Raw genomic sequence first — 144,179 nt, 5'->3', positions numbered from 1 at the left:
CAGAGTTTTTGCGGATGTGATCGGATTTCGGCGCCGGGTTGCATGAGACGGAAATGGGGGGGGGGGGCGTGGCCGTTGGAAAACCCGCTATATTTAAAAAAAAAAGTGTCGCTTGACACGCACTTGCCTGCACCAAGAAATAGAAGGTGAACTCCGGTGAACTCCAGCGGACCTCGCTGCAACAGCGACACCTAGTGGACAAAAGTTCTCCCTTATCTGACCACTGAATCTAACTGATCATGAGAATGACATTTCCATATATACATCTGAACAATAATTTCATAATAGTGAAATTTAACAACAAATGTTCATCTTAACTCAGGGTGCGTTCCCACGTTCTGTTTTTCAGATGTAGACTTTGAAGGCAAAACCAGGTGTGGATCATAATAGGTGAGAACAAATATCATTCTCCTCTTATTTTCACTGCTCTCCTGGTTTGGACATCAAAAACTACATCCGAAAAACGGAACTTTTGCAAAACGAAATGAACCCCCACACTCTTTCCCAATAATGGCATGGAAGATGTCTATGGTGTCCATGATTTATGTTCTATGAAGAATTCCAAAATGAATGCTCATCCTTTAATAAAATCATTGAACATTAACCAAAACCAGCATGTTTGGTTAAAAGACTGTCCTGGCCAATATGGTCTTATTTCTTATGACTGCATCTTCAAACCATCGTTCTGAACAAGATGGTTCTTGCATGAGTCCTGCAACCAGGTGTGGACCATAATAGGTGAGAACAAATATCATTGAGAAGTAGATTCTACTTCTCCTCTTATTTTCACTGCTCTCCTGGTTTGGACATCAAAAACTGCATCTGAAAAACGGAACTCTTGCAAAACGAAACGCACCCCCATTCATCACACTGTTTCCCGATAATTGCATGGAAGATGTCTATAGTGTCCATGATTGATGCTCCAAGAAGAATTCCGAAAACAAAGCTCATCCTTTAATTAAATCATATCACATGTATGGCCAATGACAGAATGTTTGGTTTAATGACTCTCATGGCCAATATGGTCTTATTCTGAAGCAGACGGTTCCTTCAACGTCCTTCACTCCTGGTTTGGACATCAAGAAATGCATCTGAAAAATTGAACTTTTGCTAAACAAAATGCACCCCCATTCATTACACTCTTTCCCAATAATTGCATGGAAGATGTCTATGGTGTCCATGATCCAAACATGATCCAAGAAGAATTCCGAAAAGAATGCTCATCCTTTAATTAAATCATATCACATGTACAGTGTATGGCCAATGACAGAATGTTTGGTTTAATGACTCTCATGGCCAATATGGTCGTATTTCTTATGACTGCATCTTCAAACCATCGTTGTGTAGAAGATGGTTCCTTCAACGTTCTTCATCCATCAGTTCTCTCCGGTCTAATGTTTATGGTCACCTTAAATCTTTGGTGTTCACCGATCATGCAGTTGGTCCATTTGGAAGAACATGACACTACACTGCATCTTCAAACCATTGTTCTGTAGAAGATTTTTCCTTCAACGTTCTTCATCCATCAGTTCTCTCCGGTCTAATGTTTATGGTCACCTTAAATCTTTGGTGTTCACCGATCATGCAGTTGGTCCATTTGGAAGAACATGACACTACACTGCATCTTCAAACCATCGTTCTGTAGAAGATGGTTCCTTCAACGTTCTTCATCCATCAGTTCTCTCCGGTCTAATGTTTATGGTCACCTTAAATCTTTGGTGTTCACCGATCATGCAGTTGGTCCATTTGGAAGAACATGACACTACACTGCATCTTCAAACCATCGTTCTGTAGAAGATGGTTCATTCAACGTTCTTCATCCATCAGTTCTCTCCGGTCTAATGTTTATGGTCACCTTAAATCTTTGGTGTTCACCGATCATGCAGTTTGTCCATATGCAAGAACATGACACTACAAAACTTATACTCTACTGCTAATCTTGACATCTTATTTCATGGAGGTTGTAGTAGAGCAACAGCTGTAGTGCCTAGCTACATTTAAGGTCTTTGCATCTGTGCTGCAGCTGCTGGCCCTAAGTTCCCAGGGGCTTAGAGCTAATTTGTAGAACTACAGGGGGCTGTGCCTGGCAATAGGAAAAGTCTATTAGTGCTGCTTATGTTGAAAATCGTGAGCTTGATATCTTCCACATGCTTCTGTTTCCCAATGTCCGCGTTCTGCACTGTTATGGTTAACCCCTTGTGGAAGGTTAGGAAGAGTTAAGATTCCCATAGAGAAGGGCAAAACCTGTTAAGCCAAAGGGAAAGGTCGTGTTACTTGTTCTAAGGACTACTGCTCTTCTCAGCATTAAATTAAGTAGTCTTGTGTGAAACCCAAATAAAAGCCAACACTTCTCTTGCTGGATTGGTTTTGTACTTGACAGCTGACTTCATTAAGCAGATTTGTAAGCACTTCTGGGATTGCTAAATTCGGGATAATTATGTACTGCTGGCGAAGTAGCTGCTCTAGTATTTTTAAAGTGTACCTAACCTTTAAGAAACTTTGACTAAATGGGTAGTACTGTGTGAGTATATTGTACATTACGAGGCTTTAGGTCTGGTTTCTTCTTAAGTCTGGGTGTATTTTGCAGTTGTCTTAGAGCAAATGGGTGGAGACCTAGCTGCTGCGACTCACTACTTGCCCCCCACCTCTCCTTAAGACTTCCATGTGATCTGACGCCTGTCTTTCTAGTGATAAATTTCAGAATGAAAGTAATTTTATCAGGAAGATAGAAGGAAGAGATAAGCCAAGTGTTACAACTTTGTCAGAGTCTTCCACAGTTCAGGCTGAGAAGATGCTGAATTCATCTGGTTTACTTTATATGGATGTCTGAACAGTGTTCTGGTGGCTGAGCTGTTGACTGAATTTACCACACCCGAGTCTCTGCAAGCTTTGCCATGCTTTCATTCTCAGAGCTCTCCCCCTCTCGCCTGGGGCAGACATCCTACCCTGTGTTTGCTATCATGTTTGCTGGTTATATTTTCTCGATAGCTATATTGTCTGTGCTTCATTGCTATACTTCTGTTTATCTAGTAATCCGATACTTGGCTATTGTTCTTTGACTATCCTCTAGTCTATACGATTCTGTACCTTATTTGTGACCTTGATTGTTTTCCACCCTAATTGTGTTTATTTGTTTGTTTGTTTTATGTCTTCACTTTGGCATATGGAGGACCATGTTTGTGGATTGTTTTCCACCCTAATTGTGTTTATTTTTTGTTGGTTTTATGTCTTCGCTTTGAGATATGGAAGGACCATGTTTGTGGTTTTCCTGTGTCGCCTGCGATACACAGAGGAAAGCAAGCAATGCTGTTGGGGGGCTGGAGTTCTAGTGTTCACAGTATTGTCAGCCTTCCCTGAGTCCAGGGTCCCCATTACACCAAGTGTGTGGAGAAAAAGGCACTTTCCTCTAATAAAAAATATTACAAAGTTTCTCCAAAGATGTTGTACTCACCTTATATGAGTCATAACTTTTTAATTTCTCTGTCAATATGAAAGGGCTGTTTTATTTGTGGACAAATTGTATTGAAATTTTTCCCCTTTTTTAATTTGGATTTTTACAACACTTGATTTGTTGAAGAATACTTAAATATCGTATTTGTAATTTTAGGATTTTCTACTAATGGTAAAAAATTTATTGTAAAATACTATGTATAACCAAATACTTACCCCTCATTTATTTGCAGAGTTGTGTGGGTTGAGGTGACCAAATAGTAGTTATTTTTTGCTCAATTTTTTTTTTTATGTGTTTCAAAATTAAACATATTTCATGTTTGATTTGACTTTATTCTTTTATTGTTTTTTTAAAATTTTTGATGCACATATACTAATTTAAGTGTAATTCTATTGCATATAAAACATGGAAAAAGTGTGTTAAAGTTTTTATTGACCCCTTGCATCCAACCACAGTAATAGTACATGTACGGCTGTAAGGGGAATTGAATTTGGAGAGGGTTCACAAACTGACCCAACCCTAAACAGCCCAAGTGTTTTATGAATATTGCAGCAAACACCCTTGGCTAACACCCGTGATCGGACTTAACAGTGGCACACTGTAATGGATCCATAGCAAAATCACTATATACTGCAGTACAGTAGTATTGTAGTATATGGTAAGAGCAATCAGACCCCTAGGGTTAAAGTACCCTATAGGGGCTGAAAAACAGTAAACAAAAAATAAATAAAAGTTCAACTTACCCCCCTTTCCCTAGAATTGATATAAAAATAAATCATGAACATTTTAGGTATTGTCACGTTTCAAAAATCCCAATCTATCAAAATATAAAAATAAATTATTCCGGGTGTTGAACCTTCTAATGGACAATAGTGCCTAAAAATCCAAATTCACCCTTTTTTGCCATTTTGAAAAAAAATAAAATTTTTCATAAATACTGACAATAGGATGTATAGTCCCCAAAATGGTAACAATGAAAATATCAGCTTTTCCTGAAAAAAATAACACCTTACACAGGTCCGTACGCCATAGTATGAAAAAAGTTATGAGCGTCAGAATATGGCAAAATGTAGACTTTATTTTTTGTACAAAGGTTTTAACCTTAAATCTATTTCATACCAAAAAAAACCTATTATAAATTTAAATAAAATAAAACTACCGTATATACTTGAGTATAAGCCGACCTAAGTATAAGCCGAGGCCCCTAATTTTACCACAATATATTTTTTTTTACTCAAGTATAAGCCGCTTTTGGTTCTTCAGCACATTTTTTTGTGCTGAAAAACTAGGCTTATACTCGAGTATATATGCTCGAGTATATATAAATTTGTTATCGTACCAACCCAAAGATTAAGCCATAAAAGCAGAATCCTCAAACAAATTAATTTTTTTTGCCAATTTTAATGCATTTCGAATTTTTTTCCAGTTGACCAGTGCGCGCCATGGAATATCGAAGACCGTTAGTAGGCAGTTCAATTTGTTACATAGAAATATGCTCTCATACACCTCTGAACACAGAAAAAACCACATATTATTTTAAAGAAGGGGAACAAAAAATGGAAACAAAAAAGGGCATCAACTGTAAGGGGTGATTATTTAAAAAAAATGTAATTCCATTTTAAAGGGGCACAAGAAAAAAAAATTAGATACTCACGTTTCATTATTATTATTATATTATTTTTTTACAAATAAAAAGAGGGAGGGAGAATGGATGGTGGGCTGCAGGAAAAACAGCATAATTTGGGGGGCTATGGACAAAAGGACATTGTAGGTGAGGTATATAGAAACAGGGGCATTAAAATGCTCCTTTTTTGTAGTCCCCTCCTTATACTGTCTAGCTTTTCTATAGCCCCCTCAGGCCACAGAACAGGGGCGTTATAATTTGGGGTTGCACAGGTAAGGGGAATAATACTATTTGGGGGCATTTTATAGCATGGGGACCACTAGGGGGGCTACTAGACTTTGTTGGAATACAAAATAATGACATTTTGTACAGTTAAAAGGTAGGACTTGCAAACATAAGTTGACCCCCCACACACACTATTTATAGCCAGACCATGTATGGGAAAATGTTGAAGACCACTACCTAGATGTCTTCATTGTCACAGGCTTTCAAAGCCATTGTGCGCAATTGGTCAGATGACACTACACCTTGGGCGAATTCCCACAATCCTTTTGTAATAGGATGTTAAAGGAAATCCACCGTTTGATTTCATGCATCGTGAACAAACATACCTTGCGAATGCTGTAGCTACACTGATGCAGAAACATATATTGTTTAGTCCCTAAGCTGGGTAGTTTTGCTGAAAAAACAATTATAGAATTCAGGACCTTGGGAAATCTAGATCCATATTACACACAGAGCTTTCTGAACAGCTAAGACAGGACTAATCAACCTGAACTGGATCACTCATACACAGCAGCTGGGGGATGGTGCAGCAATTGATTATTCTGCCTAGCAGGGAAAACAGTGATTACATCATCCTCTCCTGCAGTGCATAACTAATGTCAAAGGAAAAGCACTGAGCCCAGGCACAGAAGTGACAGAGCTTCATTATCATAATTCTATAATAGTTTTTTCATCAAAACCACTCAGCACAGGGATTAAACTAGAAATGTTTCTGCATCAGAGTAGCTACAGCACTCTCAAGGTATGTTTGGTTCATAATGTATGAAATCAAATGGTAGATTTCCTTTAATGCTTTTATGAAGGTCCACTCACTGGCCCCATTCACAAACTCCCAAAGACATCTTTCAAGTAGTGGATTATAATATAGGCAGTTTGGGAGGTACCCCGGGCCCAAGCCTTCTAGGGGGCCCATGGCCACCCAAACCACCCTTCATATTTTATACTCAGAAGAACCTTTACCCATTAAATCTTAATATATCTGTTCCTGCTCTCAATACACATGTACCCATTACACATGATGGGTTGGTCCTCCAAAGGTCCTGAAACCACAGATTCAAATCCCATATGTAGGAAGTGATTCCAGACTTGTAGGGACTATAATATTCATACAGCCCAGAGCCCACGGCAGTTCCGTCCCTGATCTTTCCCATAAGGAAAGGTTTTACAAAAGATTGTGGGATGAACAGTTTTAATATTGACAGGTTTGGGACCCGTAACACCAGGTAGATGATGACATTATGGTGCTTTTGGTTGTCAGACCAGTTGACAGTTTCCCTACAACAATGAAACCATATCTAGATGTTACAATAATTAAAACAAAACATTATGCTGAATTTCACAATCGTAAGTGAGAGTTTTGGTTCTGCCGAAGTATATAATATGACAGGAATGAGCTCTGACAAGTCATTAGTCTTAAAACTCAGTAGACTTTGTGAAGAGCGTGATTCAGGTTACCATTTTTAATAATATCCTGTAGAAAATGTATTGAAAGAACTTGTTTCCCAAGTGGATTCTGATAAGTTTGACACAGAACATTCCAAAACTTCATAATACCCGAAAAAAGGTTGTATTTTGGCAGAAAAAATTAACTTTTGACAATTTTTAATAAATGAACTGCAAAAAAAAAAAAACCACTAAAATTGTTGTGAAAATATGCAAACCCCATGAATATCTGATATTCAAGAATTCTTGATAAAATCCTGTGGAGACCAGGATAGGCGTGGCAAAAAAAAAAAACCCCTTAGCCTGCTCAATCTTTCACGTTTCGCTGGTGATTCTGGTCTTCTGCACTTGCACCTTGACATAGGTGCTGGGAGGTCACGGGTCATGCTTCGGCCCATCCATAATCTCCTTGGACCACAGAACATACCTACTTCAGATGTCACAAGTGATGTCCCATGGTCTGAAAAGGTCCTGTGACCCTTCCAGCCGGGTACAGATGATGGTGGAACAGGGGAGGACAAAGACTGCCATGGACCCTGGGCTGTATGAATATTATAGCCCCTACAAGTCTGGAATCACTTCCTACATCTGGTACCAGAATCCGCTTCTTGATGAATGGAGGACGTGTCCCTTCTATCTGCTTTCAATCTAGCATTTCAGGACCTTTGGAAGAACTGTGTATTGAGAGCAGGAATGGATGTACAAGGATTTCATGGGTAATTGCCCTTCTCAGTAAAAAAAATGTGGAGGGTGGTTTGGGTGGCCATGGTCGTCCTAGAAAACTTGGGCCCCGGGCTGTCACCCAAGCTACCAATATTATAGTCCACAAATGCAATTAAATTACTGCCACAATGCCTACCTATTGTCCCCGTCTCAATTCGGTTTTCCAGAATTCTCATTTGTATATCTTTATATAGATTTAGAGGTCTTTGTTCTTCTCAATTCTTAAAAGAAATCTACCACTAGGATGAAAGACTGTATCTAAATGAGGCTGAGGGACTCCAGGCTCCATCAACACCTATAGAGCCTGGAGCCCCTCAGGCTAATTTGCATACAGTCCTTCATCCTGGTGGTAGATGCCCTTTAAAGTATACAATTTAAGAATTATAACAATTTAAAGAATATTAACATAACCCAACTGTACACAAGAGATCAAACCGTCTTATTCATCCATGTGGTAAGGGCAAACGTTAGGTTGGTTGTGCCCAGTACCGAATCTTTTTTGCTGCTGACTATTTGTTTTTTCTTGTTAAAGATTATTGTGTGAGGGTTTGATTTTTCAGGGTTGCACACTAACGAAAAGATAGAGCAGGCTCTATCTTTTCCTGATGTATGACGTGTAACGGTGCCACCGCCGCCAGGTCACCATTGCTGTCTGTGGGTACATATATGCGGCCACAGACTTGCAGCCACATATACAACCCCATAGATGGGAGTCTGAATATACCCTTAGTTGTATTCTTTCTGGCATTATTGTTGGGTAAACATAATTTTTTTTTTTTTGAATGGGGTTGGTGTGCAATTTTACAAACCAATGGGGCACAGTGGGGGCCACTGTGCCCATTGAGAAAATGTATTCCTCTCACTTTGTCCGGAATAAATCTCTGTAGAGAACCACAGATGGTGAGATGGTTGACATCATCACATGACCTGCATTAAAGAGATGGTACCTAGTAGGTCTAGCTTGTACACAGAAATGTAGATGCCACTACTATATTCTAATCTTTGTCTTAAGGATACGAAGGCAATTAAATTCAAGGTAGTTAGAACGATTTGTAAACACAAGTGGCTGAGTACACCCCCTCTACTGGGGGTAAAGCTAAAGTCGATCATGCATATGGTAAGGATAACTTTCTATGAGACATTCTTTACCGTCAGAACAATGATATCGGTCATCAACCCCAAACCGGTGGTGTCTGACAATTGGCATTCCCCCCCGATAGTCGATAATGCATATGGTGAGGATAACTTTCTATGGGACAGTCTTTACCGTCAGGACAATGATATCGGTCATCAACCCCAAACCGGTGGTGTCTGACAATTGGCATTCCCACCGATAGTCGATAATGCATATGGTGAGGATAACGTTCTATGGAACATTCTTTACCGTCAGGACAATGATATCGGTTATCAACCCCAAACCGGTGGTGGTATTCCCTTCGATCAACTATGTTGCCAAATTCAACATGATGCTGAGGTTGGTATTGCAGCACAGTCCCATTAACTTGACAGGGACTGAGCTCCCAGCGAGTGACTGAAGGATGTGACTTCACCGACTTAAGAAATAGAAGAGACGCTTCAAGCTGCTTTTCAGTGGAAGTGCCAAGTGTTCGATCACCAATCTGATATCCTTGACCCAATCATGTAATGGAATGCAGTTTAGGATACCTACCTTACACATAAATTGTGTAGTAATATTTTGATTAGATGGTTTGATCTTGTAGAGTCCCATCGAGATGTGACATCAAGATGTGCCATCACTTAGCTACTTTGTTCCTTGTTGATGAGTTGAGTTGATGAAAACCTAAAGATCTTGAGTGTTAATTCCTGCCTCTAGTCACCCATACAGTCAGGATACTCTGAGATGCCACCAGTTTGCCAAGATCTTCTCTGTACATCTTATGTCCAGTCTCAATATCAGAAAACGCGTGTGACAAAAACTTGACACGGCTCCAAGCACAACGTTCAGATCTGCCATTCAGCTTCTAAATATGAGTGACACGTGTTTACCCCAGGATACAACACTGCTAATGATATCTGGAGCTGAAATGTATTCTTGTGACACAAGAAAATACACACAGTTCTGAAATCATGGTTCATGACTGATTAGGGTACACAGCGGCGCCGCTGACTGGATCCATTCACAGCTTTGTTTAAAGAGCTTCAAATTTGCAAACATTTGCCATTGTTATTAAACTTATTGGCCTTACTCGGGTTGTATATATTTCATAGCGAAGACATCTGTCAAGTATTGAGGACCACCCAGATGTAAACTATGATGTGTAAATCAATATTAATTAGCTGTATTTGTCATAAAGACCATCTTGGCTCCAGTAATTTAGATTTGCCTCCATTTTCCATAAAGAATCCGTTTCTGTTTTATCGTTCAATAATCAACATGAACATTCAGCTCGAGAAGTGGAAAAACGTGTACATTGTTCTCAAGAAGAGATGAATGGAGCAACTTGCCAAGATTTAGACTTATTGTGGATTTCATGAAGTTCCATGGTTTGGCACAAGGAGTGTTTTGGCTATTGACACTACCAAAAAAATCCCAATGGGTCAATCAGTTGTGATGTCGGGAAGGCCAATCAAAATATTTACTTGGATACCCCCCTATGTTCCGATTCTGCACTCGAGTGTTTGTGACCTGAATGAACACAAGAAGACATCAGGAGGAAGTAGAATCATGATCCTTACACAACCTCAACCATAGACTACATTATTGAACTTGGGGAACCTTGGATTTTTTGTGTCACATCTATGATTCCATCATCCATACCACAAGACAACACTTAGAATTTGTATTGCATATAGGGAACATTATTCTAAAAACATATCAAGGGCCCTATACATTTAAGAAAGTCAACAAAGAATAAAAATGTTGGTTAGACCAGCCATCTATGTAATATATTTAGGGGCATATCATCACTGAGAGGTCATGGTGGGAGTAGCAATGATCAGGTAAGTTGAATTTCAATGCCCAATTCTTTACTTATTACTACAGTAGATAAGCCAACAATTTCTTCCTTCACTCTTCATACTGACAACATAAATACTTGGCCAAGTCAAGTAAGCGAATCAATGTGTATATGAATTATATACACCTTAGAACTTTAGACCAGACCCTGACCACATGTGATCCATCAGAGGTCTTGGATGTCTTCAAAATGAGAAACTGAGCCAAACCCGAGGTTCCCTGTATTTTCTTGTGGGCCAGTTCATCACTGTGAATTTACCACACCTACCTCCTTCCATCTCCATTAGCTTACTTCATGTTTTCTTAACAACTCCATAACTCCAACTTGTTCCACTTCAATATTTTTAGTGCCTATAGGTCTGAAAGAAGATCTTTCACACATTTGACCAACTCTTCATATCCTTAAAACACTACCCCTGATTCCGGCACAGTTGTATTTTTTACTTTTAGCCCCAACCATTCATATCTTTAGCTCCTCAGCCCCATTTGTTCTAGTGTCATTAGGTTCCCGGGCTGGTCCCGGGCTTGTATGGCGATGTAAGCACCACTGTCTGACAGTGGAGAACCCAATTTACATATAGGTTTCCGAAACGAAGGGCATTGCTATGGGACAGTGGGGCTAGAGAAAAAATTCAGCAATTAACGGTTGCAAAGAACTGGTGGATCTTTGAAAGGTCCAACAATGACTTTGTAGATTTGCTCTTCTCTGTGTGTGCAGTGGTCAATGGTAACATCTCCGGTCATAGACACACACTTGATTCCATCCAAATGATATTTCGATTAATTGGGCCTCCAATGTTTGCTCGAATATGAACAAGCAGGAACATGTCAATGATCCTTGTAGAGAATGAAAGAAAATTGATGAAATAACATAACGTCTCCACTAATTCATTGGGATAGAAAAGGATCTGGAAAAGTATTTTGAATAATGTTTTCTCACCACTCAATATAGGTCATAAAAACCTGCTGTTGCTTTCTTTCCTGTGGCCATTTCCTGCTCTGAGACTGGATCCAGTTTCCCACATGCTTTACGGGCTCTCGAGGGGAACTGGGACGTATCCTGCCTCCTAAAATATTTCCTCCCCTATTTCCTTTCTGACCTTACAACCAACCGCAAAGCAAGAGTTCCTTCTCTCCATGCACCTGCACACCTCTATGGACACTCATTAGTTTGCGATATAGGAATTTTTAGAAGTCATGTCATCCCTTCACGTGAATGCGCATAAAGCGGACTTCCGCTGGTCTGCTTCATGTCTGATGTCATTATGCCAATTATAACACTTTAAAAGTAATGGAAGATCGTCCTGGAGGAATTGTCTTTAGGAAATAGCTTATGCATGTATATGGATAATATAGGCCCAACTTAGGCTCTAAAACATGTGGTTTCCTTCTCCTCTGTAATAGTTCAACACCTGCATCCTTTTTTGGTCAGGAAAACTACTACACATCCTATATGCGGAAGCATTAAATATGCACATTATTATTTTTTTGAGGACATATTAACTTAATTTTGCTCCAGTATATGTTGATGGCTTGCAGAATCATAGCGTTGGGAGGTGTAAAGGTAGCAGCTGCGTTTGGGCCTAAAGGGACCTTAAGGCCGATGACAGAAATATCTCCTATAAACACATTACTTTGTCAACTATTGCTATAAAAATAGTACTAGATCTGTGTTTCAGTTGCAGCATGTGACAAGGTTGTCTACTGTCCATGCCAGATGGTTGTCCATGTAAGAAGGTTGTCCGCATAAAAATGTCTTTCATGTGACAAGGTTGTCCATGTAAGATGGTTGTCCATGTAAGAAGGTTGTCCATGTGAGAAGGTTGTCCACATAAAAAGGTTGTCCATGTGACAAGGTTGTCCATGTAAGAAGGTTGTCCATGTGAGAAGGTTGTCCCCATGAGATGGTTGTCCATGTGAGAAGGTTGTGCGCATAAGAATGTTCATGTGACAAGGTTGTCCATGTAAGATGGTTGTCCATGTAAGAAGGTTGTCCATGTGAGAAGGTTGTCCACATAAAAAGGTTGTCCATGTGACAAGGTTGTCCATGTAAGAAGGTTGTCCATGTGAGAAGGTTGTCCCCATGAGATGGTTGTCCATGTGAGAAGGTTGTCCGCATAAGAATGTTCATGTGAGAAGGTTATCCATGCCAGATGGTTGCCCATGTGAGAAGGTTGTCCATGTGAGAAGGTTGTCCATGTGAGAAGGTTGTCCATATAGGAAGGTTATCCATCTGACAAGGTTGTCCATGTAAGAAGGTTGTCCACATGAGATGGTTGCCCATGTGAAATGGTTGACCCCATTTCAAAGAGGTCTTTCATAAGACACTCACCCTCAATGGTTTCTGTTACTAGATTTCTATTCCTTGTTTGGGACATAAGAATAAGTTGTGATGTCATCATCTCTTACTTTTGTTGAGTCATAATCAAGGTCAGACTGGGTCACCAAAGGCCCAGATGTTCCTCCTGTGGGCCCATAGTTGAATACACTAAGAGGTCCTAAAGATCCAGAAGAAGATAACTCAATGGGGGTCATTTACTAAGGGCCCAATTTGCTTTTTCCCGATGTGTTACCCGAATATTTCCGATTTGCGCCGACTTCCCCTGAATTGCCCCGGGATTTTGGCGCACGCAATCAGATTGTGGCGCATCGGCGCTGGCATGCACGCGATGGAAATCAGGAAGCATGGCCAAACGAAAACCCGACGGATTTGGAAAAAACGCTGCATTTAAAAAAAAAATTGTTGCAAGACTCGCGCTTACCTTCACCAGGAATAGGCCGGTGAACTTGAGTGCATTTTGGTGGGCCTCGGGGAACATTCAGCGCAGCAGCGCCACCTGGTGGACGTTGGAGGAACTACCTTAGTGAATCCCGGCCGGACCCGAATCCTCCGCAGAGAACGCGCCGCTGGATCGCGAATGGACCGGGTAAGTAAATCTGCCCCAATCTGTTTTCCACTCTCCGCACTGAGTTGTCCATATGAGATGGTTTACTCTTTCATAATTCACTCATCCTATATGGTTTCTGCTACTAGATTTCCACTCATTATTTGGGATATAGGAATCCCAATATTGTTCCTTTATAATTTCTAACGCTTCATAGACACAACATGTCCATTTGGTGGGTCATAATCAAGGTCAGACCTGAGGCCCAAATGAGAGTTGAATACAATGAATGGCCTAGATATTTAGAAGAAGACAACTCAATCTGGTTTGCAGTTTCACTAGTGAGATGGTTTCCATGTGAGATGGTTGTACATGTGAGATGGTTTACCCTGGTTCAATGAGATCTTTCAAAAGTCTCTCATTCTGAATGGTTTCTGTTACTATAGTTCCACTCATCATATTTTGATATAGGTAATAGGCTGTGATTTTATTGTTTCCTTCTCTCCATAGACGGAACATGCCCATTCGGTGGGCCAAAATCAAGGTCAGACTGGTCCATCAGAGCCCCATGTAATCCTCCAGTGGGTTCAGAGTGTAAGACACTCAAAGGTCCCAGACATCCAGCTGAAGATAATTCAATCTGGAGACTATTTAATCCTTTTTCATAGGGTTTGATGGAAGTTGTTTGTTAGCAAAGCTCTATTTCATCAACTTCAAAAAATTATGAAATAGCTAATATCTTATAACTGGAACCCATATTGGGATTTAGGCTTGAGTGACCCCTTTCTCTCGACTGATCAACCACAGCACAAGGAGCATGAAAGAAGCAGAGGTCATTCAACATCTTCACAGATGAAGTACGGGTAGATATTTCCATAATGGGGCAGATTTACTTACCCGGTCCATTCGCGATCCGGCGGCTCGTTCTCTGCGCTGGATTCGGGTCCGGCCGGGATTTATTAAGGTAGTTCCTCCGACGTCCACCAGGTGGCGCTGCTGCGCTGAAGAGCGTCGGAATGCACTGGAATACACCGAGCTGGGCTGAGTGAAGGTAAGTGCAATTTCGAGACACATTTTTTATTATAATGCGCCGCTTTTCCGATTCTGTCGGGTTTTCGTCTGGCCACGCCCCCCGATTTCCGTTGCGTGCATGCCGGCGCCGATGCGCCACAATCCAATCCCGGGGCAATTCAGGGAAAATCGGCGCAAATCGGAAATATTCAGGTGACACGTCGGGAAAACGCGAATCGGGCCCTTAGTAAATGACCCCCAATGTGTTGTGAGAATCAAGTTGGCGACTATTACATTTTAGGACACTGTTACTCTTGCCCACACTTCAAATTGTCTACACTGACTGAGATACATAGTTTGACGTTGGCTTTTCCTTGCAGTGAAGTTAAACGCTATGCATACACTTCTCCCTTTCTGCCCGGCTATATGAGAAATGCCAGGTCTGTACATGTCACCAGAGCTGTCCAGTGTGTTGCGTTCTCTTTGATCACAGCCCCTCCTTTACTTTTCCTTTCTGCTCTTTGTCTTTGAGGACCCATGTTTCTTCTCACATAGGTGACATTCTGTCATCCCCCGTTTCGCTGTAGACTACAGAATAATCTCTATGGTGTTTGCCTACTTCTTATTTGCCCCTTCGAAAGAGTTTTGTACATTGTATTTGTAATACTTATATTACAATATATATTGTAGAGGTTTAGTAAAGGAACGGGGACACAGACTTAAAAATATTTCCAAAAACAGAACCTCCCCGGTGATTTACTACAAAAAAAAGCAAACAAAAACTGAATTTTCTTCGGCACAACCAAAAGCAAAACCTGCTCGTAGAGTGAAACCTGCCTATACCAGGCACCTTACTAGCAGGTCACAGCCATGTGCGCAGTCCTACACTTTGTGGTCTCAGTTGCTCCAAAATACAGAGCCCCACAGTGTGCACCCTTTTATGCACCTGCTGCAGGTGATCACACAGACATGTGTTCCAAAACCCGAGATGGACCATGGATTGGGAAACCCGTTCTCTCCTTTCCCAATCCAGCTCCAGGACCCCTTTATTCCGGCTTTTACCAGAAGCCAACTTTGGAAAGTCTCTGCTTTCCACTACTCACAACCAGGGGCGTAACTTGAGGGGGAGCAGAGGGTGCGGTTTCAAACGAGCCCAAGAGACTTAGGGGGCCCATAAGTTGTCACTTTCCCATATGAGAAGACTAGTACTATAAACCATGCATTATCTTCGGGGGCCTAGCACAGACTTTACCCTGGGGCCCATCAGCTTCAAGTTACGCCACTGCTCACAACAACTAACCCGGAGCCTAAAACATGTTAGGCAGAAACCTAGGGGAAATATATTTACCCTCAACGACTTTCTCCGACACTTTCACAGACTTTATAATAAAAGGGGGGTATTCCCACAAAGACAAGTTTCTTATATGTATTTAGGATAACAAAATAGCACATTCTCTAATTCACTGTTATTAACAAAAATACAGCATTTCACAGATATAATTCCAACCTGTCTCTACCAGTCCTGGTGGAGTTTAGACATCTGTGGAGCTGAGCTTCTCTCTGTCTCTAGCCCCCACCCTTGAATTCCAGGACCTGCTCACACACACACTTCCTGCAAGCAAACTTTAACACAGACAGATAAGACCTTTATTTCAGGCTAAGGGAGTAGATAGCAGAACTGTGTGTGTTATAGCTGAGTTAGCTGAGCTAAGAGTGTCATTGTGTGTTATATCCATCTCATGGATCTCTCATCTCTGATCTGTCTCATCTCTCTGTTTCTCAGAAGCTAAATGAGAATGTATATAAACCCTGAACCCTGATAATCTCAGCACATTGTCAGCACACAACATCTCACAGCACAGAGGGATCATGAAGTGTCTGCTTAGCGAGTCCCCGCCCACATTCTGGAATCTTACACTGACCATCACTGAGTGATAGGAGCTAAAACAGCAATAAATCTCAAATTATAAAGTAAGGGGTTAAAAATTATCTTTATTGCATAAACATCACGAGGGGATTGAAATTTGAGAATTTCCTTTCATGGGCAAACCCCTCTTAATACCATAAGGTAATTTTGGTTAATACACACAGTTATGTCACAGTACAGGGATAATACATACAGTGATGTCACAGTACAGGGATAATACACACAACGATGTCACAGTACAGAGATAATACACACAGTGATGTCACAGTACAGAGATAATACACACAGTAATGTAACAGTACGGGATAATAAACACAGTGCTGTCACAGTACAGAGATAATACACACAGGGATATCACAGTACAGGGATAATACACACAGTGATGTCACAGTACAGGGATAATACACACAGTGATGTCACAGTACAGGATAATACACACAGTGATGTCACAGTGCAGGGATAATACACACAGTGATGTCACAGTACAGGGATAATACACACAGTGATATTACAGTACTGGAATAATACACACAGTGATGTCACAGTACAGGGATAATACACACAGTGATGTCACAGTACAGGGATAATACACACAGTAATGTCACAGTACAGGGATAATACGCACAGTGATGTCACAGTACATGAATAATACACACAGTGATGTTACAGTACAGGGATAATACACACAGTGATGTCACAGTACAGAGATAATACACACAGTGATGTCACAGTACAGGGATAATATACACAGTGATGTCACAGTACAGGAATAATACACACAGTGATGTCACAGTACAGGGATAATACACACAGTGATGTCACAGTACAGAGATAATACACACAGTGATGTCACAGTACAGGGATAATATACACAGTGATGTCACAGTACAGGGATAATACACACAGTGATGTCACAGTACAGGGATAATATACACAGTGATGTCACAGTACAGGAATAATACACACAGTGATGTCACAGTACAGGGATAATACACACAGTGATGTCACCGTACAGAGATAATACACACAGTGATGTCACAGTACAGGGATAATATACACAGTGATGTCACAGTACAGGGATAATACACACAGTGATGTCACAGTTCAGAGATAATATACACAGTGATGTCACAGTACAGGAATAATGCACACAGTGATGTCACAGTACAGGGATAATACACACAGTGATGTCATAGTACAGAGATAATTCACACAGTGATGTCACAGTACAGGGATAATACACACAGTGATGTCACAGTACAGGGATAATACACACAGTGATGTCACAGTACAGAGATAATACACACAGTGATGTCACAGTACAGGGATAATACACACAGTGATGTCACAGTACAGGGATAATACATACAGTCCCCCATATTTTATACATTTTGCACAGTTCTGAAGGACTTGAAGAAGCCAAAATGTCTGTACTTCCTACACCTGGAGCAGGATATCTGTAGTGGTATCCATCTACTTGGCATTTCCCATGCGCCATGAAGGGTTAATGCAGCAATTCCATAGAAATCCTCGGTGTCCAAGTCTCAGAATTTCGTCGGAGCCTTGTGAAAAGTCTTTTGTTTCTCGCTCAACCTAAATTCTGGGCAGAGTATAATGGCATATTTATTTTCATATTTCTATCGCTCAGTTCCAGTTACATTTGTTAGGTTGGGAATTCAAGAAAGTCTTTCAAAAACAAGAGTCTTGGCCTGACAGCGATGTTGATGCTTATTGATAAAGTAATTGCAGTCTCAACCTCACATTTTGACCATCTGTCAACAGTCTCGCTAATCCTTACTTGTAAGCTGAGCCCTGCATGATAATCACATACTTGTATGGCCAAAAAAACCCAAAAACCTGGATATGATAACCCGACTATTGTAGAATAGAAAAGAATCACCAGAGCTGGTTAACATCGACTTAATCCCATCTTCCCTAAGCAGAATTACAGTAATTGCATAATGTGAATTATTGAATTGGGCAATTAAAGGTGTGGACATGTTCTATGAGCCTAAAGAGAAATGGACTCATTTGATATTATTATGTTTATTAGTTAGGATTTCTTTTTATGGACTTAACCTTTGGAGAACAAATATTGGCAGTAGAACTATAAAAGAACCATCTTCCATAACACTGTTCACTTCCTGTTCCCGTATCAGCAAACAGGAAGTGGTTGCTCAGCCAATCACAGGAAGAGGCAGGCTACCACTGCTGGTAGGAATTGGTTGAGTGCAGGGGCATAGCTGGAGATGGTGCTCGCTATGAGGTAACATGGCAGCAACAGGGTCTATTATGTGCTGTATTTTTGTTTGGGGAACACCCTAATCAAAAAACTCCTACTACAATAAGTATTTCTTAAGCAGAAAGGTTGTCAGGGGGTCAAGGCAATTTGAGCATGATCTATCAATCTCATTCCTGTACCCATCTCAGCACACAATGGGGCACATTTACTTACCCGTCCCGTCGTGTTCCATGCCGTGTGTTGTCTGATAAGGATTCGGGTCTGCCGCGATTCACTAAGATCGTGCGTCCAATTTCCTGCATGTGTCGCCTCCCCTAATTTTGGAGATACCCTAATTAATAGACCCCCATAATGAGATATAACCAGGGTACCCTAATCAAAATACCCCTATAACAAGATATTTCAGCTTATTCTAGTCAAAAGAACCCCATGATAACATAATAAGGTATCGCCAAGGCCTTGCAGTAGTACAAGATGGAACTATAGTGTTATCTCAGCCATCAAAGGTTCTGGAAGAATTAAGACCAACAATGTGTTCATCATCTATCACTTATCCAATGTTGGTTTCCTGGTATTAGGTTGTTTTTTTTTGCATTCATTTACATGGGAGAATGTCTGCTAATTAGAGATGAGCGAGCACTAAAATGCTCGAGTGCTCGTTATTCGAGACGAACTTTTCCAGATGCTCGAGTGCTCGCCTCGAATAACGAGCCCCATTGAAGTCAATGGGAGACTCGAGCATTTTTCAAAGGGACCATGGTTCGGGAATAAAATGTGTTAATTAATTGAAAAAGAATGTCTTCTGATAAGTTAGCAGATGTATGCAAACATCTGCAATCTATTCTTCACTGTTCCGCGCGTATATTATCTCCCGACAAGTTAGCAGATGTGAAGAACAGTGAAGAATAGAATAAAAACAGTGAACACAGGATCATTTAAGTGAAAAACACAGTGAAGAATAGATTGCAGATGTTCTGCACATCTGCTTACTTGTCGGGAGATACGCTGTCCCGGGATCCGCTGCTCTTCTTCCACTGAAGTCTCCCCGATGTCTCCGTGCCCTGATGTCTCCGTGCCCCTATGTCTCCGTGCCCCTATGTCTCCGTGCCCCTATGTCTCCGTGCCCCTATGTCTCCGTGCCCCTATGTCTCCGTGCCCCGATGTCTCCGTGCCCCTATGTCTCCGTGCCCCGATGTCTCCGTGCCCCGATGTCTCCATGCCCCGATGTCTCCGTGCCCCGATGTCTCCGTGCCCCGATGTCTCCGTGCCCCGATGTCTCCGTGCCCCGATGTCTCCGTGCCCCTATGTCTCCGTGCCCCTATGTCTCCGTGCCCTGATGTCTCCGTGCCCCGATGTCTCCGTGCCCCGATGTCTCCGTGCCCCGATGTCTCCGTGCCCCGATGTCTCCGTGCCCCGATGTCTCCGTGCCCCGATGTCTCCATGCCCCGATGTCTCCGTGCCCCTATGTCTCCGTGCCCCGATGTCTCCGTGCCGCTCCGTGCCGCTGCCCGATGTCTCCGTGCCCCGATGTCTCCGTGCCCCGATGTCTCCGTGCCGATCCCTGATGTCTCCGTGCCGCTGCCCGATGTCTCCGTGCTGCCGCTGCCCGATGTCTCCGTGCTGCCGCTGCCCCATGTCTCCGTGCTGCCGCTGCCCCATGTCTCCGTGCTGCCGCTGCCCCATGTCTCCGTGCTGCCGCTGCCCCATGTCTCCGTGCTGCCGCTGCCCCATGTCTCTGTGCTGCTCCCGGGTGTCTCTGTTCTGCTCCCCGTTGTCTCTGTCCTGCTCACCGTGTTCTTCAATGTGTTCTTCACACATATATATTGTTCTTCACATGCTATTTTGGGCGCACCGTTCCGTGCGCATCTCCCGACAAGTAAGCAGATGTGCCGAACATCTGTAATCTATTCTTCACTGTGTTCTTCACTGTGTTTTTCACTTAAATGATCCTGTGTTCACTGTGTTCACTGTTTTTATTCTATTCTTCATTGATCTTCACTGTGTTTTTTTAATTAAATGCTCGATCTCGAGCAGGGGAAATACTCGTCCGAGCAACGAGCCGTCTCGAGTACCTTAATACTCGAACGAGCATCAAGCTCGGACGAGTATACTCGCTCATCTCTACTGCTAATACTATTATTTCTCAATGGTGGCAGGTTTTGGAAAACAACACAAGTTTGCAGGGGATATCCCATCACCCCACAAACTGAATTCAGGAAAGGTAGGGTCCACTTGTGTTGTAGCGTAGATAGATGCAGCCAAACTCACATATGTACAATGCAAGAAAGTTAAAATTACTACAAAAAATGCAAGAAACACCAAATTCTAACCCAACAGGGCGAGAAACCTAAAGTTGCGCCCCAACAATGCAAGAAGCCCAACATTGCAAACCAACAACGCAAGAAGCCCAACACTGAAACCCAACAATGCAAAAAAAAACCAACAATGTAAAGCAACAATGCAAGAAGCCCAACATTGCAAACCAACAACGCAAGAAGCCCAACACTGAAACCCAACAATGCAAAAAAAAAAAACAACGTAAAGCAACAATGCAAGAAACCCAACATTGAAGCCCAACAATGCAGCCTATCAATGCAAGAAACCCAACATTTCAGCCTATCAATGCAAGAAGCCCAACATTGCAAACTAACAATGCAAGAAACCCAACATTGCAGCCTATCAATGCAAGAAGCCCAACAATGAAAACCCAACAATGCAAGAAACCCAACACTGCAACCCAACAATGCGAGAAGCCCAACATTGCAAACTAACAATGCAAGAAACCCAACACTGAAACCCAACAATGCAAGAAACCCAACAATGCAACCCAACAATGCGAGAAGCCCAACATTGCAAACTAACAATGCAAGAAACCCAACACTGAAACCCAACAATGCAAGAAACCCAACAATGCAAGAAACACAACAATGCAAGAAACCCCACATTGCAACCCAACAATGCAAGAAACCAAACATTGCAACCCAAAAATACAAGAAAGCCAACACTGAAACCCAACAATGCAAGAAGCCCAACATTGCAACCCAACAATGCGAGAAGCCCAACATTGCAACCCAACACTGCAACCCAACAATGCAAGAAACCAAACATTGCAACCCAAAAATACAAGAAAGCCAACACTGAAACCCAACAATGCAAGAAGCCCAACATTGCAACCCAACAATGCGAGAAGCCCAACATTGCAACCCAACAATGCAACCCAACAATGCAAGAAGCCCAACATTGCAACCCAACAATGCGAGAAGCCCAACATTGCAACCCAACAATGCAACCCAACAATGCGAGAAGCCCAACATTGCAACCCAACAATGCAACCCAACAATGCAAGAAACCCAAAGCTAAAACCCAACAATGTAAACCAACAATGCAAGGAACCCCAAATTCATTAAGAGCATCCAAATAAGTGGGTAAAACATGACACATAATTATTTTTTATTAACTATGTAGTCCTATAGGGTACAGTAAATATGAAGAATTGTAGAATCCAGTCTCCAAAGTTTTAAGATGTTCCAGCAGTAAAGAGAAACCCCAGTAGAGTATATTAATACACCTCTGCATTTGGATTGCTATATACTTGAACAGAACGCATATAATTAACGTCATATAATAGAGACGAATGGTCCATTATTAGAATATAATTTCACAGTCTCGGTTTGATCAGCAGCGCTGATTTTGTTTTCATTATGGCTGAGCGATGGTGCTTTTCCTATTGCATTTCTGCCATATGTTGGACTAAAGTATAGTCCATATTTTACGCTATGTGGCAGCTCCACATCTGGCTGCATTTAGTGTCTGAATGGAGAGATTTGATGAATGTTGCGGTTCAGAAATCATAGGTGTATTTATAGTGAATGCCACAGGTTTTAGAGAAAGATTGGATGTTGTATTGTTCTTCGGTTTACCTCTTACATCATGTGAGATAATTGGGATTGTCCTATTCGATCATGATGACCAGAGCACCGCTGAAGGGAGCGTGGAGGTAAATTTTGTATGTAAGTCTGGGGCCTGAGGATGTCTCCTCTATGTAAGAAGATAAAATCATTATAAATATGGGCCTAGAAGCCTAACGTTCCACTACGTTCCATTACGTTCCATTACGTTCTACTTCTCTACTTTGGGGCACTTCTTTCAGGTAATGACTGTAGTCCTATCCAATTTCATTTTAAATTAGTAAGTACCACCAGACAAATCTCAACAATTTAAGAACAGAATGAATGACCTTGTTGGTTGACGAATTGCGTCAATTTGGGAAGTGGGCCATCTATGCCATAATCCAATCGATGCTGGTAGAGAGTTCTAGGATTTGCACCTTTTAACCTCTATAAATGTATTTGGACTTTGGTGAAGGAAGTCTCCAGGTCACAATCATTAGTGTAGCTTTTGAATGGAAGTGATGGTATGGCCAAAGCTGTGGTCAATGGCTATCCAGAAGTCAGTAGAAGTAAGTACAACAGGTCAACAATAAGGTCAAAGTCAGAAAGAAGCAGACTCACGAGACATACAACAATACCAAGCTTGGATCCAAAACGGGACATTTTAACAAAATCCTCTATGTATTTTGTTAGTAGCTGTACTGCTCTCCTCCTTGGTGGAAACTCTCAACAATATAAGGATTTGGAGAACTTTTGGTGATTGTGGACATAACTACAAGAGTAACATGTACAGCAACTGCTTTAGGACCCAACAGCTAAGGCAACCAATTCCATAAAGAAGCCATTAATCATGGTGGAACATTTGTTTTACATTTTGATCCAAAAAGTTCAACTTAAAGGGAACCAGTAATCAAGGAGGTGATTTTTACCTGAAGACAAAATGCCTGGCTCCCTTCCAGCAGCATATGGTGAGTCCCAGAGGGATGGGGGGGGGGCAATTCAAACAGCATGAGCCATCTTCTCCTCAATCCCTCCTCCTCATTTGAGGGTATAGAGGACCATGAGTGAGGGGGGCGGGAATTGAGGGGAAGACGACTTGTGCCATTTGAACTGCCCCCCATCCCCCTGGAGCTCACCACACACTGCTGGAAGGGAGCCAGGTAATATAAGATAAAATCACTGGATTGGTTCATATTGCTGACAAAGACACTTTTGAAGTAAGCATGCCAAAGGCTACTGGAACCTGTCTGCAGGTAAAAATGACCTCCCTGATGACAGGTTCCCTTTAAGGCGGCAATACATATATGTAAAGACATCACAATTTAAATTTTTTGGTGTATTTCTGTTACTGGAGTTGTCCATGTTTCCTGACAGACCTTCCATCTTCATTTTACTGGGAGGAAATCCAACTATTGAGCAAAAACATCTTAATATGGACACATACCACACATCTGAGCTTAGTCCAAGTGACACGGCTCAGTGGTTAAGACTCTCTAGCTCTGGTGTCCTCTGTATAATCCCATCTCAGTTGACCACACTCTTATGGAATGCTTTTGTTCCATTATTCTATAAGGCTTTGCAGTTGATGAGCAAATATAGAAGACATGAAGAGATATCTTACAACCTTGTAAATGCAGAGTTTCCAGATGGTATCAACATGAAGATAGGTTTCTAGAAATAATTGACTTCAATTGTCAGATGTCATGGACCTGAGCGTATAAATTGTTCTTGACTTCAATTGTTCTTTTTAAAAGTTATCTATTTCATTACACCCATTAATGAATGAGATCCTTCTATCTAGAATTTTTTTGTTCCATATGGGATTTTTAAAAAATGAAATTAACTCGTCTACTGTTTCCACAACTCCAAGGTTAAAGGAAACCTACCATTTAGAATGGCAGGGGTAAGCTGTAAGTACCGAGCACCAGCTCAGGGTGAGCTGGTGCCGGTACTTACTTTCGTTAGTGTTATAAACCGCGGTATCGCGGTTTTAACACTTTTTAAACTTTAGAGCAGAAGGGGCTTCGGCGCTGCGCGTGACCGTGTGCGCGCAACATCTCCGCTATTTCCTATGGAGGCGCGCGGGCGATCGTGCGCACGCAGCGCCGAAGCGTCTTCTGCTCTAAAGTTTATAAAGTGTTAAAACCGCGATACCGTGGTTTATAGCACTGACGAAAGTAAGTACCGGCACCAGCTCACCCTGAGCTGGTGGTCGGTACTTACAGCTTACCCCTGCCATTCTAAATGCTAGGTTTCCTTTAAAAAATACTAATAACATCATAAATACATAAAATATATAAAGGTCTAACAGCATTACAGGTAGTCCCCCGGATATGTACAAGATACCATAGGTTCTGTGGGTTTGTTCTTAAGTTAAATTTGTAAGTCAAAACAGGAATATTTTGTAGATGTAACTCCAGGCAAATTATTTTTTGATCCTTGTAACAATTGAATTTTAAAAATGTTGTATTTTTATGGGAACAAGGATTAACAATAAGGTTTCATTGGAAACACCTTACAGTTGATTATTGCACATTTGGACTAATGTTCAGTAAATTCTAAGCATCCAGAGAGCTTGATCAATGGTCACAGTGGGCAGAGAGGTATGTCTGTAACTACGGGTCGTCTGTAAGTCAGATGTTGTTAACTCTGGGACTGTCAGTAATATAAAAAAAAAGTTTGTTTATTTGGTTAATTCCAAGTTGACCTATTCTCACAAAAAATCATGAACTATAATATAAAATATTGGAAGATATTAGCATTTCCCACGTCTTTCACCACCTTTTTGTTCTCATTCCCTGCACGTAAAATGTTTGTGATACACCTGTACTCAGTGAGCAGCATCTGCTACTCAGGCCTCTGATCCTTTCTTGAGGCACTGAGCATCTACTGCCACCAGTCATGGGATTTATTCAGGACTTATGATCCTGTTGCTAAAAGTTAAAGTTAAAAGGTTAAAACAGGTGAACAACAGGGTCAATCAGATAACCTCCTAAGTATTAGTTCCAAGCCAAATCGGTCTGGTGGTACAATGGGGCACATTTACTCAGGTCTGACAGAGTTCAGCTTCTTCTTCCTGGTGTATGTACGTGCATTGTCTTGCGACACAATTTGAATATTAAATCCTGTGCTCAGTCCGAATCAGTCAGATCGTCCGATGGGCCCCCCCCGATTTCTGTCACATGGGAGCTGGCGCAGCTGTGCCAAAAAACGATCATGTGTGACCCATCCCAGCGCAGACTTGCTAAATACCTGTCCAAGCTGTGCAAAACCCGAAACCGTCGGAAAGCCAAATCGATCTGGTGGTACAATGGGGCACATTTACTTACCTGCCCTGACACGTTCCCCAAAAGTGCATTGTCTAACCGTAATGCACTCTGCCGTGATTCACTAAGATCGTGCGCCCGATATCCTGCATGTGTCACTTCCCCGCTCAGGTCCCCGGGAGTTCACCTTCTTCTTCCTGGTGCATGTAAGTGCTTGGTCTTGTGACACAATTTGAAAGTTAAATCTCGCCCTCAGTCCTGAATCAGTCGGATCATCCGACGGCACACCTCTCAATTTCCGTTGCACGAAAGCCAGTGTAGCTGCGCCAGAATCCGATCGCATATGACAAAATCCCCAGTTAAATACCTGTCACAGTGGCGCAAATCCCAAAAAGTCAACGAAAGTCTGGCCGCGGACCTTTAGTAAATAAGCCCCATTGGGTCCACAACCTGATGTCCATGTAATATTTTCCTCCTGAATTGGATATCCCGTGATTTGTATGGAACTGCAGAATAAAGTTAGCTTCATAAAAATGTCTTCAGCTTCCTTTTCCAGAATCGCAAGAATCTTCTGGCAGTGGGATGGGAAGGGGGCCGGGGGAGGGGGGTACTAGTGTGTAGCAGTCAGAAGTAGTAGTAGTAGTTGGGACATAAATGCAACGACAGGCGGCTCGAGAGGTGAAAGGGAATGCGGAGAGGTAAGTATAAGATTTTATTGTTTTTATACCCCCGTCCAAGCCTTATATAAACTTATTTTAAAAGCCCTGAAAACCCCTTTAAAGGGATTCTCCAGCCATATCAAGTTAGGCCCTATCTACAGGATGAGCCTAACTTTCTGATTGGTGGGGGTCTCAGTGATGGGGGCTCCAGAATGGGGGTCTGCTCCAGATTCAGAGAGCAGCCGGTCACGCATGTGCCGGCTGCTCTATTCGTCTTTATGATGCTAATGAAGATTGCCGAGCGTGGCTCTCGGCTATTACCGTCAGCGCCATAGAGATGTCCAGATCAGAAATGTAAAAACTATAAATGGATGAAGCATTGTTAAGGGTGCGTATGCGACTAGCTGCTCTGGACATCTTGAGCGCAACAGGGGTACAACGGACCCCTGTTCTCGAGATCCGCCAACGATGATCAGCAAGTTAGGCCTTTACCTGTGGATAAGGCCTTACTTGATTTGGCTGGAGGACCCCTTTAAGCTTAGAGGGATCTCATTTTTAACCTTTTTATAGCCACCTTGTGGAAGAAACCATCTTTTGGTTCATTACAGTTCAATACAGCTTTATTTCTATTGTAAGTACATTGACCCCTGTAGTATCACCCCACAAGATAAATACTAGTAATGATTAAACCCAACAACCGTCTCACCTTCTCCTGCATTTTATTGTGGATTCATAAGATAGGAAATTATTCTGTATTCAGCTTTACTTTTCTGTAAAAAAAATGAATTGGGTCTTGGTTAGACAATGGCGGCTTTGTACCTAATCTTATCTATGGCCCTTGTATTTCTGCAATATTGTAAATTTTATGACATTTGGGCGATAAAAAAAACTCCAGTTAAATATTTTATTTTCTTGTTAGCGTGATGCAATATAATAGTTTCTCAGCCCTCCGGTTACTTATTCTCCAACATCCGCGGAGTGGACTTTGAACCTGAGTCTGTATCTACTGTAGTAGGGAACGTGATAACTCCAGACTTAGCAGAGATAAGCCGAGGCTGGGCCCGGAGATAAGATTAGGTTGTGTGGGTGCAAGGTAGGGAGGAAACAAGGTGTTGCTTTATGGGCATATCGTTTTGGCATAAAAACAGGAAACAAATATGTATTACTCAAATTTTGATATCCTGTCTCGTTGGCCGATGTCCATGAAAGTTTAGGATTAAACATTGCAGAATAAAATCCAAGATGTTAGGAATTTATACTGTATCAGGTTGAACAAAGACAAAGTGCATCAAGTACAACTGATAATTCAGTTAGTTCAGTGTTGATTCTGAAGAAGGAAAAAAAAAATTCCATGAGGCCCATTTCGAATGAAATTTGTTCCTGATCACGGACCGTCCAATATATTTGGTGGAGGATATAAGTGTTTGATCTGTGAGGGGCTCACTACTGGGATCCCTACTGATCACAAGATGATCAATGGCGTTATGACAACTAGAAACCCCACTGATCACAAGATCCCCACTGATCAGTGGGTGGGTCTGAACAGTAGTATCTCCAATGATCACAAGATTGGCAGTTTCTTCCTCCCCTATTAATGATTGTGGCATCCGTACTCATCCGTACGGCTCACAGAGGCATCCGTACTCATCACAAGACCAGAGGTTCCTTGCACCTCTATCGATGATTAGTGGGGGTATGACTATTGGCATCCCAACCAATCATAAGGTTGAAGGTCCCTTGCTCCTCGGTTAATGATCAGTGGGGGAGGGGGTTCTGAAACTAGGAGCCCCACTGATCACAAGATTGAAGGTCCCTAGCTCCTCTATTAATGATCAGTGTGTGTGGGGGGTCTCACCAGTAGGATCCCCACTGATCACAAGATTGAAGGTCCCTTGCTCCTTGGTTAATGATCAGTGGGGGAGGGGGGTCTGACCAGTAGGATCCCCACTGATCACAAGATTGAAGGTCCCTAGCTCCTCGGTTAATGATCAGTGTGTGTGGGGGAGTCTGACCAGTAGGATCCCCACTGATCACAAGATTCAAGGTCCCTTGCTCCTCGGTTAATGATCAGTGGGGGAGGGGGGTCTGATAGTAGGATCCCCACTGATCACAAGATTGAAGGTCCCTTGCTCCTTGGTTAATGATCAGTGGGGGAGGGGGGTATGACTAGTAGGATCCCCACTGATCACAAGATTGAAGGTCCCTAGCTCCTCGGTTAATGATCAGTGTGTGTGGGGGAGTCTGACCAGTAGGATCCCCACTGATCACAAGATTGAAGGTCCCTTGCTCCTTGGTTAATGATCAGTGGGGGAGGGGGGTCTGATAGTAGGATCCCCACTGATCACAAGATTGAAGGTCCCTAGCTCCTCTTTTAATGATCAGTGTGTGGGGGGGAGTCTGACCAGTAGGATCCCCACTGATCACAAGATTGAAGGTCCCTTGCTCCTCGGTTAATGATCAGTGGGGGAGGGGGGTCTGATAGTAGGATCCCCACTGATCACAAGATTGAAGGTCCCTAGCTCCTATATTAATGATCAGTGGGGGAGGGGGGTCTGACCAGTAGGATCCCCACTGATCACAAGATTGAAGGTCCCTAGCTCCTCTATTAATGATCAGTGGGATGAGGGAGTCTGACAGTAGGATCCCCACTGATCACAAGATTGAAGGTCCCTAGCTCCTATATTAATGATAAGTGTGTGGGCGGGTCTGACCAATAGGATCCCCACTGATCACAAGATTGGGCGTTTTCTTCCTTCCCAATTAATGATTGGTGGAGTCTGACAAGTGAGATCCCAATGATCAAAAGACTGGGGTCCCTTCTATTATTGATAGGAGGAGGAATGACTACTCGGATCTCAGGAATCACAAGATTGGAGATCCCTACTCTCCCATGAGAAAAGCATGTCAGGCATGTGTACTGTGTCTTTGTTTGTTCTCTTTCATTCAGTTCCATAGACACTAAGGGGCACACCGGTTTTTACCCCCACCTTAATACCTCCTAGCACAACACAGTTTGTGCCAAAATTATGACCAGGTGCATAAGCCACCACAGACCTCACTACCCAAGTGTGAAAGCTCACTACAATTGACTGGAGTCCTCTACTCCCCAAAGTTAAATTGTGGTGAGCTTTCATGTTAGTCTTCTGACGTAAAAGTTAGAGATTCTGATAGGAAGCTTTCCCCTGCCACTACCAAAAACCTCTTTTTGGAAAGAGACAAGGTTGATGCTCAAAACTTTTTGGGCAAATGTAGGAGAAAAAGATGCAAATCAACAGTTTGCACTAACTTCTAAACCAAGAAGGCATTGACATGTGGCCCCCATTGAATGGAGTCGTAGGACGCAGGCTATCTTCAGCAGACACATAGGGGCTCATTTACTAAGGGTCCGCAGAGCGCATTTTCGTCAGGTTTCCCGATGATTTCCGTTTTGCGCCGAATTTCCCCGGGATTTTGGCGCACGCGGTCGGATGTTGGCGCGTCAGGGGGCGGGCCGGTGGACAACCCGACGGATTCGGACAACGTGAGGGATTTAACATATAGAATTGTGTCGCAAGCCACACACTTACAAGCACCAGGAAGAAGATTGTGAGCTCCGGCTGACCTTGGCGCGGAAGCGACACATGCAGGAACTCGGGCGCATGATCTTAGTGAATCACGGCAGACCCGAATCCTCGTCGGACAACGCGCCACGGGATCGCGTCAGGACCCAGTAAGTAAATCTGCCCCATAGAAGTGAATGGAGTAGTGGGGGAGATTTATCAGAAGTTTCTGAGGTAAAACTCTTCTAGTTTCCCATGGAAACCAATCAAAGCTCAGGTTTAAATTTATAAACAGATGTAGGAAAATGAAAGCTGAGCTCTGATTGGTTTCCATGGACAACTAGAACAGTTTTACCTCAGACACTTCTGACAAATCCCTCCCAGTGAAGGAATTAGTGAAGGAGCACATTTTGAGAGGAAATGTTTGACCTTCACCGATCAGACAGTTATCCCCAGAAAATAAAAACAGGAAAAAAAGTTTATTACATATAAGGACTGTAAAATATCATTAATATTGTCTAAATCTTGAAGAGAACATTTACATCTCCGTCGATATCCTGGTCCTTCCAAATGTACAATCACGAGTTCCCAACTACCGCTATGTGAGCTATTGCTGCTCCCATACACTGATATCCACCGCTCATGTCTTAACCTATTTTTATCTAAAAAAAAAAAATCTAAAGTTTCATAGAAGCTTCTTATGTAGGATAATTATCTGTTTCAGAGCCTCGGTGCCAACCTCCCGTACCCGATGACTGAGAAGCTTCTGGCGCGATGAAAGACAATGGCACCACAAATATACATTCCTCTGCTACACAACAAAAATCACAAAATTTACTTTTACTTTTTTTTTACAATGAATAAGGAAATTCCAAATTCAAAGAGGAGGTCATAGGTATCTATGGCAACAGAGTCTCCTATCAGGAAGGGGTTAGGCCCCTTACACACAGGGGTGATCCTAAACTCTCTCCTGAGGCAAACTATAGATTGGCATGAAGAGACACTATTTTAAGTGTGAGGTCCTGCTCTGAGAAAAGTGACCCTGATGCTGCCCCCATCTTGTTGGAAATAGTGCTGCCTGAGGCAAGAGGCTCAACTCGCCTCATGGCTTATGCACCCCTGCTTACACACGAGCAAAAGTGATGTCATATAGTATATTTGGGAAGAAAACTCCTTTAATAGCAAATTTTATTTTTACTCCAGTTGAGTTATTGAACCTACCTCAACAATAGCTCCAAGCTGATTGCACCACTTAATGGGTAATAATCCTAGTATGATCTGACCCTCTTAAAAGTTCCCGTTGAATGGGTTGTTGTTATAATACACCAAAGGAGAAGGCTGTATGAAGCTGTTTCCCTCTCAGATTAGTCACTTTTAGAGGTTGGAGGTGGGAGCGCTAATTCCCATATCTTAGGCTCTGAAGCAGCTAGAATCATGGTGTCATTGTAAGGCCCCTTGTGCTTGTGTATATGGTGGCCACATGCTAGCTGTATGAACGGCAACTAACATATGGCCGCCATAGGAGTGCAATGCACACACTTGTGTCACCATACTGGGCCATACCCGTATGTACAGCCTCCCTATGGAGTGCTGCGGGGTATTGAGTGCTATTCCCTCCAATCAAATGTATGCTAGGCCGGGGTGAATCATACGCCCATGTGGAAGGACCCTAGAGATGATAATATATCATGATGGTAGTTCTTCAAACTACAGAAACAGAGCTACGGAAAGATAAAGACAGTCGAGGACTGGATCTTTATGTTCAGCTCACATTAACATCTTTAAATGCCTTTAAATGCTTGTTTCTCTGGTTTGTAGAACGCAGAAACACAATCTTCTATAAAAAATTAGATTCTCATCTTTACAATGATGCCAGAATCATGGTGATAGCTGCTATAGAGCCCAAGATATCGGAATCATAGATCAAGATAGTGGGGCAGATTTACTTACCCGGTCCGTTCGCGATCCAGCGGCGCGTTCTCTGCGCTGGATTCGGGTCCGGCCGGGATTCATCAAAGCAGTTCCTCCGACGTCCACCAGGTGGCGCTGCTGCGCTGAAGTCCGCTGGAATGCCTCGAAATACACCGGCCTATCCAGGATGAAGGTAAGTGTAATTTTCGCGACACAATTTTTTTTTAAAATGCGGCGGTTTTTCCGAATACGTCGGGTTTTCGTTCGGCCACGCCCCCCGATTTCCGTCGCGCGCATGCCGGCGCCGATGCACCACAATCCGATCGCGTGCGCCACAATCCCGGGGCAATTCAGGTACAATCGCCGCAAATCGGAAATATTCGGGTAACACGTCGGGAAAACGCGAATCGGGCCCTTAGTAAATGACCCCCAGTGACTCTTCTCAGGGAAAAAGTGACTCTTTTTGGCTCATTTGCATCTTTCTTTGAATTGAATTTTTTTTGTAGGTAAATGGGTGCAATTTAACATACATTTTAGAAGTGACATTTCCTTTTATTATAATTATAACAAAATACCATTTTCATAATAACAACCTATCCTTAGGTAGGGCTGCCACTTGGAAGTTTAGGGCCCCAAGAATGATAATCCAGCCCTGTATGCAGAAGCATAATAATAATAATTCCTTTATTTATATAGCGCACGCAGCGCTGCACAGAGTTTGCCAAATCAGTCCCTGTCCCCATGGGGCTCACAATCTAATCAACCTACCTAGTATGTTTTGGAGTGTGGGAGGAAACCGGAGGACCTGGAGGAAACCCACGTAAACACGGAGAGAACATACAAACTCTTTGCAGATGTTGACCTGGCTGGGACTATGGTTTTCTGTGACTTGGGGGCCCTTCCCCTCCTCGGGGCCCCCCTGAACACAGTCACACTAACTCCCCCCGATGGCTGCCCTGTCCTTAGGACATCAGTATGTAATTGCTGTCTATGTGCCCGAATGAAACTTAGGAAAGCTTAGGGCTCCATCCACTTTATAGTGGTGATGCCATGGTATTGCAGCTCAGCTCAAGTAAATAGGGGCTGATGTGCATTTTTTTTTCTTCTTCTACATGGAAAATCCTATGTGTAATCTAGATATTTTAGCTTTAACCCCCCATCCCCTCCCCACACACTATCATTACTGACCCTATGGAGCCTAAGTGACCTCCCACCGTGGCTGACTCTATGAAATTGTCACCAGCTTGGGGGACAATTATCTTCCTGCCGCCCACACAAGCCTGACCCCTGACCCCCCGGCACAAAGAGTTAACACTGACATAGAATGGGGCCTGTCATACCCCCGGCAGAGGGTTAAATAAAACAAAAGGATTTCTGTGAGCAATCATTAGCCCTGCGTAGCCTCATACGCTCTGTGCAAGTAATTAACGCAGCAGGAATTTGTTTTCATTTAATTGGCACAATGATGCAGTTATTGGGTCCGTGGTGGGTGGTCTGTACGCGCACATTCGGAAACTTGACCTCTATCCTGTTTAATGTTATGTCACCGCTAATTGGGAATGAAATGTGCAAAAGCATTGAACGGACTTGTATGGAGACACAGGCGTCTCTATGCGCTCCTCGTCCATTTGTGGCCGTGCCCTGATGTATACATGTGTCATGTGTGTATATATACTGTGCATGCGCATATGTTTACCTTGCACGGGGCAAAATGGATTGTTCAGCAAAATCCGCTTAACCCTTACCTCTGCCGAAATGCACCAGATTGATAGCAGATTTACATTGCCAAAGGCTCAAATCTGTATTCAATTGACCTGATGCTGATTTCAAGGGGGATTTATTAAGTGTTAGTGTTATCCTCTATCCACAGGACTGATGGGACCCCAATAGATCACGAGAACTGGTTCATGTTCTCACTGATCGAATAATGCAGCAGGTCGAGTATAAATCTTGGGAGTGTCGGAAATTCTGGCGCTCCTATAGACAGTGAATGGAGCAGTAGGGCGCATGCTCCATGCCGATCCATTCACTAATGAGAACAGGACCCTGGTTCTTGTAATCCATGGTCGTAATGGGGAATAACAATAAAGCTTGGTACAACCCCTTTAACTGGAGATTGGAATCGGCACCATCAGCTGTTTGATAGTATGGACATGGGATGGAAACAGCTCTATCCGTTATGTAGATATTGACTGCCCACACCGCATGCGCTGCTATCATATATGTTAATGAGAGTGGCACCTGCAATAATTATTATAGAACAGACCCAAAGAGTAATGGGGAGGTTTCATTTCAACCAATGAAACTGAGAATTTTTATCAATTCCACACATCACATATATACACACATACAGCATATATACACATATATACAGGAGTACAGCATATATACACACACATACATACAGTACTATATACACACATACAGCATATACACACATACAGCATATACACACATATATACAGTACCATATACATACATACAGCATATAAACACATATATACAGTACCATATACATACATACAGCATATACACACATATATACAGTACCATATACAGACATGCAGCATATAAACACACACATTCATACAGTACCATATACAGACGTAAAGCATATATACACCCACATACGAATCTTTAGCAATGCTTCAGCACTCAAGGATCCAATTAGAAAAATAGCTTTATTAAATTAAAATCCAAAATAGTACAAACATGCAGAGGTGACAGTCATAAGGTCGGCACAGGTAATCGACCTACGCGTTTCACTATAGAAGCTTAGTCATGGTCTGAACATGGTCTTGTTCAGACCATGACTAAGCTTCTATAGCGAAACCGTAGGACGATTACCTGTGCCGACCTTATGACTGTCACCTCTGCATGTTTGTACCTCGGGGGTGGTACTTGAGAAACTTACAGTATGGTAGAGGTAGGTCAAAATGGCAAAGAGGAGGAGCTTGCCATCCTATATACGCATGGAGAAGAGGTGCCACCATCAGAGGTCCTTAATCACCGCAGATAGCTTGACCACCCTTCCAATGTCACTTATGACCCTTATGTTCAGGACAAAGGTCTGAATAATCAGCTCCATCAGAAGAAACTATGAGTATATTTGCTCCTGTGTGGAGATAAATGCAGCCATTGTTTTGGTGGTTCGTCGAGGCCAATCTTATCATCCGTCCATGTTTGCCTCCTTTTCCTTTGAACTAATTATAAGCCTATTAGAAGACAAATAGCTTCTGACAATGGGAATTTCTACTGGAAAAGGCTTTGGTGTGAATAGTGATACACAAAGTTATCACAGAATACATAATCCTGACCTATAATACAAAAATAATGCGCGTCAAACATCACTTTGAACTTTCTGCTATAGGAAAGATTACAAATGTCCTAAAGGGATGACTACCTTTAGAACTTTTTTTTGGGTCCAGTAGATTTACTGGTACAGAGTTCCAAATCCCCTGATAAATTCCTGACTGAATGCGCCCCACCAATAGAGGCAGCATAGTATCTCACTGAATACTGTTTCATTGGGGCTCATTTACTAAGTGTCCAAATCGCGCACTTTCGTCGGGTTTCCGAACGATTTCCGATTTGCGCCCAATTGCCTCGGGACTTTGGCGCACGCAATCGGATTTTGGCGCATCGCCAGCGGCTTTCACGTGAAATCGGGGGGCGTGGCCGTTGGACAACCCGACGGATTCGGAAAAACCGGAGAATTTAAAAAACGTTTTGTGTTGAAAGATCAAGCACCTACATGGACTGGGAAGAAAAAGGTGAACTCCGGTGGACTTTGGCACAACAACGACACCTGGTGGATATCGGGCGCACGACTTTAGTGAATGCCGGCAGACCCAAATCCTTGTCGGAGAATGCGCCGCTGGATCAGGACTGAACCGGGTAAGTAAATGTGCCCCATTCTAAAGAACGAAAACTCAACTTTTACTCGGGTTAAAGAGGTTAAAGAGTTGATCAGGCCTGTGGTGTCCACTCCAACAGGATTACCAGGCATAAATTCTGTAATGGCCCCAAATCCAGATCATTATACAGTTAATCCTATATTCAGGAAAAGAAACTCAACCATTAGACTGTGGTCAGCCAGCTCATCCACAAACATCTAGTCTTAGATCCCGCACCTCTGTGGTGTACGATGCTAGAAACCAAAACTGCCGGGCATGAGACTTGAAAAAAGAAGACTGTTCGGGATAGTTGGAATATATTGGGATAGTTGTATCACACAGGCATCAGAACTAGTGCTGCTGTGCTGAGGCATCATGGGATTGACACTTGAAAAAATGAAGAGCGCTCAGCACTCAATGGGACGCTCCGGGATATTAAAAACATGTCTTCTTAATTCCAACATATAAACAAGGACAGGAAACATGGTATAAATATGTTCAACATGTTTCGACGTCATGTTTGCTGTTCGTGTTTATATATTGGAATAACGAAGACCTGTTTTTAAGATCCCGAAGCGTCCCATTAATAATAATAATTATTCTTTATTTATATTGCGCCTACAGATTACGCAGCGCTGCACAAAGCTTAATTGGTGCCTGTCCTTATGGGGCTCACAATCTAAACAACCTGGCAGTATGTTTTTGGAGTGTGGGAGGAAACCGGAGGACCCAGAGGAAACCCACTCAAATACAGAGAGAACAGATCTTGGCCCTGGTTGGGACTCAGCCCCCGTGCTGCCCGTTGAGTGCTAAGTGCCCTTGATTTTATCCAGTGTCAATCCCTTGATGCCTCAGCACTGCAGTTCTGATGCCTGTGTGATACAACTATCCCAATGTAACATACGGAGATAGAAGCAAGAAGAAGACTCACATACACAATACTGTAATGGAGCACTTGTAAAAATTTAGTTTTGGCTGGATTATCCCTTTAAAATAAATCTAAACGTCTGCCATTACCCTTTAGCATGATATTATAGTGACACTATGGATGCAGATCATCGCGACGGGGCATAATCTGTATGACGTTGGGTGTATCCGCAGATTCTGGGGATTTGGTCGCATGTCTATGTAGGCAGAGGTCAGAGAGGACATATTTGGTCAATCAAGGGACTGAATATTAGTTTTCATGGTTGATGATCCTCTCTAATGAAACACATGCACACTCGGCTTGACGTGCACACTCGGCTTGACATTTATGGAAAGATTGCTGAGTAACAGTCTTGTCTCGTGTGTTTAGATACAGAGTGCTGCGACAAGGTGCTGCATGTCTATAGAGCAGCTGTCACTTACGATACTTCTGCTCCTGTTATATGTTGTCACATTAATGTAAAGCAACGCTCCCGGGATAACACAGTGGTGACAAGTTGTGGTGACAGGCATCAGGCGCACCACTGACATTGGCCATAGAGTTATTGGAACATGTAGATCTGTCCACAGCAGCTTGCTGATGGTTTCCATATAGAGTTCTTTTCCGCTATACTGCACAAAGTAACAATTTCTATTACTAGGTATATACCACTACTAGTAGATGTATATATCTAGGACCCCACAAGCCCCCACCCTACGGCCATCACTAGAGGGAGCTGACACCCAGCGTGGCAGCTGTCACTTGTCAACCACGTGCTGTCACACTAATGTAAAGCAACACCCCGGAGAGACATCAGTGGTGACAAGTTGTGTTAAGTGACGGCATGCACCAGGTAAGGTTACTGTAGCAAACAGAAGAGATCTATAGCAACGCTGGCAGATCTGTCAAACAGCACCTTGTTGATGGTTTCCATATAGTGAGAGTAGTTTTTTTTTTTACTGAGTAAAACACAATTGTAACGTCAATGCTGGCGTCACCCTGTGTCTGTAAAGTCCCGATTATGCACACTGCTTTATACCCGCTGGCTACCTAGATTGATTTACACCCATCTCTCTCCTCTAAGCTCTGCTCCGGTTCATCAATAGTTAATAGAATCTCCATCAATTCACAATTCTTTCTTGCTGTTTTGACATGTCAGGAGTTCTAGTCCAATCAGGTCCGGATTAAGGTAGGTGGAGGCCCCTGGGCGCAAAATCTGGTGGGGGCCCTTATTGAATATAGCCCAGACAGTGCTGCACATTACTATTCTAAATTATTGTTATAATTCTAAACTTTCTTCTCCTAGGACTAGGACTACTACTCCAGCCCTACTACTACTAGTCCTAGTCATCACAACAGTGAGCTGACTGTTGGACAATACTGGTGGGGGCCCCAGGGCATGCACCCTTTGAGCCAATCCTATAATCCGTCCCATCAATCACTACCTGGGTCATCACAGTAAGAGGTCAAACTGCCCTTGTTTTTTTTTTTGACTGTGATTTATCTACATGTTTTGCACTTTGGCGCAGGAAGGGAACATCAACTAGTTGTCTTCTACTTCTTAGGGTAAGCAAGGTAATCAGACAGGGACAGCTGGGTTTAGTTTCAGGACCTATTGGGGCTTATTTACTAAGGGTCCGCGGAACGCACTTTCGTTGGATTTTGGAAATGTCGAGATTTACGTCTGTGACAGCTATTTAGAATGGGATTGTGTGGCACGCGATCAGATTTTGGCGCTAAGGGTCAATCAAGTTGAATGGAAGTTATTTTGTGGACCCTGCATCATGTAACGTGACTTACCTTGCTTAACATATGCGTGTCATCTGGTGGATTTCCTTCCTTACGCTCTGCCAAAATATTGGATTCCAACTGTGGCCTTAGCGTGATACCATTGGATGCTGAATTCCTGCCCTCTCCCTTTGATGTGTCCATGCCAATTGATGAATTATCACCTCTCCATTTGGAACCCTCTGAGTGAATATTTTGGACCCTTGATGGACTCCTCTTTTTCCTCTCATGAGAGACATTGTTGGCTCCTTTCACCTTCAGGCTTCCGTGGGACCCACTTCTAGTGGGCCTCCTTTTTTTTACCCTAGGGTTAACTGTCGCCTTGCCATAAATCTAGCCCCTTCGGATATACTTAATGTCCTCGTGCTATCTAGTAGGACATATGTACTCATTTTATGTGTTCATTTATGTTTTTGGCGTAATTGCTGGTTTAGAGTCTTATCTTTTACAAAAACCTTTTTGGTTTACTCTTTGCCCGGAATGGCTATCCCCACTTTTAGGATTATGCATTCGACCTTTCTTTGTATAAGGGTCTGGAACGAGACCCCATTATTTGTAATATATAAAAAATTGTTTATGCTTCGGCATCTCTGCGGCTTTTTTTTGCATTGAACACCTATTCCTATTGTCTAAAACATTTCCTCACCTTTCATCATTTGTTATTGTCCGAAAAAGAAATTCATGGTACTCCTCTCTTTTTTGGGGATAAACATGGTCCACACTTTGGATATGGATATTGGTAAAGTTCTCTCACATATGTAGTCTTTGATTTGCACTACAGTTTCTGGGTCTCTATGTCCTTTCTAGCACGAGCGTAATCTCTATTTGTGCATTTGGTTTTGCCCCATGCTCGCTACAGATACACTGGAGGTCATTTACTAAGGGCTCGATTTGCGTTTTCCATACGTGTTACCAGAATATTTCCGATTTGCGCCGATTTTCCCTGTATCACCCCGGGATTTTGCCGCACGGGATCGGATTGTGGCGCATTGGTGCTGGCATGCACGCGACGGAAATTGGGGGCGTGGCCGAACGAAAACCCAACGGATTCGGAAAAACCGCGGCATTTAAAAAAAAAAAAAAAGTGTTGCGGGACTCGCGCTTACCTTCACCTGGAATAGGCCGGTGAACTTCAGTGCATTCCGGCAGGCCTCGGGGAACTTCAGCGCAGCAGCGCAACCTGTTGGACGTCGGAGGAACTACCTTAGTGAATCACCGGAAGACCCAAATCCACCGCAGAGAACGCGCTGCTGGATCGTAAATGGGCCGGGTAAGTAAATCTGCCCCATTGGGGCAATACAGGGAAAATCGGTGCAAATCAGAAATATTCGGGTAACACGTTGGGAAGACGCATATCGGGCCCTTTGTAAATGACCCCCACTGTATCATATTTATCTCTTATATGGAAGGTTTATCTAAAAAGGCGCAATGCGTATTACCCATTCTACTTACTTAGATCTTGTATACTCGTCGACTTGTATTCCCGGCTACGCATGCGCATTAGCAAAATTGATTTCCTATGGTCTCTACCAACAAAAGTGGTACTTTACTGCGCATGCGTGAGGTGTACCTATTGTACTGCGCATGCGCGAGTTGTGTCCATTATCGCCAGAGCTCATACAGTTACGGACCGATACGCAGTAAACTTGTCTGACACAGGTGTACTTTATCCAGAAGTGCTGGGGATTGGAGGCAGGCGATCGCCTCTGGGTTTAAAGGTAGGAACCACAGGTAAGGAGGCACTTACCCCTGAGGAAGTCGCATGATTGCGACGTAACGCGTGGGGTGCCACCTGCCACAGGTCTAGGACCACACTATTCCTCCCACTGGTTACTCTACATGGATTGACGATAGCCATATGGTTTTGCCCTGACTTCCACACATGGGGACTCCCTGGATGGGTACCCTTATTGTATTACTTATCTATACTACTATTTGGGAGTTCCTTGATCTCTGATTAGGTGCTCTTCCTTTTTTTTGAGGGCCTCTGCATTTGTGTACCAGTGTTTTCTAGGACTGTACTTTATGGCTGTTATCATTTCTACCAACTTGATGTGGGGGGTTTGTGTCCACATTACTTGTTGACTTGTGGCCGTTTGTGGGTCTTTGCGACTGGCTCTGATCCACTTGTTTCTCATGTGTATTTTTACACTTTTTAAATGTTTTTATAAATTTTTGATGTGTGACATCCTTTTGTGTGTTTAGTATTAATTGTGAAATAAAACTTATCTATTCAGCCTATACACACTGGCTTGCTCTTTGCTCAAATTATACATTGTTTATAGTGTGTTGGCTATGCAATACTGCACTTTCAATTTGGTACAAATCTCCACTTTAAGTGTTGTATATACATGTTTTGCACTTTGGCGCAGGAAGGGAACATCAACTAGTTGTCTTCTACTTCTTAGGGTGAGCAAGGTAATCAGACAGGGACAGCTGGGTTTAGTTTCAGGACCTATTGGGGCTTATTTACTAAGGGTCCACAGAACGCACTTTCGTTGGATTTTGGAAATTTCGGGATTTGCGTCTGTGACAGCTATTTAGAATGGGATTGTGTGGCACGCAATCAGATTTTGGTGCAGCTGCGCTGACTTTCAAGCGACGGTAATCGGGGGGGTGTGCCGTTGGATGATCCGACTGATTCGGACTGAGCGCGGGATTTAATATTCAAATTGTGTCGCAACCAATGCACTTACATGCACTGGTAAGAAGAAGGTGAACTCCTGCGGACCTGAGCGGGGAAGCGACAGATCTTTGTGAATCGCGGCACATGCATTATCATCAGACAATACACTTCAGGTCAACGGGTAAGTCAATGCGCCCCATTGTCTTTGTCTGTGTCACCTGTCCATTCCCAGAGCCTGTATTACGACTGTACAATGAAGTCATGAACATATTAGTGATATATACAGGGCCCCACAAGTCTAATCCTACAGTCACCTGTAGAGGGAGCTCACACTGTAACGGTGTACAGTCCTAGACTCCTATTCACTGCACATCTTATTGTAGTAGCCTGATTTACCTGTCATACCGATACACTAGTTATATGTAAGACAAATATGTTGTTTTTCTGATAGAGTCTTAACTTGCCCTGTCCCAAAAAGAGGCAGTGTTTGTGTAAAAACGGCCAATAAATAGCGACATTTACCCCATTTTCGGAAATGGGTAACGCGCCATCCCGCTCACAACATACATATTATTTCCTCCATCACGTCACATTTTCTTGCATTCTCCCCTCGATTTATTTTACCGCTGTACTTGACTGCAAAGAACAAAGTGACACCCGCTGTACACAATAATTGAACTTAGAGATAAGAGAAGTGAAGAGATAAGTCCGCTCATTATGTGCGAACACTAATCAGAATTCCTTCTCTCTCCACAATGCTGCCTTGAATTAAGTGTTTTGGTTGTCCCATTATGGCTTCAGATGCACCAAAAGAACAAGTAGTCTGCTTTATACACAATGTGCAGCATCACTTACAGCAGGGGGAGCAGTGTAAGAAATGAGGCGAGGAAATGCTGCCATCTAGTGGTCAGAAGCTAAAATAGCAGGGAGAGCAACATTTCTACATATATCTATGTACTTTTATTATACATGTGTGGAGGTGGAGTGGGAAGTGTTAGGATGTAAGCGATGGTCAGGTGTTGGCCACTTAACCTCATATTTTACGTTGCTTTATGCTATTTTACACTTACAAATTACTGTACAGTATCTTTTATGAACATGTAATTCTCCAACATTTCCCTTTTCTCTCCAAGGACAAAGAGAATCTGTGTATTTCCTTAACCCCTTCAGGACTAGGCCTATTTACAGTCATGGCCAAAAGTTTTGAAAATGATACAAATGTTAATTTTTACAAAGTCTACTGCAGCTAACATGGTTTCAGTGCTTGCTCCAGTAACACAGGTGTGGGTGCTGATGAGGACAGGGCTGGAGATCAGTCTGTCATGATTAAGTAAGAATCACACCACTGGACACTTTAAAAGGAGGCTGGTGCTTGGCATCATTGTTTCTCTTCTGTTAACCATGGTTATCTCTAAAGAAACACGTGCAGTGATCATTGCACTGCACAAAACTGGTCTAACAGGGAAGAGTATCGCAGCTAGAAAGATTGCACCTCAGTCACCAATCTATCGCATCATCAAGGAATTCAGGGAGAGAGGTTCCATTGTTACCAAAAAGGCTCCAGGACGCCCAAGAAGGACCAGCAAGCACCAGGACCGTCTCTTAAAAGTGTTTCAGCTTTGGGATCGGGCTACCAGCAGTGCAGAGCTTGCTCAGGAATGGCAGCAGGCAGGTGTGAGTGCATCTGCACGCACTGTGAGACTGCGGAGACTCTTGGAGCAAGCCCTGGTGTCAAGGAGGGCAGCAAAGAAGCCACTTCTCTCCAGAAAAATCATCAGGGACAGACGGATATGCTGCAAAAGGTACAGGGAGTGGACTGATGAGGACTGGGGTAAAGTCATTTTCTAGGATGAATCCCCTTTCCAATTGTTTGGAACATCTGGAAAACAGCTTGTTGGGAGAAGACAAGGTGAGCGATACCACCAGTCTTGTCTCATGCCCCCTGTAAAGCCTCCTGCAACCATTCATGTGTGGGGCGGCTTCTCCGCCAAGGGAATCGGCTCTTTCACAGTCTTGTCTAAAAACACATCCATGAATAAAGAATGGAACCAGAATGAGTCCAAGAGCAACTTCTCCCAACCGTCCAGGAGCAGTTTGGTGATCAACAATGCCTTTTCCAGCATGATGGAGCACCTTGCCATAAAGCAAAGGGGAGAACTAAATGGCTCAGGGAACAAAACATAGAGATTTTGGGTCCATGGCCTGGAAACTCCCCAGATCTTAATCCCATTGAGAACTTGTGGTCAATCATCAAGAGACGGGTGGACAAACAAAAACCAACAAATTGTGACAAAATGCAAGCACTGATTGTGCCAGAATGGACGACTATCAGTCAGGATTTGGTCCAGAAGGTGATTGAGAGCTGCCAGGGAGAATTGCAGAGGTCCTGAAGAAGAAGGGACAGCACTGCAAATACTGACTCGCTGCAGTAACTCATTCTCACTGCCAATAAAAGCTTTTGTTACTCATAATATGATTGCACTTGTATTTCTGTATGTGATAAAACCAGAGGGCAACAGATCATGTGACAATATAATATTTGTGTCATTCTTAAAAATTTTGGCCATGACTGTACAGTTACTGTGCCTGGATCTATAAGCAACTGTCCCTCCGTGGTTTATCATAACAGATTTTGATGGTAGATTTCCTTTATTTCTGGTCACTTCACCAGGTGCCCCAATATTTTTTATTTGATTAATACTTTGCCGGCTCTGCTTCTCCACTGTAGAAGTAATATTGCTGTAAAGACAGTACAGATGCCATAAAGTGCTGTTAGATATAGCTGTGCTTCCCAAAAATTGCAATTAACACTACATTGGTCCTCATAGTCCCCCCAATATGAATATTGTTGCCCCAGTATACCCAGTACAGTGCATTCCATGGTGCCCCCACTCCAGAGTTTTCCTATTAGTAGTAAAGCCCCTCGTAATAATAATACTCCCCTACAGTTCTCCAATTTGTAATAACCCCCCAAATAGTAAAAAATACTCCCTTAGTGTGCCCCTATTACTGATAGTGCCCCCAACTGATGCCATTAGTACTGATGTCCCTTTAAAGGAAACCTTCCATTTGATTTGATGCATTATGAATCAAACATACCCTGAGAATGCTGCAGCTACACTGATACAGAAACATATCTTGTTTAATCCTTGAGCTGAGCTGTTTTGCTGAAAAAACAATTATAACATTCAGGATCTTGGGAAAGCTGGAATGCCTTCAGCCTACATGTTACACAGAGCTGTCTGCACTGCCTGGACATGACTAATCAACCTGAGATGTATGACTCATAGACAGCAGCTGGGGGATGGTGCAGTGATTGATTACTTCTGCCTGTCAGGTACAACACAGTGAATTGTGCCGTCTGTGGACTTTCTGGACAATGGTCTATGTCTGAAAAGTTTCGGAATACAACCAAACATTCTCTTCGCCCCTCTCTTCTCCCAGTCACACTCTTAGTGTCAGAGGGTCAACATTTGTCTCCATCCATGGGACATGATCTCCTGCTCAGCCACCATGTTTCAGAGCCTCCTTACAGAACCATTAGTGGTGGCCCTACCAGCAATGGCAGAAGGTGGTGACCTGCTGTGATGAACCTCTGGATGATGCTCTGCCGCCCTGCAAGAATTATCCGGCAATGTTTTGAGGAAAGATGTGGGATGTGCTCTGGGAAAACTAATCCATGGGCAATTACCCCTAGAGCCAGCCCCCCCCCCCCCCCCCGACTGTGGTAATCTTCTTATATTTGTTATCCATGGCCTCCTTCCTTCTACAATCAACTGTTAAAATTATACTATAGAGCCTGAAAGTCTCCGGGGGGATTACCAGAGGCCCTCTGTGTTACAGCTTCACAGGCTATTACACCGTCTTACCCTAACCCCTCCTGCACAGTGTAACAACCTGTGAAGCTAGACCACAGTGGGGCCATGGTAATGCGCATCAGAACCCCTCTGGCTCATTAGCATAATATTAAAAGTTGATTTAAGAAAAAAGGAGGCCATGGATAACAAATATAAGATTACCACAGTCACGGTGCCTGGTTCTATGAGTAAGTGTCCCAGCAGCAACGGCGATGCCAAGTGGCCAGGGTCAGATAATCACAGGCACTTTTAGAGCATCAGCCCTGGGCCCCGTCCTGGAGCTCCCCCAGCTCCGTTGATGAGACGGTGAAGGTATGTAATCACTTGCATGTGCATCTATAGGGTGATTCTGCAGCCGCAGCAGACTTTATGACGCATGTGATCAACATGAAGATGTGGAGGATGCCAGAGGAGAGTACATTTTGTAATTTTTTTCTGCTGCATTGGGGATAGAAATTAACTAAGAAGTGGGGGCCCTGCTTATTAAACAGATTACTGACTAAGGGGGGACCCTGACCATTACATGGGCTACATTCAGTGGTGACTCCAGATTTTGTGCCAGGGGCTCCCACCAAGCTTGATAATGTGTTTTACTTTACATGGCTCCCAGCAAGCAGCATGTAGCGAGTCCCAGGGAGGACACCTGCAGCCTGTATGTGCCCTCTCCTCCACACTCATTCAGCTCCATCCCCCTCTTCCTGTCATGTGCATTGAGTAGGCAGGGAAGGGAAAAGAATGGAGTAGAGGAAGAATGCATGAGGAGCCACAGGCACACACAGGCTGCAGCTGTGTAATCTGAAATAAACGATTGTAAACTACTGTAATGCTGACAAAGGTATTTTTACAGCATAGCTTAGGCTACTGGGACCTGTCTCCAGCTGAAAATGACATTGCTGGTGACAGGTTCCCTTTAAATGGGGTGTCTACACTGTATAAGGGGCAGTGTACAAACTGTAGTGAAGAGCATAAGCTATAAGATAGTACTTTTCTATTGTCAGGTAAAATATCCCTTTTAGCTTTCTTTTTTTTTTTTTAATGTTAAAAATCACCCTTTCATTTATTAAAAAAAAAAAATTCTCCTCCAAAGTCATATTCAAATGAGCTGAAGAGACACTCCTTGCCTGTCCCATTTTGTCTGAGATGAGTCAGGCTGAGAGGCTGAAGGGGAGACGCTTCTATCGGAGAATGCCAGCACCAGGATCCCTGTAATACGGGCGGTTATAGACATCAGAGCCGGTGCCAGCACTGGGCAAATCCGGGCAAGTGCCGGGGCCCAGAGCTGCTGGGGGGGGGGGCCCACATAAGGCTGTACATGAGGAATCCATGAGGGTGAGGGGGGCTTTATATAAAATAACCATGAGGGGATGTTTGGAATGATAAACTAGGGAATATTTTAGGGAACAGGAGACTGTTTTAGTTTCTGAATTTAATGCCACCATGTGAGTTCACTGCAAAGGGGCCCACTGAGGCTCTGTCGCCCCGGGGCCTACTGATACCTGGGGCCGACCCTGATAAACATAGTCAGGAATTGGATCTATATCTGTATATGTGTGTGTATATATATATATATATATATATATATATATATATATATATATATATATATATAGCTGCTGTTTTCTCCTGTTCCATTATACATAGTACCTGATTACCATCTATAAAATGACACCAGAAGGATGCTATGGAGCCCAATAGGCAACTCTGATGTGACCCTTCATCCAGCCTCTTAGCTAATATGCATATGACGTATATAGGGTATTTCACATCCGACCTGACTGTAGTTTTGTCAAAAGTTGTTCTTCATTCTATGTCCTACACATGACCTGAAGCTCCTTGGTCCAAGTGTAAGTGCAGCTATAGCCCCCGTCCACCTACCACATGGCCCAGGGTCATAAAAGTGCAGACAATACAGTAATGATCTGAAGATACGATTTGTTAAAAAAATTTATTACTCCCAGTCAGTGCTGATATATAACCATATAATCGTAGTACAGTCACATACTAATATAACATAAGAAACGCGTTTCATGTGGACAAGAATCAACTCGAGTTCTGCAGCTTGTTCTTCAGGGCTCTCAGTCTGGACATCACCACATCCCAGTCCAGGTAGGAGCCTTCCAGATGACGTGAGATATTTGCTCCCGATTCGTAGCTTTTCCGTCCATGTAAAATCCGCCAGTTGTCAAATGTCACCACTTGACCTAAAAATGGAAACAGTAAGAAGTAATATATCATTGCTGCATACATGTCCATTTACACATCCTCCCAGGGCCGGCGCTAGGACATGGCATTCCCCGGGCAAGTGCCGGGGCCCAGAGCCGCCGGTGGGGGGGGGCCACATAGGGCTGTACATAACGAATCCTTGGGGACGACAGGTGCATTATATAAGATAACCATGAGGGGGCTGTTTGGGTTGATAAACTAGGGAATATTTTTGAGACTGTTTTAGGTTCTGAATTTTTAATGACCACCATGTGAGTTTACTGCAAAGGGGCCCACTGAGGATCTGTCACACAGGGGCCTACTGATACCTGGAGCCTCACATCTCCATAGAACACGCTGTGGAAGGTTAATGCAATGATCAAATAAACTGGAGCATCAAACCCTCTTCTCTCAAGGGAAAGGATTGTCACAATATTAACTTTCCCTATTGTGGGCCCCGTATTATTATTTTCTAGGGGACTCCTGTAGAGGTTGATGGGCCCCACTGGATGAAGGAGACCAGGAGGTCCTACACAGAGGTGAGATACAAATTCAGTTTAGGGATAAGAGAATTTAAGGGGACCTGGCAGGAGTGAGATGAAGCCCCTCATCTGCCCGTCTGCCCTCTTGGTCTAGTTTCTTCATCTCCTACTAATACGGGGGGGGGGGGGGGGGGGATAGACTGAGAAGAGGAGGAGGAGGAGGAGAGTTGTATCGGGCAACATTGAGTCACAGCAAGGGGTAGAGTTGAGCATTAGGTGGACCCAAGAGATGTTTTGTTTAGGGCCCCCAAAATCAACTTAAAAGTCATGGGTGATGTCATCTAAGGTCCTGTTAAATCTGCAACCTCTACCCCATGTATGCATCTGATCACATGAAATCACAGCACCCTCCGTGTGATCAGATACATACATGGGGAAGAGTTTGCAGAGTTGAAGAGTCACAGGACCTCAGATGACATCACCCTGGTAACATGACATGAAGTGCTGAATACTTAGATGAGGGATGGGAGGGGCAGGCTGAGCAGGACACACCCCCTCTGATGCCATGTAGGATAACATAAAGTTTATTTATGGGAATGTAAGGGAAACACTTTTTTTTGCTAAAGGAAGGGTGTCAGTTAGTTACTAGGACTCAATGGGAACTTGTCACTTGCTGTAAAAATGTGGTGAGAGGTTCCCTTTAAATTCTCATATAATTAAGGCTCTACTTCCTCAGGGCGGTCACTAAATCAAGTAAATTGTGTAAAAAGTGATACATACCTGGTTTCATCTTGTAATAATAAGTATTTTTGGGATGATTCATCAAATTCACAAACTTCTTCAGAGAATCGTAAAACGGTTGCACCTCTTCAACCGGCAGATTGAGAACCGAGTCTCTTGTTGCGTTATTGAAATTAATGCGTAGAAGATCTCCATTGGGATGTAACCTGAAATGGAAGAGAAGGGTTTGTGTATATGATGCACTTGAAGAAACCATCTAGGAATTGCAACGTGGGTAAACAACCTAGAGTGGGCCAACCATGGGCCAACCATAAGCAAGAGGAGGGAGTGTCTAATATACATAACTACAGTGTAAATAGAGTCTGGAATTTGTCCCTCTGCTCTTGAATCGGCCAACCATGAGCATGCGGATTACATTAATATACAGAACTACAGTGTATATAGATTAGTCACAGACACTCCCCATTGATCTTGAATTGACATCCGTAAGCAAGAAGGAATGCATTCATCTACAGAACTACTGTATAGGTAGATTAGTCCGAGACACTTCTTTCTCTTGAATGGACCATCAATAAGCAGGGGGAGTATCTAAGCTACATCATTACAGTGTATATAGCTTAGACTGGGATTACTCCTTCTGCTCTTGAATGGGCCAACCATAAGAAAAGGGGAGTGCAATAATCCACAGAACTACAGTGTACATAGATCAGTTTGAAACGCCATCCCTAGAATCCCTAGATCTTGAATGGGCCAACCATGATTAGAGGGACTGTCTACAGAAATACAGTGTACATAGATACGTTTGAGACACTCCCCCTTTCTCGTAAATGGACCAACCATAAGCAGGGGGAGTTTCTTATTAGATAACTACAGTGTATATAACTTGGACTGGAATTTATCACTCTGCTCTTGAATGGGCCAACCATGAGCAAGGCTTCCTTGCTTTAAGGAACCAACAAGGAGAAGTCCATTTTCTTCAGTTCTCCACAAGATTTCACAGGTTCAGGTCTATATATAACTATATTTAGAGCCTCTGACAATTCCTCAAAGCTCAGACCACTGTCTCACAGGGCAAGTAAGAGTCCAGTCCCAGATTGAAAGCACATCTACGACCAGGATTAAGGAATGTAAACTCAACACACTGACATGCTGGTGTGCGCTACTATGGCAGGATCTGCTCTTCTTCTAGCTTCTTATGCCCTGGTTTGTATAATTTTTCAATCCTTATTTTTATAAAAACAAGCCTAAGGGGCTCCATAGGTGTCAATGGTGCCTGGAGCCCTTCAGGCTCATATGCATCATTTTTAATGGTCTTTTTTCTTTAAAAAAACAAGGACATAAGAAGCTAAAAGCAGAGCATATCCTGCCAGAGGGAGCAAACACCAGTATGTCAGTGTGCTTGGTTTACAATCCTTCATCCTGGTGGTAAATTTCCTTTAAGGAACTCCAGATAAATGTAAATCTGCCATAGTTACTGCGAAACTTCATCTGTTCCTAATTCAAATATATCAAGTATCACGTTTATTACCTCATTGATAGAAAACTTTGGTTATAACTAGAGATGAGCGAGCACTAAAATGCTCGGGTACTCGTTATTCGAGACGAACTTTTCCCGATGCTCGAGTGCTCGTCTCGAATAACGAGCCCCATTGAAGTCAATGGGAGACTCGAGCATTTTTCAAGGGGACCAAGGCTCTGCACAGGGAAGCTTGGCCAAACACCTGGAAACCTCAGAAAAGGATGGAAACACCACGGAAATGGACAGGAAACAGCAGGGGCAGCATGCATGGATGCCTCTGAGGCTGCTTAATCGCACCATTATGCCAAAATTATGGGCAACAGCATGGCCATGACAGAGTGACAGAATGAAGCTAGATAGCATCTAAAACATGCAATAATTGACCCTGACACTATAGGGGACGGCATGCAGAGGCAGCGGCAGCAGGCTAGAGAGTGGCATGGCGACATACCCTAAATGGACTCAGGCTTCAAACCAATGGGTGGCAGAGAGGAACCAAAGGAGGTGAGCAAGAAGCGCTCAAATAATATCGGTACATGATAAAAGTTTGCCAGTATATTTTGTGGATTACACAGCAGGGTGGCGACAAAGTTAACATGGAAGCCATGAAAACAACCCAAAATTCTGCCTGACACAGCTCGTTTGATAAGGGGACCATGTATGGAGGCAGTGAACTAGTAGTAGATTAAAGGTGCTGCAGTTAAAACTATGTTAGTTGGATCTTGGCATGGAGCTGGCGCTCCGCTGCCAGGCGAGCTTTCGCCAATCCAAGCCCCTGTCTATAGGCTACTCCCCAAACAGCACTTCTAAGAACCTTTTGTATAAGATCAAGTGTAGTAGCGTTCTTATAAGTTTAGGATATGGCGGGTGAGGGGAATGTAAACAGCTGCGCAAGAAGCGCTGAAATAATATCGGTAAATGATAAAAGTTTGCCAGTATTTTTTGTGGATTACACAGCAGGGTGGCGACAAAGTTAACAAGTTTGTTGTGGAAGCCATGAAAACAACCCAAAATTCTGCCTGACACAGCTCGTTTGATAAGGGGACCATGTATGCTTACAGTTCATGCCAGTCGCTGCACTGGCTGCCAGTCTCCTTTCGAATACAGTTTAAAATAATAATAACCCTCATCCATAAAGCTCTGTATAATGCTGCACCCCCCTACCTCTCCTCTCTTATCTCAGTCTATCGCCCAACCCGTGCTCTTAGATCCGCCAGTGATCTTAGATTAACCTCTACCCTAGTGCGGACCTCCCACTCGCGTCTCCAAGACTTCTCTAGAGCTGCACCAATTCTATGGAATGCTCTGCCCCGGACTATCAGACTAATACCTAACCTCCAAAGTTTCAAACGTGCTCTTAAAACCCATTTCTTTAGGCAAGCCTATAACACTCATTAACTGCATGAAGTTTTAACTCTTCTACTAACCCGTCCTGTGTCGTCCTCCCATCTGTTATCCAGCAACCAACAGGCACCAGACTTCTCTGCAGTCCCATTCACCCTGGACCTGGTATATAAGATGACGGCTGAGTGGTTCAAGCGACAGCAATTCCATTTATTATATTTTGTTCTATTCCCTAAGAAGAATGGCTTGACCATTAAATATTCTTTTACCTCGTGTTACCCCATCATCTTCATAAACCGTAAGCTCTGGCGAGCAGGGACCTCACTCCTGTTGTTCCATACAAATGTTGTGCTCTGTTACATTACATTTGTATTTGTTTCCTATGATTTGTAAAGCGCTACAGAATATGATGACGCTATATAAATAAAGATTATTATTATTATTATTATGGAGGCAGTGAACTAGTAGTAGATTAAAGGTGCTGCAGTTAAAACTATGTTAGTTGGATCTTGTGATGGAGCTGGCGCTCTGCAGCCAGGCGAGCTTTCGCCAATCCAAGCCCCTGTCTCTAGGCTACTCCCCAAACAGCACTTCTAAGAACCTTTTGTATAAGATCAAGTGTAGTAGCGTTCTTATAAGTTTAGGATATGGCGGGTGAGGGGAATGTAAACAGATGCGCAAGAAGCGCTGAAATAATATCCCTAAATGGTAAAAGTTTGCCAGTATATTTTGTGGATAACACAGCAGGGTGGCGACAAAGTTAACAACTTTGATGTGGAATCCATGAAAACAACCCAAATTTCTGCCTGACACACCTCGTTTGATAAGGGGAGGATGTATGGAGGCAGCTATATGGACGACTTTTGGAGGTAGCAATGGAGACAACGTGTGGAGGCTGCTATGGAGACAATTTAATTTGGATAGTGCCTGTATGTGGCAGTCCCAAAAAGTTTTCAAACCAGAGGAGCAGGTAGGTGTCCCTCCAGAAAAATGGAATAGATTGAGTGCATGTATGTGGCAGTCCCAAAAAGTTTTCAAACCAGAGGAGCAGGTAGGTGGCCCTCCAGAAAAATGGAATAGATTGAGTGCCTGTATGTGGCAGTCCCAAAAAGTTTTCAAACCAGAGGAGCAGGTAGGTGTCCCTCCAGAAAAATGGAATAGATTGAGTGCCTGTATGTGGCAGTCCCAAAAAGTTTTCAAACCAGAGGAGCAGGTAGGTGTCCCTCCAGAAAAATGGAATAGATTGAGTGCATGTATGTGGCAGTCCCAAAAAGTTTTCAAACCAGAGGAGCAGGTAGGTGGCCCTCCAGTAAAATGGAATAGATTGAGTGCCTGTATGTGGCAGTCCCAAAAATGTTTCAAACCAGAGGAGCAGGTAGGTGGCCCTCCAGTAAAATGGAATAGATTGAGTGCCTGTATGTGGCAGTCCCAAAAATGTTTCAAACCAGAGGAGCAGGTAGGTGGCCCTCCAGTAAAATGGAATAGATTGAGTGCCTGTATGTGGCAGTCCCAAAAAATTTTCAAACCAGAGGAGCAGGTAGGTGGCCCTCCAGTAAAATGGAATAGATTGAGTGCCTGTATGTGGCAGTCCCAAAAATGTTTCAAACCAGAGGAGCAGGTAGGTGGCCCTCCAGAAAAATTGAATAGATTGAGTGCCTGTATGTGGCAGTCCCAAAAATGTTTCAAACCAGAGGAGCAGGTAGGTGGCCCTCCAGTAAAATGGAATAGATTGAGTGCCTGTATGTGGCAGTCCCAAAAATGTTTCAAACCAGAGGAGCAGGTAGGTGGCCCTCCAGTAAAATGGAATAGATTGAGTGCCTGTATGTGGCAGTCCCAAAAATGTTTCAAACCAGAGGAGCAGGTAGGTGGCCCTCCAGTAAAATGGAATAGATTGAGTGCCTGTATGTGGCAGTCCCAAAAATGTTTCAAACCAGAGGAGCAGGTAGGTGGCCCTCCAGTAAAATGGAATAGATTGAGTGCCTGTATGTGGCAGTCCCAAAAATGTTTCAAACCAGAGGAGCAGGTAGGTGGCCCTCCAGTAAAATGGAATAGATTGAGTGCCTGTATGTGGCAGTCCCAAAAATGTTTCAAACCAGAGGAGCAGGTAGGTGGCCCTCCAGTAAAATGGAATAGATTGAGTGCCTGTATGTGGCAGTCCCAAAAATGTTTCAAACCAGAGGAGCAGGTAGGTGGCCCTCCAGTAAAATGGAATAGATTGAGTGCCTGTATGTGGCAGTCCCAAAAATTTTTTAAAACAGAGGACCGGGTAGGTGGCCCTCCAGAAAAATTAAATGCATAAAGTACTATAGCTAGAGCCAGTGGGCCCTGTCAAAAAATAGCCAGTTTCCTCTGCTTTACTGTACAAAGAGGAGGAGAAGGAGGAAAATGAGGAGGAGGAGGAGTGGATCAATTATTCAGGTTGAGCTTCCTTCACCTGGTGGAGATTGGAAATTCTGAGAAATCCAGCCTTTATTCATTTTAATAAGCGTCAGCCTGTCAGTCGACAGGCGTGTACGCTTATCTGTGATGATGCCACCAGCTGCACTGAAAACCCGCTCGGACAAGACGCTAGCGGCAGGGCAGGCAAGAACCTCCAAGGCGTACAGCGCCAGTTCGTGCCACATGTCCAGCTTTGAAACCCAGTAGTTGTAGGGAGCTGTGTGATCATTTAGGACGATGGTATGGTCAGCTACGTACTCCCTCACCATCTTTCTGTAAAGATCAGCCCTACTCTGCCGAGACTGGGGACAGGTGACAGTGTCTTGCTGGGGTGACATAAAGCTGGCAAAAGCCTTGTAAAGCGTACCCTTGCCAGTGCTGGACAAGCTGCCTGCTCGCCTACTCTCCCTCGCTACTTGTCCCGCAGAACTACGCACTCTGCCGCTAGCGCTGTCAGAAGGGAAATACTGTTTCAGCTTGTGCACCAGGGCCTGCTGGTATTCATGCATTCTCACACTCCTTTCCTCTGCAGGGATGAGAGTGGATAGATTTTGCTTGTACCGTGGGTCCAGGAGAGTGAACACCCAGTAATCGGTGCTGGAATAAATTCTTTGAACGCGAGGGTCACGGGATAGGCAGCCTAGCATGAAATCTGCCATATGCGCCAGAGTACCAACGCGTAAGAATTCACTCCCCTCACTGGCCTGACTGTCCATTTCCTCCTCCTCCAACTCCTCCAACTCCTCTTCTTCTGCCCATACACGCTGAACAGTGAAGGACTCAACAATGGTCCCCTCTTGTGTCTCGCCAACATTCTCCTCCTCTTCCTCCTCATCCTCCTCCACCTCCACCTCCTCCGATATGCGCTGAGAAACAGACCTGAGGGTGCTTTGGCTATCAACAAGGGAATCTTCTTCCCCCGTCTCTTGTGACGAGCGCAAAGCTTCCGACTTCATGCTGACCAGAGAGTTTTTCAACAGGCCAAGCAGCGGGATGGTGAGGCTGATGATGGCGGCATCGCCACTGACCATCTGTGTTGACTCCTCAAAGTTACTCAGCACCTGACAGATATCAGACATCCACGTCCACTCCTCATTGTAGACTTGAGGAAGCTGACTGACCTGACTACCAGTTCTGGTGGAAGTTGACATCTGGCAGTCTACAATCGCTCTGCGCTGCTGGTAAACTCTGGATAACATGGTCAGTGTTGAATTCCACCTCGTGGGCACGTCGCACAACAGTCGGTGAGCGGGCAGTTGGAGGCGGCGCTGCGCTGCCCTGAGAGTGGCAGCATCTGGGCTGGACTTCCTGAAATGCGCACAGATGCGGCGCACCTTCGTGAGCAAATCAGACAGATTGGGGTATGTCTTGAGGAAACGCTGAACTATCAGATTTAACACATGGGCCAGGCATGGCACATGTGTCAGTCTGCCGAGTTGCAGAGCCGCCACCAGGTTACGGCCGTTGTCACACACAACCATGCCTGGCTTCAGGTTCAGCGGTGCCAGCCACAGATCAGTCTGCGCCGTGATGCCCTGTAATAGCTCTTGGGCGGTGTGCCTTTTGTCGCCTAGGCTCAGCAGTTTGAGCACCGCCTGCTGTCGCTTAGCGACGGCACTGCTGCTGTGCCTAGAGCTACCGACTGATGGCGCCGTGCCCACGGATGGTAGTTCGGAGGAGGAGGTGGAGGAGGGGTGGGAGGAGGAGGAGGCATAGTAGGCCTGAAACACCTGGACCGAGGTAGGCCCCGCAATCCTCGGCGTCGGCAGTATATGACCAGCCCCAGGGTCAGACTCGCTCCCAGCCTCCACCAAGTTAACCCAATGTGCCGTCAGCGATATATAGTGGCCCTGCCCGGCAGCACTCGTCCACGTGTCCGTGGTCAGGTGGACCTTGTCAGAAACGGCGTTGGTCAGGGCACGGATGATGTTGTCTGACACATGCTGGTGCAGGGCTGGGACGGCACATCGGGAAAAGTAGTGGCGGCTGGGGACCGAATACCGAGGGGCGGCCGCCGCCATGAGGTTGCGAAAGGCCTCGGTCTCTACTAGCCTATAGGGCAGCATCTCCAGGCTAAGCAATCTGGAGATGTGCACATTAAGGGCTTGGGCGTGCGGGTGGGTTGCACTATATTTGCGTTTCCGCTCCAGCGTCTGGGGTATGGAGAGCTGAACGCTGGTGGATGCTGTGGAGGATCGTGGAGGCGACGATGGGATTTTTGTGGCAGGGTCCTGGGCAGGGGGCTGACTATCAGCTGACACAGGGGAAGGAGCAGTGGTGTGCACGGCCGGAGGTGAACGGGCTTGTTGCCACTGAGTGGGGTGTTTAGCATTCATATGCCTGCGCATACTGGTGGTAGTTAAGCTAGTAGTGGTGGAACCCCTGCTGAGCCTGGTTTGGCAAATGTTGCACACCACAGTCCGTCGGTCATCCGGTGTTTCCTTAAAGAACCTCCAGACTTCTGAAGATCTAGCCCTCGCCGCAAGAGCCCTCGCCACGGGAGCTTCACTAGTTGACACATTTGGCGCTGATGCACCAGCTCTGGCCCTGCCTCTCCGTCTGGCCCCACCACTGCCTCTTCCAACCTGTTCTGGTCGAGGACTCTCCTCCGTCTCAGAAGCACTGTGTTCACCCGGCCTCTCAACCCAGCTTGGGTCTGTCACCTCATCATCCTCCGATCCCTCAGTCTGCTCCCCCCTCGGACTTCCTGCCCTGACAACAACTTCCCCACTGTCTGACAACCGTGTCTCCTCATCGTCGGACACCTCTTTACACACTTCCACTACGTCAAGAAGGTCATCATCACCCACAGACTGTGACTGGTGGAAAACCTGGGCATCGGAAAATTGCTCAGCAGCAACCGGACAAGTGGTTTGTGACTGTGGGAAGGGTCCAGAAAACAGTTCCTCAGAGTATGCCGGTTCAAATGCCAAATTTTCCTGGGAGGGGGCAGACTGGGGGGGAGGAGGCTGAGGTGCAGGAGCTGGAGGAGTGGCGATTTCGGTGACATGGGTGGACTGCGTGGAAGACTGACTGGTGGACAAATTGCTCGAAGCATTGTCAGCAATCCACGACATCACCTGTTCGCACTGTTCTGGCCTCAACAGTGCTCTACCACGAGTCCCAGTAACTTCAGACATGAACCTAGGGAGTGTAGCTCTGCGGCGTTCCCCTGCTCCCTCATAAGCAGGTGGTGTCTCACCCCGCCCAGGACCACGGCCTCTGACCCCTGCAGTAGTTGGACGCCCACGTCCCCGCCCTCGTCCTCTACCCCTAGCCCTCGGGTTAAACATTTTTAAAATGAGAGTTATAGCTTTAATTTTTTTTTAACTTTTTTTTGTGTTTTTTTTTTTTTTTGTGTTTTTTGTTTTTTTTTGTGTTTTTTGTTTTTTTTTGTTTTTTTTGTTTTTTTTTGTGTTTTTGAGTTTTTAAAACCAAACGATGCTATCCTATTGCTATGGCTATTTTCTAGCCAAGTATGAAAGCACACTACTATGCCAGATGAGATGACACTGAGTTATTAAACAAAATAAACGTAAAATAAAAAAGGACAAATGGCAGACTGTGCCTAATTGAAATCCAACCCCTACTAAATTTTCCCACTTCGGTCTTTGCTATGGATATGTGCGTCACTAAGCGCAAAACACAGCGGTCGCAAGTCTCACTACAAATTGCTCAGAATTGGCTAGTACATGCACTGCAGCAAGTACAGCCACCAGCAGATCAACCAGAAATCAAATATATAGAACGCTACTGTAGGCGTAAGTAAGCTGTTTGGATTCTCCTATGGCTATTTTCTAGCCAAGTATCAAAGCACACTACTATGCCAGATGAGATGACACTGAGTTATTAAACAAAATAAACGTAAAAAAAAAAGTTAATGGCAGACTGTGCCTAATTGAAATCAAACCCCTACTAAATTTTCCCACTTTGGTGTTTGAGGTGGATATGTGCGTCACTAAGAGCTAAACACAACGGTAGCAAGTCCCCCTGCTAATTCCTCACAAAATGGTACTAGATGCAAATAAAAAAAAAAAAAGTAGAACGTTATTGTAGCCCTAAGAAGGGCTGTTGGGTTCTTTGAGAATCACTCCTGCCTAACAGTAAGCTAATAGAACACCCTAACGCTTTCCCTGACCAGCAGCAGCTCTCTCCCTAGCGGCATCCAGACACAGAATGATCCGAGCAGCGCGGGCAGCGGCTAGTCTATCCCAGGGTCACCTGATCTGGCCAGCCAACCACTGCTATCGACGTGTAAGGGTACCACGTCATGCTGGGTGGAGTGCAGAGTCTCCTGGCTTGTGATTGGCTCTGTTTCTGGCCGCCAAAAAGCAAAACGGCGGGAGCTGCCATTTTCTCGAGCGGGCGAAGTATTCGTCCGAGCAACGAGCAGTTTCGAGTACGCTAATGCTCGACCGAGCATCAAGCTCGGACGAGCATGTTCGCTCATCTCTAGTTATAACTCTATAACAATACACAATTGCCTTAAAGGGATTGTGTCATGAAATACCTATATTTCACATAAGGCTATGGTGAAAATTTGCATCTCATTCGGAAAAAAAGCTAGACGTTTCCAAAATTCTCCCTCCAGCTGGGTGATATATTTGCTCAGTGGAGGCCATTGAAGCCTATGGGAGGCGGATACAGTAGTATGGCATACGTCCCTGGCTTCCACTGAGCGTATACATCTCTCAGCAGGAAGAAGGACCCCAGTAATGAGACATTCTTTAAAAAAGAATTCATCTGACATAAGCATACGAGGGCTTGTTTTTTGCAGATAGAGTTGAATTTTTGAACACTTCATTAACAATAATAAAATGTAAAAATGTATTACATTTATGGGGCAGAAGAATATTTTTTTTTTTAATGAAAACATTTATGCATTTCCCCCCACCATATAATAAAATGTTTTATAAAGAACGCATTTTTGTGCAGTTTTGTCACTTTAGTAGCAAATTCATCCCAAAGTTCCGTGTCATGGGCTGGGTCACGCAAAGTCATGACCCCGCTCTTTTTTTTATTAATTGTAACACCACAAAAAACACTGATGGGAACACCTGGGTGATTGGCCAGGCCCAGGTTTACCCAGCTCTGTGTATACTATATCATTATCCAGCACTTGCACTTTATTTATATGCACTTATGTATCATGCTTTATGATTGGAAGTATTGATCAATTTTGGCAGGTGGCATTACAGGCGGTCCCCTACTTAAGGACACCCGACTTACAGACGACCCATACTTAAAGACGGACCCCTCTGCCCCCTGTGACCTCTGGTGAAGCTCTCTGAAAGCTTTAGTATAGTCCTAGACTGCAATGATCAGCTGTAAGGTGTCTGTAATGAAGGTTTATTGATAATTCTTGGTCCAATTACAGCAAAAAATTTTGAAACTCCAATTGTCACTGGGCTAAAAAAATTGGATCTACAATGATAAAATATACAGTTTCGACTTACATACAAATTCAACTTAAGAACAAACCTACGGACCCGATCTTGTATGTAACCCGGGGACTCCTGTATACGGTTGCTATCCTTGTATGCAGGCTTTTATGCTTTGGTGTATATTCTTCTTGCACCTTATTGCCCACCCTAGCCACAGACACCCATTGTTAGGAACCTTACACCTTGTTATCCTTACTATTTCTATTTGTCCATACACTTGTGGTTAGGGGTGGTGGATGGAGTAGGGTCATGCACCCACTCTGTCTTGTGTCTTTTTGACATTTTTAATTGATATGTAGTTGTGTATTTCATTCATTGTTTAATAAAGATTGTATTGCATTATTCTCTTCAGTGCATATTTTTTTTATTAATTGGTCACTTTTCATTAGTTATGTTACTTTGCGCTGGTAGTATAGGGGATGCAAAGTATAGGGGATAACTATATGATTGAGGGGGTCCGACAGCTGCAGAAAAGGGTGACTTCAAGTAACCCTTAACCTCTCCATACCAGCAGGACTTGCATGTTTCGGAAATCCCATAGACGTCGATGCAGTGTGCTCAATTACAAACCCTTAAAAGTCTTTCATTTTATCAGGTTTCATGTAGTAAGATAAGCAGAACTTTGGGGACCATTCATATTGCAGACCCTGAAGTCCATTTTTCTGGAGTCTGCAATCTTATAAACGACATCCAATTGAATCAAATGTTGCACAACGTATCAAATATTTTGTGCATCTTGAAATTAAATCTACCATCAAAATCCCTCATGATAAACCAGGGACACTTACTCATAGATCCAGGCACCGTGACTGTGGTGATCTTCTTATATCTGTTATCCATGGCCTCCTTCTCCTTCTAAAATCAACCTTTAAAATGATACCAATTAGCCTGAAGGCCTCTGTGCTGCAGCTTCACCGGCTGTTACACTGTCTCACCCTCACCTCCCTGACTCTCTGCCTGATGTAATCTCACTGCAATAGAGGAAGCTTGGCAACACAGTGGGAAGGAGGAAGTGCTCCTGCATAGTGTAACAGCCTGGGATGCTGCAGCACGGAGGTGTTCTGGTAACACCCCCGGGAGCTCTTCAACCTAATTAGCAAAATTTAGAAAGTTGATTTTAGAAGGAAGGAGGCCATGGATGACACTGCAGACACTGCAGACACTATAGATACTGTAGACACTATAGATACTGTAGACACTACACACACTGTAGATAATGTAGACACTATAGATACTGTAGACACTATAGGCACTTTAGAGACTACACACACTATAGATACTGTTTCTGTAATAGATTTCTGTATAGATACAAGTGTCTCATGGATACAGACTATACCACACTTTATCGGAATTCTTCTGCCATAGACAGTTACATTTCCCATTCGGTGCCACAAGGGGGCAGTCATTACCTTGTATTGACTTCCAATCACATCCCTCCACTAGTGTAACTACAGGACTTACTCTACGATTCGCTGTTTGGACTGGAGGGAGAAATCACAATAATCCACTCCGGTGTCTGTGAAGTCAATCTGTTTGGACGTGAGGATGTCGAGCGCTTTTTGGTCTTCTTTTCGCAGTTGGTTGCACACGTGGAACCCGTCCACCACTTCGCTCTCGCCGCCAGATTCCGCTTGTTTTAAACAGTGAAGAAACTGGACCTGACAAATAAGAAACCACACAAGTTTTATAATGAATGTAACCCAACGCATCACAGAACGGATCTGATAGAAGTCTAGATAGAAACTATTAAAAAAAAAAAAAAAAAAAAATTGTGACTGTCCTATTCATCCAAATAAGAAAAAAAAAAATCAAATTTACTCATTGCCAAAAAACTTAACCCATTCACGACCAGGCCCTTTTTTTGTTTTTGCGTTTAGATTTTTTTTGAAGGTGGGGGATGAAAAAAACAATAACTATTTTTATTCTCTGCTTATTTTCTGCAGATCAAATTGTCCTTCATAGTGATGGAAAAAAAAATTGCAAATTTGGTTGAATTTGGTGACAAATCTGCATCTTTCAACATTTTCTTGGGGGCTTAGGTGCAGTCAAAGCCGTAAAAACTAACGACTCGTCTCGTTTAGATGCGGTGCGATCACAGAGATATCAAATTCAGAGAAGTGTTATTGTGTTTTAATACATTATAAAAAATGTAAACCTTGTGTATATAAAAAAATTCTTCATTTCACCATCCTCTTATGGACCTATATAAGGTGTCATTTTTTTTTTGCGAGTTGATCTGTCGTTTTCATTGCTACCAACGGGACTTTGGGACGTGGCGATTTTATTTGTTTTTCAAAGGAAAGGGGGTGTTTTAAAATTTTTCATTTCATTTGGACCTCCTAGGGTACTTTAAACCAGAGTCTGATTGCTTCTACCATATACTGAAAAACTACTGAATTGCAGTATATGGAGAATTTGTCATGGATCTGTAACAGTGTAACAGTGCCAGTAGCACACCTTTATAGATCTTCAGCAATGACATGCTGCCCTCACTGCCTTTTTTCTAAAATCAACTGTTAAAATTAGGAGCCGAAGGGCTATGGGCCTGTAACAAAAGTCCACTTGGGTCTCAGTTTCACCCTTGCCCCTAATCTGAAGCGGTGAGCACACAGTGGGTGGTGGGATGTTCTCCTGCACAGTGTAAGAGCTTGTGAATCTGTAGAACGGAGGGCTTCTGATAACACACCACAGAGCCTTTCTGGCTCATTAGCACAATTTTAAAAGTTGATTTTAGAAGGAAGGAGGCCATAGATAACAAATATAAGATCACCACAACCATGGTGCTGGGATCTATGAGCAAGTGTCCTGTAACTGTGTTTATTTGTCCGTAACAATTATATTTGAAGAAAATCCATCCTTAAAGTGAACATGACAGGACCTTTGTGCCGCCCAGTCTGACAGCTGGATGTGATAGAGGGAGAAAAGTTGAGCTCTGTGATTCATAGGTTTATAGGACATGATTTAGGAGCGAGTCATGATTACCCCACTCACACACAGTGATTGTGCGTGTGGAGTGGGGGAATCAGTTCTTTCACGGTCAGTGATTGAATTTAGACCATAACATAGGGACATCTGTCAATCACTGTGTGTGGGCGGAGTAATCAGGACTATCATTATCAATCACTGTGTGTGTGGGGGGTTATCAGGACTCCCACTGTCTTTCCTTGTGCCACACAACTTCTAGACTTGTCAAAAAACATCCACATCTACATCTATTGGAATTCTTAAAACTATTTAGTCCAGTATTTATCAAGAAGGTCAAGGGGACGTGTGATCTCCCATTATCCAGATTGTGGGGGTGGGGGCTCTCTGCTGCCATCATACATTTATCCCCTATACTGTGGACATATTGGGGGGAGATCTATCGCCTTGTTGTCTGGTTCCTAGTGCATCTTCTCAGGACTTTTTGATCTCAACTGAGTGCCAAAAAGTGTCTATTGAGACCAAAAAGTTGCAACAAGCGGTAAAAGAAACCAGACAACAAGGTGATAGACCCCCCACCCCCATGTGTGCAATGAAAGCGACATCAATGATTGTGGACAGAAGCATCGGGAGGAGGACGAGGGAAGCCCCCTGGAGGGGTAAGTATGGCATCTTCTAATATTGCATCCTTTATACTGCTCTGGGAAGAAGAAGGAGGGATTGTGGATCGGGAGGAGGACGAGGGAAGCCCCCTGGAGGGGTAAGTATGGCATCTTCTAATCTAGCATCCTTAATACTGCTCTGGGAAGAAGAATGAGGGATTGTGGATCAGTATGAGGGAAGCCCCCTGGAGGGGTAAGTATGGCATCTTCTTCTTCCCAGAGCAGTATTAAGGATGCAATATAAGAAGGAGGGATTGTGGATTGGTATGAGGACGAGGGAAGCCCCCTGGAGGGGTAAGTATGGCATCTTCTAATATTGCATCCTTAAAGGGGTTATCCGGCTTTAAAAATCTTTTTATGGCCGGGCTGGGGAGGGATAGTTAAACATAATAAACATGGACTTACTTCCTCCGGCGCCGCTGATGTCCCGCGCCGAGGTCCCTTCGATCCGTGCCCCTGTAAACAAACAGGGGCACGGAAGCCGCGCACAGGGAGCTTCCGGTCCGCGTTGTGGATGGCTCCTCCCATCCGTCCCTATCTCTCAGCGTTGTAAGCGCTGGGAGATGGTGTCCCATGGGAGCATCCGCCCGGCCGGAAGCTCCCTGTGCGCCGGTGTAATGAAACCGGCGCACGGAGAAGACGGGCCGCGGCGCGGGACATCGGCAGCACCGGAGGAGGTAAGTACATGTTTATTATGTTTAAATAGCCCTCCCCAGCCCAGCCATAAAAAATTTTTTAAACCCGGATAACCCCTTTAATGCTGCCTTTTTCAGGTCTTTTTTTAAATTTTTTTTTGCAAAAATAGGCCTTTACTTGACTTGACCCACATCTTCCTTGTTGTATGCCAGTCCACCTTTGACTTCCAGTAATGATCATGTACAATGTTTCGATACTAGATAACAGCCCCCAATATTGTATTAACCAACCCCCCCCCCCCCCCCATGATAAATACTTCCAGTAATGGTATCCAAAATATCTAGAAGGTGCTCACATAATGCCATAGACAAAAGCTGCGCACATGTGCCCCTCCAGCCCTCCAGTAATGGCTTGTACCAGGACATAGTAACTTATTAAAGAGGATTTTCTGAATCTTTTCCAGTTGCTGTAAACACCGGGATTATAATGAAGTACACGTGCCGAGCCGATAGCCCTGGCCGCTTATACTAGACTCATTATAATCACTGGAGCACTAGTGTTTGTATGTAATAAAGTCTGCAAATGTTAATTGAAATAACATAAATCACGGATACAACATTTGCAGATGACATCATATCCAGACTCTCAGTCCAAGCCGAATACGTCGGTGGTGTGAGCATGAACGAACGGGATCGGAGCGCATCATGTAATCCCGCGGGTGTATGTAATGCTTGGCCTGACCTCACACACATCTGTTCTCGTGTACACAGGACAGGTCCTAGGTTTTCACTTTGAAGTTTTACAATATTCACAATTAATAGTATGTTTATTATTACAACAAAATGAGTGGATATTGTTAGGTTTGAGGAATCTCCAAACATTGGCCAAAGAGGTTTAAAGAAATCAGTTTCCAAGAACAATTCCCTTGACTGTAAGAACTCTCTATTTCTGTGCTGTCTGTTATCGATCTCATGATGTCTCTGCACAGTATCACATAGGCAGCTAGAGACCGAAAATGTACCATATCTTTCTGTTAGGAGAACAGTGCAATAATCCTCTTCAATTTAGTTCTAAAAATATAAGAGAGACCACATGTGTACTGTCAGGTAGGTTGTAATTTAACTGAATCTCTCTGTCTCTGTGCTGTCTTATCAATGATGTCTCAGCACAGCATCACATAGGCAGCTAGATACTGTACATATCGTTTTGCTAGGAGGGCAATGTGATAATCCTCTTTCTATTTTCTTCTAAAAATACAAGAGACCAGAGGTGTACTGTTAGGTAGGTTGTACTGTATTTCTCTGTCACTGTGCTGTTTGTTATCAATCTCATGATGTCTCCACACAGTATCCCATAGGCAGCTAGAGACCGAGACTGTACCATATCTTTCTGATAGGAGAACAGTGCAATAATCCTCTTTTTCAATTAAGTTCTAAAAATTTAAAAGAGACCACATGTGTACTGTCAGGTAGGTTGTAATTTACCGTATATACTCGAGTATAAGCCGACCCGAGTATAAGCCGAGGCCCCTAATTTTACCACAAAAAAACTGTGAAAACCTTTTGACTCGAGTATAAGCCGAGGGTCGGAAATGCATTGGTCACAGCCTCTCCAGTATGTAGCCAGCCAGCCCCTGCCCCAGTGTATATAGCCTGCCAGCCCCTGCCCCAGTGTATATAGCCTGCCAGCCCCTGCCCCGTTGTGCAGCACAACAATACCGGATGGATCACACAGAAGATCTACGGGTGCCGCCAGAAAGGCGAGTTTTGATTTATTTATTTTTTTGACTCGAGTATAAGCCGAGTTGGGGCTTTTCAGCACATTTTTTGTGCTGAAAAACTAGGCTTATACTCGAGTATATAAGGTAACTGTATCTCTCTGTCTCTATGCTGTCTTATCAATGTCTCAGCAATGAGATAATCCTCTTTCTATTTTCTTCTAAAAATACAAGAGACCAGAGGTGTACTGTTAGGTAGGTTGTACTGTATTTCTCTGTCACTGTGCTGTCTGTTATCAATCTCATGATGTCTCCACACAGCATCACATAGGCAGCTAGAGACTACAATACCTTTCTGCTAGGAGAACAGTACAATAATCCGCTTTTTCAATTAAATTCTAAAAATTTAAAAAAAAAAAGAGACCACATGTGTACTGTCAGGTAGGTTGTACTGTCACTGTATTTCTCTGTCTGTGCTTTCTTATCAATCTCAAGATGTGTCCACACAGCATCACATGGGCAGCCAGAGACTGTACCACATCTTTCTGCTAGGAAGACAGTTTGATAATCCTCTATTTCTATTTTCTTCTAAATATTAGAGACCACAGGTGTACTGTCAGGTAGGTTGTACTGTCACTGTATTTCTCTGTCTGTGCTTTCTTATCAATCTCAAGATGTGTCCACACAGCATCACATGGGCAGCTAGAGACTGTACCACATCTTTCTGCTAGGAGGACAGTTTGATAATCCTCTATTTCTATTTTCTTCTAAATATTAGAGACCACAGGTGTACTGTCAGGTAGGTTGTACGCTTGCTCTAAAATATGTGACAAGAGCCAGTCTAATCATTAGCAGTAGCTGTGATAGATCTTTGTGTTTCCTCCTTAAGGAAAGCTAATGTGGTACAGTCCATTATTCTGCCTCTCTAAGGAAACTTAATGCCAGAAATGATGAAATGATTCGGAGACAACAGAAAGGCCCTTAACTCCAAAGGAGTCAGCATTAGATTACATGACCAGCTAAAGAGTAGACTATGATAATAATACTGCATTTTCCCTGTACGAATGAAGTCATGCATGTGTACTGCCAATCTGTGCATTTCAGTAGAACTTCCCGAGTGATCTACTCTACTTGGTCTACGGCTACATATTATTGGAACATCCCTTTAAGTGTCAAGAGTCCTCTGCATTTTCTCACTCTGTTTTTTCTCTAAATTGCACCTAGTATAAGAGTACTTACTCCAGGAGGATACTGTAGAGCAGGGTAGTCAGTATGAAGACTCAGTTTCCCAGACGTGTAGGCCACGTTGTTCGCGTCAGCCTTATCTTGAACTTGCCAGGTGTATCTGAAACAATGAGATGACATTACAAAGTTATTATGAATCCTGGAAAAGAAAAAGCCCAAAATAGAAGGTGCCGTATTATATTCGAACTCCAAATTCCAGCTTTGCGGTGTAGTAAGAAGCGGCTCGGGGTAATGGGATTGGCTTCGGACAGCACCAAAGGCTTCACTTGTACTAGGTCAGAAGTGAAGTCTCTGGGTGTCGCTGTGACACAAGTGGGTCCACAGTAGCCCATCCAGCAATGCCGAAGTATGGGAGACCTCCAAATGCTCAAACAAGGAGTCAGAAGGGTAAGTATTTTTTTTATTTTTAACCCTGCCCACACACTTAGGACTACCCCTCCCCAGCCCTTATGATTATATGATAAGTTAAAGGAGTTTTCCATGATTCCAGGAAAACCCCTTTTACTTTTTTGCCATTCACACTTCTGAAATTTGGGAGGGAACAAGTGCCGATTGTCAATAAAGTAGAACGGCTACACTACACAATGTCAAACTGTATGGGGATGAGTGATGACCAATATTATTCTCTCATCATCACACAGTTTCTTGTCAGGAGAATATAACCTGTGTACACAGGGCATTGGGTTGCCAAAAAAAAAAAAAAAATTGTAGGGGTTTTTACACAAGTTGGGCAAGTGAGCATACCCCCGAATGCCCATGAACATTTTTTGAGAGGTCCATTTAAAATAATGTATTGAAAAGTGGTATTCCATGAGGGTGGTCTTCTCAAACACGATGGTTAGTGTGTAAAACATATGGCAAAACTGAAAACTGTAAAATGGGGCAACTATGAAGGGGTGCTTTTCTTTTTAAGAGAAGATTTTTCATTGTAATTGGACAGACATTGGTCATTTAGTACTTAAGCTTCTCATCATTAAAGGCATCACATAAATTTGATGAGTTGAGACATAGTAGCAGAGGACATCTCTCTTCATCTAGACGTGGACATTCAATATCATTGGTCAGAACCCCCCCCCCCCAAAAAAAAAAAAAAATACTCAAATCGGATAATGTTTACGGTTTTCCGACCACATGTTTAGACCAATTATTGTCTTGTGTAACAGGCCCTTTTTTTACAGGCTAAGATTATTGATCATTATAATGGGTCATCACCGTCAGATTGGTGGAGGTCCAACACCCACAGATCAGGTGTCCTCAGCAGCTGCTACACAGAGATGGAAACTGTCAATTATGGATGTTTATGGAACTTCCCATCCTACACAAGTGTGAACATATCCGGCTACATCTCAATTCAAAAACAACAGAAGGTCTCACATACTTATGTTGAGTCTCGACATAAAATTGAAAGAATGTGGTCTCCATGTATAGTCCTCCTTCAAGGACATCCATCTTCTCAGTACTCATCAGTCTTTCATCTGTGAGCATCTTTCCCTTTGATATAAGAGCAATATGTATCTACTCTATGTCTACCAGATGACTCTTCAAAGACTTTTTTGACACCAGGTTAGCTCACCAACATGAGTCAATAAAATATCAGCATCTCTAAGCTTGTCTCAGTAGGAAATGGAGGAGTATTTGAGTTTGAAGCCAACAAGTGGCTGACAGCATCAATGGAAATTGCGTTCAAACCATTCTCAGCCTTAAAGGGATCAATCTTTCCCCCTTTCTATAATCTATATATACGTGTTATGGGAAATAAAGCTCATATTACAGGTGTTCTCAATTTTAGCTGTAGGGTAAGCAGTGATGCATGGCTTGGTTGCTTGCAACAAGCATATGACTTATCAAGAGCATCTGTGAATGCTTACCTATTTGCTAGTTTGGACTGACTTGGACTGGTTCTGGACTATGTGTTTTAATAATAATAATATATAGCACACACAGATTCTACAGAGTTTGCCAAATCAGTTCCTGTCCCCAATGGGGCTCACAATCTAATCAACCTACCAGTATGTTTTGGAGTGTGGGAGGAAAACCAGAGGACCCGGAGGAAACCCACGCAAACACAGAGAGAACATACAAAATCTTTCCAGATGTTGACCCTGGGACTTTAACCCTGCAAGTTTTTACCATATTGAATGACCTCCGCCCCTCAACTTTGACTTCCAGGTGGTGCAACAAGCTGGAGCACTAAGCCAATGAGCTCCTGGGGTAGTTTTCAGTCACAGCATATATTCTATTTTCTCCCCTATGCAGGTGCCTATAAGATAAGTCTTATGGCTCTTAGTTATCCATATGCTCTTCAGTGCTTTTACGGTTGTTCTGCTTGCGTCGGATTGTATTCGGATTTTGTACTTCGTCGCCATCTTGGTTTTTGTTCAGTTTTCCTCAACTCATAATTTGTCTGCCAGTCTTTCTTGTTTGTTTTAAACCCAGAGTAAGGACTGCTGCATAGTTGTCGCTTACAGTTTAGCTCAGGGCTGGCAAGAAGGCAGGAACAAGCACAAGGCTTGTACTTCATCTGTGTATTGACAATCTGTTTCTTTTCTACCATATTCCATATATTTCAGAGTTTAGGATTCTGCACACAAAGCTTTTTTATATCCAGAAAGTTCAATGAGAAGCGTCTTACCACCAGGGACTGTAATTTAGCAGTGTGCCATTTTTCCTAAGTAGCACATGGTCCAGAACACCTCAATTCCCAGTTGCATATTCTTTATTGAATAAAATCTGACCTATTCACCTATAACACAGTGTTACAAGACGTACCTTGTACTTTCTCGCTTCTGCATACCAGGAAGGTGCGACTTTCACACTCAAACATCTAGCTAGGTGTTTACACTGGGAGTAACTGACAGCTCAACCAGACCTCTCAAGATTGACCTTCTAAACATGGCCCTAACCCCAGGCGTGTTACTACTGTTCCCTATTCACTCTAACCAAAGCTCTTTAGAATCCAGTATTTTGGTCACGGGAGACTAATAATTAGTGGTAAGTGAACACTGCACCCTTTATGGGCTTAAGTAAATATATGCTAAACAGGTTTGACCTATTTTTGGATCTATAGGGAATGTCTACCATTGAACAACATATTGTTTTTAGGGTCCAATTCAACATTTTTCTATATATTTTTTCTCTTAAATAACCTTACTTCCTCTCACATAGCAATGAATTAAAAAAAAAAAAAACTGTACCTATAGTAACTACTAGGGGAGGTAAAAGGCTTGAAGGATTTCCCATCATGTACAGGAATATTTGAAAACTCTGTACCAGGGTTGGGTAATTGCTTACGGTTTTTGAAACCCTCTATTCTGTTTTATTGGCCCTCTATATGGATCCAAGTTCCAGGAGTCACGGGACCAACTTTGGCCAATGAAGACATTACTGAAGACAAGAACGGAAGTGATGTCCTGTGGTTGGAGGACATGATGTTCCGTAATTCGCGAAGAATTTGTGACCAGACGCAGAGCATAAAACTAGTAGAACAGTTGAAATCCCTGCCGACCGGCAAGAGCCCTGGCCCCGATGGGTTTACTGCAATTTTCTACAAATCCCTACTTACTGAACTTTCCCCTCCTTTGCTACAGGTCTTCAATTCTATTTCCACCACGAAGTCTCTCCCTTCCTCTCTGCTACATGCGCATATAACCGTGATCCCAAAAGAGGGTAAGGACCCTCAGCTGTGCCCCAGTTACAGGCCAATTTCGTTGATAAACACGGACGTCAAAATCTATGCCAAAATGATTGCAATTCGTTTGTCTCGCTATGTGGGTTCCCTAGTCCACCCAGATCAAGTAGGGTTTATACCCTCTAGAGAAGCTAGGGATAATACCCTAAAGACATTCTCACTGATCCATTACGCAAAACGCTCTTCAGCTCCATTCTTGGCGCTCTCACTTGACGCCGAGAAGGCGTTCGATCGGGTGGACTGGGGATTCCTTGAGGCGACACTAGGCCAAATTGGTTTAGGCCCCTTGATGATGGCACGCATTAAATCCCTCTATCACTCCCCGAGAGCCCAAATTAGGGTAAATGGATCCCTCTCCGACCCTTTTTTGATAAGTAACGGCACACGACAGGGATGTCCGCTATCCCCACTATTATACGCGTTGGTAATTGAACACCTACTTATCGCAATTCGCAAAAACTCATCCATACGGGGAATAAAAATAGGGGGGGACCACCCACAAATGTTCTGCCTTTGCGGATGACGTTCTACTGTATCTGGCTGACCCCCTATCATCTGCAGTAATGGAATCACTCAATGAGTTCGGCTTTTTTAGCAACCACAAGATTAATCTCTCTAAATGTGTTGCAATGGGGGTGGGAACGGATGCGGTGACCACGCAGACTCTGAGCAGCCAATACCCATTCACTTGGAAGAGAGAGGCGATATCCTACCTGGGGATCCAAATCCCGTCGGATCTTACCAAAACTTACCCACTAAACTATGGAGCAATATTGGAATCGCTTAAAGTCGATCTTGCTAAATGGACTACCAAAAAAATATCATGGGTGGGTAGGGTAGGGTGTATTAAAATGACAATTCTCCCCAGGCTCCTTTATCTATTTCAGACCATCCCACTGTCCATCCCAAAAATTTTCTTTAGTAAACTTACCAGTATACTCAACCGGTTTCTCTGGGCTTCATCCCATCCCCGCATAGCTAGGACAACCCTGATATGCAGAAAACAACAGGGAGGTCTGGGATTACCGGATTTCAGAGGATATTTCTTTGCCTCATCTCTAGCAAGAGTACTGGACTGGTTCCATAATAGGGAACATAAGCTCTGGGTCCAAATAGAAGAAAAGTTAGCTAAGGTACCCCTTACAACACTTCCATGGTCTAGTAGTTATCTAACAACATCACACTCAATTCAGGAGCTGCCTTTTGTAGCCGCTCAAGTTATGAGAACACTGAAACGCTCTTTGGACTCCACGCACTTATTCACCTCAGATGGTCCTTTGACACCCATATCTGAAAACCCAGAATTTCCTCCAGGAATGTCTACAGATTTCCTAACTGCAATACGAGGCCAGGGCCCTCTCCGATTTAAGTCAGTCATCAAAGCTAGTTCTCTCATCCCATATGAGGAGATTCTTACTAGCGATCTCCGTAACCCCCGGGCACAGTGGGAATACAATCAACTAGCACATTTTTATCAGGCTATTAAACATAAGATAAATCTACACAGAGAATTAACGCCCTTTGAGTTACTGTGTACCGACCAAGGTGCAATCTCACACACAATCTCACAGATATATGGGCTGCTACTGGACAATTGGGGCAAAGCGGAAATTCCATATGTTAAGGCCTGGGAAAGGGAGTTAGACAAGTCCTTTACACAGGAAGAGTGGGCAAAAAGCGTTTGAACTATGCCACAAATTATCTGTCTCATGTAAATCCCAAGAGACAAATTATAAAATTTTGTCGCGATGGTATTGGGTTCCCACTAAGTTGAGGTCAATCTATCCGACTTGTTCAGACCTATGCTGGAGATGCCACCAGGCCCCTGGCACAATGTCCCATGTGTGGTGGGGATGCCAACTGCTCCGCCCCTTTTGGTCGCAAGTTCGTAGGCTTATCAATAAGCTGACGGGACACCAGCTGGGGGACGATCCCTCGACTCTGCTCCTTTTAATTCTCCCTTCATCAATAACCAAGGCCAAAAAGTCACTCATGGGATTTATGCTCATTGCTGCAAGATCCCTCATCCCTAGGTTATGGAAGACAACCAGAGTCCCTCAGATCTCAGACTGGTTCGGAGAAATAACTCTGCTACATTGGATGGAAGAGCTTACTGCCGCCAAACAAAATACCAGTACCGATAACACGACCCTCTGGGGCCCTTGGCTCACCTTTAGGCAATCGTCAGAGTTCAATACCTTTTCGTAATAGTGCACACTCACCCTTTCCTTTACATCTAATCAGCTCTAGATGACGACTAACTTTACCCTGTATCCCCCCCTCCTGTCTTTCTGAGTTTGTATTACCTTCCCCCTCAATGTTAGTAATATTGTTATCAACAAAACTTTTTATATGAGACGTTGATAACTATCACTTCTATAAATATATGACCTATTATTGATTTTTTATTAAGATGATGATGTCCAAGTAAACTGATTGTTAATGAGGTTTTTGCTTTAATACATGCTTTATCGTTTATAGTGTATTTAAGTATGGCTTTATACTGTGCGGACCTGCGTGTCCTATAATTCCAAAAATACCATTTCGTGCAATGTCAATGCCACAATTGTTTAATAAAGAATGATACAAAAAACTAGTAGAACAGAAGTCATGTAAGAACTGGGAACCGGAACATTTTTTTTTACCACACCACCAATATCCCTTTCCCAGGAGGTTTTCGGAAAAACCCCTTTAAGAATTGTGTCGAATTCCTTTAAAATGGTTGTTTCACAGAAAATAAAAATAATTATCCCCTATCCATGGATCCATGGGATATGGAATAAATGTTTGGTAATTGGAAGTTTTGAAGCCTTAATCAGGAAAAGTGAGGGACTGAAAGTCCGCTTTATTGTTGCATATGGTATAGATCTCCACCACACAAAATCAACTTTAGATGGGACTTCCATGAAGGCTTATACGACGGCTGCCCCACGAGTTTCATAAAAACGACTCATGGAAAACCAGTACTCCATTACAAATGGGACACTTTATGGAACTCGCTGTCCCATGTTCATTCAATCCCAGGAACAGGACATCTAAACAGTAGGAAGTGTCCACCACCTTTGGATTCCCTGCAGCAAGCTGTTCTAGATCTGTGGTATCATATAAAACTAAATGCTTCCTCCATAAAGTTATTGGGAGCATTTTTGTTTTCAACAAAGTGTATTACACAACCGTTTTCTGCTATCTGGGTCAAACCTGCTGGAACCAAAACTAAAAAAAAATTCCACCCTGACACTCCTTGGATCCAGGAATCTTCAGGAGGGAGTGCGAGGGAGAAGAAAACAGGAGGAAGAGCTACGAGAACAATTTATAAAAAGAATTTACAGAAGTTTTTAGCTTACTCCCCTCATTTACGTAATAAATCATGGACCGCCATTGGTTTGGGGGGGGGGGGGAGTGACCTCAAGAAAACCAACTATTTTCAGGGCTCAAAAAGTTTTATGGATGTCCTGATCCTAAATGGTCTGATCGCCCCCTGTTTACATGAGGTCTCCTCTGTGTAGTATCTCTCTTGTGGTCCGAAAATTCCTAGTAATGGGAAACAAACAACCCCTGTCATCTCTCCCCTAGTCTAACTCCGAACATTCGCTGCGCCCGCATTTCTTTGATTATCATCATATTGGGCTCATCAACTGTACTAGTAGAAGACGTTAACGCGACGCATATGTGGTCTGAAGTTATTACGGAGAAGGAAACCTTCTTGATGCTGTGTTCTAATCTGGAAAGAATGCAGAACTCCAGCCAAAAAAAAGTCAGCCCCCCCCCCTCTTACACCCCCCGATACTCCCTTTGCGTTCATTCTAAACTTTTACAGACAAAGAGCTAGGCCGTGTCCGCTGCACGTTGTTAACCTTTGTGTCGAGGTGGTAAGGACGAGAAGGAACATTAGCCGAGACTTTTACTATCCGATTTAGAAAACCCCCTTTTGGCAGGGATTCCCTGGCTGTTCTGGTTACAGCGGTGAAACGGACAGAGAAGTTTGCAAACGATCTTGGCAGGAGAAGCGAATGATTAAATTCCACACGTCTGACCCATTCTTTATGTGCTATTAAGAATAATGTACTAATGCAAAATTATATAACTCGCTGCTCCGAGCACAGAAACTAGAGAATGGTTAAGTCAGCATTTCTAGAGAAACTAAAAAAAGTAGCGGTTGTATCTCAACTGGGGCACAGGATATTACATGATGACGGAATGCTCTATAGCATGCACAATCTGCTCAGCTCCTCCTGCTCTATAATATGCTGCCTGCAGACAGGAGACCATGTACAATCTGCTCAGCTCCTCCTATCTGCCGGCATTGTGTTATAGAGCAGAACTCTATGTACAATCTGCTCAGATCCTCCTGCTCTATAACATCCTGCCTGAAAATAGGACACTATGTACAATCTGCTCAGCTCCTCCTGCTCTATAACATCCTGCCTGCAAATAGGACACAATGTACAATCTGCTCAGCTCCTCCTGCTCTATAACATGCTGCCTGCAGAAAGGACACTATGTACAATCTGCTCAGCTCCTCCTGCTCTATATCATTCTGCCTGCAGATAGGACACTTCGAACAATCTGTGCAGCTCCTCCTGTTCTAGTGTTGGACGGTGTGACTAGGTTAGGCAACATGGCGACTGGTGGGTATTTGATTTGGTCCCATATTGTTTATTAGGTTTGCAATATGATGCACATGATTGGACTTTTGATATTAGTCATTGAGTGATTTTGATATGCTGTACCGCACCGCTTATCTGTTGTGTGGACCCCGCTGGTAAAAAGATTTTCCAAAGTACTATGATGTAATATCTTGTTTTATGTGTTGCCTCTCCATGCATGTTCACACTGTCCGTGTTGTTTTGCTTTGTGTTTTTAGGTCCTTTTTTAATGGGGTATTTTTAGTCAGATAATATTTTGTAATTCATGAATAAATTGTGCAATAAAGACTTGTTTTCATTTACAAAGTCATCATTATTTTCAGTTATGGAGATATGATAGGACTTAGTTCAGTTTGGTAGGATGTCCTGACAGTAGTATTGATACAGCATTGGAACTTATGTTTATCCTTGTGGTTCAAGATTGTTTGGTTTTCTAGAACATATTGCTTGCATATGGAACACTATACACAATCTGGTCCGCTCCTCCTGCTCTAGAATATACTACCTACAGATAGTACACTATATATACTCAGCTCAGCTCCTTCTACTCTATAACATACTGCCTGCAGATAGGACACTACAAATAATCTGCTCAGCTCCTTCTACTCTATAACATACTGCCTGCAGATAGGACACTATATACAATCTCCTCCTCTCCTCATGTTATAACATATTGCCTGCAGATAGGACACTACAAATAATCTGCTCAGCTCCTTCTGTTCTATAAAATGCTGGCTGTAGATAGGACACTATGTAATAATAATAATAATAATAATAATAATAATAATAATAATAATAATAATAATTCTTTATTTATATAGTGTCTACAAGGGAACAACCAATACAACAGCCTGCATCTCACCAGGTGATATGTAGTGTGAACACAATTAGATTTCATAATTAAATACATTGCCAATACCATTTACACCCTTTAACCACTAGGATGTGCTGTTACATACTTATGCAGCCCAAGTAGGAGGAAGTCTAGAGAAAGCTGGGTTATACTCTCCAGAAAGCTGGGTTACAGATTGATCAGGACTGCTGGGTCTACTCCAACAATTCGGAACATCTTCTCGCAGGAGGAAAAAAAAAAAGGTCAAGATTGGCATAGAAAGCACCAGGCTTTAAAAAATCCCCCCTTCACTATGTAGAATTGGCTTAAAAAGGATTTGCTACTATGAGAAAGCCCTTTACCTCCTGAAGGATGGTAAGGAGTTATATATAGGGTCATATACAGAATGTGACTTTCTATTCTTTTCTATGTATTTTATAGCATTTTCTATGATTTTATGGTGTTTCCAATGCGCCAGAACTAACAAGGACTATGGGGCTCATTTACTAAGGGTCCGAATCCTGCACTTTACTCGACGATTTCCGATTTGACCTGAATTGCCCCGGGATTTTGGCGTACGCGATCTGATTGTGGCGCATCGGCACCGGCTTTTATGCGACAGAAATTGGGGGTGTGGCCGTCGGACAACCCAACGGATTCGGAAAAACCATGGAATTTAAAAAATTATTTGTGTCGCAAGATCAAGCCCTTACATGCACCGGGAAGAAGAAGGTGAACTCCGGCGGACGCAGCAGCGACACATGCAGGATATCGGGCGCACGGACCTTAGTGAATCCCGGCAGAGCCGAATCAGCGTCGGGGAACGCGCCTCTGGATCGCGAATGGACCGGGTAAGTAAATGTGCCCCAATATTTCATTTCTGGTTTGCTAACTTCGGCATCTCTGATACTTCACAGATTTGCTAGACAACCCATCCTTACTCTGAAAGCTGCACTAATATTGTTCAATTATAGAATTCTTACAATAAATTTGTTCCTGTCCGTGTCATTTATCCCTTATTTTCTCCAGTTTGTAGTCAGTGCATGTTATATGATCCCGCGATTCCTAATGTACCTTGTAACAAGCTTCTTCCTGTGTACAGACAGGAGGTGAATCCGTCTGGGATCCATGCATCTCCTATAATCCAATTCTCAGCAGCACATGTTTCCTGTCTGGCTGTCAGGGAACCCGGCAGCCTCTTCCTAGAATCCATCAGTGCTAAAACATCCATATATACAGCTCATCCTATGAAACCCTGAAGTTACTTGAATATCGGCTTCAATCAGCGATGAATATGATATGTACTGAACGTCATCCAACATATGGGAATGGAAAATAGGTGCATTCCTTCTCTTCTGGGGATGCACGTACGGCACGCAAAATACCCAATAAGAGTCCAAAATATTAAAATGGTGAATTCCTGGACATAAGTAGTTCCTCCTGACTTGCCTCAGACACAGGACTGATGATTTGATGCTTATTTTACCCATTAAATGCTTCCCCAGAGCACCTTTCCTCAAGGGTGATACTGAAGTGTTAACTACACAGCATGCTTATCAATACAAATAATTCTATGCTAAAATTCAAAAGATTAAAGGAGTCGAAAATCCACTGGAAAGGTGTTTTATATTAAAATAATCAGCTGTTTGAAGACATTTTAACACGGGGACACAGAGCTGGAAGCAGGTTATCAATCCATTTAAACCAGGGGTGCAACACACAACCTGTGTCCTGCTTCCCGGGAGACACGAATGCACATTGCCATCAGTGCCCCCGGGCCCTCTCCTGCTCTCGGTCCCGAGGGCGGTGCATGCAAACAACATCAGGACTCGGAGCAAAACAGTGTTCAGTGCAAGAGCAGACCCAGAATCGGTAAAGGATGCCACTCTGTTGGTCCCGAAACTGTGGCCTGTGACCAGCATCATCAGACCGAGCTAGGAGTCAAAGAGAAGCCAGGTTTTTGTTTTTCTTTTGCTCTGGGGTCTCCAGCATCGACGCTCGGCTGCTCTGGGGTCCTCAGCATTATCACTCGTCTGCTCTGGGGTCTCTAGCATCACTGCTCGTCTGCCCTAGGGTTGCCAGCATCATCACTCGTCTGCTCGGGGGTCTCCAGCATCATCACTTGGCTGACAACTTCCATTAAAGGGGTTGTTCACTTTAAGCACATTCCAGCAAATTGATATTGTTTGTGTAATGATATTGTTTGTGTAAAGTTATATCAAGTATATTGGAAATTTTGTATAAGTTATATCAAGTATAGCTTGTTATATCACAGAGGGTAATTAGAGCTGTGTGTTATAACGAGCCGTGCACCTATGTGATCACATGACCAGGGATCTGTGTTTATCCACAGGAAGTAAAGAATGTAACTTCTTGTTGCATGACAGCAAACAGAGATCTAAAAAACCATAAATAATTAATGCAGAAAATATATTGGAAATTTGTATAACTTTTCATTACACAAACCATATCAATTAATTGCTGGAATGTGCTTAAAAAGTGGACAACCCGTTAAAGTCTAGCCTCTAATTGATCCAAATATAACATAGAAAAATGTATTTTATTTGAAATATATTGAATAAACCTTTTTTGTGGCCGGACAAACCTGTTAAATCAGAAAAAGGTCAACCAGAGAATTCTGGCAGCAAAGTAAAAGTCAATTCTTACCAGACAATCTGATTGCATCTGATAGAGATAACCGGGGAAGATTTATCACCAAGTTTCTGAGGTAAAACTAGTTGCCCATAGAAACCAATCAGAGCTCAGCTTTCATTTTATAAACATTTGTGGGGAAATGAAAGCTGAGCTCTGATAGAGCAGAACTGGTGTAGTTGCCCAAAGAGACTTAATGATAAATCTCCCCCAACGTCTCTATCAGAATCGTGAGGCGTCGCGCTTGACTCTTCTCCTTCATATTGTCAAAATGGAATAAAATCTGCTTCTTTCAATGTATTTCAGAACATTATAAAGCACATCCCTTTCCAATAGGACACGGTCAATCACTGAAGACTCACACAACATCCAATGTTACTGACATCTGGAATTTGTCAGGTGACGTATTCATTGCTGGAATTCCCGGAGGAAATGAGACAGGATGATGACCCCGGTACCTTATGTTTTCATTGGCAAACCAGACTGAACCTTTTCACGTCATACACGAAATATCAAGTACCGACTATACATGGAAACCGATTCATAGCACATACATCTATTGAATTCATTCTTTAACATGTGTGTATTACATATCTAAAAAACCAAAGAGGAAAAGGGGGGCATGGGTGCTTTTACCTACAGCCAAATAAACTTTCGGGCTTAAAAACCCTTCCAGATAATCTGAGTTCTTTGTTCGCCAACCCATTTTCAAACTGTCTCCTGAAAAAAATTTGGAAGCTGTGGGCGAATGCTGCTCAAACCAGAGATAAAGATTAACCAAACCATAGTATCACTGTCAAATTTTAGTAGATATAATGGACATTGGGATGTGGACACTGCCACCAGACCAGTTTGACTCAAACCCAATCCAAAGATCTTTTTTTCGTTTTCACCCTCTAAGCTTTGTATGAGGATTTGGACCTTGTTGGGAAAGGATTACAAGGTCACAACCGCACGGAGCAGTCCTGGTGCGATTGGCATCTGGCCCAGGAAGGACTAGGAGATTCCAATGTTAGGCATCAGGGGCCAGGAAGAGAATAGTGACAGAAAGGCAAAGGTCATGAAAGACGAATGGTTGGGGCAGCTACAAGTCAGATGAAGTCAGGCATCAGTGTAGAAGAATCACAGATCAGACATTAATACCAGGGTCAAGATATAGGAATGAAAATAAACTCCTGTAAAACACCTTTCCGGGGAATAATAAAGCTGGGGGCCAATATGAACTCTGCTGTGCTCTACTAATAGGTCTCTCTCAAAACTTCGAGAACAACACCTAAGGCCTTATGTACAGGGCCATTTTTTAGCCGTAAAAACGTCCATCGGTCGCCGTACTTATCACCACTCTGTGAACTGGCCGTCAGACCAGAATGTAAAAAATAGAAAATGTCCTATTTTTTGATGTTTTGCAGTACGGCCTCTCCACAGAAGTTTATAGGAGTACAAAAAGAACGGCGTAGATACAGTGTTATCCACCATATATGGCCCAGTTTACAGTGGCATATGGGTTACATATGAGAGACACACGTCTGGTTTCTGGGCCGCAAAAATGGGACCACAAAAGACATAGGGGGACATTTACTATGGCGTTTCCGCCAGTTTTGTGGCGCTCTCACCACATGTTCTGCTCTCAGACCTATTTATTATTTGGCGGCGCCAGAACAAAATGCCTTTTTCCGCCTGCTCCGACTCTTCTCCGAAAAGGGGCATGGCTTTGGCGGAGTGGAAACTCAGACACAATTAATATGTGTCGCAGCCCTTTTTGGGCGCTGAAAAATGGCGGAAAGTAGACCAAAAGAAAACTGGTCTAGCAGGGACTGTTGGACACATTTCTGGTGCTCGGGACAGATTTTGGTCCCAGGGACAGAAAATGGTCTCGGCGCCAGAAATGTCTCTGCACAGCTCTACAATATTACATGTGTATCTTCTTTCCCAGAGCAGGTCGGTAACAAAGCCAATGCAGACACCGACACTATGTAAATGTCCCCCATATAGTTGTGTGCATGAGGGACTTTACATGCTGAAGCTTCTACATTTAGGTCTTACTACTACCAGGAGGGGCAGGAGACTGTCACTTTTCTTAGGAAGCATTCGTCCATGTCATCTGGGACAAACAACTTGGGCCCTCCGAGTTCATACAATAAGACCTGAAGAAGGAATCCATCCATTCCCAAAACACGCAGCCCATTATCATTATTATTATTGAATGATCCTCACATCCTCTTGGACATTTATTCCGGTAGCGTGAACCTGGTAAAGTCCAACTTGCTTACCGTCTACATTGCCTTCATCCTTATACCCTTTGGGATCCAGGCGACACAGCAACCACCTTTGTAATCTACACCTTTCAAAAACTCCTCCCTGGCCATTATTCTTGCACCAAATATCATTACAGTATGGTGCTGGTTGCAATTTTCGTGTTCAAACACCTCAGTCACTGATTGGCTAAGAGCCATTTCCCATTTCCTGTGACCAGGAAGTAGAGAGCAGAGGTGGACATGGAAAGGGTCAGAAAAGCATCAGCAGTGGGTGGTGAAGGCGAGTAAGGGATCTTAATTTTTTTAAAATTAATTTTGCTAAGTTTCTAAAAAAAGGTATCCCCAAGAAAGGTGATGATTGTTTTAGGGCTTTGGTTATGAATGCTAGGAGCCCACAATTGACTACATGCACCATACACTCAGAAGTGCTCCGTGTTCCAATGAAGTAAAGGGGAGATTCATTCACACAAAGGGCCTGGAGTCCTTATTTTTGTGATCAGTAGGGAACCCAGCGTTCAGATTCTTAGTCCTTTTTTGTAGGACAGGCCCTTTAAGACATTATAATTCAAACATCACTGAGAATATGACTATGACATATCATAGTCACCATTTCAAAGGCTTTTAAGAATTGGAACATGTGCAGATTTTAGGAAATGGCTTCCTCCGAGGAATTTTCTGCCCCCCCCCCAAAAAAAAAAGCTACAACACAAGCAAATGGTGTAGTAGATAGAAAATTTTTGGCAATCTTTCTTAGCCTATTTTCATCATATTAAGAAATGTTCCACCACTATGTTGCTTTGATGACAGAACACAGTAGACAAATTTTTTTTTCCAATTGCATTGGCTGCTTGTTAAAAATAAATCCATTAAAAAAAAATCCAGGATAACATAAATATTGAATACACGTGTGCCATTCCCTTCAGACATAATGTGCCTGTTCTATTAGTGGTACTAATAATAACCAGCCCACCTAAAATAGAAAAATATTTTCCTAATTCATTGCAGTCGCTCTGGCCGGTTGCTATATGTGCGTCGCCTTTTGTTTAATGGAAAAAGCGCGCCACGCTAGGCAATGGCTATTCATCAAAAGGCAATTTGCACTTCCTTAAAGTGTCACGATATGAAGGTCTTGTCTGCTCGCTCCCATTCTCAATTCCGTGATTATAGTGGCGCCAGAGTAAGCTCTGCCGGTCTGAAATCTCTTGGTAGATGCCCAACAGTGAGCCGTTACCGGGGGACGAAGATCAAACATCAGACACTTTTCGAAATCGCTTCTAGTTGGCCTCTTTTTCACAACAAAAAGGATCAAAAAGTACCTAGTGATTTTTCTCTACATACTACATAGCCTAGGTACCAAGTGATCCATATCGGTAAGAAAACTTGAATATCCAAACTGCTCAGCTTTGATTGGTCAACACTAGTTGTATCATGAGCGGATGAATCTGGTACTTCCTGGCGTGGCATGCATTCCTCTCTTTTGGTATGGTAAATTCACAATCTGATATGTTATTTCAATGGTTTGGCTATGTGAGTTTCCATCCTTGACCATCTTATGTATTTACTTACTGGCCTTCTAGTAGCTCTTATTTGGATACACACAATTTTAATCCCTTGTTAGTGGTCCACATATCACTGTTCTTATTTTAAGTTATTTTTGTAAATTTCAATAAAGATATGTCATTTCCCTTATTTTGGAGTCATTTATTGTTCAAGCATTTGGTGGTATTGATTATGCTGGTGGTGCATAGGCCATCACCAACCAGCTTGTTTCTTTTTGTGTATTAATTTCCTGGCGTGGAAACATAACCAAATGGTTCCAAAACGCCAGGGTAACGCAAGTTTTTCAGCAAGCAGCTCCACAGCTATAGCATAAACATGGGGGAACAGAGGGCACCACTGGTAGGTTCCTCAAGCAGATGAACAGAACAGATGAGGTCTTCAGGGAATTCTGTTAGCCGTGACCAAGTCCAGTCAGGCACAAGCAGGGCCACTCGACCAAGTCGAAAAGCGTGGACGCTTCCAGTGGAACCAAAACTCTCGACACCACATTATCATGTGCACCCTAAAGAATAGCCTATGCAGGTTACAAGCCATGGATATCCTTGGCATAAAACCATTTTTTATCAGGGATATCTATAGTCAGGATAATAGGACCCTGTTAGGCCAGAATTTTAACATCAACCTGGAGCAAGGAAATGGGTCTATAGGACTCAGATAATGTCATGTTCTTACCGGGTTTGGGTATAAGCACCATGCGGGCCTCAGTCATAGAGCATGGTAAGCAACCAGCATCCAGACGTCTCCAGGGGGTGGCCAAAAGATCAGAATGCTGGTCACAGAATAGAGCTGGCTTCTATTACCTCAACACTTTATAGATTTGAAGGACCTCCAGTGAAAACAGGGGACCACAAGTGTCCAGGAGGTCTCCACCAAATGATGCAGGACGATTTTAGTGAGTTGTATGTGCAAAAGGGTAATTGCCTGAAACCGTCCAACATTTGAGAACCTCCATAGCCCTGTCTTAATGCTGGAGACAGCTGCAAATTCTCTAAAAGTGAATGAACACTGGTTATGCATGCTCAGCAATAGCCCATTATTGTGCGGCAGATAGAAAGATGTCTTCGTTGAGATAAAGTTAGGGAAGTTCTGAAATGGTGCAGGGCTGCAGTTTTTCTAATAAAATACTGGCTTGGGCCATCATACAGCAGAACTTGGGGTGTAGATCCTTAAATGGCCCTCGATAAAACCCAGTGGGATGTTATGGTGTCCATCATTTTACTAGCCAAAGGAGTATCATAATGTCATATGTGCAGTGTATCCACGACTTTGTTTTTCTATGTTCTCCTGTACCATATAGCAATGTGTATATAACATAAATATGAAAGTATGAAAATAATGTATCTTATTATTACACTTCTCTTTCTGGAAGCCTTGGATTACAAACTCCCTGATGAGTTATTCCATACATATATATCCTGTTTGTGGCATCATTGTGCCAAGCATGGTGCCATATTCCAACTGTTCCAAGGTTATTTTAACTACCCATTTCCACGACAGCTAACAAGGAGGTTTGCCTTAAGAAAGCCCCTTTTGGCAGGTCCGATGGTGACTCATGCTATATAACACTTCTTTTTTATTACACAGTGTTTTACAATTTATGGCAAAGAGACATAATTGATATAATATTGGCTTTAAAGAAAGGGCAATACTCTGCAATACTCACTGGTACCACAAAGTAGTAGAGCATCACCTAGATGGTCAGAATTGCCAACATTTAATAGGTCTTCACTTTGGGATTCTTTTATGGATTTTCATAAAAGTATTGCCTCTGCGTTATTCACAGAGTGACTCCTGGATACAGACAGCGGCATCACTTCAAAGTCTATAATCCTGCCCTTGTTCCAGCTCCAGTATCGTGCTCTCAGTTCCAGCTCCAACTCCAAGTCTATTCATGTGGTCTAAGCTACTGGTTCATTTGTGGTGTTCTTGCACCTGTTTCCAACTCCTTCTCCATTTCTGGTGGCTGTGTTATTGGTTCCAGCTCTTTGTTCATTCTTGGTGTCTATGGTCCTAGTTCGGAATCTTGGTTCAGTCCTGGTGTCCATGCTCTAGCTCCCAGATCCTGTTCCATTCCTGGTGTCCGTGCTACGGCTTTCAGTTTTTTGTCCATTCCTCCCGATTCCAGCTTTTTGTCCATTCCTTCTGGTTCCAGCTTCTGGTCAATTCCTGAGTTCTTTTTTTTTTTGATCCATTCTCGTGGTCCATCCCAGGTGTCCATGATCCTGGGTTGCGACATCTGATCTACCCGGCCATTCCAGCTTCTAATAGCTGACACCAACAGGATTCATCTCCCTAATAAGGTTGATGAGTGAAAACTTCACTCACTGGTTGTCAACATTACAGCTTGTAAACCAGTAGGACTAAAATATGTTTTGGCAGGTGTAGGGCTCAAAATAAGGAGTGATCCTACTCATCTTCCGAGTCTTATCAGGACTGAGAAAGTTCTGCTTATGTACAAAAAAAAATATGAGAAAAGCATATCCATATCCCGGCTTTGGTAACCGTCTGCTTTCAGACACTTGGACCAACTTGACCGAAAAAGACGTATAGGAAAATCAGTAGTAATTCTACCAATACTTACAAAGTATAATCTCAGGTCAAGTGGATCAAGCTGTTGCTGGATAAATATAACAAGCTTTGGTCAAAAATAAAGAGAAATTTTGACACGACTAGATGACTATGCTCATGAGAAAATTCTAGGAGAGTATATAGAATAGAGTACACCATGTTACATGCAAGACTTGATGCATACTTATTGTGTTGCCCAATCATACACCTTCATATGATATGATGATGTAGAAGACCACCTCTATACACCAGAATCCATTCCAGAACTTCTAATGACTCCAACCCACAAAATTTGATATAAACCCAAACTTTACAGTTAGGCTCTCTCAACACTAGTCATGATATGACCATGTGCAAGAGCCCTCCTATGGATATCTGAATAATAGAGGAACAGGAGTAAATAGGTCATTCGGGAAAGATTCTTTTGATGCAAGTTTCCTGCCAAATAATTTGTATTTCCTAAAATATGTTGGACTGGATGAATAAAGTATTTTTTTTTCAAAAATATGGAGTCCTGTCCAAACTCCTCTGTAAACAAACTACTTAAAAAGATACCGACTGTTTCTTTCAAATCTTTGGTTTTCGTTAAATCAAAAAATTGTCTTATGATAAATATTTATCTCGAAGAGACAAGTAGTGAAAACTTTACTCCAAAGCTTTGATCATTCTTCTAGTCTGTTCAGACCATCTAAAAAAATAGCAATAATAAACATTATACCTACTTACCCATAAAAAGTATGTCTCATGTAGCCTATTCTTCTGCCAAGTCTAATCAGTTCCCCCTGCTTTATGGGGGCGCCTTCCAACAGCACTATTCCTACTTCCCGCAGGGTGGAGAGCCACTTGAAAGCCGCCTTGTCACAGCGCAGGACATCCTCATATGACATTGTAGGTATTTTCAGATCACTTCCCCAGTAAAAGCGTTCTACAAGAGAAGTATTGGGTTATTTACACAATTTGTACATTTATCTAAGGACTAGGTAAGAACTGAAACCAACAGGCATCAAAACCAACCATACAGTATAGCAGCCAGAAGCATGATCCCATATACTTTGTAGACCATGAATGATGTTGCCTATGACCATCCAATACAATTGCATAGGGCCATGGAGACCCTGCTAGTGTCATCTCCTAGCCCCTTCCACTGCTTAAAGAATAGTTGAATGGGATCTTATAGGAATTAATGGGAAAATTAGGCTACAGTCTCCAAGACTAATACTTGGTGGAGATCAACCTTCTGCCAGGAGACCTAAACTTTTAACCTAAAATGTAGCCTAATGGGTTATGGTCACCCAGCTCATCTTAATTTTCCATTGTATCCTGATAGATCCCATTCACGCATCATCAAGGTACTGTTAGGTTCTAGTATTTTTAAGAGCAGTCGAAACCCAGATACAACAGAAGACAGTGACAGAATCTAAGATTTTTTTTCAAAAACAAAATTACTATTTGCAAAATATTAATCTACTAATTGAGTTTTCTAAAGTCTCCGAACATATACATGTGCAGCCCCGTGTTATGTGATGAAGCATATGTCGAATAATGGCTCATTAACATTTACGAGGGAGAGCAAATACTAGGAATATACTTTTATGATTCCAGGGAGCGGTATATACTTGTTTGTCTAGGGGGGGTGGGGGGGGGGGACTTCAAACTCTCAAATGTTGGGTTGTAACTTGGAAAAATTATCACAAATGTGGAAAAACTGTGGTGGACATATGAGAGTTCAGGACATGTGAGAAATCATTTTTAGTGGTTTACACATGTTAATGCCATTCATAAAAAGACCCCTGTTGATTACATGGAAATGCACTGTGATGTTGGCAGCCATTAGGAGCGCTGCGGTATGTTTTTTGGGAATAAATCAAATGGAATTGGAATCCTGTGATTAAAATCCAAGATGGTTTAATTGTAGAATGCATGGAGTTTCCTTACTTCACAAACCATAAAATCTAGAAGGTTTCCCTGTTGGTGACAACACATTGGAGATTGTGTGGGTTCACCGAGTTGCCAGATGGGTTTTGGCTAAATCTAGGTTTAGAGTCTAAAAGATTCCCTCTTTAACCACTAAATAGATATCTAGGCTTCACTGTTCATGTTATTACCCCAGGAGCAGTCTCTGTTGGAACAGCTAATCGGCTTTTGGCTCTGAGCTCCAGTGATGGAGCGGGATGAAGTAGCGCTTGTCTCGAAATCAGCTCCCCAACACGGTCTTAAAAATCAGTTATTGGTTTATTGCTACGCGTTTCGGTCCGGTACCCGGACCTTCGTCAGGCATGGGCCCGAGTATCCACAGCCTATTCAGCCCCGGCCTCCCCCTCAGCTTTACCTCAATGTTGGAACAGCTATTGAGAACTTTGAGGTTTGGTGGACACAAGTTGCAATCAGGCAGGACAAAGTTATGGCAGATGTTCATACCCAACAGTAAGGCCCCAAACGTTGTAGGGGATGTATATCCGGCCACATAAATTGTGTTTGTAGAGCAACGCAACAATTATAGAAAATAGAGTATGTGGAGATATAAGAAAAATGATCTGTAAATACTAACAAGACTTGGTCAGACCACATCGTATGGAACTTCATGGAAAGAACAGATGCCAGGGACTTCCTTCAGAACTAAGCACAGCCAATGTAATTGGAGGAGCTTTGACTATTAAGGTTAAATTATTAATTTGAAGTCAGGGACCAATTTATTTTAAATAATGAGAAGAAAAAGTCATCCAGAACCTCAGGACCAGGAATACTGTAGATGCCAGAAGTTCCAAGAATAATGAATGGAAAGAAAACTCCAAAATGTGCCATGTAGACAAATTGCCGACAGCCAGTCTTCTCCGAGGCTATGGCAGTAATTAATCTGGAATAACATGAAGTTGCTGATGTGTTCATACAGTAGACTGTCAGCTCTGTCATGGTTAGTAGATGTTAAGGATGTATTTTGTAATTTTCTGAAAGCAAATGAAGAAAGGTTTTTTGAGGAACCTTGAACCCCCCCTAGACACCAACTTCTTTGAAGCTGTTTGGAAAGTATGACACATGCAGACTACGTGTATTAGCAGCTTCATCACGTCTACATTATGAGTTCTCAAGGATCTTAGATCCTTGAAGTAAAAGCCCTCAAGGCGAGTTTATCCTACTGTATGACAAGTCTAGCGAGTAGACTCAAAGACCAATTACATGTCTGACAAAGGTATACAGAATGCGGAGTGACCCGCAGGCGCTCTCATTCATCATTTTATGACGCAAATGAATTTCGAGTGTCAGCACTCGAGTTCCTGCTCTTAGAAGGGTGATAACCCTCTACTTTTTGGAGATATGTATTTTAAGTACCGTTTTTGAAAAATACTTTGTATTCTTTACACCAAACAATCCCATGATGCCTAAACAAGACATGGGCTTTGGTTGCTCTTGTACCATCTCTGGACAGTGCAAAAAAGAAAAAACTAAAATTTAACTCACCAAAAATAATGGATCACAAAGCAGTCTTTATGGGAGGATTGGGGCTGGGATGATTGACTGCTGGTCTGGGACCAGGAAAAAAATGTCGAAAAAAAATTATAAAAATAGTCAAAAAGTTACATTTTAAAGAAAACTTCAGAGGCTATTGGGGGCGCGTACTAGCCTGGCTGGGTACTGGGAGCTAAGGCTACTCCACGCCCCAGTAGCCCTTTGCAGGTAATTTACATATTACTAAAATAAAGTTTTTAACAAGTTAGATTAGGTTCCAGGATTATTGAATTACAAATTAAGGCAGAGGCAGGCAGGAGGAAACTACCATCAGATCTACTTCTGATTCCTCATGGTAGGTTTAATTTAATGGTATGGCATTAAAAATATTATGTGATCACATTAAAAAGACAAACAAAAACAAAAAAATGCAGGTGATGTGTTTCAGGCTAAATAGTAGCATAGTACCATCTCTGCCTGCTGGGAGGACAGTGTCATTATCCTTCTCTGCATCATCCTTAAAAAGACATGAAACTCGTATTGTTCCAGACTTACAAGGTTGCAATGTACACCATATGCTATGGAGATTATTCTCTAATTAAGCCACACCTCTTACCCGACACAACATAAAAAGGGATGTATCAATCTAAGAGACTAAGTATACAGTCAGGGAGGCTACAATATCTCCTTCATTACAACTGTGTGACATTTGCAGTACCTGTAAAAGTAGTATGTGCCCCCTCACACAGCTTGTGCGGCACACTTCATGCACTTTGATCATACAGGTAATCTGGTACCTAAGATTAAGACCCCCTTGGGACAACAAAAGGGGGGAGGTCACATGAGATTATATGAACTAACTTAAGAGAAGGATGCCTGAATCTTTTTTCGTTGGAGAATATCAATAAAATAAATTACTTCTTTAAGGACTCCAGTAATTACAATGCACAATATATACTTAGTGACACATCAGAATTCGAGAAAAAATAAATTTTTTGGGGGGAAAAAAAAAATATAAAAACAGAACTTTAGCCGATGTGGAAACTTAAGTTATGATAAAGTGTTGTTTCTTTAAATATTCAGACTCAACGTTTTACTAGGTGTTAAAATTACACGTCTCTGTCCAAAAATACGAGTGTAACCAAACTCCAAATAGCTTTTATTGTGCAATGAATTTCCTGCAATTTGGACAGATGTCGGAATCATTAATCCAAGTGTAAGCCAAAGATCAGTTAAGCCAAAAATCACAAAAGGAGACACCCAATCTAAAATTGATTTGTATTATACTGTATATTCATGGTAAAAAGGGATGAGAGTTGGCTCGGCGTATGAAATACTAACCTCTTCACCACAGTTCCACCTGTTGGGGCTCGTTTGTTGAGTAGAAGTGAGAGGATGATCAAATATGAAGTTTTAGCAGATTTTTAATTTACAGACCCACAGGTCAAAATAAGGTCTTCTGCTTCTGTCCAGTATGGCAGTGCAGGATGGGGGGGGAATAACAATCTGATTCATAGGGTCTTACACTGATCACTAGATTGAGGGTACTAATTGATTGAGTGGTAGGTCGAGCATGTGTCCTGATGTTCCATTTGACATGAAGGGAGCACCTGCACTCACATTCACGGACTAGAACAGTTAGGTGAGTGATGGTCTCAGTATTCCAAAAATCCCTTAGTACAGAATGGAGCAGCAGGAAAAATGCTTGACCTGCCTCTTCATCATTGGGGTGGGATTTATCACGGCTTGTAAGCCTGAATACCAGGAATTGAGATTATTCCGGCCTCTATGCCACTTCAGCAGGTGGTACCAGGTTGTGGAGTGGGCCATCATTGGGCAGGGATGCCCCATGCCTATGCACTACCTGCATCAGGTTCCCGCATAGGCTGTAGCAACACCTGGCATGGACCTGAGCCGGGTGCACTATGCCGGAACCTCTAAATATATATATACGGTGCAGGCCGATGGGCTGGGTCAACACAGAGAGCTGGTGCCTGATACATCTACCCCAACTAGTGAAAACAGGACCCCTTATCAAATCATAATTGGGGATCCAAGCAGTTGGAGCCCCACCAACCAGATCCTGTGGAAAGGGGATAACAAGCAAACTTGGTATAAAACCTTTAAAGAGTAACTTTCAACAATTCCAACTCTTGGATAGCTCCGCATCTTCCAGCAGTGTTAGTATTTTTCTGAAGCCTTCCTGATCCAATATGTAGATTAGACTATTTACAGGTAAGTGCTAGGTGACAACCCACCCAATTGACAGTTGAGAACTTAAAGAAACATATACTGGATACTGGAACTAGAGAACAAAAGCTGTACCAACCTCAGAGGTAGGGGATTTTTTTCAAGGATTTCAAAAGTTGGCATTGGTGGAAGAGGGGAGAGGACCTCTATATAGGTAGGTGATTTGTATAAAGCATCTCTACTTTTCTCTATACAAAATTACTAATGCACAACGTATAGTTGGTGCCACGGCCATTGCCCCTGCTCTTGCTCATTGCCCCTGCTCCAAAAGCAGTAGGAGTGTACCAGAATACTAAAGCCTGAGAAGCCGATGACCATTTTAAGGAATAAAGAGAGAACCATCATAGTAAGGATAGCACCAGTTATTTTAAAGGGGGTTTCCACTATGCACTCTTATACCTGATGTGATTCTTGGAGAAAGCTTTTCCAGAGGTCCCATATACTTAGAATGCACATTCTCCATTCTGATGGAGAACTTGGTGGAACTTGTAGGTTCCTTTAATGTCCCAGCAGTTGGATCACCATCAACCAAACACTTATGTGGTGGATATGTTAATACATATGGAAATCCCTTTACACTATATATATTACGGGTTGTAAATGAAATTTTTATGAACTAGAAGGTTGTTTTTCACAAACTCAAAGTCCTTGGACATCTCATGCTAATTAGGCTAACACTGATCTACGGCAAGTTGATGGTCCTGGTCTGGAGGACCCTTGACCTGCTCATCAGGCAGCCTAATTTGCATAATAGTTACTGACTGGGAGCAATGGGGACTAGAGAAAAAATTCCAACTCCATCAAAGTCCTCGGTGTGACAACTATTAATATATGCAAAGAGCCACAGTTGGGGAAAGGTGGTGAAAGGTTCCATTTAATGAACATCATAAATTCTGTGGAAAATTTGGTCCCTTTAAATACCATTCTTTAAATTAAACTTGCTCTAATTTTAATGGTCTTAATTTTCCATTCTTCTAGTTATGTTGTGAGATGTGTTCATGACTCCATAACTATGGTATGTGAGTGATGATAGATTTGTTTAACTTTTTTTTTGGTTCAAAAATGCTTTATTGGGCTCTCATCAGACTCTCACTGGGGATGAAGTCATTGGTTATTCTCAATTTTTTTTATATTCATGACATCACTTTGTATGAGTAGCAGAGGAAATGGCTGTGAAGTTCCATGCCCCATAGCTGGAAATTAAAGGGAACCTGCCATCAGCAATTGGCCTAATAAACCACTACCAGAAAATTGTGAAGCAGCGCAACACCTAGTTTTCGTTTCTTTGATGGTCCAGTGTGATGGCTTCATCCGGAAAATTAACTTTGAAGTGCAATGTAAATTGGTTGTATAAAGTCAAGGAGGAGGAGATTATAACACTGAAGTCAAGGTTGGGGGGTCTGAGCGCCTCCTCTTCTGTGATTGACATCATGCATCAGACTTCAGAAGATTTGGTTAATGATGTCTCTGGATGCAAGACCATCAATTACAGTGAAAGGGGCTTTCTGAAGAAGAGAGAGCTTGACTTCAGTGTTAAAATCTCCGCCTCCTTGACTTTATACAACCAATTTACATCTGACTTTAAAGTTGATATTCTGGATGATGCCACCATATGGGGTCATGAAAGAAACATGATCTGGAAGGTCTTACACTGTATGACAACATCCTGACAACTTATGTAATTGTGTACAAGTGTGGCCTTCATTCCATTGTCTGGTGTCGATTATGAAGTTGGTTCTCTTGTTACCAGATGTTTAGTAATACATTACATGGAGTATCACTTGTGCCCGAAAACCGTTCCCTTGTAGTACAACATAATTTACTGCTGTGTTAACTGTGTCTATAAACATTTCCATACATTCAGAAGATGTTTAGAAATACTCTGGGCAAATCAAGGAATAGTAGTATATTGCTACAGTGATGTGATGTGATGTAATTAAAGGGCAATCACGCAAACACAAAGGAAACCTGGTTCTAATACCGACATATAGGTGTGAGTTAAGCGGAGGTTAAAGATTGTACAGTTTTTTTTTTTGGAAAGTTCCTTTGATCATAGAATATTCCGCCGTTTGGACTCTAACTTGTGGAAGAAACTGGCGCCAAGTGTTTATTTTCTCTGCAGTGCCCCCACAGGATGAATGATGGATCACATGGTGTTGTCAATAGAATGACACACTTGTACTTTGTGTACGATTTAGCCATGAATGGAGGTTTTCCTTCTTCAAAGAACGGTTCTGTTCGGGATATTAAGAAAACTGCCCAAAACTGTCACAGCTTTTTTCTTCCCCCTCCCTGTAGAATGACCTCTATATAGATAACACTGGCCCATCATTACATCACTACTGACAATAGATGTCACAGCTTATCTCCTCCTCCTCCCTGTACAATGACCTCTATATAGATAACACTGGCCCATCATTACATCACTACTGACAATAGATGATGTCACAGCTTATATCCCCCCCCTCCCTGTACAATGACCTCTATATAGATAACACTGGCCCATCATTACATCACTACTGACAATAGATGATGTCACAGCTTATCTCCCCCCCCCCCCTCCCTGTACAATGACCTCTATATAGATAACACTGACCCATCATTACATCACTACTGACAATAGATGTCACAGCTTATCCCCCCCCCCCTCCCTGTACAATGACCTCTATATAGATAACACTGACCCATCATTACATCACTACTGACAATAGATGTCACAGCTTATCTCCTCTCCTCCCTGTACAATGTCCTCTATATAGATAACACTGACCCATCATTACATCACTACTGACAATAGATGATGTTACAGCTTATCTCCTTCCCCTCCCTGTACAATGACCTCTATATAGATAACACTGACCCATCATTACATCACTACTGACAATAGATGATGTCACAGCTTATCTCCTCCTCCTCCCTGTACAATGACCTCTATATAGATAACACTGGCCCATCATTACATCACTACTGACAATAGATGATGTTACAGCTTATCTCCTTCCCCTCCCTGTACAATGACCTCTATATAGATAACACTGACCCATCATTACATCACTACTGACAATAGATGATGTCACAGCTTATCTCCTCCTCCTCCCTGTACAATGACCTCTATATAGATAACACTGGCCCATCATTACATCACTACTGACAATAGATGATGTTACAGCTTATCTCCTTCCCCTCCCTGTACAATGACCTCTATATAGATAACACTGACCCATCATTACATCACTACTGACAATAGATGATGTCACAGCTTATCTCCTCCTCCTCCCTGTACAATGACCTCTATATAGATAACACTGGCCCATCATTACATCACTACTGACAATAGATGATGTTACAGCTTATCTCCTTCCCCTCCCTGTACAATGACCTCTATATAGATAACACTGACTCATCATTACATCACTACTGACAATAGATGATGTCACAGCTTATCTCCTCCTCCTCCCTGTACAATGACCTCTATATAGATAACACTGACCCATCACTACATCACTACTGACAATAGATGATGTCACAGCTTATCTCCTCCTCCTCCCTGTACAATGACCTCTATATAGATAACACTGACCCATCATTACATCACTACTGACAATAGATGATGTCACAGCTTATCTCCTCCCCCTCCCTGTACAATGACCTCTATATAGATAACACTGACCCATCATTACATCACTACTGACAATAGATGATGTCACAGCTTATGCTTTTATTAAAGAAGTCAACTTTAAATTGTGAGTGCGAGTTTAGTTATCGCAATGTCTCCAGTATTCCAGAAAAGCTCCATATTTGTACCACATATTACTTACAAATAAAATGTAATTCTGAGATTAAGATCTTTCACTACGATACAACAAAGCAGTATTTCCTCGGCTACTGTATATAGTAACATCAAGAGACCAAATCCATTAGAGTAACATTGAAGTTTTATTGCCAAATGGTATGAAACAAGTCATGTATTATGATCCTCTGGAATCCGGAGTGGAAAAATAAATTCTGGCGTTGGCTCCTGAACCAGCGGTTATACAATAAATCAGAGATGTTCAGCCTTAACTGCGGAAAAAAAAAACCTATTTCCTGACAGCTGAAACTGTTAAAAAGCGGCCACATACGAAGGCGCATCACGGATCACTTTTAATCGTCTTCCCTTAAGCAAAAACTGAATAGGTCATTGATTTATATTCCTCACAGGGTTAATCATGATTACATGAATTTGCTCCTAATATCTCAGTTTTGACTTCATTTAAAAGTGATGGATCATCAGAAAATGATCTATATTTCCAGTTCCGGGTCTGGGCAGGGCTGTATTTAGACTTGATGCCGCCCTAGGCACTTACGCCCCCTATTGGTGTCGTCAGGTTATGGCTTCTGTCTAGCAGAGGCCTCCCTTAACTAATAAAATGCACAGCAACAACTTCCCTTAAAGGAAACTTACCATCAAGTAGCCCAATCCTTGTTTTTCTATAAAAGCCAGAGATCTGTGCATGGGCTTCGGAGCCGATGCCATGCAGCTGCGAGTGTGCACGCTCTGCACTGACTATCTATACAGAGCCACGCTCAGCATAGAAAGTCATTGCATTCTTCCATCAGGACAGGCGAGTATGTACTGCTATGCTCCCACATATAGCACAAACTAAACCACTGCCACCAATGTATTTTATAGGTTCTGCACATATGTCCCCCACATTCCCTTGGCAATGAGCATATCCCCAAGCCCCCTTCGCAATGAATGACTATCTATGCTGAGTTTGACTCTTAAGAAAATTGCCGATAACAACATGTCCAGCAGCGGCCTCCCCTTCACTAACAACATGTCCAGCAGCGGCTTCCCCTTCACTAACAACATGTCCAGCAGCGGCCTCCCCTTCACTAACAACATGTCCAGCAGCGGCCTCCCCTTCACTAACAACATGTCCAGCAGCGGCCTCCCCTTCACTAACAACATGTCCAGCAGCGGCCTCCCCTTCACTAACAACATGTCCAGCAGCGGCCTCCCCTTCACTAACAACATGTCCAGCAGCGGCCTCCCCTTCACTAACAACATGTCCAGCATCGGCCTCCCCTTCACTAATAACATGTCCAGCATCGGCCTCCCCTTCACTAATAACATGTCCAGCATCGGCCTCCCCTTCAAAAATAACAGGTCCAGCTGCAGCCTCCCGCATACACTGGAAAGTACATAAATTTGAACATTTACCTAGCAGTCCATAGGCCATCATGGTTAAACAAGGGAGGAGTTCCAGCACCTTAATCCATTGAAATTTTCTTTTTATTCAAATCCTTTTAAAAAACATATGAGGGAACAACAAAAGCAAAACTGTGTGGTAAAAGGGAAAAAAGTAGCGCTCAGCGACGTGTTTTGAACTCCATTGTGCCACACTGGACCAGTGGTGAGGACCGAAGTTTTTATAATTTTTTAAGTCATCATTCTCTACAATGATCTGCACTTTGCTAAATATCTAAAAGGAATTTTCCTCGAATTCCTTGAATAAAAAACATAGTTTGAGGGCTCCAGCTTCCAGTTCCAACATTAGTGCAATTCTTCTGGATTTTGACCCTGCACTCATTCAACCGGGGGAAAATGGGACGTGCTTTAGCCAATCAGTGACCTCCTTGTACCTGGTGAAGACAAAGAAGGCAACCGGTGGCGTAACTTGATGCTGATGGGCCCCAGTGCAAAGTCTGTGCCAGGATCCCGTCTATAATGTATGGTTTATAGTACATGTCTTCTCATATGGGAAAGTGACACTTTATGGGCCCCCTAAGCCTCTTGGTCCCAGTTCCAACCAAAACCCCCTGCAAGTTATACCTTCCCATAGCAAGAGGAATTGATATACCAAGGAGGCCATTCATTGGCTGGCCGGATACAAGCTTGAAAACCAGAAGTACTGAAATGAAGCTGTACCAGAAGCTGCAGGAGGGCAAGTATGTTTTTTTTTTAAATTGTAAAATAAATATGTCCAGACAATGGGTTCACTGATCAATGCCAACGAAAACTAAATAAAGAGACCCAAAGGAAAAAAATATACGCAAGAATAAAATCCCAGTTAGCATAAATTTTACAACTTTTTTACCATTGTAAAACGCACACAGTTACATGGGTAATTTCATACATACATTCCTAGTAAGTAATGCTACCCAACAGTGACCTTTGGTTGAAGCCTCATAAAAACTTAGAGGGCAGTAATAAATGTATGTAGCAGGTCAACTACCGATGACTTCTACTGTGGATAGATCGTTAGTAGTTACGGTGTCTAAAAAACCACTACAAAAACTAAAAATATGGATATCCAAGCCATCCAGAATAGTTCAATGACTTTCTATTACCTTGGAGAAAGAGTTCCTCTTGCATTTCTGCTCTTGACTCTTCTGAAAAACATCTCTTCTTAAGCCATTTGGCTTCAAATTCACTTTTGTGATCATCTGGCCATGTAATAGACACCTGGGATGGGGGAAAAATAAATTTTTTAAAATAAAATTTACAATTTTTGTTAGATTTTGAAAATTCAAAAAGTCGATGTGGTGGTTCCTTACGACGCACTCCATGGGTCACCATATGGCTCCTCAATAGGGTGTTGTATTGTTATATGCTTCTAGGGAGGACATTTTTTAATATTAATCTTAAGACCTTTGGTAAGTTCATGGTTCTGAACCAAGTAGTTACAGATTGTTGGTGATTGATAAATTGGACAATTGTGACCTACAGGAAAGGTAGCATACAGCCATCGCTTTCGTCCGAAGAATATTTGCTCCCACGATTGACCAGGAAAGTCGTGGTTAGAAACACAATACCGATACGATTCCTTCCTCAGGCCGAGATACAGCCCAAAAATCAGTTCAGGAGGACCCATAGTTTATAAAGTATTCTCTGTCTACAACCTTCCTTATTGTTTTTGACGAGAAACAATGGACCTCCTCTATGTTCTCCAGACCTTCTTCGATAGAATTCTATAATATAATGTTGAAAGGATTTCCGCGGAATCTACCTTAGTATCCGCTTAGTATTATGTAAATATTGTCCCCTTAAAGCTCTACTTTAGCAATGATAAGGTCATTTACAACTCAGATATCATATCATAAGGTAATATATGCATGTACAAGGCTTTAATCAACCTAACTGGTAACAATGGGCCCTACTTATCCAGAGCAAGGAAATTATAGTGAAGTCTGATTGGCTGTTAAGGGCGACACATAAAAATCTTATTAAAACTGTAAATTAATTTTAATTTGAGAAACACAGATCAGCCATTTTTAGACCATAAAAAAGGTGAAAAAAAAAAAAATTATGAAACGGTCTACAAGCAAAATTGCCTGAAAAAAGTTTAAATGGGGCATAATGATGGGGGGTTGTCGTCTGGCGATAGTCCCTTTAATTATAACAACGCAAATTCCAGCACTTTTAGATCATATGTTGAAGAATTTAAAATCTAAAAAAAACTAAAAATATATATGACCTTAATAGTACAAATGATGTCGATAATTTTTGAATTTTTTTTTTAAATTTGCATATATTTTTGGATATTTTTGTTTTTAGAAAACATGTAAAAGTTTATGTTCCTTTATTAAAAAAAAATTGCTTCAGATGAAGAGTAGGATGACACAGTCGACTTTACTCATTCATCTTTTTTAAAGGGATGTCTTATAAGTTATTACTTTAAGAACCAGAACATTAAAGTGATCCGCAAAGATTTATGACGAACTAGAAATTTTCTCCAACTCTTTTTGTGAACAGTGTCTGGCAAAAAGTTCAAGACAGCTGTCGAGCCCGACCCGATACTTCATACAGAAGAGAACACCGCTCTCGGGCACCTGCGATGAATTAAGGGGGCAGAAGATCACACAATTATGATGTATCCGGTCTGAGATTTATAGCACAGTTTCCTCTCTTACGCAGGGGATATAACTAATACCGCGTAAGTCATTTTGCTGGATGAGCACACTGAAGGTCCTAGTTCTTTAAAGCAAAAGGATTCATCATTAAAAGGGACATTAAAAAGAATTTTTTTTTTTTTAAAAATCCATGTTTTTCACCAAGATCCTAAAATAGATTTGTAAAATTGTAGGAAAAGAATCCATCAGCTCTTGGCGTTATTGAGACTGTTTGATGACCGTGAGATACAAATGGATGGAAAAAAGTTATTTCGAATTTCGGAACACAATCAAAGCCAAATTCTAAATACAATTTTACTTAAAGGGGTTCTCTGGAGGTGGAAAAACATGGCTGCAGTCTTCCAAAAACAGCACCACACCTGACCATGGTTACCGCCAGTACTGCAGCTCAGCTGTATAGAAATGAATGGAGCTTAGTTGCAATGCCACACACTACCCATGGTCAGGTGAGGTGCTGTTTTTGGAAGACTGCAGCCATGTTTTTCCACCTCCAGAGAACCCCTTTAAGGAGGGCCCTTCACCAGTTTTTTCGCCCATTCTTCAGCTACTTTGATAGTTATCCTCATGATTCCAGCATAGTGGATAGGAGCCTATTGAAATATGCCAAGAGTTGGAGTCTGTGGAGGTATTGAAAGGTCGTCTTTTACACGGATCTACTGGATAGGTCAAAAGTGTATGATCAGTGAAAGCCCCATTGCTAGGACTACCACCAAATACATAAGAAGTAAGTAAAGGCAACAGTGTCAGACAGGTTCTCTGAAGCCACCACAAAAGAGGATTCTGAGGGAGCCACCATCCAATTGGTCTCAGGAAATAGACTTTACAAACTCCAAGTAGGGTGAACTTCGGTTAGACCTCTGGGATCCATAGAGAAGTAGGATCCTGGGGACGCTGATCAGTGTAGTGACCCAGAGTAGTGGAAGAGAGGGCCTAATAAACCAACTCCTGCCATTAACTGTAACCATTGTATGCCAACATTAAGACCCTGCCAAAGAGACCAAGGTATTGTACCATCTCCACCTAATGCCCATTGTCAGCACTGTGTATTATAATATTTTATTATTCATGTTTAAGGTTTGATGATTTTTGTAGATAGATGGTTAGCACCTCTAGATATAAAGTGTGCAGCAGACTAGGGATCCTACCCCGTAGACTTTGTAAAAGAATAAATGCTGTGCACAATGTGGTATCAAGAAAGCGCTATGTTACGGTATATCACGATGATAGAAGACTTCTTCTTCTCAGTCCTCTTGGTTCCAAGGATTGTAATGTATTAATCCAGCAAGCTTCCCTTTGTGATTACAATATACAAAGTCTTCTATAATTCTGATATACCGTAACAAGGAGCGGAGTATATGATCTATGTATGCTATATGAGGCTAGGTGTTTACCATGCATCACGGTTACCATTTTCTGTATTGTGATTACTTGTCAATTTCCTAACTTTATACATTTACTTTTACAGATCCGATAGTCACCATCCCAACGGGCTGACTAGTAACATGTCCCTAGTGACACCCCAGTAGTCATTTATCAGCTCAGATAAATCACGTCTCCTTTGGTTATCCTGTACTGCGCATGCGCACGCACCCCTCGTGCGACACACTATGTACCACAGCTCCATGCGCCATGTTACGTGCCACATTATGCGCCTACATTTACCGATACTTCACAGCACATGATCCTGGCAGCACTGTGATTTGATCCACGTCACTCAGCCCCTCCCATGGGCTGTTTCTTTATATACTCACGCTCCCTATGTATACAGAGCGTGCAGTTGCACCATTCGGAACGCATCTTGTTTAATAGTATAAGTGGATCCACGCAACTTAGTATGGCATTGCATACCCCCTGCAATATATCTGTACTCATGCCTATATTTGTGTGAATATATGATGCAATCTATGTGTTTATGCCATCAAACACTCTATTTTTGGCTGTATAGCTGTTGTCCATACAGCATCGTACATGCATACAACCAGGTCTATCCTGGATAATATATGGTACTTTCTGTTGCTTCTATTGTATCTATGTAATGCATTGTTACATCGTTATATGACCGATCGCCCATCAATACGCATTACTACAAAATGTATATATGTATATCGTATCCTGCAGATACTGATGCCTTATTTTGTATTATATCTCTTTATAGTGTTTGACAAAGGCCCAGGGGGCCGAAACGTCACTGTACACAACTGTACTCACAATAAATCCTGATCGCATTTGATACCACGTTGTGCACAGCCTTTATTCTTTTACTAAGGTTTGATGATGTTATCCTGTCACACAGTAGCAGGTAGGCATCCTAATTGGCTAGCCACCCAGAACCTTCTATAACCTAAAATTAATAAAAGGGTTTTCTTCATGGAGTGTTAGTGCACAGTTAGACGTACTGTAGGTAAAGAGTAAGAAGTAACAAGTAGAGTCTGGGGTTTGTCTAGCAGAATGGAAAATGCATCGTATTGAACACTAAAAGACAGCCAACCAACCATCACTGCAGAGTTGCTTAAGCCTAAGCCAGCCCCAAACTAAGTCTGGGATTGTTACAATCTGCGAGTACACCAGGGCAGACCTTACAATCATGCAGCTCCCCTTCGTACAACATCCCTGTTAGCTACGATGAGTGTGGGTGGATTGCCACACTGAGAGGGTCACTGTGACCACCCAGCTGGGCACCAGTAACAAGACCAATCCCCATTCCTTGTTGGGTCTGGCAGGTATCCTAAGGCCATTCCAGGAGCTGTTCCTTCTTGCCACCAATGCTGCCAAGTCTATGTTAGCCTTAAAGGTAATGTGGAGTAGTTTTCCATTCAAGCAAATCACACTGCTGCATTACTTTCCAAAATGGAAAACGAGCAATGGCGACAGATCATCATAGGCCGCTACTAAACATTTCATACGCACCAGTCTTGCCGTTTCAATTACTATAGATCAGAAGTAATATGTTCCACTAAAACCTTAAAGCAATTACTTCTTCATTTTTATTCAAATCTCTTCTCTCATTGTAGAGTACAAACATCTGACATGATGGTAGAATGCGGTTTCCTTGTATGTTCAACTTAATTGTTCATTTCCTTTCAGTGCAATCCTATAATGGTGCCATTAAAGCGGTTTGGGCTCATTACGTAAAATACCCACGAGGACCGTTAGAGAGAGAAAAAACAACAGTGATTACCGCATCAAAGCCGGCCATTGTTTTCATTCCGATTATCTTTAAAGGGATACACTCTTTGCTTGTTTCCTTCCATGTATCCATCTTCCTTGTAAAATAAACGTTTATGTGATGGAGATGAGTCTCACAAGACGTTTACTAACCAGAAAACTGCTCAGAACTGATTGTTTAATCGTTTCTTGAAATAGTAGATATATATTTAAACTATTTGATACATATATAGCATTGAAACCCCAAGACACAAGGTATACTCTACGTCACATCTAACCACAACTTTCCATGGTCTAGATGGTTTCTTTTCTTTAATGGGTCATTGATTAATATCTGGCCCCAAAAACAGTCCCTTTGAGTTCAGATGTTTGTTGCTGAAAGTATCTGGGGAGTAGTTATCATAAATATACATATATTACTCCATGGTGGCCATGTTCTGGTTGATTTAACACTAGAGATGAGCTGATCAGTAGTTTTAAAGGTTGGGTTTGGCCACATGATCTGGACAGCCAAACCAGCAAGTTGGCACCCAGGATACTAGCTACGGCCACCCCCTGGCCAATCATGGCCCTGACTGGTAGTATAGGGCGTCCATTTACCGGATTGACTGTTTGGCTGACAATGCGTCAATGGGGCTCATTTAGTAAGGGTCGCGGATTGCACCTTTGACGGACTGGTTGTCTTTTTCGGGGATTGCATGGCTTGGACAGGTATTTAACAGGAGTGTAGCACGCGATCAGATTGTGGCGCGGCTGCGTTGGCTTCCATGCGACACAATTTAGTGGGCATGCCTCCAGACAATCCTACTGATTCAGACTGGGGATTTAACTTTCAAGTTGTGTCGCATGCCCCAGCACTTACATGCACCACGAAAAAGAAGGTGAACTCATTCTGACCCAAGCAGGATAGCAACACATGCAGGATATCGGGCACAAGATCTTAGAGAATTGCGGCAGAGTACATGTTCGTCGGACAATGCACTTTCAATGAACTCCGTCAGATGGGTAAGTAAATTTGCCCCAATATGTCCGAACTAAAACTATGGTTCTCTCACTGCCCACCACACTGTTATATCTGGCTCTGTGACTAGTTCTTAAATGAAAAGTCTAATGGCCCTTTAAAAAAAAACTCCAGACATTATTGTTTGTCCCAAGTTAAGGTAACTTTTCCTACAGGGATAGTCTTAGCATGGCCTATCCTACTATATTCCCTGGTTTACTGTGATCTGAACTCGGATTGTTTATCTGACTTTATATCTATTTCACCTGCTTCGACCCTTTAGCTAAATAATAAATTCAATGAAATGTCCTGATCTTGAATGTTACACTGACCATGTCTCATTCTATCCCTGAGCTTAAGTGTCTTTCAACCTCTTAGTGAACAGGTCAAGAGATATCTACTTTTCCAAGAGGTATCCACTATTCTAAGAGATATTGACTAATCAAAGAGGTAGTAACCTGGAGACTTCCTGGTGAAGAGCGAGAACCAGAACCAGGAGACAACTTAGATACTACTCTTAGTAATAGTCCCAAGTTAGATCCACCTAGAAATTCTGTGAATCGCACTGCACACATTTTGAAAAGCCCAACATCCAATATACATGTACGGTGTATGTCAGGTACAGTATAGATGACCTATTGAACAAAGTGTATAACCATTGCTTTAAGAAGACCCTCTTCGATTTGGGAGGTCATCTCAAAGAGGTCTAGATACCGGTCAACTACTGCGAATCAGTAGATATCCAGAACGATAAAAATTATATTAGAAAATGAAAAGATTTACCGGATTTTAGGATAATTGGGGACAAACACCTCAAAACATTGCAGACTTATGATAAAGTGAAACGTACCTTGTTTGCGTCAGTCAGATCAACATTTCTTAGACCGGTGTCCACATCCAGATTCTCAATGGGAAGTTTTCTTGCCTTTGCGGAGTGAAGGAAGCACTGAGGGCACTGGCAGTTATCTCTCAGCCACACGTATGGGTACAGACTGTGTCCTCCATCTTCCCAGTGCACGCAGACAAAGCGTTCAGCATCCAAAGTCTCGACATTCCGAATCATGGCCTCAGGGGAACAAGTCTGTTCAAATACAGGAGCGCTGTGCTGCCAGCGGGATAAATACAGCAAGGAACTACAAGGAAAACATTTGTTCCTTTGAACTATTAGTGATGTGTACGCTACAGAGAATTGGACTTTGCTCCGTAATAAACGTTTGGCTACAGAAGCCCACATTGTGCATCAGCCTTCACAAGTCTTAAAAGTCCACTGGAAGAAATCTGAAAGGGAAAGAAAGATTTGTATTACTATAAGGTAGCAGAAACTCCTAGAAGATGAAAGTAAAAATTACTGTAGGATGATTAAATGGTCAAAGTATTAGACCCCCCAAAAAAACCATTTAGGTTTAAAACTGGAAATACCTTAGGATTGCTGAACTCCTTAAAGGAAACCTACCACTACAGATCTACCTATTAAGATAGATCCAGGGGTAGGTGCATCTAACGAGGATAATCGTTTAGTCCCCACAATCTTTTAGAAAGTTTAATGGCCTTGATAGGAAAATTTTCTAAAGAGGCTACTGGGGCATGGAGTAGTCGGAGCTGAGGCTACGCCATGCAGCTACTCCACACTCCAGTAGCCTCTTTGATCCTCCTACGCAGGCATCTTCAGCTCGCAACTACAAGGAGCCGCGTGCACTTCACCGCGAAGCCGGAGTTCTGCACATGCGCAGAACACAGGCCAGCGGCTGCGCAATCTCAGCGGATTCTAAAAGATTGCGGGGACTAAAGGATTAGCCCTAAAAAGGGCTATCCTTACATTCGGTAGATGCACCTATCACCAGGGTCCACCTAAAAAGGTAGATCCGTAGTGGTAGATTTCCTTTAAGCTCCTTCACAGATAACAATAGTCTGCTTTTTTACGTGTTTGGTCAACCATCTAATGACTTTGGGGCCTCACACCAAGCTCTCCCTTTTTGGCATTTATCATGGGAGATAAAAATTGAGCGAGTTGGAATTCAACTCTCTTCCCATGCAGAAGCCAAGATGATTTTAGCTTTCATTTGGAAGCAAGTTAGGCCAACATCTATCTTGGATGAAAAGGGAACTTTCCTCCGTGGATGGTTAGGTGTGCTCAGGCTCCTATTTAACATACATCTACTGGTCTACAACTATACAATGTAGAGTGGAAGTTGTCATGGACATAGTCCTCTCTCTTCCGCACCATTCTGGTCCTTCTTTAAAGAGGTTGTCCAACAGTTACGTCTTATTACCTACCCAGTTTTCAAATGAAAAGTGTCTCATCACTGCAGTTCCCTCCAAAGGAATGAGAGAGAACAGAGTTCATCCATCACTATATGATGGTCAAACATGGTCACCACCACTCCATTTAAAGTTAAGACTGTCAAAGATTCCGGACAAAAACCAACGCGTTTCAAATGGAACGACCACTCCTAATCACGGTCAACCCCGATTAAGAGCGTTTGTTCTGTTTGGAAATATGGTATGAAAATCCAATAAACTTGAAGCCTTTGGAGTGCCGCTGAAGCATTGGAATTTTTTCATTATGAGACACTTGTCACCTATACGAGAGTTTTATGTTCCCTTTAAACTATGTAGTTTATTCTCCTCACATTGAGATCTTTTTCCGGATGACACTACTATATATCCAGAGACTGGTCTTAAATGTCAGCTGCTGCCTAGAACCAACAACCCACCTATACATTCCTGGTCATCATTGAACCGCCTGTCTAATATTCTATATACAAGTCAAATTTCCTGGTATTTTTATTGGGAAAAATGTATGTATTATTTTATGTTTATATAAGTAAGGAATCCGCTGGTGCTTTGTCTCCATTAGTTATAGTCTCTGAAAAGCAAAGTTAATGGAAAGGGCCATAAATATTTGGGAAGCCTTCAGCTGCACTTGAAAGACTGTTGATACTAGACATTTGCAGTAGTGTCTTGAGATGTATAGAAGGTGATGGTATTGGTAACTTCTAGGATCAGTCCTGGGGCTATAAAGTCAGGATTAAAAGAATGGTGGGGGTAGCTACAGGACTGATTACGTGGAAGGGCAGGGGACGACCTGGCATTTCGGAGATTCCTAATGCTAGACACCACCCCATTGGCGTGACATGGAGCAGTCAGGCTCTCCGCTTGGTCTTAATTTGCCCCCATCCCACTAGTCCTTGAGATTTCAGTGGTTGCGAGAGGGTAAAATGTGAGAAGTAGGGTCTGGGTCGCACCATGTTACACCAAGATACCAAAAGAGTAGATGAAATTACACCTTGGTGCCCCAAACCCCCTATGAAGTGGTCCAGATGAACCTGCTGCCCACCACATTTTGGGCTCCCCATGATACCCAGGAAAGGATTAAGACTTTCCACGGGCCCTGGGCTGTATGAACATTATAGACCCTACAAGTTTGGAATTCACCTCCTAAATATGGTACTAGATTTAAGCATCTTAGGGAATGAAGGATGTGTCCCCCCCCCCCTTCCGAATGAAGGATGTGTCCCCCCCCCCCTTCCGAATGAAGGATGTGTCCCCCCCCCCCTTCCGAATGAAGGATGTGTCCCCCCCCCCCTTCCGAATGAAGGATGTGTCCCCCCCCTTCCAAATGAAGGATGTGTCCCCCCCCTTCCAAATGAGGGATGTGTCCCCCCTTCCGACTTCTAATTTGAGGTTTCAGTACCTTTAGAGGACCATCAAAAGGTCCCAAACTGGCTTTTGTGTAAATGCGTATTGAGAACAGGAACAAATGTTCAAAGATTACGGGCGTGAAGGTCCTTCTGAGTATAAAATTTGGTGGGTGGTTTGGGTGGCCATGCGCTCCCTAGAGGGCTCCCCAGGGCTATCGTCTATATTATAATCCACTACTAATGATATCAATGCTTTGTTTAGAAAACCAGCCACTGGGATTTGTTCCAGGAAAATCTGCCCCTCTTGGGAACCTTCCATGTGAGAGGATTGATCTTAGATTTTGACTTACTTTCCGTGGCTTTACAAGTTACACAACTATTTTTATGAATTGAAGAATAAACCTTTGTGCTCTTGGCAGGCGGCTATCTGCACACGTGTGTATTACAGCCCTGTGCAACCTCATATGTATACAGAACTGTAATGTGACTCCCAGAGCAGTTATTGGACCGCCATTTCGTAACTTTATATTAGTCGATTTTATGTGGAGAGGTTTTTATTTTTTGGCAGATTCAGAAAAAAAATTTTTGTATCACGTTTGAATAAGACCAGAGGAGGACGGCCAAGATCTGCAGAACGTATGACCTCAAATCCCCGGACCTGTTCAAAAGTAGCAGGATCTCCAGGTTAAAGGGGTTGGCCACTTTACCTCATGTTATTTGTATTGTGTGTGTAAGTATGGGGGGGGGGGGGGAGCCAGAATATTAGATAATTTACCAATATACATCTATTAGTAGTTCTTGATATGTAAAGTGAAGCCTCCTGTCTTTTACCTCATCAGCCGGAGATTCCCGTTCATAAAATAGCCGGAGATAGAGGGTCATGTGATCTGTAACTGTCCATGAACAATCGCCCTGCCACGACCTTAATCTTATAGTCATAAATAATATGCCAGGGCGATTGTTCATAGACGGATAGAGATCACATGACTCTCCATCTTCGGCCGTTTTATGGACAGGAATGTCCGGCTGATGAGGTAAAAGACAGGAGGCTTCACTTACATATCAGGAAAGCAGAGCAGAACTATTAATAGATGTATATTAGTAAATTAACTAATACCCTGCCCCCTGCACTTACACAAAAAACATGAAGTGACCAACCCCTTTAAACCCCCCCCCGCATCATTCAGGTATCTCCTATGCTATGGATAGGCGATAAAGATAAAGTGTGATACAGGGTCAACATCTGCAAAGAGTTTGTATATTCTCTCCATGTTTGCGTGGGTTTCTCCGGTCCTCCGGTTTCCTCCCACACTACAAAACATACTGGTAGGTTGATTAGATTGTGAGCCCCATTGGGGGACAGGGACTGATTTGGTAATCGGTGTGCGCTATATAAATAAAAGAATTATTATACAAACAAATCGAAAAATTTGGTAGATATATTTACATTGCGCGGATTTCAAATGTTTGCAACATCCCCCGTCTTCGAAGAATTTCAGAAATTGGAAAATGTCGTTATATGTTTTTTTTTAAATATTATTTGTAATTATATTCCTAATTTTATATTTTCTTTTTTATGTATAGCGAGTTGTCCATTGTCTTCTACATCTACTGTTTCCGTTTTGAATTCCGTACAGATCCGTGAAACAAAACCAGCGAGGACCTGAGCTCTTTATAGCCGCTCCGGTGGTAGGAAACCCCTTTCTTGTATTACACAGTCTTTGAATTTTTTGTATGAACTCCCCTCCCCCAACTACTACCGTGACATTGAGATTTCCTGCACGACGCATTGTAAGAGCGGAGATGTGGAAACATAATGGGAGCACAGTACCTTCTGATCTACAATAGTCTGTGTGTGTCCAGCTTGTGTATCTGCATGACAGGCTGTGGCCCCCAGCATGGGCTCCCGTTGTCTTAGCCTCTTTCCCTTTCCGTCAATCTTGTCCTGACCCTGTCATTGGATCCCAGCCATAGAGATCCAGCCCTGTGCTTCTAGAAACGTGACACCTACAGCCGGTGCATGTACTTATCTCTCCCTTCCAAGAAGAGGAGGGAACAAAAAAATGCAAATAGACGTCACATTGTCAATACTGAATCTCAACAATGAGCAAATATATGCAAAAAGAAAAGACAATAAAATTATAATATGAGATATTAGGACCGGCATAAAGTGAGTCAGTCTTAAAGGGGAAAGCACATCAGAAAATATACACATTTATACACTTATGCACTGATATATACATGTATACACAGATGTGTCCCAGTAGCTGCTGATCACATGGGGGAAGTACACGGCAGAAAATAGAGATGAGTGACCCCTAGTCCTGTCCTTCTATTGTCCCCTACCTCTGATCTGATCTGAGCTGCCGCTTCATGCTGTGTACTGTGGAAGATGCGCCCTGTTATATACATAGTATACTGTACAATGTGTAACATAATATGTATATAATAGTGCACATCTTATAATAATAATAATTATTATTATTTATATAGAGTCCACAGATTATGCAGCGCAGTCCAGAACTTGCCAAATTGGTCCCTGTCCCCATGGGGCTCACAATCCAATCCACCTTCCAGTATGTTTTGGAGTGTGGGAGGAAACCGGAGGAAACACACGCAAACACAGAGAGAACATACAAATTCTTTGCAGATGTTGACTTGTGTGGGAATTGAACCTTGAGGCTGTAGTGCTAACCACTGAGCCACCATGCTGCCCATCTTCCAGTCTATAGTGTGTCAGGTTGGATGCCGGGGCCCCCTGACACTGTGGACCCCAGAGCAGCTGTTATGGCTGCTACCGCTGTAGTTACGTCCCTGGGAATGGGACTGAGCTGCATACAAGTAAAACGTATGTGATGTCACTAGGGTACGGATGATTGCCAATCTCTCTCTCCTCTGTCCAAAGCATAAGTGATCAATTTATTATTTTATCTTGAATAAAAATATTGTGGAGATTTTTTTATTGATTGATGATGAAGCCCCACCCCCGGTGGGGGTGCAGTGCCAGCGGACAAAGCCACGCCAGTCTTGTTTTACATAAAAAACAGCGAACATTCAAGGCCAACCCTAACCCTTCACACTCCCTCCACGCCTACATGAACTGGAGGTTGCATAGTCACCGGATTCATCGCAATTTCTTGCATTGCACCAAAAACCGGAGAAACACCATCAAGGGTGGATTTGGCAGGGAGTCTAATCTTCCATGCAACCCCATTATAACGGGGGGCAGGAAAACATTCAATCCAAAATACTGAAAACAGTCCCCACTCACCTGTCCTGGGAGTGGAAGCACGAAATCCCAGTTCTGGGAGAGACGCTGATCCGGCAATCAGGTAATTATGAAAGGATAAAACGATGGGTGTAACTCCAGCAACTTCGGGTCCCATAAAATTCCAACAGTTTATTAGAAAATTAAAAACATCAGGAAGAAGCACCCATGATCCCTACTCATGACTAGAAACTACAACACAGTAAAACCACTAGGAAGTTTAAATGCCCCTGCAAGCAGAGACAGGTGGAGGTCATGTGATTACCCCAAGTCATGTGACTGCAGTAAAGGAGGAAGAGGAAAGAAAACAGCTGATAACAGAGAACAATAGATGAATAAAGGAATGAATATAAGAAAAAAAAAAGAAGAATATAAGAATGTATATAGAAATACATATATAATGAGCACAGGAGATAATACATTGATAATTATATCTATGTCCTCTTGTCAATCTTTCTTATATCCTTTCTTCTTTTGTTCGTCCAATCACATGATTTGGTACTATCACATGACCCGAGGCTCGTGCTTGTTTGCAGGGGCATTTAACTTACTACAGTCAGTCCCCGTGTCACGTACAAGATATGTTCCTTGGGTTTGTACTTAAGTTGAATTTGTATGTAAGTCAAAACTGTATATTTTATAATTGTAGATCGAGACAAAAAATTTTTTGGCCCCAGTAACAATTGGATTATCAAAATTTTTTGCTCTAATCGAACCAAGGATTATCAATAAAGCTTCATTACAGACACCTTACAGCTGATCATTGCAGTCTGGGACTATAGTAACATCCAGAAAGCTTCACCAGATGTCACAGGGGGGCAGAGGGGTCCGTCTGTAACTAGGAGTCTTCTGTAAGTCAGGTGTCCTTAAGTAGGGGACCGCCTGTATTAGTTTTTCCTTCGGTGTAGCTTCTAGCTGTGAGTAAGAACGCTGCTCTCCGAAACGTATGGGGGAGGGCTAACGTCAATGACTGTTTGTTTTTTTTTTTACGTCTAAGGCCGGCGGCACACGTGGCATTTTGAACCCAGTTTCCGTCTGTTTTTAAGCAGTCCGTTAAAAACCGCATGCGTTTTTTGAAAACGCATTTGTTTTTGCCCCGTTCTAATTAAGATAATTGGTAAAACCGGTCAAAAACGGATGCGTTTTTTAACGGACTGCTTAAAAACGGCCCAAAAATGGGTACAAAATGCCACGTGTGCCGTCGGCCTAAGTATGAATTTTACAGTACCCGAAGTTTCTGTAGTTACAGACGCAGTTTTATCGCTCCATTGTTAGGTCTGGGGTCTCCATTATTAGGCGATTTTATAGAGGGGGTGTTGGGGGCACAATTTTTCTTGTGTGTGATTCGTCTTCGTTCGGTTATACAATATCGCTACAATTTACAGTTTTTGGTCTACATTAATCTCATATGTGTGGAAGGATTTGTTATTATTATAGTGTAGCCGGGCGGTTCCTACAATTTCCTGGAAAAGAACCTACCGCCACTATTCACCTACCATTGTGTAAGTAAATGTATTTAGTTGATCCCAGGATTTTGTGGTCTAATCCGCTGTTATATTTCGGATGACGTCTCCTGGTGATAGGACCTGGGCTGGAGGGACGGTTGCTTGGTGGTAACTGCTGTCACAACCGGTAAAACCGTTACATCTGCAATACCAGACCTGGCCACACATGGCGCTGCTGGAACAAAATCTGCTACTTTTTTCTTACCTCATTCAACCTCTTTAAGCAATCTAATAATATTCGAAATAATATTAAGAAATATATATATATATATAACAGACCCATATATCCATTCTGTACCTGAAAGCCCAAGAAAACACGTCTTCACTCATAATCTATTAGATATTTTATTATCTAGAGAATAAATGGCCCAAACAGGTAATAAGGGATCTGCGGAGGTGAGTAGCAGCTATTCTTTGACCCCGTTATAAGAGACGATTGTGTCGTGGAAAAAAAATGCTTAGGAAGGTCAAAGGTCAGAGTGCTTATCCTGTACCGGGGAAGGGAGGTGCATGAAAATCCTGAATTAATGTCTACATGGAAAATACCTGAGTCTACAGTATCTGAACTAGAATTCACCCAATCAAGAGGCAATTATGATATTTTATTTCTTCTCTATAACATGCTACCTGTAGATGGGACAATGGAGCAGATTTACTTACCGGGTCCCGTCGCGATCCGATGAGGATTCGGGTCTGCCACGATTCACTAAGGTTGTGCATGTGTTGCTTCCGCGCTGAGATCTGCCGGAGTTAGGAAACAATGTACAATCTGTGGAGCTCCTCCTGCTCTATAACATGCTGCCTGCAGATAGGACACTATGTACAATCTGCCCATCTCCTCCTGCTCTATAACATGCTGCCTGCAGATAGGACACTATGTACAATCTGCGGAGCTCCTCCTGCTCTATAACATGCTGCCTGCAGATAGGACACTATGTACAATCCGCTCAGCTCCTCCTGCTCTATAACATGCTGCCTGCAGACAGGACACTATGTACAATCTGCTCAGCTCCTCCTGCTCTATGACGTGCTTCTTGAAAATCACATTGAATATTCAATGTAGTATAATTCAGTACAAACCTGAAGCTGCTGATTTTCTAGTAATAATCTCATGGAGAGAATCCCTTGTGCTGTATGTTGTTCCCGGGTTATCCATCTACATCTTGGTTTGTTTGGTTATTACACTCTGAGCCGGGATAAGACCTTTCACCTAATAACAATCACATGGTATGACACCCGAGTGACCTTTGGCACACAGCGTTCCTTCTGCTGACATGTTGTACAGGACTCTGGATCTCCTGTACTACGTATTCACATCTCTGACTCCAGAGGACAAATAAAAGCACAGATAATTTCTAATGATTTTACTACATTTTATGCTAATATTCTGCTACATGTTATAATGAGCGGCGTTTTTCTTTAGCTCTAAGACTATCTACAGTTTTGTCGATATCGTTTAAAGGGACATTAAAGGTAAATAATTTACCAAACTTTAGCCTAAATCGGAAGGAAAAAATAAACAAAAATTCTTGCATGTTAACCCTTTAAATAAAGGAACTATACCTCCCCCTCATTACATCAGTCCACGAAAAATGTTACAATTAAACAACTACCCCCCCCCCCAATCTTTCTGGTAGGTTGCTAGGAATCTAACCTCTATCCCCCATGACCCTCCGGTAGACCGTCAGGGTTGTTGACCTCGTTGTTGGATCTGTAATGTAAAGGTTGGTTCAATCTGTTAAAGGGGGTTTCCACCTCAACTATCTAAGGGATAGGCTGTTAATTGTGATTAGTAGGGGTGGGAGGGCTAGAAAACTCTACAAACTGTACTCTGTGCATAGTATATATTTAAAAGTATTAGCCCAATCTAAGATACTTATCATAGGAACAGCACACCCACAGGGAAAGTCCTTCAAAACTCCACGTGTAAATCCATAAAAGGTCTCGCTTAAGCTCTCTCACATCTGGGATTATAGTTATGTCTGGAGAATTCCATATACCAGTGGAAGGAAAACAATGGGGCAGATTTACTTATCCGGTCCATTCGCGATCCAGCGGCACCAAGCTATGTTGGGTACAGGTAAGTGCGTGTCAAGCGACACTTTTTAAAAAAAAATACGGCAGTTTTTCCAGGTTTTCTTACGGCCACGCCCCCCTATTTCCGTCGTGTGCATGCCGGCGCCGATGTCCCACAATGCGATCGCGTGCGCCAAAAACCTGGGCCAATTCAGGGAAAATCGTCGCAAAACGGTAAAATTCGGGTAACCCGACGGAAAAACGCAATTCGGGCCCTTAGTAAATGACCCCCATTATGTCCACAAACATACCAAAAAAATGGAAGCCACTCCAAATACTCCCAGAATCCTTAAAGGGAACCTGTCAGCAGAAATTGACCAAATAAATCACAACCAGTATCTTGCCAAGCAGCCAAACAACTTCCAGATTATGTTTCTTCCATGACCCAGTATGGTGGCATCATAGAGAAAATCTACTTTCAAGTTAGATGTAAATTGGTTGTATAAAGTCAAGGAGGAGGAGATTTTAACCCGGGGCATATTTACTAAAAGTGATTACAAGTAAGTACAAATTTAGACAAAAAGCCTTAAACTGCAACAGATTTATCTAAGTGTCTAAGAGCTCCAGTGATCAAGAGAATCCATATCAATTCTGGAGAACATGGCCAAATATGGCTTCTTTGGGGTCATCTACAGATGTGAGTGAAGTGTTTGCACCCATATACCCTCCAGATATGCGTCTGGTTAGATCTGTATCTCCCCTTATATCTAGGAAGTATGGTCTCTGTTTGGTGCTATGAAATAAGTCTACAGAAGTGCATGACCCCTTGAAGAACAATATTTATCTCAAAAGATATTTAGATGTGTGTATCCTCAAACCAAAGGTATTGTATACTGAGTATAAAGGCTTCCATGTGTGTGACTTTTATGGTGCCCATTTAGGAAGGAGGCTTGTGCCAGGTTGACCTTGTCCCCCTTAAAATGGAATGTGGTCTCGGGGACTGTGGACTGTGGTCTTATAGCCCCTGTAAGTCAGGAATTCACTTCCTACATCTGGTACTAGAATCAAGATTCATGGGAAATGGAGGATGTGTCCCTTCCTGCTTTTGATCTGCGGTTTCAGGACCTTTGGAGGACCAGAAAGGTTATAAATGGCTCTTGTGTACATGTGTCTTGAGAGCAGAAACAGATGTAGGAGGATTTCATGGGTGAAGGTCCTTCTCAGAATAAAATTTTGTAGGTGGTTGGGTGGCCATTGGCCCCCTAGAAGGCTTGACCCCAGGCTACCGCCCAAGTCACCAATATTATGATCCTACGTTGTGGTCTCCACGGGTGTTATAATGCAACAAGGGATTCCTGTAAATGTACTGCGATCCCTAGTAATGTTTGGATGGGTCAATGTTAGTATCAAGCATATTGTCAGGCACCAGGGGTAGTGGACCCACTGGACCACCGCGGACGATGACATAAGCCGACACCAGGGACTGGAGTCTAAGTGGCACCCGGTTTTCACCAGAGCCTGCCGCAAAGTGGGTGGGGCTTGCTGTGGTGTGGTGCCACCGGGTCGCTCCACAGGTACGACTTTGTTCGCGGTGGCATCCAAGGTGAGGTACAGAAATGGAAGGCAAGTTCATGGGGACAGGCAGGAGGTCAAGACAGGTGGCAAAGGTTCAGGGTCAGAGGCAGAGCAGAAGGTCAGGGCTGGCAGTGGAGGAGCATAACCAGAAACAGGTCTGGGTTCACAACGGGAGATCAATACACTGATACACGGCAAAGGAACAAGCTTTCTCGAAGGTCTTTCACAGAGATCTGGCGGGGAATGCTGGGAAAGGCCAGGTTTACGCATTTCTTGAAATGGGCCAGCATCAATCAACGGTGCGCTGGCCCTTTGAATCTTCTGAAGCCGGCACGCGCGGACCCTAGGAAATGGGGACGCACGTGCACAGTTGCTGGACGGGAGGCAGGAACAAAGTCAGATAAGCAACTTCAGCGGGGTGCTGGGGCACATGGAGGATCATGGTGGGCCCGCGACCCGAGACTTGGGTAACAGGAGCACCCGTGACACATATTCTTCATTCTTCATCATAGCAATAGGGCACCGTGTCCTCTACATGTGACACTATCAATGTTATGTTTATACCTCTGTTATTCCATGCTCTAGTTGGCCGCACTTCTTAAAGACAAAGTCCATTCTCCGTAAAACCTTGTGTAATAGATGTGTGATTCCCACATACAATGGAACAAAGTCCTTCACAGCCTCCTCTGCCGAGTTGACAGCAATCTCAGACATTTATACACAGCCTCATAGTGGGGTCAATAGTCCGACTTTTACTTTGAAGAACTGTAATTAACATCTTCCTGTGAGATTTCAACATCTTCCTATGAAATTTCCAAGAACTGGAATGAGGCTGCGATAACCAGGGTAATAGAAAAGTCTTACCTTTATACAGTCCAGAACTCAATCTGCTCTGCTTCCATTACTACATAGTACAACAAGTGCCAAATCTGCCCAAAAAGTAGTAGTTGTTTCCAAAAATACCATAAATACCGGGCTACTTTGTAGGACAAGGCTAATTATTGGGTTTATTTTACTGTGGACGTCTAAAAAAGATTATAATTTCTGCAATAAAGTCATATTTAATTTTACTGGGTGAGTTTCGATTAGTTTTGTGGTATATAAACCAATATAATAAGTTTTTACTTTTTCTATGGGATATATGGGAAGCCAATGCCAAATTATTATTGCCAAATTACATTTAGTCGTTTTTCACAATACAACTCTAACTAGAAAAAAATAGTAACAACTGTTTAATTTTTGATTGATTTCACTACATTAAAGCTTGTGTTTTGCAGGAGGGGTGTAGTTTTCATTGGTTTTCTTCTGAGTGATAAAATGGTGTTATTGGGGCCTAAAATAGGTGTTGTTCTGGCCTCCACAATTTCCTGAGAAATCAATGCTGTTAATTTTGGCATCAATCATGCTATTTAGGCTCTCGACTGCCAGGTGGGTAGTTCTGTGCTGGAGCAGACAGCCCAGCACCGTCCACTTGACAGCCTAAGGCTGCACTAACACTGCCGCAAGGGGGACGTATATACGGCCCATATACGTCCCCCATAGACGGCAATGGGGGCACTTTCTTTCTCCATAGTACAGAGCCGTGCGCCATATGTTCCTATGGAGAGGGGCGGGGTGAGCTGCGCTCACCTCCTCCTCCTCTGCCCGCGCGCTGCCGTTGCCCGTCGTGCTACATTCACACGACTGTATGATTTTCCAGTCCCGTATTTACGAGCCGTATGAGCCCGTATACAAGTGACGTTTTTCATCCGTATGCAGCACGTATGTAACCTGTATTTTATACGTCCCCATAGACTTCTAGGGCATATGAAATACTGGAGAAAATAGGACATGCTCTATATTTTTATATGGCTAGTATACGGTACGGTACGCTACGGTGTCAAAAACGGCAATATAAATGGTTGGATGTATTGTCCATTGAAATTAATGTGGCCGTATGTAACCCGTAAAAAAACGGTACGGTATGGATACGGCCGTTTTCATACGTCCGCGTGAATGTAGCCTAATTAGGGGATTGTGTGCAAATACTACACTGATTGCCCAGAAACCATAAAGGCCAAAGAAAAAAATACAAATGTTCTGGAATTAGTGTAAGGGCGACTATTAAAGGATTCTAAGATGGAAGAGGTAAAAGGTCTTCTTGAAGTCAAGTCATTTTCACAAAATAGAAAATTGTTGACATGTCCAAGGCAGTGGGTATCATCTCAGGTGTTCATACAACCTCTTTTTATGCAGAAGTAGAATGATAAACTTATTTCTCCATTTTAATGAAGTTTGAAGAAACGGCAACATCTCACAGCAGTTAAAAATAAAAAATTGTCCTTGTCCATAAAGCCAAAAACTTTCGAAAACATTGGCTCAGTTCTGGAGGACTTGTTCCTCAAAGACACAAAAACAAGTTACAATTTGTACTTTACAAAAATCTATTTCCATGTGGATGGCATCCAGATGATGACTACATACCTTCTAGGGTCTTGTATGTCTTCACTGCACAATGCTGAGGATGAATTATTGTCTTTGGGTTGCGTAAAAAACCTTCACAATAGATCATGTGTTACACAAATTCTCATCCAGGGACATGTGAAATGGGCCATTTATTGGCACGGCTTCTACCTGGAGAGTAAGGGAACCCAAACCACTTGGAAGAGATGAGGTCATGAACATCATGAACTAGGAAGCTCCTCAAAGTTTGAGCACCTCTGGTTTTCCTTGGGTTCTGCCTGAAAGTATACCCATTGGTGGTCATCAGCAACTGCATCAGGTATCATTCAGAATCTCACAATCTCAAAAGAATAGCAAATTTGGGACTACATAGAGGGATTGACATGGGATTAACATTTATTTTTATGTAGATCCCGTTTGGAAGAAAAATGTTGGCCATTACTAGATAAACTTTCCCAAGATGGCAATGTGATATAGCCTGGATTATAAGTCTGACCAATGTATTGTTTTTTTTTTTTGCTACCATGAGGCTGTCTGGATGGAAAAAAGTGGAGGTCGGCCACAGCTTTATTAAATAACAATATTTACAAAAACTAAACTGACCTGTGGGAAGACCCGGACCCTTCCCGAATTATTCACCTCACATGCCTGGCCCCGACTACACGGGGGCATGTCCTTGTTGGTCCGACAGGTGATTTCGACACAAGCCGAGAGGGTCCAGATTCCACCACAGGCCAAGCTGTGACTACCAACAAAACAACAGTGAAAGCAAATTAAACACAAGCCATATACAAACAAATAACTGTGCACATAAATATACATAACAAAAAATTTACCTAACAAAAATACCTAACAAAAAACCTAAAAGACATTATCTGAGGGCGGGCGGGTGGGAATCTCTTGAGCGCGGAGCAGTCTAAAAGAGGCTGGACTAGCTCCGCGTTCGGGGCTAAATAGCCCAGAACTAGCGCCATCAAGTGGCCAGGCGCACTTCCTGGCCACTTGATGGCTGCAAAAGAAACAAGTAGTGGACGGGTAACAAGGGAGGAGGGATTAACAAAGACAGGAAGGGAAAAAAGGGGGGAGGGGGAGGCAAATACTGCCAGTCCTGCCGCCCCCAGGCTTAAACAGCCTGCGGGCTAGGAAAGAAGATCTGAAGTTGTGGGACCTGTGTAGCCCCTACTAACCCATCTCCATGATCGATACCTCTGGAGTCTGCCCTTTGTGCAAAAGCAATGATAAAGAACCCACGCCACGTGGAAGTTATGACATGACTCAGAAGCCCCTCAACGTTTGAGAACCTCTGGTTTGCCTGAAGGAAAGATGCTTTGGTGGTCATCAGCAACTCAAGATTTTTGGCCTGCTTCGAGTATCAATCCCTTTAAAAGAATGTCAAAACGCGAATCGGGCCCTTAGTAAATGACCCCCACTGTATCTTCTCCAGATATAGTAAGAAGGGACTATCTCGTCCTAGGGAAGGATCTAATCCTGTCCAAAAGTTGCTTCATGTAGAATACCTTAATATGCTATGATTAAAACTGGTAATGGGATTACCTCTTTAACAAAAGTGTCTGAGAAGGAAATCTAATCTAGTTCTTGAAATGTTTAAGATTGATGTAAGCATTTCAAAATTTTGAAATGACTGCGCACATAAAAATTCTGCATTAGACATAGTCATACATCATCAAAATCTTTCTATTTTACAAGCCAAATAGTACATTTATTTATATGACTTCATCTTAATCCCCTCCATGGTGTACACAGAGGAGGACTGCATGACATAATGTATGCTTTGCATGGTTGCGTTTTCTGGACGCCGATCCAAGTTTCAGCCTGCCCCGTGACTCAGCCCAGGGGATGGGGCAAGAGGGGGGGTTTGGGATTGAGCATGACATCTCCATCATGTTCCATTAAATCATCTGAAGAGTGAGAATCCTCAGCTGTCTACACGTCTTGAGAGGCTCTTACCATGTGCACGGCTGGTTTATTGTTAAAACAGCTCAGCCACGGCTTCCATTAACCATGAAGTGAAGATCCTGTCCGTAGAGTCGGGTTACTTTGTTATATGACATATTGTATTACTTCTCCATTGTACATTGGGAGGTTGTAACAAGAATGCACTTATGGGTCTCTTGTAGACATCCCCTATAATGGTGGAGCCATGTCATCATCATCGGAGACACTTCTTCTTACTTCCTCCTACCAGTCTACAATACAATGGGGAGAATTCATTATTGTGTCTCCGGTTCCGACAGTTCAGAGACCGACAAAAACTCTAGTTTTCTACTTTGACAGATTCATAATTGTGATGACGCATCTGTCGCAGTTTACGATAGTTGAGTTTGACTTTCAGACCTGCATTAAGCTGGTTGCTTTTAGCACAATGTGGCACAACCGACATATTTCTTTAGGGGCACGGTCTATTTTGTCCTGAACAAAAGAAGAAGAAGAGTCGGGTCACTCACCAAAAATCGTGAAGGTTTATTGAAGCTGGTTAAGGCAGGTAGAGAATTGCCGGACACGCCACAAACGACGGACCGTTTCGCGCAACAAGCGCTTTTTCAGGTCTGTGACATCACATAGTGGGCAGGACCTCTGCTTATAAGCAGGTTCCGGCCTGGTAACCATAGATACTGTGAATACATCTACCACCATGTGTTTAAAATCAATAACTGCATACACAATAGTACCATATGTATCACTTAGTCTAGTAGATACTAATTCAAATGTCTTATCATAAAAATACATTTAATTCATTGCGGTCATTCAACCCTATCGGACCCATTGCTTTTGTGCGCATAATCCATTTAGCTTCGCACCTGAGAAGTTCTTTGTTCCTGTCTCCTCCAGTCGGGTTAACATTAACCTTTTCTATGCCTGCAAACCTCAGTGTATCTGAACAGCCTGAATGGGCGTTTCTCACATGTTCTATTAGTCTTGGTGACCCATGTCCCGTTCTAATAGAGCTGAGATGTTCCCTAAAACGAATATGTAAGTGTCGAATAGTTTTTCCTATATAAAACCTACGACATGGGCAGATAATTACATACACAACATATTGTGTTTTACAATTTATAAAATGTTTGACTGTATGGTTAATGTCGCCCATAGTAATTTGTTTTGTGCCGAGGTTATAATTGCAGTAATTGCACTGTCTGCATTTGAAATTGCCCTGTGGAATATGTCGGTCAAGCCAGGTGTTGTCTTTATCGTGGAACCTACTATGTACTAATTCACTCCTCAATGTTTTACTGCGTCTGAACGACACTAATGGTTTAGTTTCCATAGTGGCTTGTAGTTGTGGGTCTAAAGCTAATAAATGCCAATTTTTCAGAATGGCAGATTTTATGATGTTTTCCTGTGAATTGTAGGTAAAGGTAAATGTAAATCTTTGTCTTTTTGTGTCACCGTCGTCCCTACAAGTCTGTGTTCTTCTTTTGTGAAGAAGATCTGCTCTCTTAATTTTTGTAACTCTAGAGCGAGCTTTATTTAACACATGTTGTGAATAGCCTCGCAGTCTCAGGCGATCTTCAAGTTTATCGGTCTGAGAGTGGAAGGTGTTTTCTTCACTGTTTATTTTTCGTAAACGAAGCATCTGGCTATAAGGAATGCCATCTTTTGTGTGGAGTGGGTGAAAGCTGTTATAATGCAAAATAGAGTTAGTAGCCGTCTGTTTTCTGAAACCCTCTGTAGATAGTCCTTTTTCTCCAATGACTACCCTGACATCCAAAAATTCTAGTGATTCTCGACTGAATTTCGAAGTAAACTTCATATTCATATTATTCTCGTTCAGGTAAGTGACGAAACAATTAAATTCTGCCTCAGAACCTTCCCAAATTAGGAAGACATCGTCCACATACCTGAAAAAAGATTTAATGAACTTTGTGTAAGGATTATTGACTGTAAATACAAATCTTTCCTCGAAAACCGCTAAGAAGATATTGGCCAGGGTGCAGGCAACTGGCGTCCCCATTGCGGTTCCGACCAGCTGCAGAAACCATTTGCCATCAAATTCAAAGGCATTGTGAGACAAAATGAATGTCAGAGAGTCGCAGATAAAGTCTATAAACATTTCGCTTTTATCAGTATTAATTAATACGTCTCGAATTGCTGTTACTGCAATATCTTGAGGAATGCGAGTGTAAAGGCTTTCAACATCGATAGATGCAATACTGTAACTCTCTGACCACTCAATCGTTTCCAATCTCTTGAGAAAGGAATTTGTGTCTTTTAAGTAAGATATAATATTTGGAAGTAAGGGTCGAAGAAGCCAATCTATGTATTTTGAAAGAGGCTCTGTTAAAGAGCCTATGCCGGCAACTATCGGGCGACCTGGGGGATTTTTAAGAGACTTGTGTATTTTTGGAATGAAGTACCAACTTGGCTTTTTAGGGAATTGGGGCAGAAGTTTTGTGGCTTTTTGTTCAGATAGAACTCCTTTTTCTACAAATTTTCTAAGGTGTGTCTGGAGTTTTGTTTTGAATTTTTGTACAGGACATTTGTCTAAAGTCATATATGTAGTTGTATCTAACAATTGACGGTAGGCTTCATCTTTATAATAGCTTTTATCCATGATTACCACGTTTCCTCCCTTGTCCGCGGGTTTCACTATTATGTTCTTATTAGAACGTAGGGCTCGGAGTGCAGCTCTCTCCTGTACAGAAATATTATCTTTCATTTGTGGATAGATTTGTGCTCGTACATCTCTAAGTACTTGGTCGTAAAACGCTGCAAGTGGAGTACCCGCGGGCAAGGGAGGAGAAAAGGTAGATTTTATACCACCTGAGAAATTTTCAATCTCTACAATTTCTGTTTCTACTGGGCTATCATCTTCAAGAGAAAGCAATACATCAAGAGCCTCTCTGTCCTCTCTGAACAAAGAGGTATTTGCAATGAAGCCTAGTGGACCTACAACAACTGGTATTTCACCTGTTTTTATTTCTGCTGGTTGTGGAGGATTATTTCTAAACCATTTAAATATATTAATTTTTCTAACGGCTTTATAAAGATCGATCTCAAAGTCCACTTCATCAAAGTTTTGAACCAGTGCATAACTAAGTCCTTTAGACAGTAAGCTCACACAGTCTTGTGATAGGCTCAACGATGACAAATTCACCACTTCCCCGACTTCCGTCTGTTTTGTACTTTCATTTTCTTTTTCTTTTTCTTTTGTTATCTCCTCCAAGATACTTGTTTGCGTTTCGTTGCCGTATTTCTTTTCCGATTTTCTACTGTGGCGCCCTCTTCTAATTTTTCTTCTAAAGGGAATGAATTTTTTTCCAGTATTTGGATTTTCTTGGTTCTTTTGTTCGTTCTGTTGTGTAGACATATTTGTTTCCATGGCTATATTTTCTTCTGAGGTACTTGTATCAGACTCTGTTACCCAGTATTCTGACGATCTTTTTCTAGTACTTTTATTTTGTTGAGAGTTCTTTTTTCGGAACATATTTCTTTTTTTGACTTTGGTATTCCATGAGAAGATTTGTTTTTCATCATAGTCAGCTTTGTCACGTAGAAATTTATCTCGTTTTTTCTCTTTTGTTTCAGTTTGGATAGTAACAATTCTTTTTTCTAATTTTTTGAGAAAGGTCTGTAGTTGGGGTTCACTCATACGTGTTCTTAACTCTATTTTTGCTTTACATAAATCAGTAACTATTTTTTCATATTCTCGTTCATTTCGTTGTAAAACCAGTAGCATGAGATTGAATGAGTGTTGGTGATATAAGTTGTTCCACTCTTGAACAAATTCGGGATCAGTTTGATAAACTGAAGGTTCTTTATATACTCTTAGTCCTCTAGGGACTCGGCAATTTGTTTGGTAGGACTTCAAGGATTCAATAGTCCAGAATAGACGGACCTCTTTTTCAGACAAAGTTTGAATTTTTAGTTCCAGATTTTTGGTACTTATGACTTGTAGTGTATCTTGCGAGTTACAAAAATCAAAAAACGTGCCGGCGTTTTCTCTACCTGCATGTATGGCTGTTTCAACCAAATCCGAGCTTGATGCAGATTCTGCTCCCAACTCCATGTTTTGGATAATTCTGTTGGAGCAAGCGTATTGTAGTGTTCAACAGGTGCGAATTAGTGTACACGTGTGCTCATGCCACAGTGAAAGAAACAACAGTTCAAATAAAGTGAGAAATGGCAGGCTACTACGTCCTCTCCACATATATATTGCACCTTGTCATGCTCTGAGTCTGCAATATTCACTAGGTGGTGCTCTCCGACTATAGCAAAAAACGTAAAGCAACATATAAATCCTGAACAAAAGAAGAAGAAGAGTCGGGTCACTCACCAAAAATCGTGAAGGTTTATTGAAGCTGGTTAAGGCAGGTAGAGAATTGCCGGACACGCCACAAACGACGGACCGTTTCGCGCAACAAGCGCTTTTTCAGGTCTGTGACATCACATAGTGGGCAGGACCTCTGCTTATAAGCAGGTTCCGGCCTGGTAACCATAGATACTGTGAATACATCTACCACCATGTGTTTAAAATCAATAACTGCATACACAATAGTACCATATGTATCACTTAGTCTAGTAGATACTAATTCAAATGTCTTATCATAAAAATACATTTAATTCATTGCGGTCATTCAACCCTATCGGACTCAGAGCATGACAAGGTGCAATATATATGTGGAGAGGACGTAGTAGCCTGCCATTTCTCACTTTATTTGAACGGTCTATTTTGTGCCCGGTCATACATTCTTTATCGAGGCCATGCCCCCTTTGTTGGACAAGAGCCAAACATTGTCTAAAAACCTCAGTAAATAAGTCAGAACACATTTTTGGTTTTTTTTGCACCAATCCACCAGAAATTTAATACACGTGATTAATAACTTCCCCCCAATGTCTTCAGAGTCTCCCCTTCTCCTTATTAATTCTGAGATGTTACATTTAGTAACATCTAACTGCTAAGTGACATCTTATATATTGGCTACTGGTACAATGTGAATCAATGTTTCAAGGAACACAAAGCAAATTGTCCTTCTAGTGCCATATGTAGGCCCTGTAGGTTAGAGGGGTTGTACCAAGTTTGATTGTAATTCCAAATCCACAGTATAAGGTATATCAATTTGTTGGTGGGAATATGACTGCTGGGACCTTCACCGATCATGAGAATGAACCCCCCACAAATCATAAGAATAGGGGTCCAGTTTTCAGTAACTTAAAGGAAATCTACCATCAAAATCCATTATGATAATGTGGCACTGACTTACAGGTTCTTGCACCATGAGTGAGATAATCTTCTTATATTTGTTATCCATGGCCTCCTTCTAAAATCAATCTTCAGCTTCAGCTTCACAGGTTGTTACAGTGTGCAAGGAGCACTTCCTCCCTCCCACTGTGTAAGAATATGTCAGGTAGATGGACAAAGAAAGTAGTGGGAGAACAGGGGGGAGGAGAAGACAGTGTCACAGATTGTGAAGCCAGAGCATAGAGAGGCTATGTTAACAATCCCCAGAGCCCTTCAGTCTTATTAGCATAGCTTTTAAAGTTGATTTTAGAAAAAAGTAGTCCATGGATAAGAAATATAAGAAAATTCTCTCCTCGCCCTGCTCTCCCCCTCCTGTCTGTGTAATCTAGCAGTAGCAGGAACTGCAGGGTGAGGGGAGACTGCTCATTGTAACATGTGAAAAGACATTGCTCATACTCATTAGCATAATTTTCACAGATACAGATATAACAAGTAGAAAAGGAATAACTGTGACGGATGCAGGAAACCGCGTAGAAACAGAGCAGCAAGAACTAGGGAAACAGGGAAGGGTAAACTGTCCCTTACTCTATATGACTAAGCTAGTCCCTGCGTGCGGGTGATGGTCAACTTCCCCGGACTGGCTCGGGACCTGACAACTACTCTCTCTCTGAACACGAAGACCTATCCAGAAATTAGAGAGAAGAATTAAACTATACTAGGGCCTGGTGTACTAAATTTGGGCCCCCCTGCGAAAAGATTGCTGCATGTAACTTGTCGAACTAGCAATCCCAGCATGCACACAAACACACAACCAAGACTGAATACAGGAAGGAGGGCGATAGGGAAGACAGGAATTACAGGTAACAACCAGATCAGATCCACAAGGCACCAACAACTACATAAACCCAAACAAAGGGGAACAGACAGGAAAGTGGTGAGTGCATACAAGAGAACAGACAAACTTCAGAATCTCTCACCACAAAGTAAGAAGCTACTAGAAAGTATAGATGTTCCAACAGTAGAAAACCAGAGATAAGCTGCAGACACAACAATACCTACTGAATGACACAACCAGCCTTAAATGGAGCCGGTCACTATCAAGGCTTCCGTGTCTTCAATGTGTTCCAAGTATTCTGGTACTTTATAGTAAGATGAACATACCGATGAGTGTTGTGTTTGATTTTTTACTAATAAAGTTATGCATTTAAAAAAAAAACTTTTTGGAACCATATATGGCCTTTCTTCTTTTGGATTCAGTACTTTATTGTAAGGTAGAAATTATCCTAAAGACTGCAAAATAATAAAACAAAGACATGTTCAAGCTATGAATTGTGGAAGGAACGCTAAATGGTCACTTCTCCCAAAGAATTCTGAAAAACAGTGGGAAACAATGTAGCACATTTACTTACCCGTCCATCTAACGATCTCCGATCCGGAATGTCCGACGCTCATGCTCTGTGCCACGATTCACTAAGATTGTGCGCCCGATATCCTGCATGTGTCGCTTCCCCGCTCAGGTCCGCCGGAGTTCACCTCCTTCTTCCTGGTGCATGTAAGTGCATTGTCTTGCGACACAATTTAAAAGTTAAATCCTGCGCTAATTCCGAATCTGTTGAATCGTCCGACGCCCCCCCCCCCCCCCAATTTGTGTCGCATGAAACCCGGCGCCAATGCGTCAAAATCCGATTGCGTACGACACAATCTCCTTCTAATTCCCTGCCCCAGCGTCCCGTTCCCCGGAAACGCCAAAAAACCTGATGGAAATGTGGCCGCGGGACCCAGTATGTCCCATGAGTGAAAAAACTGATAAAAAGCAGACCATTATGGAAAATAAATAAATAAATAAATAAATACATCGTGTAATAATAATTGTATTCAAAGGCTGGTCTCAATACATTCAATAATTTTTAACAGATTCTTCACGTATGAATACAAATGAGATAATTTTATTTCATCAGTCTGGTTCTTGTTTGCTTTACTCTAAATTTCTACTGACGTAAATGAAATTAAGGGAGTTTATGCATTTAGGAGATAGGTTCACTGGGTAAATATGAAGAACAGATGTAGAGACGTCAGTTTCTTTGTTTTTCCTCTACATTTTATGCATCAATTTCTGCTTAGATCTAGAGGTTGGAAGGAGTTGTCCAATGACATCCCCAAAAATTTTTTGGTTTATTTAAACGCAGCAAAATTTGAACTCTCCTCACCCGTCCCCACTTTTCCAATTCTGGTAATGACCGACTTCTGGTATCGAGCCCCCCCCCCCCCACTTTTATTCTGAATGCTGTTTTGGATGAGTATCCTCAGTGATCCCAGTTGGGCAAAATCGATGAAGTGTTCATGGGAGTTGGACTTCTAGAGGGAAATATTGATCGAAGAATTTGGGAAGTCAGATAGGAATTTTTCTCCTAATATGGGATAGTTGGTGTCTATCCTATAGGGTTGTTTTTGACCCTTCCTCTGGATCAACACTAAAGAAAAAATACAGATTGGGCTTAGTGTTTTTTCTTTCTAAATTTTCTTTTCAGAAATGTTTCATGACAAGTCAATAGAGTAGTAAAATCACTGAGGCGCCATGTACAAGTCTGTATGGGGGCTTGTCATATGGTTGCACAATTTGCGGCCACATCATGGCCACCATAGTGGTTTATGGCATGAGCACACTGGGGCTCCAGTTTTCCGTCAGCCTTCGCACATTTGTTAGTGCAAACTATTTGCACATGAAGGCTCTGCACCACTAATATGTCTCACGGGACCCTTTTGTGTTGCGGCTGCACTAGTCTTCATGCAACACAAATTAGGGGGCGTTCTGGTTCTCAACTGGATGGTGCGCCAGGTTTAACATGCAAAGTCCAACAGAATTGTGTTGCACGCCCCATGTTAAAGGTGCACCAAAAAAAAAAGTTGGTGCACTCTGTCAGGGCAGTGCAGTTTGCCTTGTTGTTAGTAAATGTGCCCCTTTGTGTCTCACTGCATCGTGACCGAGGTGGTGGCGGCCGTACAGAACATATCCTATATTTTGCAGCTCAACTTTCTATGAATATGGGATGGGTAGGGAGCGCTTACCCCTCCTCCCCCCAGCCATGTGGTTATCTAGGTAATGCCTCGGATGAGCACATGGTGGTGGGTTTGAAGCCTAAGTAGAATATGGATATCACAAAGATCTTGATAAAGAATCAACACCCTTAAATCCATGTAAAATCTAACATGTGGAAATACCTTAACAGACTATCTCACCCATTTACGGAAGTCTTCTTTTTTGAAACTTCGATCTATTGGACCCCAGACACTGGGGGTCATTTACTAAGGGCCCGATTCGAGTTTTTCCGACGTGTTACCCGAATATTTCCGATTTGCGCCGATTTTCCCTGTATTGCCCCGGGATTTTGGCGCACGCGATCGGATTGTGGCGCATCAGCGCTGGCATGCACGCAATGGAAATGGGGGGGGCGTGGCCGAACGAAAACCCGACGGATTCGGAAAAACCGCAGCATTTAAAAAAATGCTCACGCGGGGCTCACGCTTACCTTCACTCGGTCCGGCTTGGTGAAGATCAGTGCATTCTGGCGGGCCTTGGGGAACTTCAGCGCAGCAGCGCCACCTGTTGGACGTTGGAGGAACTGCCTTAATGAATCCCGGCCGGACCCGAATCCACCGCAGAGAATCGCGAATGGACCGGGTAAGTAAATCTGCCCCACTGGGTTCTTCAGGTTTATCAGAAGTTCTGATACACTGGAATAACTTTGGTGTTATGTAGATATTAACACAGTAAAGTTTCTATTCATTGATCATCGCTCTATATCCTTTATATAGGATTTATATGTTATACATTCAAACAAATCTGGTAAAAGTTGCAGGATGGTGTCGCCTTCTGTAGTTCAAACTGCCATTTCCAGGGTGGAGATGCATCAGTCTTCATCCAATGTTACCAGAACTGAGTCTAGAAGTCTATTTTTCCTTGAGGGACAACATAAAATAATCCATACTGCATAATATATATAGTAATATATAGGCAACGCAACTCCTGTCTGTAGACTGGAACGTATTAAAGTGACAAGAAAATGTTTGATTGGCTCTCATCTTTAATCAATTTAATAAAACAAATCTATTTGTCATGTAATACACTGAATGCACTTTCTTCTCCTCCGCCAGACTCTCCTTTCATCTGAAAATCTTATTACCAACCTGATTTATATCATCTAGATTGCTCCCGTCCGGTAACTTCAGCCATTGATGAGATTGTGCAGATCAAAGAGAAAAAAGGAAGTGATTTCCGCAAGATGATAACCAATTAGATTGTTTCATCTATTACGTGTGACGGCTACTTTGGGTTTGATGCCAGGGACATCTGTGTTACTACTACTAAGTGCAGGGACCTTCCTCTTCTCTGTGTCAGTCACATGTGTGGAGGGCACTTTCTGACTCAATTGTTTGGTGATAAATGTGCAAATTTTTGTTTATTTTACCTTTATGTCATAAAATAAATCACCTAAAAACAACAAAAGTAAATCTGATTATACATTAAGCATGGATAGCCAGCGTTCCCGATTTCCATCCGTCTTCATCGAGTCCTTCCATTGGTTTGTTCACCTTCTCTAGTAGGTCTAGTGGTGGATTAAAATTTGGACAGTAATGGCAGCAACCAGGGCCCAAAGGGCACCTAGAAACGACCCAATAAGTTTCTGCCCTGTAGAAATTATGCAGATAAGAACCTCCATGATTGAAATACTCATACATGTGTGCCTCTTCTCAACATGTATACATGAGCACTTTCAGGACCTTTGAGGGACCTCCAGAGGTCTTTAAACAGCAAAACTGTGGGCCCAGACTCTGATCACTAATGGTTCGAGACAACCTTATTTAGAGCTAGTAGGGTCAATTTCCTGGGTGATAATGAAGAGTGGGCCCCAGAATATTTGGTGGGCCCAAGGAACCCCATTCCGGATAAGGAAACATAGACACAGTACCAGAACTTTTCCCAAGAGGCTTGATTCTGGTGCTGTATATAGGAAGTAAATGTCAAACCATAAAGAATTTCCATACAGCCCATGATTGGTTCTCTTTTCAAATGGCCAGGGACTTCTTAAAGGAAGCTATCTGTGAGTCAGATATGCCCCCTTCATTGTCCCCATTCAAGACAGTGGACAGGGGAGAGGGAGTGTTTGTGAATTTTAAGTTTTGTTTTAAAGGGAACCTGTCAGCAGAAATTGACCTAATAAGTCACTACCAGTATATTGTCATACAGCATATCACCATTCAGATGTTTCTTTCATGGCTCAGTGTGGTGGTATCACCCAAAAAGTGAGATATAAATAGTATAGTCATGGAGGCAGAGAGTTCAGCACTGAAGTCAAGCTCTACCCATCTCAGAACATCCCCTATGCTGTGATTGACAGCCCAATATCCAGGGATTCCAAAACTCAACTCCCCTGAATCCTAGTAAATTATATCATTCACAGCAGAGAAGGCATTCTGAGGAGGGAGAGCTTGACTTCAGTGCTGAATTCTCCACCTCCATGACTGTATACATCCAATTTCCATCTTACTTTAAAGTTGATTTTCTGGGTGATATCACCATGCTGAGCCATGAAAGAAACATGATCTGGAAGTTGTTAAACTGTATGACATGTACTTGTTGTGCATAGTTAGGCCAATTTCTGCTGATAGGTTCCTTTTAAGAGAGTTCCAAAGGGGGAGCAAATAAAGCAATGGGCTACCCAAAGTAAATTCTAGTAACATTTTGTTACCCGGTGGAGGGCGACTTTCATTGTAACATTTATAGCAATTACTTTGTTTTGTTGCGCGTGAAGTAGAATTTCAAGGTCCAACAATTGATGACTTGTTTTATTAGATTATTTACATTTACAATATTGGAAGTTTTCAAGCATTTTGTAACGTTTCCAAACTTTTGCTTTTGTCGGACAGAGCGGACACTATTATACATTGTAACGGAGCCAGCAAAAGTGTAACATAAACATCGCAACGTGATATCTGATGTGGAACGAAGGTAAAACAAAGAGCACAGTCCAATCGCAGCTGCCAAAGTTATATTGTGTTCTTGTTCGTTAAACAATCAAAGGTACAAGTTCGAGATAATGACATGTTAGCAATTGGGTAAATGGAAACAGGGGAACGTGAACAGATGGTGAGGACGCGAAGGTCTGCTGTGTGCAAAAACGGCAACCAATGGGGGACGGTGTGTAGGGTAGGGGATGAGTGATGGTCATGTACATGGAAATTTTGGTTGAGGTTCTTGTTATGGTTCCAATGATCACTCTGTTGTTCTTAGTCATCTTAAGTGACCCGGAGATAGCCAAGTTTGTCAAGAATTATGGGGTAGAAAGATATGAAGCAACCATAAGGTCAAAGTGCCACCTTCAGATGTTACAGGGCAAAAGGGTCAATCTTTGAACATGTCATGGGAGCCAAATGACCACTGAGACCAGGCATCATATTCACAAAATACTTTTGGCCAAAAAAAACTGGAAGTGCCATAGGGTGGAGAGTCTCTGCTAGAAACTGGACAATTCCTTTAAAAAAACTGTTCACTATCCCCATTCAAGGTCTACATAGTTTAAGAGTCCAACACAAAACAGTATGAACAGATGTTAGAGTCACTGCATTTGGTTAAGAACTCCGATTTCTCATGAAACCAACTCAATACAGTATCACAATGGGGGTCATTTACTAAGGGCCCGATTTGCGTTTTCCCGACGTGTTACCCGAATATTTCCGATTTGCGACGATTTTCCATGAATTGCCCCGGGATTTTGGCTCACGCGATCGGATCGTGGCGCATCGGCGCTGGCGTGCACGCAACGGAAATCGGGGGGCGTGGCCGACCGAAAACCCGACGGATTCGGAAAAACCGCTGCATTTTAAAAAAAAAAAGTGTCGCGGGACTCGCGCTTATCTTCACTTGGTGCGGCTTGGTGAAGCATACCGGGGAACTTCAGCACAGCAGTGCCACCTGGTGGACGTCGGAGGAACTACCTTAGTGAATCCCGGCCGGACCCGAATCCACCGCAGAGAACGCGCCACTGGATCGCGAATGGACCGGGTAAGTAAATCTGCCCCAATATGCATGAAACCCCTCATAGAGGCTGCAATCCACATCATAACCACTGGGGGCTGTCTATGGCCATATGTAGGATACCGATATTAAATCATGTTGTCCCGAAAAGTTGATCAACTTGTGACACACATATCTGGGCAAGTGCATCCAAGAGGAGAGGTAAAGAAGGAAACATCTATGTGATGTACAATATAGGATCATGATTTTAAAACAACTTCCTTAAACTTACCCCAAGACCAACAATCTTGGATTTCCAATAATTTAAATATTTTTTTGAGATTTTGTTGCTATATTTGACTAGAAAACTATTCCATTAGGTCATATGGTTAAAGATGTTTTTATACTGATCTATTGAGCTCTCCAGAGGAGATGGGACTGGAAGTCCATCATCCAACATGGAACAAATGTTGGTCCAAATTGCCGGATTTCATGGGCTTATAATGTCAGGATCTGAGAAACAAGATGATGCTGGTGGATATCATGTCCGTCTTATAGCGAGCCATCAACTATCCCAATGAGAGCATATTTGGGGTTCTAGGTCTTAATGTCATTGGCTAAACATACTCATAGGTGGAACAAGTATCCACCACTATTGGATATTCCTGTATTTCATGGACCTGTAATGTCAGTATTTGGGCTACAAGAGGTGCTGGAGGATGTCATGTCCATCTTTGGGTCAATCAATAATTGTCCCAATGAGAGCAGATTTTGTGTTCTAGGTCGCAATGTCATTGGCTACACAGACACATAGATTGTACAAGTATCCACCATGCACTATAGGATATTGCTGGATTTCATGGACCTATAATGTCAAGATATGGGCCACAAGAGGTGCTGGAGGATGGCATGTCCATCTTAGGGTCAATCATTAACTGTCCCAATGAGAGCAGATTTTGTGTTCTAGGTCGCAATGTCATTGGCTACACAGACACATAGATTGTACAAGTATCCACCATGCACTATAGGATATTGCTGGATTTCATGGACCTTCTGTTGTCAGGATATGGGCCACAAGAGGTGCTGGAGGATGTCATGTCCGTCTTAGGGTCAAATATCATTAATTGTCCCAATGAGAGGAGATTTGAGCTTCTAGCTCTCAATGTCGTTGGCTTCCCGCCTCACATACACATATATGGTACAAATATCCGTCATGCACTATTGGATATTGCTGGATTTCATGGAACTAAATTGCCAGAATTTGGGCTTACAAGATGATGCTGGAGGATATCATGTCCATCTTATGGTGAACTATCAATTGTCCCATTGAGAGCAGATTTTGGGTACTCAAGGTCGTTGGCTTCTGGCTACACATGCACAAATATTGTATAAGTATCCACCACACACTATTGGATGGAAATGATGCAGGGCTAATAGTTGAATACACATTTGAGAGTCTTCCACAGGTCATCCATAACTAGGTAGGTGGCCACAAGACCGTAAATTACTAAAGACTTATAAAATCTCTGGAACACATCTTCTTAAATCTGTGAAGTGGTGAGTGGATGACATCCGACATGACTCATAGGCTTGTATAAAATTTACAATCAATTAGTCCATTTTACTGCCAATAAAATCGGAATATATGAACACGTCTTGCAGTTGTGGGCCGCATGGAAGTGAGACCCGTGGGAATGGCATTCCTTTATGGAGCGTCGTTGGGCATGGTGCAACACTCATAACCATATGTGTTAGGAAGTGATCTACAACCTGTGACAATCCAGCTGTTACAAAACTACAACTCCTAACAGACCTTGACAGCCCAGGGCAGTGGGGAGTTGTCACAGCTGGAGGTCTGAAATGCGACCACTGGTGGGGATATCTACGTTCTGCTCGTTGTGATGGAACCATACGAATCCATTGAGCATTCAGGATGCTCTGCTCCCTCTCTCGTGTTATATTCCTCTACCTAACAACAATATAGAAGATGTATAAATTAGGCAAACTTGGCCTAATTCCATGGACCACTGGATGACAGTAGCAAACACTATCCAGAATTGGGAACATTCAGGTTGACAGGAGACCTGAGTCTATCTCCAATGGTTCTCCTCAGGATCGCATTGGCCCACCAGGGTACCAGGGCATCCCTTAAGAGTTTCTGGCTGTGAAACATCAACGATGATCTGAAGAAGACAACATCTAGATGTGACTTTAAAGCCAATATGAATTATTCATAAATCACTGATTAAATCTAGAATTAAAAGTTGAGGTTCACGTGTTTTATATAGATCAAAGGATCAAAGGAAACCAAGTCCAACACTAGTCTTTATATACCAGGAGCTGATTCTTCCCCTCAATATGGAAGTGTCTGGGAGCTTCAGCATAAGAATATTGAGATTATGCAATTTTGTTGCATAGAACAACAATATATGAGCATTATCTCTTCCATTAGGAATTTGGTATATTGGCCTTTCTAAGTATTTCCATATATACTCTATATTGTCACCACATTTACTCAATGACCCTTATATATAGCTTTGGTTGAATGCAGTGAAGAATTCATATTTTGCCATTAAATATTATTATCTAGGTATAGCGCCACTCCTGTCTGTGGGTTGTGCCTGGTATTACAGGTTAATCCCATTTAAACTGAATTGCAATACCAGACACCACCAATGCATAAGAGGGGTGCTGTTTCTAGTCACTAGATAGAAGTAGCCATATGTGATGCATGTGATACTGATTATAAAGGATGCTTCTTCTATACAGCACAATCATTTACACCGCAATGCTGATAAAATAAATAATCTATACTGGTGTAAATTGTATCTATATTAATAATACAGAACCGGATTATAGTCATATTTTCTATATAAGTTAATTAAACCAATGCTGGAAGGACTATAGATCGCAGGAGGTTATGGTCCTACCAGTATTTGAGGATCAACCAAAAATGTTGACATAGAAGGCGACTATTTAAATATTAAAAAGAATCCATAGATGGATTTACAATGCATTTTATTACTTCCCCCGGTGATGTCATCTGCTTTCTGTAACCCCTTCATTCCTGCGGAGGGTCTGTCGCTTACTGCACAGCAGCTCTGGCATGGTGTCACCTTCGACAAGAGGAAGTCCTACAGATCGTCTTACCCATAGCCACTTACTGTATAATCTTTACAAATTAATATTTATAGATGTTAAGAACTTGCATAAATTAGTGAACCCCAAACTCCAGATCTTCACGCCTTCAGGTAGTCGTTTTTCAGTCTGCTTAGCCTAGCACCGTGACTGCGAATAGTTAAAGAGAGAAGTTCATGTTTATCCCTCAGACCCAGGGAGACGTCTAAAGTTTCCTTGAGAACGGCTCTCGTGTGGATCATCATATCCACAAAGTCGTCGTTTAACCCCTTCAACTCGTTCTGCTCGTTCTCCTGGCTCTGCTTAAATTTGATCTCAAGTTCCGTCAGAGACTTGTCCGAGTTGGAGAAGGCTTCACTTATCTGGGATGACTCTCTCCCGAGATACTTTCCGTAACTTTCTTCACCGTCCAAATCGTAAGATATGCTCTTGCCGATGCTTTCCAGCACTCTTTCCGCATCTTCAATCTGTCTTTTGATGACGATAAATTCTTCCTTTAAGGAGAGAGATTGTCCATCTCCAGGACATGTTCTTTCATCCGTCACTCTGAAGAGCATCTGACACTTCTCAGGGTCATCGTTCTCCTCGTAGTCTCCATCGGGAACAAAGTAATGGTGCAAAGTTCCATTGGACATCTCCGGCTGGAGGGGTCCGTTGTAATAACCATAGCTCAGGTTGCACAAAATCCCAAACCATAGGAGATAAAATCCAATCATGGTTTCTCCAGGACTTGAGGCGATTTATGGAATACCGTATTCTATGACAGTGTGGTGTCACTGGAGGAACAGGATTAGAACTTCCAAGTAGGAATATTTCCTCTTGACGTCTGGATCCACCCTTTACATTCCACAAGCTGATGATATTTACACCACCGAATGAAAGATTGTCTCGTGGTCTCCAGATCTCCAGCACCTTGAATCGGATCCTTCTTGGTTTGCAGACAAAATATTGTCTGCCTTCAGTCTGTGTAGCCGGGAATAGTTCATATGTACATGAGACAGACTCTAGTGCCTTCTTAAGGAGCAGCAGGAGTAACACACGTCTTGTCCGTGGTGGGAAAGATTGGTCTCTTCTGCTGGATGCTACTACACGATTTCAACATCTGGGCTGCTGTTGGGGAGGTTTTTTTTTTTCCCTTTTTGGCTAATGACATGCTTTAGAAGAGGTATCTGTTCTCATATTACAGCCTGATTTCGTCACCGTTGGAGCCAGAGGAAAGAAAAAAAAAAATTCTGCAGGTCCCGGCTATTAAAGCTGCATTAAACGTTTCTACCTTCCTCCTGCGCACGTAAAATAGGGCAAATAAAGCACCGCGCCGATGGATCTGGACACGGTGAAGGATTACGTCTGCCATGAAAGAGTTACCAAGGGAAGCACGTGCGGAACTATAAATAAACAGCAGCCGATCCTGGTGCCGAGCTCCAAGACGGAATTTCAAAGCTGTTTTCCAGTCCTGTGCTGGGACAAGAACAATGTTTATAGTATTAGGGAATATCACCCAGTATTACTCCCCCCAGCGGAATATCATCAGGGAAGGGAAATTTGGAAAACCTTCAAGCAGTGTTATTTGTTTCACAATGTTCTGCTATTGAGGGACACGTGGTGAAGAGAGAAGACAGATACTTAGAGGAAGCAAGGAACAAAGAGAGGACATGGCTCCAGGATGGAATATGTAGATCAATGTAGACTATAGGCACACGGGGGCAACCTGTGTAGCCGCAATGGGACCCAAATGTAAGAAGGGACTTCAATTATCCCTAGAGGAAATAAACCAGGACCACTTACTCATAGATACAGACACATTGGGCACATTTACTTACCAGTCCGAGTCGCGATCCACGTAGATCCTGCGCCCTATATCCTGCATGTGTCGCTTCCCCACTTAGGTCCGCCGGAGTTCACCTGCTTCTTCCTGGTGCATGTAAGTGCTTGATCTTGCGACACAAATTCTTTTTTAAATTCCACTGTTTTTCCGAATCCGTCGGGTTGTCTGATGACCATGCCCCCCGATTTCTGTCGCGTGAAAGCCAGCACCGATGTGACACAATCCGATCATGTGAACCAAAATACCGGGGCAATTCGGCCCAAATCGGAAACCCAACGAAAGTGTGGCGTTCGGACCCTTAGTAAATGAGCCCCATTGGGTGACATTTATTAGGACTTGGACTCCAGTTTTCTGGCATACAAGTTCTGAAATGATGGCCAGTAAATGTGATTATTTTCCTCTTTGCAGCATCTTCATGCCAAGAGGGCATGGAGGGGGCACGGCCATCTGTAGAGATTTTTGCACATGGGGCCTTGTGTAGATTTGCCAAAAGGTGCAGCTGCCTGCCAGATACAATGGAGGCTTAGACCTCCTGTTGTATGGAGTGGGGTTTCCATCATATGCTGACACATGAGTGTAGGTGTATAATAAATCCCCCCATTATGTATACGGTAATTGTATGTATGACCTACTGGAACCACTGTAGTGGAGTTATTAAAGCCCAGAATTTAATTGTAGGGATATTTTTTTTTAAAGGCATTTTCCACATTAATCTCCCCAGATACAGGTCTGATTGCTGAGTCCATACAGGTTCAGGCTACTACAAGTCACCCAAAGACATAACTGAGAAGCAAGTTGTGGGTGCAAATCTGTTGCTTTTAGATCTGTATTAACTTATTGGGGGGATTTATCATGATATGCCAGTATGTATAGCTAGTGCGTTGACATAAGGCAGGAACACCCTTCGTTGGTCCATCCGGCATGGTCCCCTTCACGCCACTACAGGCCCACTTGGTATAGAGGTGGCATTAAGAGGTAAATAGCCGTGTACCAGGTATTGCATCTATTTTAGGACTTGTACACCAGAAATCTGCCCCATTGATTGTACTATTGCCAATTAGGCACTCATCCCCTAACCACATACAAAAAACTTTTGAAAAGTCACATCCATGCACTAGAACATGTACGTTGAATATTTAGAAGGCAAATATGTTTATATTCCTGTTAAAATATGCAAGTAAGTTTTCCTGGATGGGATAACAAAAAGCACTCCTCTTTTAGCTACCTTGTAAGGTAGCTCCCTTGACATCAAGCATGACCTTCAGGAAGCCTAATGTCATTATGTGGAATTAAGACCAAACCAGTATATCTATTCCAGAAGGAACAGACTCCCAACTGTAGACAGCGCTATTTCCACCTGGTTGGGTCTCCTCAGTCCAGCGTAGGGAACAGGATTGGCTGATGAGAGGCTTGTGACTAGGGTTGGGAAGTAAGAGCTCTCCTTGTCATTTACTAAGGGCCCGATTCGCGTTTTCCCGACGTGTTACCCGAATATTTCCGATTTGCGCTGATTTCCCCTGTATTGCCCTGGGATTTTGGCGCACGCGATCGGATTGTGGCGCATCGGCGCTGGCATGCACGCGACGGAAATCGGGGGGTGTGGCCGAACGAAAACCCGGCGGATTCGGAAAACCCGCCGCATTTAAAAAAAGAAATGTGTCGCTTGGGACGCGCTCACCTTCACTTGGTCCGGCCCTGTGAACTCCAGCGTGTTCAGATGCTTTTCAGCGCAGCAGCGCCACCTGGTGGACGGCGAAGGAACTACCTTGATTAAAACCCGTCCGGACCCGAATCCACCGCTGGATCGCGAACGGACCGGGTAAGTAAATCTGCCCCATAGTCTTTGACGCTCCACTAGGGGATTCTAGGAATATATGCAAATAGGTTTTCCTGGATAAGTTAAGGAAAACAAGGACTCTTTTAGCTATCTTATAAGGCAGCTCCCTTGATATCAAGCATGACCTTCAAGAAGCCTAACGATTTGCAGGATTAAAACCCAACCAGTATATCTATTCCAGAAGGATTCCCAACTGTAGACAGCGCTGTAATCGATGGTCCCAGAATATGTTTTCCATCATTTTTGTGTAAGTTAGTATTTTTATATATAAGTCATTTTACGTATATCCTAAAACAAGACTCCTGGACTCCGGCACAGGAGCACATTGCCCCCTTCCAGTCACCTTGAGTAGTAACATTTCCATTTTACGTTCATGGAATATAATACCTGTGTGAGTCCAGACGTAGACTTGATGCCTTTTCCAAGCAGGCAGAACCTTGTTTTTTATTATAACTACTGTAAATCCCCAGTTATGTAGCGTGGATTTCAGAAATCTGTGACTATAAATTGCAAAACCTTTCGGGAGAGCTTATCACCTAGTAGCTCGTATGTCAGCATGCCGCAAGCGATAAAATCTGTCGCCCAGATTAGAATATACAGTATCTGCTAATGTCATCAAGCCCCATGGACAAGGCAGAAACTTTCCATTTAATAGGGAGGCGCATGGCTACAGCAAAACCCTAATGCTCCTTTATGGATGTGGTGCTTAGTGATAAGCTGCTCCATGACCGAAACCCACTATGGGTCAAAAATATAACATTTTAGAAAACCTCATTATGGTCAGGAATTGTAAGTGCACCGAGGAGTAGATGTCCCCACAACCATTAGACGCTCTTACTCATACTCATACTTGGAAGCTCAGGTGTAACATAAAGCTCCTGGCCCTCAATGCAGAACCTTAAGTGGGGTCCTCCTAATCATGTTGTATTTATATTACCGGTATCTTTTTGTCCTTAGAAAGTAGGGCTGGATTAAGGTTGGTGGGGGCCCCTGGGCTCAAAACAGGTGGGGCCCCCAGTGAATGTGACATAATACATACTACATCTATATACAACCTCCCTCCACAGTAATACATCTATATATACATCCCCCCCAGTAATACATCTATATATACAGCCTCCCTCCCTTGAATACATCTATATATATATATATATATATATATATATACCCCCACAGTCATACATCTATACATACAGCCCCCCCAGTAATATATCTATATATACAGTAATAAACGTATATATACAGCCATCCTCCCCGTAATACACACACACAAATATATATATATATACACAGCCTCGGCCCTGCTGGTAAGAATTCTGAGACCGGTACCAACTCCTTCCCTGTACTCCCTTTAGTTATGCAAAGGCTTGGAAAGAAGGGTGACATAATCTCCTGCCCAGTTCCCCTTTTTTGTTTGCTGGTACCTGTGTAGATATGAAGCCACGAGAAAGTTCTCACCAGCTACAAGGTAGGTAGGAGATGGAACGGTGACAAATCTGACATGTTGAAAGTTTTGATCTTTGGAGACCTTTGTGCCAAGTAGAAGTGCTGATAAAGTCTCTGCTGCCTGAGGCAAGCTATAGAGAGACATCCCCTCTACTCCATCCAGTAATAGATCTGGTTATTTTTTAGGAACTGGGTTCTCCATTCAGTGTCACACACCCATGTTGACATTGGATGTGAATAGACACTATTTTAGGTGTCAGGTCCTGCTTTATAGCAGGTAACTGCACCGCAGATGCTGCCACCATCTTGCTGTGGGTGGTGCTGCCTGAGGCAAGAGGCTCAACTCGCCTCATTGATGGTGGACCTCTGGCACCAACCAAGTAGAGAACGCAGGAGCACCGTATGTTTTTTTTTTAGAGAAGCTAAGGTTTTATAATATATTTAGAAGTAAACTGGTCCACTACAAAATGAAGGAGGTCCGATGAATATTTTGAGTTGTGATAAATTATTGGGGCCATCCTAGCTAAAGTTGAATATTGACAACTTCAAGAACAGGACTTAATAATTCATAATTAAAAGTGGACTTTCCAAGGAGAGTCCCCTATTACCCAGTCTCCAGCTTCTTCAGATGGCCATACATGTTAGATGGATGAAACTTATTTTGGCAGGACCTCTTAACTTTCTTCAGATGGCAGAGGTCGGAGAAGAAAAAGTATAGTTTTTTGGACTTGAACAGGTCTGATCTGTTTGATCTAGAAAAATAATTTCCCATCAAAGTTATTAGGTAGAGACCTACCTCTCCTCATGGAAGACACTTTCATGCTGGATTAAGTGATATCCGGTAGAATAGGTGGGACATGATGAGTGGTTGGCCAAAAGCCACGGAGATGACACATGATGGATGATGGCTTCCATTGAAGTCTGGAAGATCAAGGTAGTTGTGTTGTGCTTCGCCATGTGCCATGAATATCTGAACCACTTGGATACACAAAAGAAGGGTCACTGGAGCACAGGGAAACCCAGTTGGGGTCATTGTCCATGTCGTTGGCTTCTGCTTTGTAACTCACCATGTGTGGGCCACAGTATTTCGTAACTTCAGCCATGCACTCACGATTGACTGAAGAAGGTTTTCCTGTCCTAAGTTTGCATCAAACAACATTGTATAGTTTAGGAACTCTATGGGGGTCATTTACTAAGGGTCCGATTCGCGTTTTCCTGACGTGTTACCCGAATATTTCTGATTTGCGCTGATTTTTCCTGGATTGCCCCGGGTTTTTGGCTCACGCGATCGGATTGTGGTGCATCGGCGCCGGCATGCACGCAACGGCAATGGGGGAGTATGGCCGAACGAAAACCTGACGGATTCGGAGAAACCGCTGCATTTAAAATAAAAAAAAAGTGTCGCTGGACACGTGCTTACCTTCACCAAGAATAGGATCGTGAACTCCGGCGGGCCTCGGCGGACTTCAGCGCAGCAGAGACACCTGGTGGACGTTGGAGGAACTGCCTTAGTGAATCGCCGGAAGACCTGAATCCACCGGAGAGAACGCGCCACTGGATCGCGAATGGACCGAGTAAGTAAATCTGCCCCTATGTATTTACATCTCCATTACTCCAACACTATAATTTCTACGTACACACTGTGTGGGCTGTGTAGTAATATATGGAAAGCTAAACATATCACCGTGACAGACAGCCGCCATCTAGTTGTTGCTCGTATTGTTGATGCTGTCAATCAAAAGTGAACATTGCTGAAATACCATGAAGACATCACAAATAAACCATTCATCAAATTGACGTCCTCTCCTTCAGTGTATGTTTAGCCAATTCTCCATAGAGTATGTGCTTCTCGTCTGCTTATTGTTATTTCAGATGGGTGCAGGGTAAGCTACCATGTACACGAGGAGTGAGACTATTTCTGGCCATTACATGATGTTTATCCTGCATTTTAGAGAAAAAATATAATCCCTGCAGGCTTTATCTCCATTTCTTCATTATCATGTAGTGGTTAGATACTAGTTAGTATATTGGGGGTCATTTACTAAGGGCCTGATTCGCGTTTTAACGACGTGTTACCCGAATATTTCCGATTTGCGTCGATTTTTCCTGAATTGCCCCGGGATTTTGGCGCACGTGATCAGATTGTGGCGCATCGGCGCCGGCATGCACGCGATGGAAATAAAAAAAAAACCTGACGGATTCGGAATAACCGCTGCATTTAAAATAAAAAAAGTGTCGCTCGACACGCGCTTACCATCACCCACGATAGGACGGTGAACTTCAGTGCATTCCGATGGTCTTCAGCGCCACCTGGTGGACTTCGGAGGAACTGCCTTAGTGAATCCTGGCCAGAGCCGAATCCACCGCAGAGAACGCGCCGCTGGATCGCGAATGGACCGGGTAAGTAAATCTGCCCCATTGTCTCCCATAGATAGCACATGACCGTAGAGGAACTCCTGACAAGTATCAATGGGAATCAAGTAGTTATGGACTGTAAATCACAATTTGCTGCTGTAGAATGTTTGAGTTTTTGTATCTTTATTACTCAACCCCTTTCTATCTCCATAGAACCTTCTGTCTCCATAGACTTTTATGGAGAGCTGTAATCTGATACTTCAGCAAACTGCAGTCCGTCTTGTGAGACCAAGACGAATTCAGCAGAGATAGACATTGCTGTGATATGTTTGCATATACCAACACAATAAAACATGCTCGTCTTGCTCTGGCTTAGTGTTTTTGTGGCTCGGGTTGAAGTGTTGCTGGTCCTGTGGTTATAATAAGACTCATCCATTTGATTTTCTACAGCTGCATTCTGATCTCCTTGGCTTACGCTTATAGTATAAACCAATCCTTCAGCATTGTAATCCCAGTGTTTAGGCTAAAGGAGGATATCCTTGTATAACCCGAATCCAGTAATACTCAGTGTCGTCCATGATTCCATTCACTACATTGTTTGTAATGTTCCCAAAATGGTAAAGAAAATTATATTCATTTTTAAAGAGAACCTGTCTCCTCTGAATAGACCCATTTCAGTACCATATGCATAAAAAAACTACTTTTATTCATCCACTGGTGTAGCAAGTATATAGTCAAGTAGGCGGGATAGCTCAGTTATCTAGTCAAACTCTCCCGCCTCCTTCCGGCTGCTCAGCTTTAAGCCGCCGCCCCCCCCACTAATCCCCTCAGCACAACGTTACAAAATACTCTGCGTCTGTCATTTGGGGTGACCTTGCATGTGTGGGTGTGTCCTAACAAATGCAAGGCCACGCCCAAATGACAGGCGCACACCGCCCATGCAATTTGCAGATGATGCTCTTAACTCCCTGGAGCAAACCTATACACAGCTATTCTCCTCTGCTGTAGAATTCAACAAAAAGACAGCTACAGCTTGAAACAGCTCAAAGCACAGAGCTCAGAGCACAGCAGTGTGAGTACATACCCCCAGTTCTACAATCCTGAAATAGAAATCTAATTTTTTTCAGTCCTGCTTCATGCAACATACATAAAGCTATGGTTATACAGCTCTATAGGGAATTTATATAGTCCTATAAAGCCCTATAGTTCTCAACCTGTGGGTTTCCACCCCTTTTGTAGGTCCGATGGTCTTAGGAACCGACACCACTCCCAGTATTAGAAAATACCACTCCCAGTACAGACTTGCCAAAAGTTAATGGCAAGTCTGTACTGGCAAATATAAAATTGATAGTATCTGTGTCTTTAAGATGCAGATACCATTGATTCATAGAAAAGCACAACAGAGACACTTCTGCTGGCAGGACCTCCTCTAGCCATGAGATTGTGTATCTGTTATGTTCCTGATAGGCTGTGCAGCTGATTGGGTAGTCATTTTTGGGGAGCTTTCTAAGAAACCGCAGCATATGTGTAAGTGGCCAATAATTCCTCGGAAATAAACACAATTAATCTGCGTTATGTACACAACATATTGGACTAGCACCAGTTGGCTGCTATAGTGACACTTACCAAATGTTGACTAGTAATTGAAGTGAGTGTTTACAGGGAAACCCCTAGTAATATGGTTGTATCCATAATAACTCTGTGATGGAAGTGCTGCTGATGTATTGCAAATTCTAGAAATATTAGGATACAGTTCCAAATTCCCAATGAGTGGTGACAGCTGATAGAATAAGAATTCCAGGATCATGATGTGATTGGTGGGTGTCAACACCAGACATCAGATGTTAAAACAGACTGCATTGTTGGGATGAGTGCTGTGACTTCTCGCAGTTTACCAAAGACAGCGCCATATAATGTATAGTGGCTGTGCTAGGTATTACAACTCAATTTCATTTACTCAAATTGGACAGAATTATAACTATACCAAGTGAGTATAGTTGCACATGACATGATCATGGGAGGCCTGGTTAATCCCCACCCTTATGATACCTAAGGTGATGGCCCATTTTATCCTGAATACCAATTTAAGGGGTAGAATTTGGAATTGGAAGGGGATCCAGAGCTAAAGATGAAAAAAACCCATATAGAAGGAGTCTGGCAGCTCTTTTTTTGCGTTAATTTAATTTAATTTAATTCAAGAAGCAGATACAAACTTACTTTGAAATCACATTGACACATTAGATGGCAAGTGCCCAGTGGGTGGTCCCAAGCCCAAAAAGCGTTCAGGCTCTCCTAGCTAACCCCTGTGCTTTCTATTTGACTTTGACTTAAGATGTGATTGAGGATGGTGCATGCGCAGAACTATCCCAGTTGTGTCACAATATTGAGTCGGAAGGTGGATTATCTCAGTTCTAGACACCATCAGTTACACAGTGAGACATCTGTATATCACCGATGGTGGTGCCCCGGGCAGGTAAGGGATTTCGCTATTGGGATTTCAGGGCATGTGAGGGATTTCAACTCCAGTGTAACGCAGGGCAGAGTTAGAGTTATAAATAAAGCTAAATGGGGGGGATTGGGTCGGGTTTATAGAGGAAAGCTGGAGCACTTGCCTCATACCTCCCAATCGTCCAGGATCCAGCTCTACAGTTGCAGATTTTAGGCTCGATCCCGCTGTCTCACTCCCAAGGTATATGCTA

The 144,179-nt window shown here is 42.7% G+C and overlaps 2 protein-coding genes and 1 long non-coding RNA gene across 5 annotated transcripts; all 3 read right to left on the bottom strand.

The window, feature by feature from the left end:
• Nucleotides 1-17,656: 17,656 nt before the first annotated feature.
• On the bottom strand, nt 17,657-30,098 carry LOC140069033 (uncharacterized). The gene is made up of 3 exons (XR_011848685.1): nt 29,950-30,098; nt 27,090-27,153; nt 17,657-17,926 (listed from the first exon to the last, which is right to left on the bottom strand). It is a non-coding gene; the product is annotated as an uncharacterized lncRNA (long non-coding RNA).
• A 16,735-nt stretch (nt 30,099-46,833) lies between these two features.
• BBOX1 (gamma-butyrobetaine hydroxylase 1) lies at nt 46,834-110,778 on the bottom strand. 3 transcript variants are annotated; one of them, XM_072118550.1, is made up of 9 exons: nt 110,625-110,778; nt 109,132-109,176; nt 103,070-103,497; nt 96,492-96,606; nt 85,188-85,386; nt 66,255-66,360; nt 60,540-60,736; nt 48,372-48,538; nt 46,834-47,108 (listed from the first exon to the last, which is right to left on the bottom strand). In XM_072118550.1, exons 3-9 carry the CDS (start codon nt 103,451-103,453, stop codon nt 46,948-46,950), a joined length of 1,329 nt encoding a protein of 442 aa, XP_071974651.1. In that variant the 5' UTR covers nt 103,454-103,497; nt 109,132-109,176; nt 110,625-110,778; the 3' UTR covers nt 46,834-46,947. The 3 variants fall into 3 exon arrangements, with proteins under 3 accessions (XP_071974651.1, XP_071974648.1, XP_071974652.1); XM_072118547.1 differs by lacking the exon at nt 109,132-109,176; XM_072118551.1 differs by lacking the exons at nt 109,132-109,176; nt 110,625-110,778 and adding an exon at nt 107,692-107,714.
• An 18,915-nt stretch (nt 110,779-129,693) lies between these two features.
• FIBIN (fin bud initiation factor homolog) lies at nt 129,694-135,449 on the bottom strand. Its single transcript, XM_072118546.1, has one exon. It carries the CDS (start codon nt 134,731-134,733, stop codon nt 134,119-134,121), a length of 615 nt encoding a protein of 204 aa, XP_071974647.1. The 5' UTR covers nt 134,734-135,449; the 3' UTR covers nt 129,694-134,118.
• Nucleotides 135,450-144,179: the final 8,730 nt, after the last annotated feature.

This window comes from Engystomops pustulosus, chromosome 7 (assembly GCF_040894005.1).
Source record: "Engystomops pustulosus chromosome 7, aEngPut4.maternal, whole genome shotgun sequence".
NCBI classification, from domain to species: Eukaryota; Metazoa; Chordata; class Amphibia; order Anura; family Leptodactylidae; genus Engystomops; species Engystomops pustulosus.
The sequence above is the reverse complement of the archived record's forward strand: the minus strand, read 5'-3'. Positions and strand labels throughout refer to the sequence as shown.

Excerpts from the sequence above, each read along its gene's own strand:
- BBOX1 (XM_072118550.1), bottom strand. The coding sequence starts at position 103,453 with ATGTGGGCTTCTGTAGCCAAACGTTTATTACGGAGCAAAGTCCAATTC. Across the intron at positions 66,361-85,187 it reads ATGAGACATACTTTTTATGG|ATACACCTGGCAAGTTCAAG; the intron begins GTAAGTAGGTAT and ends TCATTGTTTCAG. Across the intron at positions 48,539-60,539 it reads TCCAAACAGCGAATCGTAGA|GTTACATCCCAATGGAGATC; the intron begins GTAAGTCCTGTA and ends CTTCCATTTCAG.
- FIBIN (XM_072118546.1), bottom strand. The coding sequence starts at position 134,733 with ATGATTGGATTTTATCTCCTATGGTTTGGGATTTTGTGCAACCTGAGC.